The following is a 144,179-nucleotide window of genomic DNA, read 5'->3' as shown; positions in this document are numbered from 1 at the left end:
TTGCTGCTGTTAGAGTTGTTTTGCCTACGGTAGAACAATCTCATTGGGATGTAAAGGATGCGCAGGCTCATGCATTGATTGCGTTGTCTGTGAAGCGCACCATTGTTCCTCACATCCGTTCAGCAAAATCTGCAAAACAGGCTTGGGATATATTGCCTGGTCTTTATGCAAGTTGCAATGAGGCTAAAATTGCTTTGTTGCGTAAAGAGTTGGAGTCGAAGATTATGCATGAGGAAGATGATATGGACACTTTTCTTGCTGGTGTCAAGGATATCAATGAGCAACTTATTTCTGCAGGTGAAGTCATTTCAGACAGTTTCCTTGTGCATATTGTTCTTGATGCCTTACCAGATTCTTACCAGACTTTTGCTAGTACTTGGAAACTTATGATCCAAGGAAATCCTGAAGTTGTCAAGTTTGATGCATTATGCACATTGTTGTTGCAAGAGTCACTTTCTAGAAAAAACAGGACTAGGCAGTGTGCAGTTGAACAGGCTTTTATTGCTTCTCAAAGAAAGGGTGGCAACAGCAATGCAACCACTTCTTATGGTTCTGCTGCGAGTGGCAAAAATTATGTTCCTAATGCTTCTACTGGCAGCAATTCGTCTGGAAATTCTGGTGATAAGGGCAAAAAGAAGATGCATTGCCATTATTGTAAAGCTAATGATCACTTGATCAAGTCGTGTCCTAAGTTGAAGGCCAACGAGGCTAAGAAGAAAGAGGGTGGTTCCACTGCAAATGCTGGTTCCACTACAAATGCAGCCATTGTTGAGTCTTCTCTGAAAGGAGACTGTGATGCTGATGTTGATGCAGAATGGGCTTTTAGAGCACAGTGCACTTACAATCCTGTTGTCCATGATGCATGCTTGTCAGTTGCTGTAGATTCACATGTGTGGTATTTCGACAGTGGTGCTACAAAGCACATTACCTCACATCGTGAATTGTTCACCTCTCTCGAGTCTGTCCCTCATGGGAATTCAGTCACTTGTGCCAACAATGACTCTTATCCGGTTCAGGGAGTTGGAAAGATTATGCTACTGCTGCTAATGGTAGTTCTTTCACACTTGTTGATGCACTTTATGTACCTGGGATCAAGAAGAATCTTTTGTCTATATCCGCACTTGCTAGAATTGGACTTGTAGTCAAATTGTGCATGACAGATGTACAGTTCATTATCTCAGTTTTGGTGATGAAATTGTTGCATCTGGCCTTTTGTGTCGTGGGCTGTATAATCTCACTTTGTATGACAAGTGTGGACAAAATTTTGCAAATGCACTTACAGATTCAAGGGCTATTTCAGATGCAAAACTTTGGCATGCACGTTTTGGTCATTTGAATTTTGCTAGTTTGCTGCGTTTGCAGAAATCTTATATGGTTTCTTCTTTGCCGCCTCTTCAAGCACCTGTCAAACATGTTTGTGAAGGCTGTATTTTGGGTAAGATGCGGCGTTCTAAGTTTCCAAAGGATGGTTCAGTTAGGGCCACATGCACGTTGCAGCTTGTGCATAGTGATGTTGTGGGCCCATGCAAACTCTGTCCTTGGGCAATTACCTATACTTCATGACTTTCATTGATGATTACTCCAGGCATGCATGGATATTTCCGCTTAAAGCAAAGTCCGAAGTTTTTATGTGCTTCAAACAATTTCTGGTTATGGCTGAAAATGTCTCGAAATGTACTATGGCCACCCTCCGTTCCGATCGAGGGGGGGAGTATATGTCTCATGAATTCAATGCATTTCTGGCTAGTCGTGGGATAAAACACCAATGTACAGTGCCTTATACACCTCAGCAAAATGGTGTTGATGAGAGAAAAAACAGGTCACTTACGGAAATGGCACGATGTATGGTCAAAAGTCAAGCTTTGCCGCATTCTTTTTGGCTTGAGGCCATCATGTGTGCCACTTATGTACTAAAGAGGTGTCCTATGAAAGCTTTACATTCTATTACTCCATATGAAGTATGGCATGATAGAAAGCGTTCTATTGAACACATGCGTGTTTTTGGCTGTTTGGCATATGCTTTAGTGCAACAAACACAATGCAGAAAATTGGATGATAAGGCTGTCAAATGTATTTTTGTTGGTTATAGTGCTGAAAGTAAAGGTCACATGTTATATCATCCGCAAACAAAACGTATTCTGGTTTCACGAGATGTAGTGTTTGTGGAAGATTCTGTTCAACCCTTGTTGTCATGTACTAGAGACATTAATGTAAGCTCACATGACATTTATGACACTTTGTTGCCTCTTTTTAGTGGTGGAAATACGAATGTAAGTTCCAGTGAGGCAAATGTACAGCCTATGGGGGTTTCTGAAAATGTTACAGATCAGCTTATTACTGATGCAGATGTACATGATGTACTTGATGAGGAAAGGGCTGAAAATGAGCAGGCTAGAGGTATGCCAAAATGGTTGGTGCACACTTTATGTGACAGTAAATTGGATGCACCTTTGTCTAGTCATACTCGTTCAGGCTCTCGCCATGCATCTTATGCATTAGATTGTTATGCTTTGGTTGTGTCTAGGTTACATGATGTTGAGGAGCCTCTGTCTTTTGATGAAGCACAGAATTCAGAAAATTGGATGGCTGCCATGCAATCAGAATATGATGCATTATAGAAAATGACACATGGACTTTATGTGATTTGCCTCCTAGCGAAAAGGCCATTGGTACGAAGTGGGTTTACAAGTTGAAACGCAAGCCAGATGGTGAGATCGATCGCCATAAGGCTTGACTTGTTGCAAAGGGTTATGCACAGCCAAAAGGCATAGATTATGAAGAGACTTTTGCTCCCAGTTGTCATATGACTACTGTGCGTTTTCTATGTGCATTGGCAGCTCATTTTGGTTGGGATGTACATCAATCAGACATTGTTACTGCTTTCTTGAATGGTGACATATTTGAGCAAGTTTATGCAACGCAGCCTCGCGGTTGCTTCATAAAAGGACAAGAGGACAAAGTGTGCAGATGTAAGAAGGCTTTGTATGGGTTGAAGCAATCTCCTCGTGCTTGGTATGAGAAAGCTAACACTCATTTGGTCAAACAAGGCTTTCATAACAGTCCAACAGAAAGCACATTGTATGTAAAGCGTGAGGGTGATGTACTTCTCATTGTAGTTCTTTATGTCGATGATTTGCTGGTCACTGGACCAAATGAGAGACATATTGTTGAATTTAAACCTGATTTGAATGCTACTTTCAAGATGAAAGATTTGGGGCTGTTGCATCATTACTTGGACATACAGTTTAAGCAGTGTGATGGTGGTATTGCCTTGTGTCAGAAAAGTTACATAGAGAACTTGTTATGTAAGTTTGGACTTGAGGATTGCAAACCTATTGCCACTCCCATGGAAACAGGTTTGAAGTTGAGTCTACATAATGCTGGCGATCCTGCTGATGTCACTCTTTACCAAACTGCTGTTGGCTGCCTCATTTATGTATGCAACACGAGGCCAGATATTCAATTTGCAACCTCACAGGTCAGCAGATTTATGCATAGCCCAGGGTCTAAGCATTGGTAGGCTATCAAGAGGATTTTCCGCTACCTGTGGGCTGGTTGTTTTGACCTGCGAGTGTCCACAAGTGGTTTTTGTTTCATGCTTGGCAGTTCATGTATATCATGGTTGAGCAAGAAGCAACCTAATGTGGCCACTTCGAGTTGTGAGGCTGAGTACAGGGCAGTCTTCACAGCTACGGTTGAGTGTGTATGGCTCAAATGCCTTATGGCTGATTTGGGTGTTGGACAGGACATTGCCAACACTATCTACACTGACAGTCAGAGCGCAACGGCAGGTTCGAGGAACCCAGTTTTTCGCGCTTGCACAAAGCACATTGAGGTGCATTACCACTGTCAGGAGTTTTTTGGAGCAAGGGATTGCGCATATGTACATACCCATGCATGGTGCATCAAATAAAGGATTGCCCATTTTCCAAAGCCAGGTGGTTATGTGGGGCCCACATGTGTACAGGTAGGAGAGCATGTACATAGTGCATCGATTTTCATCGTTACCAATACCAGTGTGTTTTTTCTACAATAATGAGGAGTTTCTAGCGTGTAAAACTTCTCAAGGAAGCTATCCACGGGCCGACGACATGAGGTAAGCAGGTGCGTCAGATGGCATCTAGTGGCGTCAGGAGGTCGAATGGGGTCAATACTTGCACATGGAGAAGTACAGACACGACGTGGGTGTTTTCTTGTGATAATTATGCAGAAAGGTCATCATGAGGACCATATTTTGGGGCCACTTCACGTGGTGGCACGAGACATTATTGAAAAAAATCGAGTGCCAGGTGTGCGTATGGATGCAGTAGGGTGACAACTATGCATTGCGAGGTCAGTTTTTGGCCTGTTCGGGGTCTGTTTGAGGTCATCTAAAAGGCCAAGGGTGCCCAAATAATAAAGCTACGTGTGGGAACTGAAAAAAGTGAGAGAAGACCAGAAAAAACATGGAGAAGAGAGGAGGAACAGCCGCAGGTGTGTTTTTGGGGTTTTTGGAGCCTGTTTTGGCCGTAAACTGCTCATCCGAGGTCGGATTTGAGCACTTTGACATTGTAGACTGTGGTTTTGGGCCATTCCGGACGCGATGGAGCTGTCCATTTTGCCAAATTTCTCCCTCTCTTTTTGTTATTTTGGCTGTGTAAGTTTCTCTTATGAGCGAAGCTTCTGCTCCAGTTTGTGATTGTATCTGGTATATTTTACCCATATTGTGTGAGCTATTTGCCCCATTGGTGTTGGCCCAAGCTCATTTATATCTAAACATCAGAAATTCTCCTCTTTTGAGCTGAGTTTTTTTTTTTGGGGGGGGGGGGGGGGGGGTGTCTGTGTGGAGTGGGCAAGTGGATAGTCTCTCTCCTCTCACTCCATAGGTGTGTTCTTTGTCTCGGCCAAGTGTGTTGTGTAAGCCGAGTGGTTTCCCATAGTGTGTGTGTGTGTGTGTGTGTGTGTGTATCCTTCCAAGAGTGTGTGTCGGGTCATTATAGAGGCGTTCTGTGTGTTTCCATCCCGCTCACATTCTTTTGGCGCCCCCACGGAGGATCTTCTTCAAGTACCTTCTGCTTCGAGCTTCAAACTTCGAGATTCGGGATTACAGGTTGCAGACTACAGGTTACAGGTTACAGGGACAGGTATACAGGTAGCTGGAGTAGAGTGATATACTAGCAGTGGTGTCACTTGCAGTTGTTGTGGGTATGAATCATTTGGCGCATGTTTGAGCGCATTGTCTGCTGGATTGTACGTTACTTGTGGAAACTGCCATTGTACGCCTTTGTGGAGCCATATTTGGTTTTATTTGACAGTCCCAGCCATTTCTGAGACTTGGTCTGGAAGATAGTCATTTCTGAGACTTGACTATACGCGATTTGCATTAGCCTTCGTGTGAGGGTCGATAGCGTGAGGTTTTATTGAGCTGGGGGATTCTCAAATGTGGAGATCCTTTCAGTGATACAGGTAGCTGGAGCACCCTTTTCGTGACCACGCCATAGGCTATGTACTAGTGATTCCTATTTGATGCTCGGGTTCTATTGTTGGCAGTTTATGCATACATATACAGTCTATATTTTGGGTTCTCACTGCTCTACTTCTGGGGAAACTCTGTCAAAATTTTTCCAAGTTATGATGGCTGGTCTTTTGGTCTTTTAAGGCATTTATGCTGTTATGCTGCTGAAATTTTGGCAAAATCAGAGGATAAGTCAGGTGTGCCTTCTTGGGAGCTGCATGGTTGGCTTTAATGGATGATCAAAATGGCCCTCAATTCACTCCTTTTCATTTAACTCAGAGAATCCAGATAAATGTTCATGTGTCCAGGAATATTTTTTTCCAGCAACGCATAGTCTTTATGTTCGGGCCAAGAAGATTAAGAGAGATCCTGGAATGTCCTTTGCCTGTTGTTATTCCAATGATTAACTATGAAACTCATTTGATGTACATGTGTTTGTCCTTATCTAAAGTTGAGCTCCATTGAAGTTTTTGGGAATTGAGTCAGTTAAAAGTTTTGGGTTCTTGCACGTGTGTTCGAAGGGGTTCTCAAAGCATTGAAACTTGGGTAGCCATGGCTTTCTCTTATCCGGATTTTCATGGAAGAAGTGATGAAGATGTGGAAGACTTTTTGGAAAAGATGGAGGTTGTCTGCATTAGCAACCAGATTCATGACCCTGCGCAGATGTTACGTCTTCTCCAAATCTGTTTGAAGAGTGATGCACGAGTTTGGTCCAAAGCATTTGAAGAGGAGTTACGTGGGGCTGATCCACCTGTAAGATTGAGTTGGGACAATCTACGACATGGGTTGGAAGTGGAGTTTGTGAAGATAGAAGATCCTGACAAAGTGTGGCAAGAAGTACAAAATTTGGTGCAGAAGGAAGGTGAGCCAGTAGATGCGTACATAAGTAAGTTCTCATTGGCATGGGAGCGGATGTGCAAGGCCTTAGCACCACAGGTACCCCCGCCTGACATGATGAAGAAGGACAGGTTCTTGGCTGGTCTTTGGGAGAATATACATTGGAGAGTGCAGCTAAAGAAGCCTAGAACATATGAAGATGCATTGGAGGTGGCAAGGAACAAAGGGTGGAAGCTGAGAAAAATCAGCCAGTTAGGGGTGGAGTCTTTGCCCATGAGGTTTGAATTTCAGCCTATAGACTCTTTGCAAGGTCGCATGCCAGAGGTTCATCATGAACCAGTGGTTGTTGTTACTCCTCAGGTTATGCCAGCAGTGGTCACTACAGCAGTGCAAGATGATGGGCTAAGGCAAGACATGAGGCAAGTGGTAGATTTAATGAAGAATCTCAGCCTCAACCTACTAGGTCAAGTGGGAAATAATCGAGGTCGAGGAAGGTTTGCAAATCAGCCAGGAGGTGAAGAAAGACCTAGGAATGGTGTTGGACAAAGCAATGGTAGGTTCCGGAGACAAACGCCCACATGTTATAATTGCGGAGAGTTGGGCCACATCAGCCCGCAATGTGATAAGCCACCAAGGATGTGTGGAGATATGTATCCATTTCCAAGACATGTGCTAACTAGGTCAAATGATTATGGCATCGAAATTAAGGGAGATGAAGGAACCAGTGGATTAACCAAGGAGGAAAAGGGAAAGACAAAAGTGCTAAGTGTAGTCACCTTGGAGAAGGCATCAAAGCTAGAGGATACATTAGTGATGCCTATTGGGAAGAGGACCATAGAGGAAAAGGAAGGAAGAAGTGCCCCAGGTCCTAGTAAGAAGAAGGGAAAGAGTCATGAAGGCGAGGATGTCAAGGCCAAGAGAAAAAGAAGGGCTCGTCGCAAGTTTCATGTGTCAGATTTTCCACTAGGGGATGGGCAGTTAAGCTATGACTTAAAGGAGGATCTGACAAGCAGGAAAGCCGATGTTACTTTTGGACAGCTTATAGAGATGGTGCCTAAACTAAAGCGACAGTGGAAGAGGATGGTTAACCCAATGGAGAAAGAGCCAGAGAGAGGTTCAGTGAAGGTGTTGGCGATGGATGAGCTAACAGACATTTGTCCAATAGTAGATGTGTGGCACAAAAGAAAAAATCTGGGACAAGGTTATGTGGATGGTGGAGCCCAAATATGTGTCATAACACACTCATGCGTTGAGAAGATGGGTCTTACAGTGACTGGGGTGTCAGGCTTCCGAATCAGATTGGCAAACCATCAAAAAGTAAAATGTTTGGGTGTTGTAAAGAGCTTAGAAGTGGAGGCGTATGATGCAAAGGCAGTGGTTGATTTTCACGTGATGCCAGCAGGGTTGGGAGCATATCCTATTATATTGGGCAGACCATGGTTACGTGCAGTGGGAGCTGTTCAAGATTGGCGACGTGGTACGATTAGCCTCTATGGAAAGACAGGTGCCAAGAAGCTATATAATATGGATACAAGGAAACGATTGGAGGAGCTTTATGATGATGAGGATGAGTCTAGTGATGAAGACTATTCCACGGTGACAGATGAGGACAGTGATAGCACTACCAGCAGTGATGAGGATGCTGATGTTGCATTTCTTTTGATGGACAAAGGAATCCAGGAGTCTGGTTTAGTTGCATTTGCAAATGAGGTTGAAGATGAAAGCGAAGGGCCTTATGAAGTGATTGAAGGGCTGATGCAGACCAAGGTTGAGTTGTCAAAGAAGCAAGAATTGATGACACAAATGATCAGTGAAGACCTCTCAACTATGGAGAAGGAAATATATTTGCACATGCTGGCTAGTTTTCCTGATTTGTTCATTACTTCATATGAAGAGATCACAGGGTTCAAGGGCGAAGAGATGCATATAGAGCTGAAAGAAAGTGCTAAGCCAGTGCGGAAAAGGCTAAGAAGGATGGGTCAAAAGCAGATGGAAGCCTTGCGGGAAGAGGTGGACAAGTTATTGAAGGCAGGGTTCATAGTCCCTGAGGAGACCACAGAATGGGTGAGCCCAATAGTAGTCAGCCCAAAGAAGGATGGAAAGTGGACGATTTGTGTAGATTTTAAGCCTTTAAATGCAGCCACTAAGAAGAACCCATATCCTCTTCCATTCATCGATCAGATCTTGGATTCAGTGGCAGGTTATGAGAGGTACAGTGTGTGTGATGGTTTTTCAGGCTATTTTCAATTGAAGATTGCTCTTAAAGACCACACAAAGACAACTTTTATTACGCCATGGGGCTGCTATTGCTACACGGTATTGCCATTTGGGTTGTCAAATGGACCATCCTTCTATCAAGAGAGAGCAAATTGGGTATTGGAACCATTCATTGGCAGTTGTGTTAAAGCTTTTATGGATGACTTCTATGTCTACAGCAATAGGGCTGAACATCATGAGAAGCTACAGATGGTATTGGCTCGATATGATGAATGTGGAGGACAACTAAATCCAAAGAAATGTCATCTAGCACAGCCAAGGGTGAAGTTATTGGGCCACATGGTGTCAGAAAATGGCATTGAGGCTGATCTAGACAAGGTTAAGTCTATTATTTTTCTTCCATCACCTACGAGTACAAAGCAATTGGCAACCTTTATACACAAAGTGAAGTACATGGCACGGTTTATTCCATTGTCTTCGCAGCTCCTTTATCCATTACAGCAAGTGGCAAAGCATGATCCATTGCAATGGGATGACAAGTGTGAAGAAGTGTTTCAAGAGGTGAAAGAGGTGTTAGGGGGGTTGTCAGCCATGCAGGCTCCTGATTTGGAGCAAGTGTTTTATGTAAATCCATCAGTAGGGGATGATGCCATTGGAGCCATGCTATTGCAAAAGGGGAAGGGCAGCCATTATATGAGGCCAGTATATTGTGCAAGCAGAGTGAAGTTGGTAGCAGAGAGAAAATTCTCGGAAGTAGAGCTAGTGATGCCAGTGTAATATTTGCTTGTCGACGATTTCGTCATTACTTGCTACCACGACCTTTTGTTTTCTTGACGAGTTATGCCTTTTTTCCACAGTTAATTAATGGCACTAACATGTCAAATGTGGTCAAGAAATGGGTAATTGAGCTGCAAGAGTTTGAGTTCTCTTTTTTAGTGAAAGACAGTACAAGAGCTACCCTAGCCGATTTGTTGACCTACAAGGAGAATCCCCTTATTGTTAAGGAAGAGGTGGTGAGAAAGGTAGTTGAAGAAGTGCCACGGATCAACAATGCACATGTGTTGTTCTTTGATGGTTCATACAGAAAGAGCCATGATGCAGCTTCAGGGGGTATAGCACTCTACGATCCATAGGGGAAGCTAGTGTGCAAGAGAGGGTTCAAATTGGATGCTCATAGTAACAATGAGGCTGAATATGCTACTTTGGAAACTGGATTACACATTTGTTTGAAGCATGGGGTTCGAAGGTTGAGCATAAAAGGTGATGCCTTGTTAGAGGTGAAGCAAGTGCTGGGTGTGTGGAAGAGCAAGAACAGCTCATTGAAGGAAATGTGTTTCAGAATTAAAGGCCTGTTAAAAAAGTTTGAAGCATGGAGCATCAAACACATTGAACGTTCTCTAAATGGAGAAGCACATGAAGCAGCTCAAAGCATGATTGGGGAGCTATTTGTGTTGAGGACCACTTTACCTCTTTATCATGGCCGGGAAAGTTTGGCTCAAGAAGAGGAGTTTTTGCTAACAGGAATCATTCCAAAGGAGATTCAGAAGTCTAAGAAGTATGGCTTTGTGCATAGAGCATACATGTATAAATTGATTGGTGATGTCTTGTACATGAAAGGGGTTGATCCTGTGTTGAGACGTGTACCTTGGCAGGAGGAGCTTTATAGAGTGTTGGAAGAGAATCATGAAAGCGCATGTGGCGGCCATTTTGCTCTAAAGATCACCTTGCATAAGATCTTGCAAGAGGGGTATGTATGACCTAGTTTGCACAAGGATGTTCACCATTGGTGTAGGTCTTGCAATAGGTGTCAAGCATTTGGGAAGAGAGTGTTGAAGCCAGAGCTACGAAAAACCATTATGGCATTTGATGTGTTTGAAAAGTGGGGAATTGATGCAATAGGCCCGTTACCTATCACACGCAAGGGCAAAATCTATATTTTGACTGCAGTGGACTATCTCTCTAGATGGGCAGAGGCTATAGCGGTAAAACAGATCACTGCAAAGGATGTGGCAAAATTTGTGTATGAGGAAATATGTTGCAAGTTTGGGGTGCCACTAGAGCTACTTTCGGATAAGGGGCCAGGATTTAGAGCTAAACTGCTATACTTTTTATGTGCAAAGATGAAGATTAGGCACCAGCATACCACTCCTTATTATCCGCAGTGTAATGGCTTAAATGAAAGATTCAATGGTGAGTTGGTACAAATTCTTTCGAAAGTGACAGAGCACCAAGGAAAGAATTGGGATTTGGAATTTCCTAGTGCATTATGGGCTTACTGTACTTCGGTGAAGATAGGTACAGGGTTTACTCCATTTCATTTGGTGTATGGAAAGGAAGCACTATTGCCTGTGAAGGTAGAGTTGCCTGCAGTCAAGATGCTAGAGAAGTTGCTTGGGCCGTCGAGTGATGCACTCAAGAGAGGCTCTTACAGTTACAAGAGATTTAGTTGGATAGGATGAGTGCATTGGAGCATTATGGGCAGATGCAGGATAAGGCTTTGGCAAAGATAAATGAAAAGGTCAAAAGTAAGGGTATCAAGAATCATGACTTGGTTTTGCGCTACAACAGTAAGCTGGACAACACCTTCCAAAAGAAGTTTCAAGTTAAGTGGGAAGGCCCTTTCAAGATAGTGGAGTGTTTTCCGAATGGTACATATCAGCTGGCTAACCTGGATGGTGTTCTACATAAGTCAAGGGTAAATGGATTGCGTCTTAAATAATATCATGCCAGGTTAATGATGGTGGAGCAAGATGAGCTGTCTGTGCATCAAGCAGTGTTGGTGAAGGATGAGGAGACTTGTGACGCTGCGAGTCTCATATCGCTTTTTGCTGCTGTTGATCATGAATGATCTAGCAGGCTAGGGGATGGGCAAATTATGTCAGGAGGTTTTTGGAGCAAGGGATTGCGCATATGTACATACCCATGCATGGTGCATCAAATAAAGGATTGCCCATTTTCCAAAGCCAGGTGGTTATGTGGGGCCCACATGTGTACAGGTAGGAGAGCATGTACATAGTGCATCGATTTTCATCGTTACCAATACCAGTGTGTTTTTTCTACAATAATGAGGAGTTTCTAGCGCGTAAAACTTCTCAAGGAAGCTATCCACGGGCCGACGACATGAGGTAAGCAGGTGCGTCAGATGGCATCTAGTGGCGTCAGGAGGTCGAATGGGGTCAATACTTGTACGTGGATAAGTACAGACACGACGTGGGTGTTTTCTTGTGATAATTATGCAGAAAGGTCATCATGAGGACCATATTTTGGGGCCACTTCACATGGTGGCAGGAGACATTATTGACAAAAATCGAGTGCCAGGTGTGCGTATGGATGCAGCAGGGTGACAACTATGCACTGCGAGGTCAGTTTTTGGCCTGTTCGGGGTCCGTTTGAGGTCATCTAAAAGGCCAAGGGTGCCCAAATAATAAAGCTAAGTGTGGGAACTGAAAAAAATGAGAGAAGACCAAAAAAAACGTGGAGAAGAGAGGAGGAACAGCCGCAAGTGTGTTTTTGGGGTTTTTGGAGCCTGTTTTGGCCGTAAACTGCTCATCTGAGGTCGGATTTGAGCACTTTGACATTGTAGACTGTGGTTTTGGGCCGTTCCGGACGTGATGGTGCTGTCCATTTTGCCAAATTCCTCCCTCTTTTTCTACTGTTTTTGGCTATGTAAGTTTCTCCTATGAGCGAAGCTTCTGCTCTAGTTTGTGATTGTATCTGGTATATTTTACCCATATTGTGTGAGCTATTTGCCCCATTGGTGTTGGCCCAAGCTCATTTGTATCTAAACATCAGAAATTCTCCTCTTTTGAGCTGAGTTTTTTGGTGTGTGTGTGTGTGTGTGTCTGTGTGGAGTGGGCAAGTGGATAGTCTCTCCCCTCTCACTCCACAGGTGTGTTCCCTGTCTCGGCCAGGTGTGTTGTGTAAGCCGAGTGGTGCCCCATAGTGTGTGTGTGTATCCTTCCAAGAGTGTGTGTCGGGTCATTATAGAGACGTTATGTGTGTTTCCATCCCGCTCACACCACTATGTCAGGGAGAGGCTCTCAACAGGAGAGATCAGCTTGGCTTATGTGCCAACACATGATAATCTTGCAGATCTTTTCACAAAGGCATTGTCTCGTGAGAAGCTTGAAGCTTTCCGCAAAGATTTGGACTTACTCCCCTTTGTGGACTGATCATGTACTCAGGGCATGGCACTTCCCTTTACTCGTGTGCCAGCTCTCGTTCACCGCATCACTCTAGGGGGGATTTGTTACCATATACATGTGGTAGTGATGTGTGTGAACACACTAGGACCGCCGGGGCATTTTTTCCCTCTTTAGAAATTTTTTTTCCCCGAGTATTGTATATGCGTCCATCACTCTAGGGCTATCAATCTTTCCATTGCATACTAAGTAACACACTCTCTATTGTGTGCCTTGAGCTTCCTTTGTCTTCTCCAAGCTGTGTGAGTTTCTCTGCAACCCTAATTCCAACAATGTTGTTGAACTCTGACATGGTATATATCAAGTCCATTTTCATTGGTTTGGGCTTGAGGGGGGATTTTTGGATTCAAGCCCTTGTTGGTGTCGTCTACCCATCGGAATATTCCCTATGGCTTGCAGGCAAGACTAGTTACGAGTGAAGTGTAGAATGGAGTTTTCATGGCAAAGAAAAAACATTTTATATTGTAAAGGTCTTTAATTAATACATGCATAACGTTATTTTTAGTGTGTGTCAAGCTCGTCTCTCTCTCTCTCTCTCTCTCTCTCTCTCTCTCTCTCTCTCTCTCTCTCTCTCTCTCTCTCTCTCTCTCTCTCTCCTACTCTCCTACACCACCCCATGGCTTCTCCTCAGCGCCATCCACCATAGCCGCAACATCTTCAAGAAAAAAACCTCCTAGTGAGGGAAAAAATGCCAACACTACTGTCCATTGCATTTTTATGATGCAAAAGTTAGCACTTGTGGACCTATAGTTATTGTTGGACAATTTTAATGAAGAAGACATGGAAAAAGTTGAAAGGTCTCTTCATGGCACTAACATGAACCGATCAAAGTGGCTTCAACTTCCAATGTCTTTGATAACCCAGCTTTTGTGGAAGGTGAGTATGTGTAATTTATAGTATTGTGCGCTCCTTGCCGCACTGTCGAAGCAAGGGACTTGCCGATACACCGTGTGCGAGCCACAAATGGCTCCAAGCACACAACAAGACTAATCTAGCAAGCTCAAAAGAGGGCAATGGTGTGTCACTCACCGCTCTATGCTCCTGCCGTGGAGGATTCCTCGCCGCGATGAAGAAGAAGCTGCAGTCGTGCCGCGCTCAACCGCTTCGCCGCCGTCGTGCCTTCGTAATGCTCGATCGCACACACACTCTCCCTCTCTCTCTCTCACACATACACACACACACACGAGGAGGTGAAGAAGAAGAAGATGGAGATGGAGATGGAGCAAGAGCACTCTTCTATTGCACGAGAGAATGAGTGAATTTTAGGTTTAGTTGGCTTTTATATGAGCTCACCCCATTCACACTTGGGTGTCCATGCTTAGCCAACTAATCCCTTGAATGTCCCAGTTAGAGTGCGCCTCTCATCGACGATCACTCCTACCCTTTTCCTATTGGTCCGACAAGCCCGATACCTGACTCTACCAAATACATAATATACGTCCGTCGTAGGTGATGGGGTATCCGTGAGCCGTGAGGGTTAACATGCCCCCCTTCCTGATGTAGATTCCGTCCTCGGAAGCTATTGAGTTGAAGCTCGTTCGTCGAGGTGGAAGAGCATTTGAGATGAATGTCCTTAGCCTTCTTCAGTCACTGCAAAATCAAACAACATTGGCACAGTAATTGCATTCTCATAAGTGATTAAAAAGCATATGCAGTTTTAGGTAGACGAATTGATTGGTAAAAGAATTTCAAACAATTTGTCAGTAATGAACATTAAATTGCAATGTAATCAAATGCATAAATAGATGTAAAGGTAAAAAATTAAACAAGTCTGGGGTCGCTAATTTGACGGTCGAAAGGCACTAGAGATCGAATATTAATACCATGGGTAAGCTTCTTAATTTTCTGTGGTCAATTAAGTTGTTTAATCGCGAGAGACAAGTATTTATGTTCGAGGGCTGACTAGAGGCTATATCCAGAAGACCTTGTAGTTAAGCTACCATAAAAGGAGTTTCTCATGAAATCATCGCCTAACTGATTACTTTTTCTTTGACCCCCCAAAGTCTTTTCACAGTGATTCAATTTTGATGTGTGTGCTTATTTTGTATGCCTTGGGTTTTTTGCTTTTCAAGTAAAAGCGCCCATACTGGGAACCTCTAGGGCTCTAGTACCATAGGCAATACATGTGAGTGAAGTACCAAATCAAGCTGAGATTTCTCTTCCAGCTTAAGATTTTACAGTGTGGCACTTTGATTTTTTGTTTGTTCATTTTCAGCATTTTAATTTTGTAACTTTGGGGGGTCATATAACACTGATACACCTCCCCAGGCTCATCACACTAGTAAACTCTCTTTATAATACTTAAGCTAAAGGTCAATAGGGTCAAGCCCACTAGAAAGCCCTAGTACATTTCACACAATGCTGCCTAAATCGGATTAAGAACCTAAGTAACCATTAATTATTAGGAAGGCATTCCCCATGGTATTAAGAGAAGATTTCTAACACCTAACTTGGTCAAACTAGTTTGTCAGACTGCTTGATTTTTAAACCTAGACAAGTGATTATGACAAAAAATTACATTGAATTAAATATTTGATACTAAGCAAATGCGGTGAATATTAAGCTACCAATCACAATTAAAGCTGACAATCATAGATGCAAAAAAGATAAGGGGCAATGCTAATGGACAAGAAACACCTGTTTGTGTCGATGGTCGCGCTTGATTTGAAGAGTGAGTTGAGATAAAGATTCCATGAAGGTCCAAATCCTACCAATAGCAACACGCTCCTGTACACACTAGGAAACAAAAGGAATACCTCCAGGAGGCACATTAGTGGAAAAAGGTACCAACACTTATTGAACACAACAAAAAACATAAGGAACCCTAACCTAATTATTTGCACTCCCCCTAGAGAGTCAAGGGAATAGGATATTGTAGAGGTTGGGGGGAAACCCTAAGGCTAAACCCCTATCCTCGTCGTCGAGATAAACAAAGTCATCATCCATGAGACCATATGTGCCATCCGTGTAGTCGTGTAAATTTTCTTCTTCATCATAGGTGCCCATGTTTACTAAGAAGGTCACTAGACGCCTATAGTCATCTTGGTCAAAAGGGTAGGCTTGTGCAATGGGAGAAACGCTATCTACTAAGTATGGATCAGACGTGATCAAGAGACGTATCAGCCATTCTAACTCCTCAAAATTCCTCTCACATGCTAGCATACCTATCAAATCCCATTCACATGCAAGCACTAGAAAGACCATGTGAAATATTTGTGAAAAGTAACGAAGGTACCTCTCACCCAAGGCAGGAGTGGATGACTCTAGCGTACTAGCCATATCTGTACACGCAAATAGATGATGGTTAGAGTGCAAATATTACAAGGGTCGTGTTCTTGTGCATTATTTGTTTTTATGATTTGTGTTATGGCTCTTGCTCTTTTACTTTTTTATCTTGTTTTTGTGAGTATAAGGCTTTATATATACATTCCCTAAGATCGGAGATTAAGAGGTCAGGGAGAAAGGTTGAGAGGGAAGCAAGTGAATGATGGATGTCCACAAACACTCCCCCCTTCCTTGGGTAGATCATACCGTTTGAAATGATGTTGTCACCCTTTGAAACCAATTGTTCCAGTTGGTAATAGGTGAGGATTTTTGCCAGTAGTTTTCTATTACCCTAGGTGCCTCGTCAAGTTGCAAGGGTGGTAAGGTACTCTCCCAGGATCGAACTTGAAGTGGTTCATCAGGTGATTCTTGAACACTGGAAGGTGTGGATTCTTTTGTAGCTTCATGGAGGTCCATTACTATAGATGGAGGCTGTGTAGAAGCTTTTACCTCTATGGATGTATTACATGAGGAGCTAGAAGCTTCATGGAACTCCCCCCTTCCTGAGCTAGGTGGAATAAATTGGTTTTGCCTTGGAGCCCAAACTAGCTATGGACTAGGTGTGTAGCATTCTGTGATCTTTCCCTTCCCACGGTCTGCCATTGGCTTTAGCGTTACACTGTTTGACTCATATGGGTTTGTTGTCGATAGGGAAGGACACATTTAATGTTTAGGTACCCAAATTTGCTCATTTCCATCATAGTAGCCTTGGGATTCTAATAGTTATTTTGGAATCCATCGTGATTTGGTCTTGACTCTCCTAGGGTGCGCTCTTGGTTTTCCCAGGAAATTTTTTCTTGGAATGGATGGGAGGGTTGAGGTAGTTGGAAGTAAGGCCTTGGGGACCCATTGATATGTACTCTTAGGTCGTGGATGAGTACTTGCAATATTACTGCTTGCTGCAACTACAAGTGTTGAAGTGCTAGGTTCATGGGTAGCTGGCAAAGACGAGTTAACCACCTTGGCTTGTGAATGTTGGCTATCCTTCAACTTTGCTAGAGTTTGCAACGGAGGTGACTTTGCTTGAATGATAGGGGTAAGAGTCGGTGGTCGCGTCGTGACACTAACAGTATCCCAATCAATAGTGCATTTGGTTGCCAACATCCACATGCGTCCCATGTTTACGTTGCCTTCCATAGCTCCCGCGGGCATGACTAGAAATTTCTGCACTATGCTTCCATTGTCATAGACAACAGGGGTCTGAAGGACTCCAAGAATAGCAGTTTTCTTTTTATTAATGCCCTTGACTTGCATCGTACTCGGAGATAGGGTCGGTTTTCCTAATTGACACCAAACTCCATAGGATAACAAATTGTGTTTAGCTCCCGTATCTAATAAGGCATTGTATAGTACTTTCCCATAGGGGCTATTTAGCTCAATTGGGTATCATAGGGGTGGCTCAGATTCTAATGAGTCGTCATCTGTGTCCTCGAAAAATGCTTGCGTGATTCCCAGATTAGCCTCTCGTTGGCGTCTAAGATGTTGTTGTCGTTCTCGAGCCTCAACTCTTGCTTGGATTTTTTTAAGCTCTGCTTGTTCCTTGGCAGCCTTCTTTTGATGGATGGCTTGCAACTCTTCCTGGCTTAGAGGATCATAATATCTTTTGAATTTACTCCCATTTAGGAATCCAATGGTTTCAACTCCATCTAGAGTCTCCACACGAATGGTACCTTGCGGGGTAATTTCACACACTCGATATGGTCCCTTACCAGCGTATTTCAATTTCTTCTTTTCATTACGTACCCCGTACATAAGAACTTTATCACCAACCTTGATGTCTTTATCCTTTAAATGGCTATCAAACCACTTCTTTCTCCTATCCTTCTCCACTAGAGCATTTCGCACAGCTAATTACCTTTCTTCATCTAGCCTTTCCAGGATATATAATCACTCCACTAAGGGGTTACCATCCCAACCTTCTTGAGAAGCTACTCGAAGACTAGGAATGACAAACTCCCATGGCATAACTGCTTCTTGGCCATACACCATCTTAAACCGTGTGCAATTAATAGCAACTTTATACGGAGTACGATAAGCCCATAAAGCTGATGTAAGCTTTAGGTCCCAATCAGTGCGATGAGCCTCGACTGTCTTTGTCAAAATGGAGATGAGAGTTTTGTTGGTACTCTCAGCTTGGCCATTTGCTTGGGGATAATAGGGTGTAGACTTGTGGTGTGATATCATGAAGTTTGATGTGAGTTCTTTTATTACTTCATTTATAAAATGAGTTCCATTGTCACTCACAAGTTCAAAGGGGCATCCAAAACGTGTGATAATGTTCTCAAAGAGGAACTTAGCTGTTGTTTTTGCATCCGCCTTCCGTGTTGCTTTTGCTTCAGCCCATTTGGTTACATAGTCGGTAGCCACAATGATATATCGTGATTGCGTGTTACGTGCAGCCGGACTAATCGGTCCTACAAAGTCTAAGCCCCACTTTTCAAATGGTTGGGTTACCTTGATGGGATGTAGAGGCATCCTATCACTTCTTTGTGGCTTCTTGAAGCGTTGGCATTCATCACATCCCTTTGCAAAAAGTGATGCATCCTTAAACAGAGTGGGCCACCAATAGCCTGACTGTAAGATCTTTCGGGCAGTCAAGTTTTCTGAAAAGTGACCACCAGCTACGCCCATGTGTGCCTCTTGTAGAATATATAAATACTCATCCTCGCGGGCACAGCGTCTAAGAACATCATCTTTTCCTCTCTTATAGAGAGTTCCAGCCAGTAAGCAATAGGGTTCGCATTCCTTGATTAATTTTCGAGCTATATCTTTTTGTAGTTCTTTGGGTGGAAAACCATTAACTAAGAAGTTAACAATCTTTTCACTCCATTCAGGCATTGTCTCAACAATGAACAAAGGAGTATCAAGCAATTCATCATCAACCCCCGTAGGAGCTTCACCATTAGGGATACGAGATAAATGATCTGCCATGACATGTTTCCTCCCAAGCCTCACAACAACGGTGAAGTCAAACTCAAGAAGAATTAACAACCATCGTGTAATTCGACATGTGGAACACGGCTTGTTTACCAAATATAGCAATGCTTGATGATCAACATAAAACACAAACTTGGTAGCAAGAAGGTAATAGCGAAATTTCTTTACTGCGTAAATCATGGCTAGACCTTCGCGCTCTGTAGTAGTGTAGTTCATCTCGGCATCATTTAATTGGCGACTTGCAAAGCTAATAGGGTAGTCCAATTTATGTTCTCCTGGTTGAGTTAGAACACACCCAATAGCAAAATTTGATGCATCAATATGCACATGAAAAGGTACATTCCAATCGGGTGTTCGCAGGATTGGAGCACTTGTTAGGGCCTTCTTTAATAACTCATAAGATTGATGACATTCTTCCGTCCAGTGAAACTCGATAAGAAGCTTGTACAATGGACGCGCTATCTCGGCAAAGTTTAAAATAAATCTTCGATAATAACCAACATGGCCCATAAATCTTTGAACTCCTTTATAGTTCGTAGGTGGTGGCAAATCGGCAATGGATTTAATCTTACTCTCATCTGTGGATATCCCGTTCTTGGACACTATATGCCCTAGAATGACTCCATGCTTAACCCAAAATTGGCATTTGAAAGGGTTCAATGAGATGCGATAAAATCTGCACCTTTCAAATATTTTTCGTAGATATAACAAATGCTTCTCCCAAGAAGAATAAACACAAAGGTCTTCTAGGAAAGCTTCACAAAACTCCCTTAGAAATTCTTTAAATGCAGTGTTTATTAATCGTTGGAATGTAGCAGGGGCATTCGTTAAGCCAAAAGCCATAACACGAAATGCAAACACTCCAAACTCTGTGATAAAAGCAGTTTTAGCTTGGTCCTCTAATGCAATTGTGATTTGATTGTAACCAGAGTACCCATCTGAAAAGCTATAAGCTTCCTTGCCCGCAACTCTTTCAAGCACATGTTCTGAATATGGCAAGGGATAATGATCTCTCCTAGTGGCTGCATTAACTTTCTTGAGGTCCACGCACACTCTTAGTTTCCCATTCTTTTTTGGCACAATGACTATTGGAGAAACCCATTCTGAGTGCTCAATAGGGTATATGAATCCACATTGGATAAGTTTTTCAATCTCCTCTTGTACAATTTTGGCGTACTTAGGATTCATTGGATAGGGTCGTTGCTGGACGGGTTTAGCAGTGTTGATCATGGGAATTGTATGTTGCACCACAGAAGGTGGAACTCCCTTCATGTCATGATATGTCCAAGCAAAGATATCCTTGTATTCCTTGAGGAGCTCCTTAAGTACAGCCTCTTCAGTTTCGGTAAGGTCTTGAGCAATAAAGACTGGTTTAGACTCCTCACCTGGTTCTGCTAATTCTATCTCTTTAACTACCGCTGGACCATCATAGACTCCACTGCTTCCATTAGTAGGTATTCGTTGGGCTTTGGCATACACAACCTTTCGCTCCCCCGTGGTATAAGATTTAAAATGTTCAGGAGCCGTATGTAAGTCAACGGGCTCTTGTCCTGACGAAGACCTTTCTTTTAGTTCTGCCCCCTTTTGTTGTTGTGCTAACTCTCGGTTTTGACGTCTTCTTATAGTTTGACTCAATTTCGGCTCTGTAACCTCCAATTGAGCGAGGTCAATGGGCCGCGGGCTGCACCACATGACACTCTGGAGATGTTCACCCCAATTGTCTACTAGCTTTTGATGAGCATCACATGCCCCTAGATAGCTAAGCCATTCTGCAGTAGATCTTTCCTTGTTTATCCTAGCTCTCACATTCGCTCGATATCGTCATCTCTTATATGACCTTTGTTTCTTGTTAAGGTTTTGATTTTGGTAAATGTTTGAACTTGACTCGCTTGATAGGTCTTCGCTTGTATCTTCTTCACTCTCATATAAATTACCAAAAATGGTCGTACTAGACCTTGAGTGTTCAGTTTCTATACTTGGCTCACTCGATGTTTCCTCAGGTTCTGAATCCATTTCTCCCTGAGATTCCATTTCTGATGTGTATTGGCCTGAAGCCTTTGAGGAATCATCGGTTTCACTCTCAGGTAGGTGTGCCTCTTTCTTATCATCGGATGTTACATGCGCTACACCTAACATGTTTACTGGTGCAATGTGTGGTATCTCTTCCCCATTTGGTGTTACCCAGGTTGTTCCTCTAGCTCCCCATGTATCTATAGTTGCCGCTAGGTGTACCCAATCGACATTGTCTGACTCATCCATTCCGGGTAGGATATCCATATAAGGAGATTTCTCCCCAATATCCGTGTCTTTGTTACACATGTAACAATACTGTAATGGAGCTGAGTGAATTGTTGTGTCTGATCGATTATCAATGATGAATTTATTTCCTAGAGGATGCGTTACCACTTAAAAGATCAACTCGAATGACAGAGTTTTGGAACTGTAAGTAGACGTGGTTTTTGGACCAGTCATGCACCATTTTTGCTTCCCTCATGAATGGACGCCCTAAGATCATCTCAAATGACATAGGATGCTTGGAAAAATCCATAACAATGAAAGTCTGCCTTACCTTGTGTCCCAAGACCTTGATCCTGAGATCCTTAAGCATTCCAATAGGCGTAACAATAGATCCATTAGCCATTTTTACCACTACGCTTGTGGCTTCAAGGTGAGGTCGCCCCATAGATTCCCAACAACTCTTTGTCACCATGCTGACTCCCGCACCACCGTCAAGGACCCCCTTTACAGTTAATCCTTTAGTAGTGATTGGTAGAGTAGCATTAGATTCATCACCTTCAAAGTATTGCCCCAACTTGTTAACGGGTACTTCAATTACAGATTCATGTCCCGCTAGGTCAGATGGTGGTGCTAAATGTTCCTCATCATTCATTACCGAGTCGGGTTTGTTCATATGTGCAAACTGTGGTAATTCAGCCTGTAATTCTCCATTGAGGAAGGCTCGAAGAGCTGAGACTAGCTCCGGGTCTTTATATAGTTTGGACATGATGGTGGTTCTAACTTCTGAAGACATGAAATCCATCAATTTGGCAACATTTAATGGCATCTTGTGGGACGTAGGACCCTGACAAGAGAATGGTGAAGATGGAATCTCCACTTCCTCAAGGGGGTCGGGCATTCCCTCACCAAACATTCTCTCTAGTAGGAAAGGTGTGTGTCCACTTTCAGATGTCCTACCCTCACTCTCTTCCCGAATGATACTGGGTATAGCTAACGGCCTGTAGTTCTTGTGAGGTTGAACTTGTGTGGGAAACACTGTGTCCGACATCTGGATATGTTTGGGTTCAGGTTCTAATGTTCGTTGAGTTTCTTCCACCAAACCCCTCAGTTGTTGGACTCGTTCAATTTCCACTGTTGGGTTTGGATAGGTTCCAATCTTTCTCTTGCAATCCTCATTTTTTGTCTCTCGTGGCTTATCTTGGGGGTTCGCAACTGGGTAGTTTAACTTTGAATACTCTTTTGGTGTTCGTCGTAATTCCCTCTCGTGATCCTCCTCACTGGCTTTTTCCTTTGTAGTAAAAGTTTTAGTCTCCGTGGTCTCTATCGAATCTGAGTCATCCTCAGGGTCATTCATATACACGGGATCCTCTCCTGTCCCTATGTTAGTCTTTGAACTAGGTTTTGAGCTAGAAGCATTAAGGGATTTCTTTCTTCGTGTTTTCTTCTTTCTCGCTCGGCCAATGGATGCAGCATCTCTCTCTTCGAGGATGTAATTTTGCTTTTGGAGCATCGACCGTGTGAGTGCATTCACTGGTGCTATGTTTATAGTTGGTGGTGTCCCATCAACAATCTCTATTATGTTCAATGGTGTGATTTTCGGTGCGTTTGGATTGTTAGGACACTGTGCGATCAAATGATCTATGCCACAACGATTACAAGTGAGTATTGGCATTGCCAATACACTCCCTTGACTTGTTTGCATTAGTGCAACATTCTTTTGTATTCTAATGGGGCACTCAGCTACTCGATGTGGTCCACCACATTCATAGCACTGAAGAGGTGGTCTCCTGGCAAAACTATTAATGTTTTGGCCTCTTGTTGCTAGTGCAGTAGCTTGATATACCGGTTTGATTTGTCCCCAATGGTCTTCCATATAGTACATGGGACACTCCTCAAGCATGTCGACTCCAAAGGTGATACTAGAGTCTATGTCCTCTTCGCAATCTACATAAGTACTAGATGACTCGCAACCTATTTGGTTCATAGGTGTAACTCTTGGATGAGGGGGTTGCGTTCCTAGCACTGGAGGTGGCAACAATGTGGTTTGGACCACATTTTGGGTTCTAGGGACCATGTGCTGTAATGGCAACTGTTGCTCCATGGGTGGGGTAGGCATCAATGCAGGAACTCGAGGTGAGTCTGCCCAAGCTATAGGCGGTCTATTTTCCATGATGCGTTTAAGCATTAGGCAATCCTTCGCTTGATGGCCATACCTACCACACGCGTTACAAGTCTCGTTAAACTTTACTCTGAAAGTAGGGCATTCACTCGTAGTATGTGGGCCCAAGCAAATTGAGCACCATTGTTGCTCCCTTCTTGGATACATATGAGTGTTTTGTGGAGCACGATTACCCCTAAGGCTTTCTTGGATGGCCTTTGTGAGATCTGCCAAAGTCATCTCAGATATCGTTTGCTCTTTCACAATTGGCTTTATCTTCATTGGCTCATGCCCTGATGCTTGCGAGCTACTAGACTTCGGCTCGACAGACACTCTTTCTCCTGCAATCATTAAATTATCCTCCAATTGGATTGCATTCATAGTGACTGCTTCCCAAGTAGTGATACCTCTAATGACTAGGCCATTATAAATACTTTCATGTCGTAGTCCCCTAATGAATCTATCGAGCAATTGGTTGTTGTTGAATCGCTCGTTTGGATTGCATCGAGAATTCAAATTCTTTAGGCGACTAATGAAGTCTCTCACTGATTCACCTTCTTCTCGTTGGGCTTTCTGGAGCTGAGAGGCTACACCCCAAAGTACTCCCTCTCGTATGTATTCTTTTAAGAACAGTCTCCTAAGAGTAGAGTAGATCGTCTTTTCTTCTACTCTTAAGGTTCTATACCAATCTCCAGCCTTTCCGCTTAGGGTCAAACTCAAAGCCTTACACTTATGTAGCTCATTGTGCTCTTCCAAGGAATAACACATATGTTCAAAGACTTCCATATGCTTTCTAGCATCTCCGTCTCCATTGAATTTCTGTGTGAGCTTAGCTACTTGAATTGCCTTGCTCCTAGGCTCTCTATCAGGTGCACTACGCATGTTTTCCGCAATAGAGCGACCGATAGTTTGAGCAAATGCTGCCAAATCTCCTATTTGAGCAGGTATAATGGGTGTATGTGCTCCTGGAACCACATGTGAGATGGGAGTTGGCCTTGGCCTTGGCATACGCGCGGCTCTTGGGTCCCAAATTTCGTATGGTGGTGTACCAGACGGTGGTCCAAAGTTTACAGGCATGGCCCTAGGCATAGGGGGTGCCTGATATGGCATGTTATTATTAAATGGCATGGCTCCACTTGTATAAGAGCTTGGATAATTCCATTGTGGATTGTAAGCTCTTGGAATAATCGGAGGTGTAGGAGCTACATGAGGCTGAGGTACGACAGGTGCACATGATTGATACATACATGTAGGTATAGTTGGGGGTACTGTGCTACTAGGCATCGTCGCAGTGTTAACAAATGAACTCCATGGTGTACTTCTTGTCACGCTCACCACTGGGATATGCATGGTAGCCGTAGTGTCATTAAGAGAAAGATGAGCTAGATCTGGGAAGGTAAAGCTGCCACTTGTGGGCTCAGATTGTACTGAGGCTCCTGGCGAAACAACATATGGAGGATCAATGGGGCTCACTGAGGGAGTCTCCATTTGTGACAGGGTTGGTTGGTTGGCCTTTCCCGTATCCAAGAATCTCATTAGGCCTGTTGAAGGCATGTTGATCCCTGTGTTCTGTCTTTCTAACTCGACAATCCTATGGAGGACATCACAGACTTTCTGTTGTTGCTCATCTATGCTAGTAGCACCCGATGTGGATTGTAGAACATCTAACCAACCCACATGATAGGTGTGTCCTGTGTACTGATCAGTTAAAGCTTCTGCTTGTAGGTCATACTCCCAATTTTCGTTTAGGAATATCCCATCTAGGCCTGGCGTGCTAGAGGTTTCCCTTGAAGTGGAAGCATTATTTCTCCCCATAGCTTGCCCCTCCGTGACTGCTACCTTGGGAGCACTCGGTTGCTCGACTGGCATGATTGTTGTCATAGGAGCCTTTTCTTTCAAGGCTCGACTTTGTTCTAGCCCTCGTAGGTTCTCAATTTCCCTCTCCCTTGTTGCTTGCATATAGCATTCGATCTCTTGTACTTCGGCAAGACTCCTACCATCGTGTAGTAAAACCTCAGAGGGAGATAGTCCTAAAGGATCAGCAGGTGCAGTGGATGGAACATTCACATGCACACTCTGAAGAAGCATAGGGTCCATTTTAGGCATGAATGACGAATTTACTTCCCCGCTCCCTTCATTTATTTCATTAACCGCATGTTCGGAGCGAGTAGCTCTACTAAGGGTCTCTTTTAGGTGGCTAAACACGCTGGACCCGGGCCGTGGGCCCATGGCATGCATGTCTTGACTTGAACTATCAGGGTTTGGTGTAGGATACCCCTCCATGACTTCATAGTCAGAGGAAGAATCACTAGACGCGATATGAGGATCTTGGGTCGCGCTACCTTGAGTCCCGGCCGAAGGTCCAGAACCTAGGGTGGAGGAATAATGGGTGCCCGCGTAAATGGAGGCACTACCAATATGCTCGTGCTCTAACACTCGTCCAGAGCGTAGGTTCATATGACTTGGATCCCCTAAAAGTGTCAGTGAGGGCCCGTGAAGGCTGCTCACCTAGTAATTTTGGGTGTTTTGCAACCCAAGTCTTTTCTTATTTTTTGATTTTTTGGTCCTTTTTTTCTGACCCAGCTATAGAATAGAACGTATAATAGCTCAAAACGAGCGTCTCGGTCAGAGGGACGTGCCGTGCTTTACAGCCCTCCGTTTGGTCACTTTATGCCCTTGGAATCCCTAAAACCGTCAATTTCTAGTAGGGAACTAGGCCCGAATTAGAAAGTCTAAGGGTGCAAGTGGGAAGAGAAGGGAGGAGAGTGGAGGACTTGCCCCACATGCTCTCATTCCCTCTTGAGGGGGTAGGGTATATATATAAGAGTGAGTCTAGTATATATCATAAGACTGAGGACTGAGGCTTGGGCCTGGGCTTGGGCTTGGGCTTGGGGAAATGATCCCGATCCCGATCAAAATTTTAGTGTAGCCCCCCAGTCACTCACGCTTAAATATTTTTGGTTTTTTTAATTATTATTATTTATTTATTTTTTGGACGACGACCGCGCGCGGATTTGGTGACCCTTTCTTGGCCACACACACTCTCACCTACCTAACCTCCCAGTCAACAGCTCACAGACAGCTCACTACCTTATCTGCTTACTAACAGTGCTGCTAACCACTAACTAATCTACTAACTAATCTGTTAACTGCTTGCTGACAGTGAGCTAACTGTCCACCTACTTCCTCTCTCACTACCTGTTATTCAGTTAACTCTAATGAGTACTTACTCTTGCTTATTATGTAAATTTATTCTCTTTCATGTTTAAGAAGAAGTTTTACTACAATACTTTCCATTTATTGAGTTACTTCTCTTTATTTATTATTGTTCTTATGGCTTGTACTATCACTTTTCCTAGTTTCAATCACACTTTTTTTTTCGGGCAAAAAAGTTATAATGCTTGAAAGTTATTGATCAAGTTGCTCCCTCAAAGCTTATTTCTTTAGATGCTATTATTGATATTTGTAAATAGCAAATATATGTATCTTTGGAATGTACAATCTTTCATCTTGGAGAAGATAGCTACATTATGGAGTGTTTGTCAATTGTTTGCAAGGTTAGCGCCACAGAGCCAATGGAGTGTTTGTCAATTGTTTGCAAGGTTAGCGCCACACGCCATCAATGTATAATCTTTCATCTTGGAGAAGATAGCTACATTATGGAGTGTTTGTCAATTGTTTGCAAGGTTAGCGCCACAGAGCCATCATCTCCTCAATGCTTTATTGTTAGCACCCCATTTGCTTTTGAATCAAACTCTATAAAATTCATTGATTTAGGTAACTCCTATGGGAATGATCTGTCAACACAAGATTGTTTACATAGTTCATCATTCACAAGCAATGAAAAATTCCTTGTGGATCTTTTTATGTTCATGTCACAAAAAAACACCTTAACAAAGATCATATCTAACATTGATCTCGACATGAAGGTGACAAAGATTCCCAAAAGTTACAACGACGATGTCACTTTTTAGTTTCCACCAACAAAGGAAGAAGTGCATACAATGTACTCAATGGAACATTGATATGACCCTTATCTTTGGACCAAGCCACAAAGTTCAAACATACCCTTCTTTGGGGTTGCACATCAAAGCCAATGTGTTGGTTCTTTGAAATGTGTCAATGAGGTTTGCCCTAAACTTTTTAACTACAGATATTCTAATTGTACACACTTTTTGCATTAGCTTATTCATGATACAAGCACCCAGTCATATGTGCAACACAACATCAAGCAAAGTAGCCTTTCACTTTTGTTCCAATGTTGCATTATGCATTGGAACTTGTGAATGATTTGTGTACTATGTGATAGCATCGCATGAGACATGCAATAGGCTATTAAAGCATGCATTCTTACAATGTTTGTGATGGCACATCCAAGTCTCACAGACAAACCGAAAGGAATGATGAAAAAGGCTTTTTTTGTAGACCATCAAGCCAGAGCCAAGAAAGTTCAGATGTATGCGGCAAAAGAGATTGTGTCTGTGTCTATTCATTGATCCAAGGGTATATGCCAAAAAATTAGTGGAAAACAACTATACGTTGTGGTAGAGTAAATGTATCTCATCGTGCAAGACAATTGGTAACCTATCCATTGCACTTATTATTGCACTTGTAATTTTAATTTTAGGTTGGCTAGGTAAATGCCAATTTGTTTTTAATCCTCCTCTCATTGAATATTGTCACTAGATTTTTACCACTTTTTTTGTCACTGTGTAGTGGCCCAACCAAAGAATCATTTGATATTGATGCACTTCTCAATTTGAAACGAGACTGCACTTATGACTTCTTCCAAGGTAGTAATGAAGCAAGGTAAATAAGAAGAGAAGTGCTTGTTTCCATAATGTCCATAGAGGGTCTATCATCGGGTGTCAACATGGTGAATTGCCTAAGGCAAAATGGAATGAAAGATCTACGTTGTGCCTAGGTTCAATTTGGTCACACCAAATGGGTCACATATTGGGTAACAACGACATGCCATGTATATGATTCAAGGTATGATTTCTAGCATACTATGCGTTACAGAGCTCATTGTTTTGCAAGAATCTAATTTTCATTCTTGAGTGGGATAGCATGCAAGACTTGCTTATTATAGATAGTACATTTGAAATGAAGGAAGAAAACATGCATGCACAATGCATTTTTTGAAAATACCTCAATGACACTTTAATCAAACATGGGTGTGAGTCATCATATTTTTTTTTGGATTCATGGAAGATGAAGCACATGCAAACTGAAATGCAGTGTGCCATGTGCTCAATGGCAAATAAGGGCAATGTGATGGAGGACCGGGAGAATTCTTGCCTTTTTTATTGTAAGGAAAGCATGATGTTGAGATGTAGAGAGAAAGAGAGAGAGAGAGAGACGAGACAAGAGACACACCATGTATGCTCCCAAAGACTGATTCATATTGAGGACAAGATACAAATATATAGGTGATACCAAGTTGAGTAGAGTGAGCCATATATAGCTCCAACACCCCCACTCAAACAAAGGTCTCTAGCTTTGGATGAAAAAACCCTTGGGGGAGTTCAAGGGAAAAACCCAAGCCCCTATACAATGTGAAAATATGAACCAACGATGATGATGTGAAAGTGAATTGTGTATCTATGTACAAATATAGAAGTGACTCAGAGATCACAATGTGCAAGTGTGGAGTGTGAATAGTGCATGATACCTAGATTACAATGTCGTACGTACAAAGCTATCACAATAGCAGAGAAGCTAATCTAGAAAGAATGAGGCCGAAGCAACTCCAAGATCCAAGCGCAAGAGGATGAATCGCGACTAGTTGAGGCTTTTGGTAAGAATGTCTACAATTATCTGGTCACTTGGACCGTGTTCAACCATTATGGTGCCTTTGTGTACTTCATGCCTGACATAATGATAATGCACAACAATGTGCTTCGACTTACTATGTGAACATAGTCTTTTGCAAGACTAATAGCAGGTTGTCACACATGCCTTACCAGATTCTTACCAGACTTTTGCTGATGGTGGGTGGGTGTCCTTAAAAAACCCTCATGGTATTTGCCTCTCTCTAGCATCCTACCCATGCATGGATGGAGTCAAAGAGAGAGGAAATTGGAATTTATCCAGATGATTGGATAGACAAGATCCATGGCAAGGATTCTTGGAGAGATTGTCCATGGTTCTGGATCATTTCGATAGCAAGTTCCTTGAAAATGAAGCAGATGCATTAAACAATGATTTCTACTCTTTTCATGCAAAGAATCGGATACTCTTTATTGGTCAGTGCCCTAATTATTGATCTGCAACACTGCACAAGAAGGTGAGAGAAAAGAATAAGAGTTCAAGCTCCATCGTCAATCAGTTAGAGGATGCCATTTCTCTTAGCACAGTCAAAGGATGTTCAAGACCAAAAAAAATGTACCGGAATTAAGCTAATAACATTGATTACAGCGGAGTTAAAGTGATAGTAGTGAGCATTTCATTAAGAGAATTCCTAATGAAGATAGAGAGAGTTTGATTGAGGATAGCAACACTAACATTACACCTAGTTAGCTTGGTATGAACAATACTTGTAAAATAAAGAGAAATAGAGAAATTGACAACAGTTGAGGACCGGATTTATTTGGAGCCGGTCCCCCCTCCAAACGGCTTTTGTATTATATGTTCTCCCATAAAGAGAGACTTGGTACAATACAATCTTTGTGCTCCTTAAGACCTTTTTTAGCCATGAAGATGGAAAGATTCATGCACCAATATTATTCCCAAAACAACTAACTAACTTACTTGCAATAGACAAGAACTTGTCCACGACCTCGATCCCAAGACCTCAAACACCTTCAAAGGTGGAGAGAGCTGGCAAGAAGTGATGGAAGTGAAGAGGAAGAAGATTGTACATACGAGAAAGAAGTATTATCCTCACATATCATCACTCTTAGAGAATAGATTAGCATAGTAATGAAGACGGAGAAGATGATAAGCATGTTTGAAGCTTGTCTCTTGCTTGGATTTGCATTCCACGGTCAAGAGCTGTTGGTGTAGGCTTCTCCATTTCTCTCCCTTGAGATGAAGACTTGATTTGCATTGCACAAAAGTGTGTGTGTGTGTGTGTGTGTGTGTGTGTGTGTGTGTGTGAGAGAGAGAGAGAGAGAGAGAGAGAGAGAGAGAGAGAGAGGGTCGACCAAGCTTGATACACTAGCTTGAAGCCTATTGGTCCAAGCCTGGGCCTAGCCAATGGAAGGCTTAGTTCATTTCAAGCAAGGGGTGCAACATTGTGACAAGTATCCTTCTTTCCCCCTTTGAGAGAGAGCTTAATTCATTAGTTAAATGAAGATAAATTCTTATTGGCTCTCATGGTCAACTGGCCAATAGGAATTAAGCTTGCACATGGTCTGCTCAATTCTCATTGGACCCCTTGGTACACTATCCATTAGGAATAAAGGGGGTCCTAATTCTTATTGGTTCATTTAATGGCCCATCCAATAAAGTTTAAGCTTGTTTTTCATAAAGCTTAATTGTCATTGATCCTTCACATTGGCCATCCAATAGGATTCAGGTTTCATTGGGGGAAACCTGTCTAGGGGCTTGACATGAGTCCTATATGCCTTATGTGAAAGGGGGCTCTTGTAGTGTGTGAGTGTGTGTTCTCTCTCATCTCCCTACTAAGAGGGCTTGCCCCATGCAAGTGAGAATGTCCACTTGGCCACTTGCATGCACTTGGTGACCATAGTCTAATTATACAAAGGTTAAAAATACCTAGCATAGGCAAAAGACTATCCCATTGGTCCTAGACCTAAAGGCTTTTAATACTAACCTTTGGAGACTTTAATGGAGCTTAACCCAAGGTCTTTAAAATCTCCATTAAGTGTACATTGCTCTTTGGTAGACCTCTCTCCATTTAAACCCTTATTGAGATAAGCTTTATCTCTCCCCTCGGTCCCCTACTGAGAAAAGATCTAGGCACATATCAATATTCTACTCTTGTTCCCTTTTATCTTCCCATATTAAATGATCAATTTAGTATGAAAAAATAACTTGGGATAGGTAGATATTAGATTTTATGACATTACCTCTCTCTTGAAATCATAGTCATCCTCGACTATGAGGTAAAGAAGGTAAAGCCTAGTCATTAGTCCATGGTTTCCTAGCAGGTAAAGGATCTCTTTATACCCCACGATGTCATTCTAGAACGGATGACTAATCCTTTTGGTGCTTGAGAGACTTGTATGCCGCAAGCATGTCCGCTCTTTAGTCCATATCATACTTTCCAAGGTAGTGTGACAAATTCTACTCGGTGTTTGGGAGACATCGTTCGCCATAAATATGATCCTAAGTATGCATACTACTTAAATTTATGCACAATAAAAGAAAGAGAGAAAGTCTAATGAGACAAAACATTGTTTATTTAAAAGGGCATTTACATTTGCTTACTCTACTATAGCATTGTAAGCATTGACAAGGTTCATATTATCCTTAAAGTTGTGTTCTTTGCATCCATCTAGCGTCTTCAAAAGGATAATTCTTAATTTAATAAGATACCGTCAGATAATCTTACCATGTCTTAGCACCTTGTCTTCATGTTGAAGGATGGATTCGAGTTAGAGCAGCTCTTCTTGATCCTCGATCTTTGGAGGGTCCTTAATTATTGCTTCTCTTGGTGGCTCTCCTTTGTAAGGTTTGAGAACATATTATCTTTTTGCCAACTTAGCATAATACTTCTGGTGGCCCATAGGATTCTTGCATGTATTTTTCCGTAGACAAGCCTTGGGGAACTTTATCAAGACCCAATCATCTTCCTTAAAAGTTAAGGCTCTTCTGTGCTTGTTAGCAATAGCCTTTTGTCTTTGCTATGAGATGGATATAGCCTCTTTAATCTTTAGAAAAGATTCTTGTAGATCTCAGCTATACTCATCAGCAACGAAGATCCTCCCATGTACCTTAAGTAGCAAGGGACTTTTAGATATTCCCTCTATGACCTAGAAAGGTGCCTTTCTTGTAGAAGTATGTATAGTGCTTTTGCACGCATACTCTACAAGGGGTAAATATTTCTCCCATTGTGAGCGTTGATCTACTTTCGGAACATAGGCTTTTAGTAGATCTAGAATCATAAGGTTAGCTATCTCACTTTGGCCATCCGTTTGTGGGTGATAGGCCAAGGAGAAATTTAACCTTGTACCTAGATTCTCAATGAGACCCTTCCAGAAATTATTGGTCATTTTAGGATCTATGTCACTATGGATGCTGGCAAGCCATGTTATTTGAAAATCTAGGATATGAAGAGGGTTGCCATTTGATGTGCCTTAATAGTCTTTTTGACAGGTATAAAGTGTGTTTGTTTGCTAAACCTGTTGACTATTTTCCATATTCCTGTATTCCCATGGATAAAATCCATGGGAATACAGGATAAAATCCATGAATATGCTCTCCCATGGTGAATTAGGAATTGGCAATGCCTGGAGCAATTCAGATTGCTTCCCTCTATCATACTTAGTCTTCTGGCATACAATGCTTCTTGAAACATACTCTTGTATGTTTACTTTCATGATAGACCAATACAAGTACATCTCTACTCCTCGAAGAGTAGGTTGAATCTCTCTATGCCCCACGTAAGGAGGATCATGGGATTCATACATTACTTTCTCACGAAGTGAGTTTGTAACACATAGCCTATTGCCATAGAGAAGATAACCATCCTACAAGGTGAATGGTTCTTCTTTCTTACCTAATGCAAGGGTTGAAATTATATCCTTGAAATCAAGAGCAGTAGCATACTCATCTATCATAGAAGATAGATCATTGTGAGTTGCTATAGATATTGCATCTGCTCTTGGTCGTCATGATAGTGCATCAGCCACTTGATTGTTCTTGCTAGGAATGTGAGAGATATGAAAATTAAATTGTGAAAGAAAATTTGCCAACCTCATTTGTTTGTCGGAGAGCTTGGTTTGCGTCATGAAGTACTTGAGTCTTTGGTGATCTGTTCGTAGGATGAATGGAGTCCCCAAAAGATAGTGCTTCCATGAGTCTGGGGCATGTAGAATAGTTAGTAGCTCTTTTTCATATATGCCCAATCCTCGCTCTTTGGAAATGAGTCTTTGACTCTCGTATGCTATGACATGCTTCTTGAAGCAAAACTACATTTAAACGGCGACCACAAGCCAACAATGAAACGGTCCTTCTTCAGGAAGTTGGGCACTCCTTCACCTTCCTCCAGTGAGGCAACCATCGCTCCCACAAATTCACAAACTTGGATTCGTAAGTGGCATACTCTAGCAGACCTCCCTACTTTAACTCTGCTAGCAGCTGCCATAACTTTTTTGAGGTTGGTGCCTCCACCAAACGTCTTCACGAATGCAGCACATAGTAAGTCCCATGCATCCTTGTTAGTTTGGGGCAAAGCATTGTACCAAGACTTGGCCTCTACTTTCATCAGTAGAGGAAAGATTCGTAGTCGTGAGGTGTCATCATCCTTGTTGGAAACCACACAAGCGATGTCAAAGTTATCAAGAAAATCAGTGCTGATGTCTTCTCCCTTCTTGTCACTGAATATGGGAAAAGAGACACTTGTCATAGTAGTAGATCAATGAGCAAACAACTCCAAAAAAAATTATTTTTAATTTTTTTTGGAATGACTTAGTGATTCATAAAGGTTTATATATGGGTGGAGAACTTGAGCAGGAGCTAAGAAGAGAGCAAGGCTATAATAGAATAAAAATGCAGACATCAAAAGAGTGATAGTAATCAAGAATGGGCAAGATGATGGGACGTGGGGATCTAGGGATTTCATCAAGCATCTCTGCTCCGAATAGAAAAACAATCTTCTGTTGGTAGAATATCTTTCTGTCAATGTACACGTTTACATGCATGTGCTGCAAGAAACGGAAAGGAAAGACTTCTCGTCTATTGTTATTATCCATGTTGGGTGTAGGGCAAGGCTTTGACCACTAGAGTTGCACACCTTAGGTATTGACAAGGTAATACCTTTACCACATGCCTCTACCTCTTGTTGAAGTCCACATAATCCTCCATATTGGGCTCAAAACAGACTGGGCGAAAAGAGTCTACCTCAATTGGCTTTCCATTTTGCATGCGACGGCAACGCTTGGGTAGTCGTACTTGACTTGAACTCTCCAGGCCTAGAGAGAGCGTAGGCCCACTTGCTTCTGCCAAATGCTTTAGGCTTTGTGGCTTAGACTTTGTGGTTGATGAAGTTGACGATTCTTCTTTAACCGTTGGAGAAAAAACACTTAGTGCTACACAAAATCTGACTGATGTGAGAGTGCTGATGCGGTTCTCAAAAGCAAAACTCACCATTCTTTATTCACCTCCTCTGTTGGCACTCATTGACAGAATGATTTGGTTGACAACAGTGATGACATTTCGTAGCCCTCCCTCTTAATGCTCTTGATTTGCAATTAGCACGAATAATGCAAGATGGGGATCTTACCTCTTGGATATACGACGCTACAACCTGGCAGTAGCACTTCAATGAAGGCCTTGAGTGCTTCTACAGTCTCCTCTTCTTCAGTCTCGTCGAATTTGAAAAATCTTGTAGCCACTTGTCCATGATTGATGGCATGCATCGCTACTCTTTGTAAACTCAAGGTCTTTGCAAAGCCCTCCTCAATGGGGGCACTAAATGAGAGACGGAAGTGCAAAACAGTTCGGGTGGCCTATACACCAAGACTATGCACGATGGCCTCATCATGGGAGGTACACAATAGGGGCACCACCTAGCAAGCTATGCGGCTAGGACGCATACATATACGCAATATTTGCCTAGCAAGATAAGCGGCTAGGACGCATACATATACGCAATCAAATATGCCATGGAAAACACTTGTGTGTGTATGGTGGCAAATCCACATACCTCAACATAAGCAAAATGGAAAGAACAAGCATAAACCATACCCACAATGAAGTGTATCCCAAACGACACAAGGTATGACATCAAGATGGAGTGTGTTGATTGCTTGCAAAAGATGAATACAATAGGTAGCATAGGGCAAGAAGATAAGAAGGGGACAAGACCGTAGGATGCATAATGGAGGGATGGGAGTTGATGGAGAGGAATATCATGAGTGTAGCCATCATTCTTCTTCTTGGAATCATGGCTTCAATCCTTCATTACAAGTGTGTGGAGATATGGTGCTCATTTTGTGCATTTTGATGGTGATGGTGTTGTGACTATGTGATTAGGTTCATGCTACTAGCATGTAGCACAAGGGTGTGTGTGTGTGTGTGTGTAGTGTAATTCCCGTTTACAAAAGAGAAGGCCTCCTTTTATAGGCCAAGAAAGTGATTAGGGAAGAGATTATGAGCAAGAGGAGTTATTACAGAGTAACCTCAGTTAGAGGCATTCCCCCAATGAGAGAGCTCCGTGTGCCCTGCTTATTGACCAATTTCCTCCTAATCGCCTTCATCATGGCGAGATTTGTCGTCATGCCACCTTCCATAGCTTGAGTCTAAGAGATTCCTTATAATATTTGAGATAATCTTGACAAAATATGAGAATAATGGAGAGAAACCTATAAGAAATTGGTGTGTGTAGTTGGATAACCACGACTTCTTCCCAAGTGGACAGATAGGCTCCACCATTTCGGTCATATCTCCCAAATTGTAGCTCCAAAAATCATAAAAAAAATAGGGGCCGAAAGATTAGCTCAATGCCTACAACTTTGCTATTGACAACTTTTTCCAATTTGGAATGAAAAAAATAGAGAAAATTCTCACAAAAATATGTGTCCGTCTTTTCCCTTCCAAAAGTCTTCCAAGTGGTCCCCTCTTGACTTCATGTGCAAGCTTTATGTCCACAAGCGAATTAAGCTTGAATTTGATAATATTTTGCTGACTCCAACTCCATAATGCATAAGATTCTCTTCCCTTTCACTATTGACTTTTACTCTTCACCTGTAGTGACCGTCGGGTAGACTCGGCATCTAGTGAAATTTTCTTTTTCATAGGGTTTGTTCCTACTTCTCCAAGAGAGAGGTGGAGCAAAATTTGAAAAGCGGCCCTCACCATCACTTTAAGAGGAATTGATTCACACTAAGTTTCATATGAGTTAGGAGAGGCGATCACTTTGAGATGGTATAAATGACATCATACTGCTCTTCTTGGACTCATGTGTCGTCGTGTCGTTTGGCCTACTTCGGCAATTTTGTGCTAGGTGGTCAAACCACTAGCTTGCACAACGTCTTGGGACTTCTGGCAAACCCGACCTTGCACACTTTTACTCGTCATTGGAGTGCTTTTTGTCAATGTGGGCTAGAGGGTGGAGATTGTCTTGAGAATGTTCATGTTTGTGTGCACGAGTCCATGCACGTGCCCGAACACGCAAACACATATATCTGATATAGAAGAGCTTTCCATAATACATAATGTTGGAAAGCTTATTGATGTAAATGAGGAATCTATATCTACACTATTTATAATGGGGGGAGGGATTCTGACCCCCCCTCCTTGCCACGCGTCAACAGTTCAAGCGACGGGTGTGGCGTGCAATTCTTGAAGCATAGAGAGAAAGAGAGAGAGGCGGGCAAAGCCTACCGGCTGTACTAGTTGTTCTTAATGTCTTCAAGAAAACCTTATTGAGCATAGAGGCAAGCTTTCCATAATAATGTAGAGCTTATTCATGTAAATGTAGCACATACCAAGCAACGTAGTAGGGTTCTTGCTGCTCCCACAGCTTAAACCCTTGAACTGTCTGCTGGAACTGCTTTAGTCTGCAGGAGATGAGGCCTCCTCTTACTCGAGGCGGGGGCGGACGAGGTTAGCTCTCTCTCTGTCTCTCTCTCTCTCTCTCTCTATGTGTGCGTGTGCGCGCACGCGCGCGCAGGTGTTGAGGAGCCTGTTGTATGCCAGGTTTTCTGAATTTCTCGGCATGTCAATTCTGCCTTTTGCGCAGAACTCATTACTTTTGTACGTGCAGGAGGCCGTGGTGGAGGTCGTGGTGGAGGTGGCAGGGGAGGTGATGGCGGGGGTCGAGGCAGAGGTGGTGGTGGACGAGGTTTTGGGGGTGGAAGGGGTGGCGGTCGAGGAGGTGGAAGGGGTGGAGATCGCGGTGGCAGAAGAGGAGGCCGTGGAGGAGGAAGAGGTGGAATGAGAGGAGGGGCCAAGGTTGTCATTGAGCCTCACAGACATGAAGGTGTCTTTATTGCTAAAGCTAAGGAAGATGCTCTTGTCACATTGAACATGGTTTCGGGTGAAAGTGTCTATGGAGAAAAGCGAGTATCTGTGGAGGTCAGTGAAATCTTTAAGCTGAATTGTGAGTTCTGTGTGATTAAAGTAGGCTTTTGTACATATGAAGGGTGTTTGGTCTTGTAGCTGCTTAAGAGTCAGCAAATGCCATTTTCTGTGTAGTGTCTTGCTCATTGGAGACGGTTGGTGTAGTGTGGAAGTAGTAGCCTCAGATTCTGTAAGTGGCATCCATCGGTTTTTCTAATTTTATGAACTTTTGCAGGCTGAAGAAGGAAAGAAGGTAGAATACAGGGTCTGGAACCCTTTCCGCTCAAAGCTGGCCGCAGCCATTTTGGGTGGTGTTGACAACATCTGGATTGTAGGTCTTATGATGTCTTTATTCCTTTATGTAGTCCAAGTCCTTGTCTTATTATAAGATTATTTTGGTCCTATTGCAGAAACCTGGAGCACATGTGCTCTATCTAGGAGCTGCTTCCGGAACAACTGTCTCTCACGTCTCAGACATTGTGGGACCGGTAAGTTTTGCAAAGGTGGAGTTTTTGTCCTGAAATGGCCCGTTATGACTTTGCTTCTGGTGCAGTCAGGCATTGTTTATGCAGTAGAGTTTTCTCACAGAAGTGGGCGTGACTTAGTCAACATGGCCAAGAAGAGGACAAATGTTATACCGATCATTGAAGATGCCCGGCATCCTCAACGATACCGCATGCTAGTAGGGATGGTTGATGTGATATTTGCAGATGTTGCCCAACCTGATCAGGTATCCATACGTATTTCATATTTTTTAATAGCTATGGGGTATTTTTTGTATATCCGCAGCTTGCCACTGATGTACACGTTGTGAAGAATATTGTCTCATTTATATGATATTATGTTGTGTACTCACTTGGTACACATTGTTATTGGCTTTCTCATGATTCTGCTTGGCACTCTTCCAGTTGGAAGATGGGGCCACCTTGGCCCATCTCTCATCCCTTTTGGCATTGACCTTTCAGTCGCATAGAAACTTGTTTTTTCCACAAATGATCTTTGGGAAGCATTTCTGAAACCTCACGTGTCTATGAAGCCCAGAACTTTAACTTGTGTTTCATGCTTATGTAAGCCTTATAGTTCTCCAGCAGTTAATATGCCCAACTCTTGTCTTACTCTTGACATGTTGTGCTATGTGCGTGATTATTTAGTGTCCATGTTTATGTGTCTTTTTATTCTGAATTTTCTAACGAAACCTTTAGGATGGCGTTCCAGACATAGATCGAAACCTCTGAAAACCATTTTGAAACTTTCCCTTCTGTAACTTGATGGCTACTATGATTGGTCTGCTGGCAGATGATGATTTCATTTGGATTCCCCTTCATGAATTCCTGACTGAAGTTTTCCACCCTCTGATGCTGCAGATTCTGTCTAAGGTGGCACATTCCTCATCACTTCTTTCCATTTGTGTTTATTAGTTGGCAAATGATGATTCTCTGGATTCCCCTTCACGACTGGTGACTGAAATACTCCATTTGCTGATGCCAACTGCGACTTTGGGCCAATGAATTTTCCCTTCAGCTCTGTAATGTGTTTGCAGGACTGGCTATGATGAAAGATTTACTTATTAGTTTGAAATTTTCAGCCAAGTGAGTTTTTGCTATTGTTGTGACCTGCAAGCCCTTCGAATATCTACTAAGACCGCTCTAGTGACTGTTGCGGCTTTCTTGATTGCCTGCCATTGGCTTATCCACGTGGGCATAGATGCATGTGCCCTAACAACTACTATTGAATACTTCCTATTCAATGTTTCCTTTAGTGCTAGGCTTCATTATGGCTGCTGCCGTGCATCTCCAGAATTATGACAAACTCAGTGTGCGGATCTTTGTATTGATGTATGCTCTTGCGTGTGTGGGGGGGTGTTACGTCCCGAGACATCAGGATGGGTTGTCCGGCCAATGTGATGTGTACCTGGCCCTTTGGTTATGAAGTCCTATAAATAGGACTTGAGTCTCATTTGGGAGACATCTGGTGTGATCACCACATTTGGACTCTAGGCCCTTTGTAGCTCTGCCCGCACACCCATATTGGTGGTATGGGATACCGGCCCTTGTGGTAGAGGCTTGCCTGCTTGGCTGCAGGCTCCGAGACTCGGGGGTGAGCCCGTATTGGCTCTATGGCTGGGAGGTGAGCCTGATGTCCACTCGCTACGTGTGAGTTTGGCTTATGTCATGTCATGTGTGCAGGATGGATCACGCGAGGGACTAACAAGGGGTTGTTTGTGTGTGAGCATAAAAATTTCCTATATTGGTACCTAGTTCTACACCCACAATTGGGCATGGTGATGTTAGTGGGGATGTGGTCAATGCTATTTATGATGGACTTGATGGTTATGTTGTTTGGGGGCTACCATGAGTCTATACCTTGCACTTTTCTTTAAAGGTGAATTTGGGCTTATCTTGGATTAATGAGGAATATATAGATGCATTTGTGCATGTAATAGTAAGGACTCATATGTGGCATATAATCTGCATCCTTCATGGCGGAGCTGATGAGAATTCTTGGGCTTCTTGTTTCATTTATGTATATGAATTTTGTTGATCTCTTCTATTCTTGTCCCTTGAAATCTTGTGGCAAATTCGTTTATGCTGTATTTTTTTTCTCTTGTGCATGTCCTTTTTATGGCGATTTTATTTTCTTGGCATAGTGTAAGTATAGGCTTGAAGGACACTATTGTGGCTATTCTTGCTAAAAAGGACACCACACTGATGATGCTTGTTTAAATTTTCTCAATGCCAGTGATGTTGTTCACCTCTTATGACATGTCCAATATAGGCTTGGAGGACTTGATTGTGTCAATCCTTGCTATCGTGTAGTGAAAAGGACACCACACTAACAAAACTTGGTTAAATTTTCTCATGGCCGGTATCCCCTATGGCATGCTCTATTAAGCTCATCTGCAAATGATGATGAATTCTGGATTCCCCTTCAGATTTAGGTGTCTGACAATAATCCATGAAATGATGCAGTAGCAATGATTCACTGGTTTTTTTACACTGCCATAGCTAGCAGTGAGTCTCTTGTGCTTGAATCTTCTTGTGTTAGCAGATGCATAAATAGTTTACTAATTAAGGTATGGTTGCAGATGTGCAATATTTACTTTAGTATTTGTATTGGTTATTTAGAGTTTTGGGCTGTTGATGCAGGCACGAATCGTTGCTTTGAATGCTCACTACTTCCTGAAGAATGGAGGTCATTTTGTAATATCTATCAAGGTAATATATCAGTTAAAGAATCATAGTGTCTTTGTTCAAAGTCGTCTATGGGAGTGTGTCCGCCTTTATGAGGAGAACTTCACAAAAGCCTCCAGATAAAGTTCCAGGTTGTCTGCAAGCATCTTCGGAGAATTTCCACTGTGCTCATTTGCATGTTGTGAAAAGATGCGACATGATACACACAGTAGTGGTTGTGGGTGGTTGCGGTAAGTGCACCATGAGTGTGTAATTCAATCAATTAAATATGCACGCAAATAGAGTACTACTTAAAAACAAGGATACTTAGCTGCATGTGTCATTGAAATTCTTGACCAATTTTCTGAGGAAAAAGTGGTAATTGGTTTGATTTGATACAAACAAAGCCATGCAGCGGATAATATATCAGTTAAAGAATCATAATGTTTTGTTCAAAGTCGTCCATGGGAGTGTGCGTGTCTTTATGAGAACTTCACAAAGGCCATCTTCGGAGAATTTCCACTCTGCTCATTTGCATGTTGTGAAAAGATGCGACATGACACACACGCGCGCGTGCACACACATATATTGCAGATCGATTAATTGCTTAGTGTTGTGGGTGATTGCACCATGAGAGTGTGAATATAAAAAACAACGCTTGTTAGCTGCATGCGTCATCGAAATTCTTGACCGATTTTCTGCGGTAATCGGCTCGATTTGAAACAAACAAACCTGTGCAGCGGATAACCTTTGCCGAGGATTGTTATCTTGTCATCTCACAAAAGCTGCCAAAATGTTGTGTTGTGTCTCCATTTGTGTGTATGTACATATGCATTTTCCAAGGCATGTTTATACATGGACTTTGGAAGAAGAGTATGACTTATTTTTTGGTTGAAAACAGGCCAATTGTATCGATTCCACTGTTCCTGCAGAAGCTGTCTTTGCACAGGAAGTGAAGAAGCTGCAAAAGGAGCAGTTCAAGCCAGCAGAACAAGTTACTTTGGAACCTTTTGAAAGGGATCATGCTTGTGTAGTTGGTGGCTACAGGGTACCTAAAAAGCAGAAGGTGTGAGCTTAGCTTGTTGATGCACGAGAGCAGTGAGTTCTTGATGATGCCTGCACTATTTCCATAGTCACGGTCATATATTTGAAGTCTGCAATTTTGAAGAATGGCTAACAAGCTTCTCCACTGTCCGTATTGCTTTGTATACCTGCCGTCCATTTTTCATGGAAACCAAGCCAATTTAAAGGTGTAAGGTACTCACCTGAGTGACATTAACAGTTATCTCTTTGTTTTCTGAAAGTGAAGGTGTAAGGTGCTCAAGTGGTGAGTGTCTAAAGTTTCCTCAGTTTTTTTAATGAACATTTTGCATTTTGAAAAAAGAATTGGCTCTTGTCTAGCCTTTGAATAAGTTTGCAAAGCATCTCATCGATACGGTCCATGGTTTTCCAGAAGATTTGGGAAAGTTTTGCAGGAACTTTTGTTAACCTAACTTTGAGAGCATTGTATGCGATTGTTTGTATGTATTACAGTACATACAACCTTGTCCGTTTAACAAGGTTGTGCATTAGTGTTAGGTATGGAGGACCTTTACAGGAGATTCTAGGGAGAAACATCTCGAGATAAAGATCTCCCTCAGATGGTTTCAAGCCATATTTTGTTCGAAAGTTCAAGTAGTTGCAACACTGTTGGGAATACCATGTGCAACTTGTCTTTTTCAGAGAAGCTTTCCCTTATATGCATCAAAAAAGGCCTAGACATCATAGTTTAGTGCTTGAATTTGTTGGATGAGACAAGGCCATCACATTTTGTTGTGCAACATTTTTTTTAGTGTTTTTTGAGAGATGTAGCAGGTTGAAGTGGCAGTGATGGTTCTGCTTCACAATTTAAAGCATCGATTGTACTCTGTTGCATGGTGCTACAGGACCATTGGATTTGAGATGATGCCCAATTTTTTTCTACTAATGTGCGAGAAAGGTGTGGTACTCGAGAGACGTGCAATTGGAACTGGAAGGGTGGATTTGTCATGATGCCCAATTTTTTTCTACTAATGTGCGAGAAAGGTGTGGTACTCGAGAGACGCGAGCAATTGGAACTGGAAGGGTGGATTTGTCCAAGTTGACGACGCAGAAGCATAGAGACCACAGAGAGAGAGAGAGAGAGAGAGAGAGAGAGAGAGAGGGAGGGAGGGAGTTTCCTGAGCCAATCAGCCTTGGCAATGAATAACTGAATGAGTGAGGCAAGGGGTTGCTTATATAGAAATCTCACTAAATTGCACTACCTAGATTGACAAATAAGTAAAGTAAATACCTAAAAGCCAAACTAAATGGGATCACATAGGGCAGTTTACTTGAGATGGTGTAACAGGATTATTGGTAGTGCATCGAGTGATGGAGCTTCTCAATGCAGCCAAATATTGCTCATCGGTGACGAGATGTCAATTGGATCTTGTATGAAATCAATGTCAGAGATGTGTCCCATGAACAAATCAAATATGGAAATAGTACATGAGGATATAGCCAATGGTCGGTGTCCAAACCATGACTATGCATGTAGTGATCATTGTGGGGGCTTATCTATATTTTGTCACCACAGCAATATGAGTGATGCCCTTGATGTTGGGGATAGCTTTGACAAAGACTCCTGTCTTGGTCATCATGCCACTTGGTTAGATGCCTTAGTTTCCAACGTGTGGTACATGGTAAGCCGAATGTATACTAGGTAGCAAGTGATGTGTTTCAGTACATCTACAGCAGCATGTCATACGAGGAGTTATTGCGGTCTTACTTCTTGTGCAATCTTCCTTCACATATTTTTGGTCTCTTGCAATGTCTATCTACTTCTCAAACAATTGCAAGTTTAATTGGAAAAGCATAACACACAGTGACAATTTCATCGACTTACATAATGATTTAACAATTGCTTGGCACCAAGATGGAAAAAAAAGTTTATTATCTTTTTTTTTCTGGCTCCATATGATCCATTGGAGTGCATGTAAGGATCTATGGGTTGGCCCCCTACTTTTCGCCGACGGGTTGTATCCTCTCATCACGATGCTCAAAGCTGCCGTGCGAGGGGAGTTACAAGGCCACAAGCAGGTACTTGGACAACCATGGGGGCTTTTTTCTCTTGCCCTGCAACAAGGTCAAGATCCTTGGCTTTCTAAGTAGGGCCCCTTTTTTTTTTACTGTTTCAACACGGTCCTCTTATTGATATTTGCACCCATTCGCACACGAAAGTCCAACACATTGTCATTAAATTTTGTCATTGATTCTCTATCTGTGCCTATAGGAGGCAAGATAATAAATGTGCCCTCATCATTTGAAAAGTTGCTGTACAAGTAGTCGTCAAATAGGAGGGCATTTTCCTTTTTGAACATTGGACTCCTGGTACATGGGAATTGGAGGAAACCCAAAATCCCAAGTAAGAATGTCGCTACAATCTTTTTGTCATTTGTTTTAGGAGGTATCTTGGGTGATGCCTTAAGGGTTGAATGCAAAAGGAAAGGAAACCGGGACAGTTTCAAGTTTGTCCTCATTTCTCCAAAATTCCCAGTTGTGAGATCAAATTTCTCTAAAAATAACAAAATTTGTAGCTTTTCGTCAGCACGATGTACAACGATGCTCGCTTAGGTTGAACCATTGAAGGACAAAAAAAAAAAAGGGGGGAAAGATGCCGCGTGGAAGAGAGAGGAGAGGGAGAGAGATGCCGTCTGTCAAGGAAGGAGAGAGAGAGAGAGAGAGAGAGACAAAGAGATTTTTGTTCTGTTCTTCAACGGAGGCGCGATTGTGTAGCAGAGGATGGTGAGGGAGGGTCGACACTCAGTGTGCCTTCCAGTTTGGAGCTTGTCTTTAGCTTGTGCCGCCAAAACTATCATGCACAAGGACAAGATTACGCACGCAGACCGGCAGTGGGAGTTTTCTAGGCAGCAACACGGGAAGATGAAACAGGGTGGTGAGCTCGAGTGCAAGAACACCATATTTGCTGCGCAGGGTAAGATTGCAGTCGGAGCCAAGCAAGGCTTATGGAACTGTGTTCAACGACCAGATGAGGGCATTGGGTTTCTTGTAGGTGTAGCGGAGGCTGCCCATGCAGTGTTTGATGCCTTCGACGGGCAAAGTGCCAAGGGGACTGCACCCAGATGCCATAATCAACAATGGAAAAGGAATGCCAAGCGGCGGACTTGAGGGGTGCTGCGAAGAGAGAGAGAGAGAGAGAGAGAGAGAGAGAGAGAGGGGACATCCACTAGAGAGCAGGCCTGTGCTTTGCCCCCCGCCTTGCTCCGGGCCCATCGTTCAAATGCAGTGATGCAAGTGACTCATGGCGGAGAGAATTCTCTCTGTGTCTCTGTCTGCCGAGCAGCAAGCATATAGTCGGTCCAGAAAGTGGTGAACACAAATGGCATGGGAATGCACTGCTTGAATTGAAGTTGGAGGCTCGCCGTGACTTTCCTAGCTGTGGAACAACATGTCCATAGCAAAGCAGGCGCGGGACTGAGGACTCCATGGCAACCCGGAGGGCGTTGCTGACGAGGCAATATGTGCGTTTTGCCTTTGAACTTTTCGTTCCAGAAGGAATCTTGCCTTGAAATTAATTAATGAGAATGGACTTAGACCCAGAGTCAATGTGGAAGAGATACTACCCATCCGTCACAGTCCAGGGTTAGGGGGAACCCAAGGGATTATTTGACACCACTTTGTGAGGTGGGATCGGTGATCCAAGATCTTTGAAAGATGTGGACCGTTTATTTATTTCTAAGAATAAAAAGATTCCGATCGATTTTCGTCCACGATTTGAACCCACCACCTCCCACGTCCCACACTAGAGACATCGACTCTCTCATTAAGCTATCGCGCGCCACTTGAAAAGAGGGTGAGAATATAATATGATATCGTAAAAGTGACGGGGTGCGGATCATACAGTGTTCACTTGAAGATCACTTTGGAATGGTTGGGGTCACACGATGATCATTTGGAGATCACTTTAGAATGGTTTGGGTCACACGGTGATCACTTTGAAATAGGTACGTTCACAGGGTGATCACATTTCAATTGGGAATCATAGGGGGATTACTTGGCGATTACTTGATGTTCACATTGAGTTTCCTTGGGGTTCACTTCGATTGTGATCACATGACGATCACTTGAGGATTAATTCGCCATCGGACGACACAAAATCAATCCCGCCGTTCCCAATTGATGGCGACCATTGATCCCACCTGACACAAGTGGTGTCAAATAATCTTGAGGAGGGGGCACGGCATTTGAGCCGTCCATTGGCAGCAGCTTCCACAACAGAATTTATGGATGCAGCCGACGGATTTTGGACATGTTAGCAGTCGTCATGGGACTAAAGCCTCCTCCAGTAGCATCATCACAACTCAATAGATGGAATTTCTGCACGCAGCCAGTAAAATGTCCCAACCTCATCACCTGGAATATCTGTGCCATGTTGCAATGAGAGTGCTCCAAGTCAGCAGTCAGAATTACGCCTACTGATGTGTCGAAAACTGACGGATCTACACAGTGCAGACCTCACACTCGCTTGGCCCCCCTCCCCTCTACTGTGACGGTCGGGAATGGTCCTTCAGTGACCATTCCATGAAATAATTGCTCCCGCTATGGCTCGCGGCCTCCCCGCTGCTCGCCATGCGGTCACAATTATTTCGGGGAATGGTCACTGAAGGACCATTCCCTACACCGTCAGTCCAGGGGAGGGGGGTTGCAGATCGTGGCCCTCCATCTACAGGCGATTAAAAGCCGTAACTTTCTGCCTAAAGCCGCCGCGAGCCATGGCGGGAGCAATTATTTCGTGGAATGGTCACTGAAGGACCATTCCCTACACCGTCAGTCCACGGGAGGGGGGCTGCAGATCGTGGCCCTCCATCTACAGGCGATTAAAAGCCGTAACTTCCTGCCTAAAGCCGCTCGATGACTGACACATCAGCAAATGGAACACATTCTTTTCAAAGGCCAATCATTGGCGTACACATCAATGTCGCGTTACGTGGAAGGCCACTGTCAACTTTCGAAATCTGCCTGCAATCGCTGTCAACATCGCGTAATCTGCCTAGGGTCGCTTTCTCTGCCCGTAATGCTCACACAAGTTGCTGTCGGCGCTGGCCCCCCTCCCTTGGATTGTGACGGCTGGGAATGGTCGTTCAGTGACCATTCCCAGTTTAAATCAGGCTCCCGGCCTCCGCCGATCGCCTTGATTAAAACAGGGAATGGTCACTGAACGACCATTCCCTACACCATCCGCTTAAGCACTTCTTCGACCGAGTCAAGAACTTGCCAATTCTTATGGCCAAATTATTGCTACGGTAGCAGCTCCATTTAAATACATGCAACTTGAATATGAACATCTTGGCATCCATTTAGACATAGTATATGCTATTGAAGTCTTGCTTGAGAGCATAAAAGTGATGCATTGACAAATCTAGTGGCAAGAGGTCCTTACCTTTGTTAGCACAATAGCAAGCACATTGTTGAAACTCAAGGAAGACTCCAAGGGATGGGCACCACCACGAAGTCTTGTCCTATCTTTAGGAGCACCTTGTCGATACGGTCATGGAAACGACCATCCAAATTTAAGTACATCAACAAAAATCTATACTATATATTAAGGAGACTGGTTTTCCAGTGCTACGTGTCAAAGTTTGCTGCATCCGGTGAGTTCCGGTTTATATGAATGAGGGGGAGAGGGGGAGAGAGCGAGGGCGGCCGACCGTACTAGTGGTTAAAAAGGTTAACAACAATAAGAGAAGACAGGGGACACTCTCAAAAAAAAAGTCGTTGCAGCTTCATGGCTAAGCATAATTTAAGGCAAAATGTAAACAACAAGAAGCTTCTTGCACGCACTGATTTTTGGGGATGTCTATTTTAGTACATTCTTTTTTAAATAGGCTCTCTTGTCTTCGCCATATAACATATGTGGACTTCGGAAGTCATCCAAATTGATCACATCACATTGTCCTTATGCAATGGTAGCCTTTGAGGAGCTTGCCCTCCCTTTTTCTTTTGCATTAAGGATGTGGTCATGTGAAGCGTAGTTATCAATAAGATGAAACTGATGCAACTACGCCAAAATCAGCATAGTTACAAAAGGCCTTGCATATTTCATAGTAGACAAATAATTGGTGCATTGCGCAACCCTGCATAAGGGACAACTATTTCAAACAATAATATTGATAACTATGCATCTCATGACCACTACCTAAATAAGAAGTCGATCGGTGCAAGTACCTCACCATCAACCTCTGCACACACGTTCTCCCATTGCTTAACACTCCGTAATTAATGGTATCTCCTTAGCATAGCATACCTCCTTTTTGACACACGAAGTCATGTCCATACATACAAATTTACAAAAAGCAAGATGTTTGGGACTGTGCATAACTGTTGCTCGCACAATCTTGGGTAGCTCACATAAATGGAGCATATGCTATTTGTGCCTAAAAGACTCTTGTCATGTAGTCATTTGGGAGGGGCAAGGCAGAAGCAACACAATCACCAACTAGCTCTATTGAATGTGCTCCTAGAACTAGGTGAAGGCACCAAGAAGGTTCAACCCTCACCCTTTATAAAAGCCATGCGAACCTCCAAGAGTAACATATGATTAGCTATAGAAGTAACAACCTCAAATTCTAGAGCATCATGCTCCCCTACAATACAAGGCATGAGAAGAATTACAACATTGTCCATATGACCCTAGCAAGGAGATTTCACATAAATGCCATAAAAATGGTGGTGTTTTAGCCAAGTCTAAAGCACTTTCACGCACTTCACACAATTCTCATTACAACATTGTCCACATGACCCTAGCAAGGAGATTTCACATAAATGCCATAAAAATGGTGGTGTTTTAGCCAAGTCTAAAGCACTTTCAAGCACTTCACACAAGGCATGAGAAGAATTAGCACATTTATATGCACTACTTCCAAGCCATTTATATGCGCTTCTAAGCACTCTTTCTAGGAGCTTGCAAGCATTTTAGAAGCACTCTCAAAGAAATTAAAGCATTTTCTTTACCTTTCAACCACTTTCACACACTCTTAGCAAATCTTAAGCGCTTATACAACACTTTATACCATCATAGGATTTTCAACCACTAGTTTCTCTCTCTCTCTCTCTCTCTCTCTCTCTCTCTCTCTCTCTCTCTCTCTCTCTCTCTCTCTCTCTCTATATATATATATATATATATATATATATACACACACACACACACACACACACACACACACACACACACACAAATAAAACGCCGTCGTCTTCGGCGGCGGCATGGCCCCTCTTATCCTCAAACCCCTCGCTCTCGACAAATTTCATAAAAGCAGATCAATAAAAGTTATCTTTCTCTCTCTCTCTCTCTCTCTCCCCCCTCGCCCCCCTCTTACCATAAGTATAATGTAATCTCTTCTCTTTCTAAATATTTTCTTGCTCTCTATCTATCCCTATCAATCTCCATTCCCCTACTTCTTGCATTTGTTCATTTCTCTCTCTCTATCCCTATCCATCTTTCTTCTCTCGACTTCTTTTCCTCCTCCTCCTCCTCCTCCTCTCTCTCTCCGCCTCTACCTAAATCTCTCTCTATCTCTATCACAAAAGTGCAAAAAATTGTTATCACAATTCAATGTAATATTTAGTTTCAGTGATCACTCATACCCAACCATGGTATCAGATTCACCAATTTGTAAACGATCATTTTGGCCTCTCTACATCCCTCCTTCCCTTCATTTCTCTCTCTCTACCCCTCTATTTCCCCCTTTCTCTCTACCCCTACCTCTCTTTAAAATCCTTCTTCCTCTCTCTCTCTCTCTCTCTCTCTCTCTCTCTCTCTTTGCCTCTACCTAAATCTCTCTCCATCTCTATCACAAAAGTGCAAAAAATTGTTATCACAATTCAATGTAATATTTAGTTTCAATGATCACTCATGCCCAACCATGGTATCAGATTCATCAATTTGTAAACGATCATTTTGGCCTCTCTACATCCCTCCTTCCCTTCATTTCTTTCTCTCTACCCCTCTATTTCCCCCTTTCTCTCTACCCCTACCTCTCTTTAAAATCCTTCTTCCTCTCTCTCTCTCTCTCTCTCTCTCTCTCTCTCTCTCTCTCTCTCTCTATTTCTATATCTCTCCATTTCTATCTCTTCTCTCTCCACTTCTCTTTGTATCCCTGCTTCTCTTAATTTATCTCTCTATCCCTATCCCTCTTTTTCTATCTACCTATCTCTCGATTTCTTTTCCTCCTCCTCCTCTCTCTCTATCCCTCTCTTTCTCGGCGGGTCTCATGCGCTCTTATCAACCGGTGTGTCGAATAGTGAATGCGGATGGGAGGCTGGTAGGGCAAGGATAGAGCTCGACCATTGATGGAAGAGCAAGGAAGTAGCAAAGGGAGGTTGAGGGGGTACGAATTGCAGTTGAGGTTGAGGGCCGTCTCCATGTCAATGTCATAATCCACTCCCCCCTTAGGCTCATCATCCACTGCTTGTGCTTCTGAAATTGCACCACATGCAATTGATCGGAAAAAACCATGCCAACCCTCGACATAGTGTGGCATGTCTTCAAATGGCAAGCATAGGTGGTTGCATATAGAGGGTAGCCCTCATGTCAAAGCCTTGGCCTAACCCAAAGGTTACGATAGGCTGTAAGGGAACGTATGTTGGAAAATGTAGGCAAGGTTGGGAGCTCTCTCTCTCTCTCTCTCTCTCTCTCTCTCCATCAGTAATAGCTGGTGTAGCTTACTAATTAAATGCCTAGCATGGTTATACTTTGTAATGACTGCAGCCTAAGTTCTTACAAACTCATAGTTAACCCTCCGTCCATTCATTGTTTGCATACGATGTGGTCTCTCAAGCTTTCAGATTTGACTTTGTATTACTCTAGACTGTTTGTAAGAACGGCAAGCAAAGATTGGGCTTCAGTAGAAAGGACTATTGAAGATATTAGTCAAGATTTTTGTGGAATAACCTTCCTACCATCCAAGTGTGGTAGATTGGTAAATAATATCCTCCTTTTGAGTAGCAGGCCTTAAGCTCAATAATTACGGGATAGATCTAAGCTTGCTTTAAAGCTTGTGCAATTTATTCCTAAACATAGCCAGCAAACACGTATTTGGACGCTATTTGATCATCATCCTCCATGTCTCAGGAGCTTCCATCTTCACTCTCACTTCTCTCTTCTCTCTACTCTACGGTTACGCACACCTTGAGACATTGAACACCTCGCAAAGGTTGTGGTGCTAATTGCTAGTGGGGCTCAAGAGACAGATGTGGATAAAGTCTATTGAGTAGCTAGTATGCACCTATTGCTACTGTTTCTACTGCAAGGACAAACATATTTCAATACTATTTGCATGGCAATGCATGATGGGAAAATTTCTAATATGTATATTAGAGGTAGTGTGTAACTACCTGCAATGGTTAATTTTTAAGTGGGGAGCAGTTGATAGATAGACGTCAAAGGTGTAAAATAGGTATCTATACAATCAACATAGCACTGGATCTAAAGAAAGATGGTGATAGGAGTAGGCAAAGATATGTTGAAGATGTGTGTGGTTATAATCGCTTGGTATAGCTTTCTAATCACACCCTTAGATAATAGAATAGTTTTTGTTTTGCTCTTGAGATAATTCTCGCATGTCGACGTTTGGCCGAGTCCCACAAAAGATGCAACTTTTCTAGCTTCAAGCTGCATGCCTCCAAGCGCCTCGTCCCGGGATTACCATGCTGTCAGGAGAAGATAACCAACCTGCCATGACAACACCATTCAAGCTGCCAATGAAGGAAGTGTGTGTGTGTGTGTGTGTGTGTGCGTGTGAGAGAGAGAGAGAGAGAGAGAGAGAGAGAGAGAGAGAGAGAGAGAGAGAGAGAGAGAGAGAGAGAGAGAGAGAGAGAGAGAGAGACTCTAGCACATCTAATATCCCCTCGATGGGCCCCACTACCCCTGATCACAATCCACTACCTTCTTGGGAGAGACACAAAAAGAAAAAAGGTAGTTACACATGATTCTGAGTTGAGAGAGAGAGAGAGAGAGAGAGAGAGAGAGAGAGAGAGAGAGAGAGAGAGAGAGAGAGAGAGAGAGAGAGAGAGAGAGAGAGGATGGATTCTACTGGAGCACCTCACGTTGCAGACTATCGACAAAAGCAGCAAATGGATGTAAGCTTAGCTGCAAAGGACACAGATGAATGTTTAGCCAACCCTAGTGAACAAAGAACGATGCTCACTATTGGTTGAGTTTTGAGGCTCTTTAGTTGCAGGTAGACAATGCAGATCTCTAATTTGAAGGCGGATAATATCGGTGCTCTTTAGTGGTTTATGGGCGATCGATGCTCTCGGACTGTGGGGTTCCCTGCCTACCTTAAATCGTGAATAACAGCAACGCACCATGCTCGACGTCCATATTGTGGCTTGGGTGCATTCTGCTCCATTGTGGGAGCTGCATGGAGATGAGTGTCATGGCGAGAAGGTTGCTAGGACTGGAATTAGGTGTCAAAGCATTGACGGCTAGAGCAGACAATGTGCAAGCATTTCAACTGTGCAAGCTACCCAACACCATGGACTGGTGCCTTGCAACCAAAACATGGGCCAAGCAATAATTTGTGCTTATTGAAGCGCTGCACTTGCCCCCAAAAACAGGGTGTCTTCTTTGATCAGACGTTGCTGCCTCTTGAGGTTGGCGTGAAGAGGTTGGTGACAATAGCAGGGTGGCGTGAAGGGAAGTCTCTTTGAGAGACTGCCAGTAGGAGTTAAAGACGAAGGAGGCATGCTCGGCTATGGAGATGGGCGGGCCGGATGGCTTGCAGAACGTTTCGGTCGGCACTGGGATTGGGCATCACTGCTGCATGTCAGCCCGCAAACTGTTGGGCGGCCGGAGCAGTTGTAGGGGAGGGGCTGAGAGCTGGAGAAGGCGGAGGCATTGCTACAGCAGGAGAGTACGCCGGTGTTGGCGCTTGTGTAGGGAGAGCGATTCACCATGAGCAATGAATTAATGGTGCTGAAATCTGCGTACTTTGGTCGACTGTAGTTGGAGAGGGGGTGGACTCGTGGAGTTGGAGAAGGTGTGCACACATGCAGATCACACGTACAACATTCGGGCTGCTCGTTGCTACTGGTATGCACTGCTGCAACTGGTGGGATGCTGCTGCACAGTATTGCAACCCCCACTCTTTAGCATCTGCAGGGCCAATGTATAGCTCGCATGCGCAAGGTTGGCCTCGGATAGCAAAAACTTTGGTGCGCTGTAGAGCTCTAGCCGGAATCCGGATAGCTTGATGTTGCAAAGGGGAGAGAGAGAGAGAGAGAGAGAGAGAGAGAGAGAGAGAGAGAAAGAGCCGTTTGGCCCCAAGTTTCAATTTGAGTACAGCTCACGACGTTTCGTCACGGAGAGAGAGGAGCCGTAAAACCGACTGTGTGTCTAGAGAGAGGAGTCGTAACACTGTTCTGTACATTTAAGAGTGCCAACTTGCAAGGCATTTCAATTTCAGGGGCACGTGGGGAACCGGCGGCAACTCTCTTCTTCTCTTCTTCTTCTCGCTGCAGTTTCCCTGTGTCGCGTTGTTGCAGAACTCAGTGGCCGGAGGAAGTAGCGATCAACACGTGTCCGTGGAAGGGGGCCTGAATCCCTTCCCCCTTTATCTATTAGTATAGATGATCGGAAAAAACCATGTGAACCCTCTACATAGTGTGGCATGTCTTCAAATGACAATCATAGGCGGTTGCATATAGAGGGTGGCCCTCATGTCAAAGCCTTGGCCTAACCCAAAGGTTACGATAGGCTGTAGGGGAACGTATGTTGGAAAATGTAGGCAAGGTTGGGAGCTCTCTCTCTCTCTCTCTCTCTCTCTCTCTCCCCATCAGTAATAGCTGGTGTAGCTTACTAAATAAATGCATAGCATGGTTATACTCTGTAAAGACTGCAGCCTAAGTTCTTACAAACTCATAGTTAGCCTTCCGTCCATTCATTGTTTGCATACGATGTGGTCTCTCAAGCTTTCAGATTTGACTTTGTATTACTCTAGACTGTTTGTAAGAACGGCAAGCAAAGATTGGGCTTCAGTAGAAAGGACTATTGAAGATATTAGTCAAGATTTTTGTGGAATAACCTTCCTACCATCCAAGTGTGGTAGATTGGTAAATAATATCCTCCTTTTGAGTAGCAGGCCTTAAGCTCAATAATTACGGGATAGATCTAAGCTTGCTTTAAAGCTTGTGCAATTTATTCCTAAACATAGCCAGCAAACACGTATTTGGACGCTATTTGATCATCATCCTCCATGTCTCAGGAGCTTCCATCTTCACTCTCACTTCTCTCTTCTCTCTACTCTACGGTTACGCACACCTTGAGACATTGAACACCTCGCAAAGGTTGCGGTGCTAATTGCTAGTGGGGCTCAAGACACAGATGTGGATAAAGTCTATTGAGTAGCTAGTGTGTACCTATTGCTACTGTTTCTACTGCAAGGACAAACATATTTCAATATTTGCATGGCAATCCATGCTGGGAAAATTTCTAATATGTATATTAGAGGTACTGTGTAACTACCTGCAATCAAGCCTGCAAGCAGAGTGGATGTCAGCTAGGGGTTAATTTTTAAGCGGGCAGCAGTTGATAGATAGACGTCAGAGGTGTAAAATAGGTATCTATACAATCAACGTAGCACTGGATCTAAAGAAAGATGATGATAGGAGTAGGCAAAGAGATGTTGAAGATGAGTGTGGTTATAATCGCTTGGTATAGCTTTCTAATCACACCCTTAGATAATAGAATACTTTTTGTTTTGCTCTTGAGATAATTCTCGCATGTCGATGTTTGGCCGAGTCCCACAAAAGATGCAACTTTTCCAGCTTCAAGCTGCATGCCTCCAAGCCCCTCGTCCCGGGATTACCATCCTGTCAGGAGAAGATAACCAACCTGCCATGACAACACCATTCAAGCTGCGAATGAAGGAAGTGTGTGTGTGTGTCTGCGTGCGTGCGTGTGTGTGTGTGTGTGTGTGTGTGTGTGTGTGAGAGAGAGAGAAAGAGAGAGAGAGAGAGAGAGAGAGAGAGAGAGAGAGAGAGAGAGAGAGAGAGAGAGAGAGAGAGAGAGAGAGAGAGAGAGAGAGAGAGAGAGAGAGAGAGAGAGAGACTCTAGCACATCTAATATCCCCTCGATGGGCCCCACTACCCCCGAGCACAATCCACTACCTTCTTGGGAGAGACACAGAAAGACAAAAGGTAGTTACACATGATTCTGAGAGAGAGAGAGAGAGAGAGAGAGAGAGAGAGAGAGAGAGAGAGAGAGAGAGAGAGAGAGAGAGAGAGAGAGAGAGAGAGAGAGAGAGAGAGAGACTCTAGCACATCTAATATCCCCTCGATGGGCCCCACTACCCTTGATCACAATCCACTACCTTCTTGGGAGAGACACAAAAAGACAAAAGGTAGTTACACATGATTCTGAGTTCACAGAGAGAGAGAGAGAGAGAGAGAGAGAGAGAGAGAGAGAGAGAGAGAGAGAGAGAGAGAGAGAGAGAGAGAGAGAGAGAGAGAGAGAGAGAGAGAGAGAGAGAGAGAGAGAGAGGATGGATTCTATTGGAGCATCTCACGTTGGAGACTATCGACAAAAGTAGCAAATGGATGTAAGCTTAACTGCAAAGGACACAGATGAATGTTTAGCCAACCCTAGTGAACAAAGAACGATGCTCACTATTGGTTGAGTTTTGAGGATCTTTCGTTGCAGGTAGACAATGCAGATCTCTAATTTGAAGGCGGATAATATCGGTGCTCTTTAGTGGTGTATGGGCGATCGATGCTCTCGGACTGTGGGGTTCCCTGCCTACCTTAAATCGTGAATAACAGCAACGCACCATCCTCGACGTCCATATTTTGGCTTGGGTGCATTCTGCTCCATTGTGGCAGCTGCATGGAGATGAGTGTCATGGCGAGAAGGTTGCTAGGAGTGGAATTAGGTGTCAAAGCATTGACGGCTAGAGCAGACAATGTGCAAGCATTTCAACTGTGCAAGCTACCCAACACCATGGACTGGTGCCTTGCAACCAAAACATGGGCCAAGCAATAATTTGTGCTTATTGAAGCGCTGCACTTGCCCCCAAAAAGAGGGTGTCTTCTTTGATCAGACGTTGCTGCCTCTTGAGGTTGGCGTGAAGGGGTTGGAGACAATAGCAGGGTGGCGTGAAGGGAAGTGTCTTTGAGAGACTGCCAGTAGGAGTTAAAGACGAAGGAGGCATGCTTGGCTATGGAGTTGGGCGGGCTGGATGGCCTTCAACACGTTTCGGTCGGCGCTGGGATTGGGCATCACTGCTGCATGACAGCCGGCACAACTGCTGGGCGGCCGGAGCAGGTGCAGGGGAGGGGCTGAGAGCTGGAGAAGGCGGAGGCATTGCTACAGCAGGAGAGTACGCCGGTGTTGGCGCTTGTGTAGGGAGAGCGATTCACCATGAGCAATGAATTAATGGTGCTGAAATTTGCGTACTTTGGTCGACTGTAGTTGGAGAGGGGGTGGACTCGTGGAGTTGGAGAAGGCGTGCACACATGCAGATCACACGTACAAAATTCGGGCTGCTCGTTGCTACTGGTATGCACTGCTGCAACTAGTGGGATGCTGCTGCACAGTATTGCAACCCCCACTCTTTAGCATCTGCAGGGCCAACGTATAGCTGGCGACTGTGTGTCTAGAGAGAGGAGTCGTAACACCGTTCTGTGCATTTAAGAGTGCTAGCTTGCAAGGCATTTCAATTTTAGGGGCACGTGGGGAACCGGCGGCAACTCTCTTCTTCTCTTCTTCTTCTTGCTGCAGTTTCCCTGTGTCGCGTTGTTGCAGAACTCAGTGGCCGGAGGAAGCAGGGATCAACACGTGTCCGGGGGAGGGGGCCTGAATCCCTTTCCCCTTTATCTATTAGTATAGATGAGCAATGAATTAATGGTGCTGAAATCTGCGTACTTTGGTCGACTGTAGCTAGAGAGGGGGTGGACTCCTTGAGTTGGAGAAGGCGTGTACACACGCAGATCACACGTACAACAATCGGGCTGCTTGTTGCTACTGGTATGCACTGCGACAACTGGTGGCATGCTGCTGCACAGTATTGCAACCCCCACTCTTTAGCATCTGCAGGGCCAACGTATAGCTCGCATGCGCAATGCTGGCCTCGGATAGCAAAAACTTTGGTGCGCTGGAGAGCTCTAGCCGGAATCCGGATGGCTTGATGCTGCAAAGGGGGGAGAGAGAGAGAGAGAGAGAGAGAGAGAGAGAGAGAGAGAGAGAGAGAGAGAGAGAGAGAGAGAAAGAACCGTTTGGCCCCAAGTTTCAACTTGGGTAGAGCTCACGACGTTTCGTCACCGAGAGAGAGGAGCCGTAACACCGACTGTGTGTCTAGTGAGAGGAGTCGTAACACCGTTCTGTGCATTTAAGAGTGCCAGCTTGCAAGGCATTTCAATTTCAGGGGCACGTGGGGAACCGGCGGCAACTCTCTTCTTCTCTTCTTCTTCTCGCTGCAGTTTCCCTGTGTCACGTTGTTGCAGAACTCAGTGGCCGGAGGAAGCAGGGATCAACACGTGTCTGGGGGAGGGGGCCTGAATCCCTTCCCCCTTTATCTATTAGTATAGATGATCGGAAAAAACCATGCCAACCCTCCACATAGTGTGGCATCTCTTCAAATGGCAAGCATAGGTGGTTGCATATAGAGGGTAGCCCTCATGTCAAAGCCTTGACCTAACCCAAAGGTTACGATAGGCTGTAAGGGAACGTATGTTGGAAAATGTAGGCAAGGTTGGGAGCTCTCTCTCTCTCTCTCTCTCTCTCTCTCTCCCCCCATCAGTAATAGTTGGTGTAGCTTACTAATTAAATGCATAGCATGGTTATACTCTGTAAAGACAGCAGCCTAAGTTCTTACAAACTCATAGTTAACCCTCCGTCCATTCATTGTCTGCATACGATGTGGTCTCTCAAGCTTTCAGATTTGACTTTGTATTACTCTAGACTGTTTGTAAGAACGGCAAGCAAAGATTGGGCTTCAGTAGAAAGGACTATTGAAGATATTAGTCAAGATTTTTGTGGAATAACCTTCCTACCATCCAAGTGTGGTAGATTGGTAAATAATATCCTCCTTTTGAGTAGCAGGCCTTAAGTTCAATAATTACGGGATAGATCTAAGCTTGCTTTAAAGCTTGTGCAATTTATTCCTAAACATAACCAGCAAACACGTATTTGGACGCTATTTGATCATCATCCTCCATGTCTCAGGAGCTTCCATCTTCACTCTCACTTCTCTCTTCTCTCTACTCTACGGTTACGCACACCTTGAGACATTGAACACCTCGCAAAGGTTGCGGTGCTAATTGCTAGTGGGGCTCAAGACACAGATGTGGATAAAGTCTATTGAGTAGCTAGTGTGTACCTATTGCTACTGTTTCTACTGCAAGGACAAACATATTTCAATATTTGCATGGCAATGCAAGCTTGGAAAATTTCTAATATGTATATTAGAGGTAGTGTGTAACTACCTGCAATCAAGCCTGCAAGCAGAGTGGATGTCAACTAGGGGTTAATTTTTAAGCGGGGAGCAGTTGATAGATTGACGTCAAAGGTGTAAAATAGGTATCTATACAATCAACGTAGCACTGGATCTAAAGAAAGATGGTGATAGGAGTAGGCAAAGAGATGTTGAAGATGAGTGTGGTTATAATCGCTTGGTATAGCTTTCTAATCACACCCTTAGATAATAGAATAGTTTTTGTTTTTCTCTTGAGATAATTCTCGCATGTCAACGTTTGGCCGAGTCCCACAAAAGATGCAACTTTTCCAGCTTCAAGCTGCATGCCTCCAAGCCCCTCGTCCCGGGATTACCATCCTGTCAGGAGAAGATAACCAACCTGCCATGACAACACCATTCAAGGTGCCAATGAAGGAAGTGTGTGTGTGTGTGTGTGTGTGTGTGTGTGTGTATGTGTATGGGTGTGTGTGTGTGTGTGTGTGTGTGTGTGTGTGTGTGTGTGTGTGAGAGAGAGAGAGAGAGAGAGAGAGAGAGAGAGAGAGAGAGAGAGAGAGAGAGAGAGAGAGAGAGAGAGAGAGAGAGAGAGAGAGAGAGAGAGAGAGAGAGAGAGAGAGAGAGAGGATGGATTCTACTAGAGCACCTCACGTTGCAGACTATCAACAAAAGCAGCAAATGGATGTAAGCTTAGCTGCAAATGACACAGATGAATGTTTAGCCAACCCTAGTGAACAAAGAACGATGCTCACTATTGGTTGAGTTTTGAGGCTCTTTGGTTGCAGGTAGACAATGCAGATCTCTAATTTGAAGGCGGATAATATCGGTGCTCTTTAGTGGTGTATGGGAGATAGATGCTCTCGGACTGTGGGGTTCCCTGCCTACCTTAAATCGTGAATAACAGATACGCACCATCCTCGACGTCCATATTGTGGCTTGGGTGCATTCTGCTCCATTGTGGAAGCTGCATGGAGATGAGTGTCATGGCGAGAAGGTTGCTAGGAGTGGAATTAGGTGTCAAAGGATTGACGGCTAGAGCAGACAATGTGCAAGCATTTCAACTGTGCAAGCTACCCAACACCATGGACTGGTGCCTTGCAACCAAAACATGGGCCAAGCAATAATTTGTGCTTATTGAAGCGCTGCACTTGCCCCCAAAAAGAGGGTGTCTTCTTTGATCAGACGTTGCTGCCTCTTGAGGTTGGCGTGAAGGGGTTGGCGACAATAGCAGGGTGGCGTGAAGGGAAGTGTCTTTGAGAGACTGCCAGTAGGAGTTAAAGACGAAGGAGGCATGCTCGGCTATGGAGTTGGGCGGGCTGGATGGCCTGCAGCACGTTTCGGTCGATGCTGGGATTGGGCATCACTGCTGCATGACAGCCGGCACAACTGCTGGGCGGCCGGAGCAGGTGCAGGGGAGGGGCTGAGAGCTGGAGAAGGCGGAGGCATTGCTACAGCAGGAGAGTACGCCGGTGTTGGCGCTTGTGTAGGGAGAGCGATTCACCATGAGCAATGAATTAATGGTGCTGCAATCTGCGTACTTTGGTCGACTGTGGTTGGAGAGGGGGTGGACTCCTGGAGTTGGAGACGGCGTGCACACATGCAGATCACACGTACAACATTCGGGCTGCTCGTTGCTACTGGTATGCACTGCTGCAACTGGTGGGATGCTGCTGCACAGTATTGCAACCCCCACTCTTTAGCATCTGCAAGGCCAACGTATAGCTCGCATGCGCAAGGTTGGCCTCGGATAGCAAAAACTTTGGTGCGCTGCAGAGCTCTAGCCGGAATCCGGATGGCTTGATGCTGCAAAGGGGAGAGAGAGAGAGAGAGAAAGAGCCGTTTGGGCCCAAGTTTCAACTTGGGTAGAGCTCACGACGTTTCGTCATCGAGAGAGAGGAGCCGTAACACTGACTGTGTGTCTAGAGAGAGGAGTCGTAACACCGTTATGTGCATTTAAGAGTGCCAGCTTGCAAGGCATTTCAATTTCAGGGGCACGTGGGGAACTGGCGGCAACTCTCTTCTTCTCTTGTTCTTCTCGCTGCAGTTTCCCTGTGTCGCATTGTTGCAGAACTCAGTGGCCGGAGGAAGCAGGGATCAACACGTGTCCGGGGGAGGGGGCCTGAATCCCTTTCCCCTTTATCTATTAGTATAGATGAGCAATGACTTAATGGTGCTGAAATCTGCGTACTTTGGTCGACTGTAGCTCGAGAGGGGGTGGACTCCTGGAGTTGGAGAAGGCGTGTACACACGCAGATCACACGTACAACATTCGGGCTGCTTGTTGCTACTGGTATGCACTGCGGCAACTGGTGGGATGCTGCTGCACAGTATTGCAACCCCCACTCTTTAGCATGTGCAGGGCCAACGTATAGCTCGCATGCGCAAGGTTGGCCTCGGATAGCAAAAACTTTGGTGCGCTGCAGAGCTCTAGCCGGAATCCGGATGGCTTGATGCTGCAAAGGGGGGGGAGAGAGAGAGAGAGAGAGAGAGAGAGAGAGAGAGAGAGAGAGAAAGAGCCGTTTGGGCCCAAGTTTCAACTTGGGTAGAGCTCATGACATTTCGTCACCGAGAGAGAGGAGCCGTAACACCGACTGTGTGTCTAGAGAGAGGAGTTGTAACACCGTTCTGTGCATTTAAGAGTGCCGGCTTGCAAGGCATTTCAATTTGAGGGGCACGTGGGGAACCGGCGGCAACTCTCTTCTTCTCTTCTTCTTCTCGCTGCAGCTTCCCTGTGTCGCGTTGTTGCAGAACTCAATGGTCGGAGGAAGCAGGGATCAACACGCGTCCAGGGGAGGGGGCCTGAATCCCTTCCCCCTTTATCTATTAGTATAGATATATATATAGCTTTTACATACCTAGTTGGCTTGCAACCAGTGTTCGGGAAATATCATTTTTCGAAACATACAAAATTCCTTTCCTTGAATTTGCCAAGAGGAAATTTTAGAAAATTAAGCTACTTTTATCAAGTTTTCACACTATTTTTCTCTATTTTGGGGCGGAATTTCTCCTTTTCCTCTTGCCCTCGACAGGCATTTTGGAGATTGAAAACGGCACGATATTAAGTTGAGACACATTTTTCCCAAACACTGCTTGCAACTCATCTTGAGTTGCCGATCATTGCGCCATTTTATTAACAATACTCCACATATTGTCACGCATAAGATGAAATTTCAATTTTATGCTAGTTTCAAAGAAAGATTTTGGGTTGATGATGGCATCAAATCAATCGTAGTTTAGTCGGAGTTGGAAGATGCCGAGAATCAAAACAAATTTGTAAGTACTCAATCACAAGGTATCTCTATGTTGTATGACTTGAGTTTTTTCCTTAAAAACTCAGATTTTTGTTGTCTTAGCCAAAAAGGAATAATCTGAAAATAATTGATGTAAATTGAATAAAATATTTCTAGAATTTGAGAAGTGCATAACACCGAAAAAGATTGTGGAGGAGGATATACCGAGTACATTTGCTGGGTGTGTAAAGGGCCTTTGAACAATTTTCAAATAATAGTATTTACCTCTCATAAAACTAGTGTGGATACTAAAATAGCATGGAATCTCTACAGGCAACAAGGAAGTCAACAACACTATATCAATTTTTATTTCACAGTGGGTTATAGAGGCCAAATTTGAGGATTCCACAGAAAAATTGCTTTAGTACCTATTGGCCCAAATTTACGTGTTGGCCCGAGTTTACAAATTGGCCCGAATTTACAAAAACGCATTTGACGGCTCGAATTTACAAAAACGCATCCGACGGCTCGAATGACCCCCACCGTTAATCCCATTTGAAAACCCTTATGCCAAATAGTGCGGCGGGTAGGATATCTTTTTCAAGTTTGATTTAGACCGAGTTTGCATGATTTTGAGATAGTCAATTTCTTCTCCTTTACAAAAATGAGGGTGTTACATATATAAAAAGGCTTCAAAAGCCCATGCACAAAGTTCTACTTTAAATGTATGGCTCCAACTCTGGATCGTTTAGGGATTGTACTTGATTGCTCAACAAAGCACTCCTATAGCACTTTTTCTTAAGAGTTTTAAAGCAAACTAGAGGGCTTTCAAGCACTTCTAACCACTTTAAGACAATGTCAAGCTCTCCTAAGTGTTTCCGAGAAATTTGAAAGCACGCTCCACTTCAAACAATGTCACACGCTCCTAGAGTGCTTTTGAAGTTCCTTAAGGATTTCCAAGTGATGAGAGCACTTTCTAGCACTTTTATACAATGTCATGCACCCTTGTACCACTTTTGATTTTTTTAAAAGGTCCTTAACTAGAGCATTTTAAAGCAGTTTCTACTACTTCAGACAATGTCCGACACTCCTAAATAACTCTTAAAGTTTTCAAGAGATTGTTCATTGCTAACTAGACACTTAGTTCTACCACTTCAAACAATGTTGAGCATTCCTAGAGCACTTTTAACAATTTTTGCAGGGTGTTAGATACTGACTAGAGTGCTATCAAGCACTTTCTACTGGTTCCTAGAGCATTTTGAAGTTTCAATGGCTTTTCATGCATTAACTGTAGTGATTTTAAGCTCCTTCTACCACCCTCATGACTAAGTGACACGGAGCACATAAGGGGAGGTGTGAGGGGATCAATGGATGGGAACTCCACGCGTAGCCGTCGAGGGGATCTGCACCGTAGATCGCTTGTTAAAACTAAACCCGGCCAAGAACTAAACCCGGACATGGGGCCTATCCGGGTTTAATTCTAAGCCAGTCCAAGTTTATCGTTTATAACACCATCTAAAATGGCATTCTTTTCACATGCACGCGAATGGACGACGTGGTTAGCTCAAGCCTCAAAAGGCATTGGGGCATGAGGTCGTGGGTTCCATTACGGGCTCCTCAACGACGCCCCCATTTTTTGAGTGGATGTGTCCACCTCGAGATGCCGCCAGTCCTCCCTCGTTGTCGATCCCCTTACCCACCCCCACGTGGACTCCTGTGTCACTTAGTGTCGTGGTTCTACCACTTTTAAAAGCTCTTTTTTAGCACTCATTAAGGTATGAAATAAATTTCAATCTCTAACTTAAAGTTTGTTGGATTATGAAAAGCACTTTAGGCTAGTCATTTGTGCTATTAAGGAAGGCCAAAGTACTGTGCATTAATTCTTCAAGAAGGCCCCTTTGCAAGACATTGTTATTGGCCCTACCATATGCGCTCAATCAATGCAAATAAAAAAAAGAAGAGGTTGTGCAAGGGATGAGGGTCTTGAGAAGACTAGTCTAAAGGCTTTTTATGCCAAGGTTACATGCTTGACAAATTGATTTGGGTCAAATAATGGAGCTTGTAGTTCCATAGCCTTTGCTTGATTGATTTAGTGGAAGTTTGATATACCATTTCCATTTGAATTTTTTATTGCTTTGGTACCCACACGTGGAAAGGTTGATTTGGCACAATGAAGGGTTGGATTTGGTTTAAGGTTGACCCTTGTTCTTTGGAATCGATATAGAATGTTGCCATGGTTGGACAAGTTTTTTGGAATTCATAGCTTTATAATGGTTGGAGTTACTACTAGTTGGGGTGCTTATAACCTTGTTTGTTGCTTTCTAGGGTGAACCATTAGAGTTTCATGTAAAGAAGCCTTTGATACCCAATTTTAGTAGGTTTATGAGTCATTTTAGAATGTGGTAGCCACACTAGCACGACAACTATCATTCAATTGACTTTTTAACGGTCGCGAGTTGAATCATCTTTTAGATAGTAAAGAGGAGGGAAAATTTTCTTGTGGATGAGGGTTTGCTTTGGCAAAGTTTACTGATACCCCCAAGTCTAAGATGGGGGAGATTTGGTGCCCCATTTTAGGATAGACTCTCTGTTTGAAACCATGGTGTCCCATTTAGGATGCGCTCTCTAAGTTCCCAGGCAGTCACTCATCAAAAGCTCCTTATATCACGTGTGTTGGAGAGATTATCAATAATACCCCAACATACATGTTATATATACATTGTGGGCATTTTAGGATAGACTCTCTATTTGTAACCATGGTCTCCCATTTAGGATGTGCTCTCTAAGTTCCCAGGCGGTCACTCATTAAAAGCTCCTTATATCACGTGTGTTGAAGAGATTATCAATAATACATGTTATATATACATTGTGGGCCTATTTAAAAACCCCACCCTCTCTAATGCATACATAAAAGCATACATGGTTCTCTTTTAATAATACATGGTTCTCTTTTAATAATCCACTTCAGGTAACTCACGTGATATGATACACATTCTGAAAAGTCACCGTCTAGGGTCTGAGTTTGTAATTATTGGAATTAGGGTTGCAAGAAAACACACATAGCTTGGAGAAGACAAAGGAAGCTCAAGACACACAATAGAGAGTGTATTACTTATGTGTAATGGAAAGATAGATAGCCACACAGTGATGGGTGTATATACAATGCAAGGGGAAAAAACCTCCTACTGAGAAAAAAAATGTCCCAATGGTCCTAAGTGTGTTCACACACATCACTAACTACCACATGTATATGGAAACAAATCCCCCTTGGGAGTATGTGGTGAACATGAGCTGGCACATAAAGTATAGGGGAGTTCCATGCCCTGAGGACATAATCAGTCCACAAAGGGGAGTAAGCCCAAAGATTTGCGGAAAGCTTCAAACCTCTCATGAGACAATGCCTTTGTGAAAAGATCTGCAAAGTTGTCCTGTGTTGGCACATAAGCCAAGCTCATCTCTTCTACTGAGAGCCTCTCCCTGACATAGTGGTAATGCACCTCAATGTGCTTTGTGCGAGCATGAAAAACTGGGTTCCTCACAAGTGCCAATGCGCCTTGACTGTCAGTGTAGATAGTGTTGGCAGTGTCCTGTTCAACACCCAAATCAGCCATAAGGCGTCTGAGCCATACACATTCAACCGTAGATGTGAAGACTGCCCTCTACTCATCCTTACAACTAGAAGTGGCCACAGTAGGTTGCTTCTTGCTCAACCATGATATGCATGAGTTGCCAAGCCTGAGACAAAAACCACGTGTGGACACTCGTGTGTCAAAACAACCAGCCCAATTTGAGTCTGAAAAAGCGTGTAAATTTGGCGACAATGATCCTCCCTTGGGATAAAACAAGCTAAGATGTAAAGTGCCACTCAAGGAGCGAAAAATCCTCTTGACAGCCTCCCAATGCTTAGACCCTGGGCTATGCATAAATCTGCTGACCCGTGAGACTACAAACTAAATATTCGGCCTTGTGTTGCATACATAAATAAAGCAACCAACAACAGTTTGGTAAAGAGTGACATTGGCAAGATTACCAACATCATGAAGATCAATTTCAAACCTGTTTCCATGGGAGTGGAGATAGGTTTGCAATCCTCAAGTCCAAACTTACATAGCAATGTCTCTATGTAAGTTATCTGACACAAGGCAATACCACCATCACACTACTTAAACTGTATACCCAAGTAATGATGCAATAGTCCCAAATCTTTCATCTTGAAAGTAGCATTCAAATCAGCCTTGAATTCAACAATATGTCTCTCATTTGATCTAGTGATCAGCGAATCATCCACATAGAGAACCACAATGAGAAGTACATCACTCTCACGCTTTACATACAATTTGCTTTCTGTTGGAATGTTACGAAAGCTTCGTTTGACCAAATGAGTATCAGCCTTCTCATACCAAGCACAAGGAGATTTCTTCAACCCATACAAAGCTTTCTTACATTTGCATACTTTATCCTCTTGTCCTTTCTTGACAAAACCGAGAGGCTGCGTTACATGAACTTCCTCAAATATGTCACCATTCAAAAAAGCAGTAACAAAGTTTGACTGATGTACATCCCAACCAAAATGAGCTGCCAATGCACATAGAAAATGCACAATAGTCATACGACAAGTGGGAGCAAAAGTCTCTTCATAATCTATGCCTTTTTGCTATGCATAACCCTTTTCAACAAGTCGAGCCTTATAGCGATCAATCTCATCGTCCGACTTGCGTTTCAACTTGTAAATCCACTTCATACCAATGGCCTTTTTGCCAGGAGGCAAATCACTTAAAGTCCATATGTCATTTTCTATAAGTGCATTACATTCCGATTGCATGGCAGTCATCCAATTTTTTGAACTCTGTGCTTCATCAAAAGATAGAGGTTCCTTAACATCACATAAACTAGACACAGCCAAAGCATAACAATCTGATGCATAAGATGCATGACGAGAACGTGAACAAGTACGAGTCGACAAATGTGAATCCAAATATGCACCAGCCATCCAGGCATGCCTCTAGCCTGCACATTCTCAGCCCTTTCCTGATCAAGTACATCATGTACATCTGCATCAATATAATAGGTTGATCAACACAAAAGGACGAAATAGCATGTGCAGTACTGCCTGTAGTAGTGGAAACGGAGGCCGAAATGAGCCGAATAAAAAATTTGAGCAGATTAAGCTCTACGAGTACACCCAAAATTTTTGTTGACCTACAAACGTTCGCCAAAGCTTGTTGAAATCGGAGAAAGTGAGCAAGCATGTGCTGGAGCTGCTGGCGACTAAGCCTGGGAGGATGCAACTTGCTCTGATAGCAATTGTTGAAATTAGGGTTGCAGGGAAACGCACACAGCTTGGAGAAGACGAAGGAAGCTGAAGGCACACAACAGTGAGCCTATTACTTAGTGTGCAATGGAAAGATAGATAGCCCTAGAATGAATGGACATATATACAATGCACGGGGAAAAAAACCTCCTGGAGAGGGAAAAAATGCCCCGACAGTCCTAAGTGTGTTCACACACATTATTACCACATGTATATGGTAACATTTGCCTCACTGGAATTGACATTTGAACTCCACCACTGAAAAGAGGCAACAAAATGTCATAAATGTCATGTGATCTTATATTACGATCTCTAGTACATGACAACAAGGGCTGGACAGAATCTTCCACAAACACAACATCCCATGAAATTAGGATACGCTTTGTTTGCGAATGCTACAACCTGTAACCTTTTATTTCAGCACTATGACTAGCAAAAATACATTTGACAGCCTTATCATCCATTTTTTGCGCTACGTTTGTGGAACCAAAGCATATGCCAAACATCCAAAAACACGCATGTGCTCAATAGAAGGCTTTCTATCATGCCATGCTTCATATGGAGTCATAGACTGACAAACTTTTGTAGGACATCTGTTAAGTACATAAGTGGCACACATAATAGCCTCAAGCCAAAACGAATGTTGTAAAGCTTGCTTTTTGACCATACATCTTTCCATTTCCGTAAGAGACTTGTTTTTTCTCTCAGCAATACCATTTTGCTAAGGTGTATATGGAATTGTACATTGGTGTTTTATCCCATGACTAGCCAAAAATGCATTAGATTCATGAGACATATACTCCCCCCCTCGATCGGAACGAAGGGTGCCCATAGTACATTTTGAGACATTTTCAGCCATAGCCTGAAATTGCTTGAAGCACAAAAACACTTTGGACTTCGTCTTAAGCGGATACACCTATGCATGCTTGGAGTAATCATCAATGAAAGTCACGAAGTAAAAGTAATTGCCGAAGGACAAAGTTTGCATGGGCCCACAAACATCACTATGCACAAGCTGTAACTTGCATGTGGCCCTAGTTGAACCATCCTTTGGAAAATTTGAATGTTGTATCTTACCCAAAACAGCCTTCACAAACATCTTTGATAGGTGCTTCAAGAGGTGGCAAACAAGCAACCTTATCAGATTTCTGCAAACGTAGCAAACTGGCAAGATTCAGATGCTCAAAACGTGCATGCCAAAGTTTTGCATCTGAAATAGCCTTAGAATCCACAACTACATTTGTAAAATTTTTCCCACACATATTGTGCAAAGTGAGCTTACACAGTCCATGACATAAAATGCCAGATGCAATAGTTTCATTACCAAAACTGAGATCATGTACTGTACATATGTCATCCACAAATTTGACTACAAGACCAAGTCTACCAAGTATAGATACATACAAAAGATTCTTCTTGATCCCAGGTACATACAATGAATCAATAAGTGTGAAAGAACGGCCATTTACAATAGTAAGCACTCTTTCCAACTCCCTGAACCAAATAAGATGCATTGTTGGCACAAGTGACTGAATTCCCATAAGGGACAGACTTAAGAGAGGTAAAAAAATCACAATGTGAGGTAATGTGCTTTGTAGCACCACTGTCAAAATACTACACATGTGAATATGAAACAACTGGCATGCATGCATCATGGACATAAAGATAATAAGTGCACTCTGTACTAAAAGCCCATTCTGCATCAACATCAACATCATTGTCTCCTTTCACAAAAGACTCAACAATAGTTGCGCTTGTAGTGGAACCAATCTCTTTCTTCTTAGCCTCTTTGGCTTTCAACTTAGGACACTGCTTGATCAAAAGATCATTAGCTTTACAATAATGGCAACGCATCTTCTTTTTGCTCTTTTTACCAGAATTCTCAGACGAATTGCTGCCAAAAGAAGCATTAGGAACAAGTGATTTTCCACTCATAGAAGAACCATGAGAAGTGGCCACATTACTATTACCACCTTTTCTTTGAGCAGCAATAAAGGCATGTTCAATTGCACGCTGTCTAGTCTTATTTTTTTTGAAAAGGGACTCTTGCAATAGCAATGTGCATAATGCATCAAACTTGACGACTTCTGGATTTCCTTGGGTCATAAGTCTCCAAGTACTAGCAAAAGGTTGGTAAGAATCTGGCAAAGCATCAAGAACTGTCTGCACAAGGGAATTGCCAAAAATGACTGCCTTCATTGATATCCTTGGCACCATCAAGGAAAGTATCCATATCATCTTTCTCATGCATAATTTTCGACTCTAGCTCTTTACGCAACAATGCAATTTTTGCCTCATTACGACTTGTATAAAGACCAGCTAGAATATCCCAAGCCAGTTTTACAAATTTCATTGAATGAATGTGAGGAGTACTAGTGCGCTTCACAGACAATGCAATCAATGCATAAGCATGTGCATCTTTTACATCCCAGCGAGGTTGCTCAGCCGTAGACAAAACAACTCTGACAACAACAACCTTGCCTCCAAAACTTGCAACATCCTCAATATCCCCTACATCCTCAGAACCAGGACGTATATCAATGCCCTACATAATATTCCAGACACCCTTTGACACAAGGACATGTTGCATCATATAAGCCCACATAGGGTAATTGTCCCCATTCTCAACAACAAACATCTTGAGCACATTTGTGTTGTTGTTAGCCATGGCAAATGTTGTACCTGATATAAAAATTGCTTAAAAAGAGGAGAAACGAAGCGGGAACAACATGTGCTATATAGCACAAACCATAGAAGATTATAAGGTTATGCAAAAAACGGCACCGGCAAAAATTCTGCATAAAATGACGAAATTGTCTATACAACACATCTGTAGTAGAAACGGAGGCCGAAATGAGCCCGAGTTGAGAACCTGAGCATACCCAGCTTTATGAGTTGACCCAAAGTATTTGTCGACCTACTAATGCTTGTCAAAGCTCACAAAAATTGGAGAAAGAGAGCAGGCGTGTGCTAGAGCTGCTGGCGACTAAGCCCGGGAGGACGTAACCTCCTCTAATACCAATTGTTGGAATTAGTGTTGCAAGAAAAAACACAAGCTTGGAGAAGACGAAGGACGCTCAAGGCACACAATAGAGAGTGTATTACTTATTGTGCAATGGAAAGATAGATAGCCCTAAAGTGATGGGCGTATATACAATGCACGGGGGAGAAACCCTCCTAGTGAGGGAAAAAAAGCCCCAACGGTCCTAAGTGTGTTCACACACATCACTACCACATGTATATGGTAACAGTAATGGTGTCCCATTTAGACTAGGCACCATAATCATTTGCTCACTCATTTCTTTGGCATCACATAAAAGTGGTGTGGATAAGAATTTCATCTATATGCAAGTCCAATTGTGCTCTTTTTGTAATGTTACAATGTGTTTTATTTAAAAAATCTCATTTGAACCTGCATTGGATGTAATGATACGTTTGTGAGTCTCTCATAGTTCTACGTATTGCGATGTGTAATTGGGCCTGCTCCAAGATCTTCTAATCTTATTAGTTATCTATTGCCCTCAATTGCTATGCTTGTCAAAGGTGCAATGAAAAAGTTGAATCGCATGAAGATGAAGTCTACAACTATGAGCAAGCTTGTGAAAAAGGAGACCAAGATCTACAATTGGAACACATCAAGCAAGGCTATGCACAGGTGGAGAGAGATCATAGATTAGAGAGAACATTGTAAATAAAAATTGCTAGAGAGTGGAGAGCTCCTACAAAGGGAGTGACCCCCACATCTACCCGACTCAAGAAAAATACCACAACCCATATAAATAGGGGCACCCAGATAAGTACGCCACATTTTCTAAAGAAGACAATAAGCTACTAGAGACCAAATCTACTCCCTAACTGAACACACTAGGAAAATTTTAGAAATAAGAGACTTTGACCTCAACAAACCCTAGGAACAAGATTCTTATCTCATGCCACCCTACCACGTGGGCACATACATGCCTCATACCACCGAAAAAGGTATGTCTATCTCAAATATGGCCAAGCATAGCCACAAAAACCTCCCTACCACCATTGGATAGAAGATGTAACAACTTTGAAACTCCCTCTCTGCTCCTTGACGGGGAACCCACTCAAGGGAGCTGGCATGAAGGGAGGATATTGCATGTGCCAGAGATTTAGTGAAGATATTGATCGGAAGTAGAACAATATTCAAGCTGAATAGTACCATCCAAGGTCTTTTGACAAACAAAGTGATATTGTATCTCTATATGCTTGGTACGGGCATGAAAAATAGGACTCTTGACATTGGATATATAACTTTTATTGTCAAAGTAATCAAGGTTGTTTGTTGTAGAAAAGAAATCTCCAAAAGAAACCTGTGTAACCACACTAAATCACATATAGCATTGCAAACAACCTAATACTTGGCCTATGCGGATGATAAGGCAACTATAGGCCATGAAATTGCTCCTATACCAAATGAAAAGGTGTAACCTATAGTCAAACGTCGTCCATCCAGATCACTTTGTAATCCTTTGGATCAAACATAGCCAATATAGCAAGGTTTGCAACATAAACATGCACATGAAAGCTCCTTTCTCAACCATATGCATTTAAAGTAGTGTGTAACAAGTGCTTTTTTGAGTGTTTGCTCTTCAAGTATATAGATAAGGTCATTGTAGAGATTCCTTGACCTACTACGATTAAGGAAGTGCAAGCCTTTATGTCATGTTGTGGATATTATCTATGATTCACCCATATGTACGCAATAACGGTGGAGGCTTAGTAAGAGTTGACTAGTAACTTTCTACACAATCCTTTTCATTATCAACGAAATTCCCATTTTCAGAGACTTCAGATCCAAGAATTTTGTTTTGTCAAACCATTAAAACACAATTTTTTTGTGTTTAAATAAATTTATTACGTTTTGCACTTTAAAGGATTTTCCTAGACTATCAACATGGTCCATCCTTTTAGAATAGTTAACACAATTGTCATCAATGTCCACCTCTAAGAATGCATATCAACATAAAGAATGAAGGGGGACGTAATGGAGGCTATATGAGCAACAAAAGTTCCAGTGCAACCTAGGTCTAACATAATCCCACCTACAAATTTGAAAGTTACCTCTAAACTTTAAATTTGAAGGTGAGAGCCTACAAAATTTAGTGTAAAACCTATAAACACATTCAATTTACCCATTAAATCTCTCATATTTAGGTTTTGCAAGTTTTTGGAGATTCTTTAATTTTTTTCCCCCGAGCACTGCCAAGTTCCCTTACCATATCAACAAAACATAGATTGGGCTGGAAGACCGACAATCGGAAAGCTTTTGAAGCTAATTAAGAAAGCATTCATGAAAAATGTTCAAAATGGTAATACTTGTGTTAATTTGCAGCAGTAAAAGACAATTGTAAAAGCATTGCAATTTCCAGTAGTAATGTACAAAGGTCTTCAAGAGCTCTCTAGGGCAGCCTTCATAGACTTCTCTATATCTTATCTTCAGAGACTTGCTTACTATTTTCGCTCTCTCTGATCTGATGCATAAGAAACAAGTCCTGATAGGGACTAGGGACTCGGGCCTTTAATGCTTTGGCATCATGATTTACTTCCTTCTTCATTACCAAGCGTTCATGTTCTTCGATGCAAGGGGTTGCAGCCCATCCTAAACGCAAATAATATGAGAATCACACTTCGGTAGTAGTGATGAAGCTCTCTGGCTGTAAGAAACCTACAAATCTGCCAAAGGCCCTACCCACCTTGGCCGATGTAGCGAAACCACTGTGTCCAGTGCTAACTACCTGACTTTCTTTCTACCTTCTATAAAAGCCTGGCTTACAACGGGATTATACAAAACTAGGAAGTACATTATAAAAGTGATATACTTCTTCTTGGTCAAATACAGCAACTTCTGTCCCACATACTGAACATGCCACTGGTTGATACGTTTCACCAATCGACTCTTCCTCATGGAAGCTTTGTCCACCTGTCGTCTTCGCCTTGCGCTTCCTTTTCTTGCCGTTAACATTAAATTGCCGTGACTGTCCTTCTATAATCTTGCAGTTGAGAACAAACATTGCTCTGTATTGAGTTACGATTTTATCATGCCTGCCATCGCCAACAGCAAAACAAGTGTGCAAGCCTTGATTATTTTGCTCCATAGACATAAAATTGTTCTTAACAATGCTACCGCTTAGTACTGAAGAAAGGAAGTTCTCAAAGCACATGGAAGCTTCATAGAAAAGTTTACTGTACCTTCATAAGGTCAGCAGAGTCGGAACTAACGAATAATAAGAGAGGCTAAAACACTCACAAATATGCAATAGCAATGCACACAAGAAAATGGACAAAGAAGAAAGCTACTAGTACTAAGCCATAACTTACTTGAAACTTTGAAAACTAGTACATTGACTTTGAACAATCACAAGGTTAAGACGGAACAAAGACCTAATCCTAGAATTCAGACTCGATACGACCACACAATCATAGGAAAGCTTAAGTTCAAAACTTTAAAAATTATGATACATGACCTAATTTTGAGGGTAACTTTGCCAGAAGGTTTCCTTACAATGATGAAACGGCAAACAAGAGACATTCCTAAGAAAAGCTGTCAAAAGCCTATTCTTTGGATAAAACCAAAACAGATGCATCGCAATCTTCTTATTGCAACAAAAAGCAGGCATCTTGAAGAAGGGAAAGAAGAACAAAGAAATTGTTCTTTAAAGGATTGCAAAGGGCCAAAAGTGGCCTATTAGACTGAAGGCATAGCTTATCCTCATGCACATGACTACGAAGTGCAATGGATGATCACTACAAAGAAAATAGATAGCTTCTTCATTCCCTTGCAGGACGATTCAGCATCTCTCTCTCTCTCTCTCTCTCTCTCTCTCTCTCTCTCTCTCTATATATATATATATATATATATATATATATATATATATATATATAGAGAGAGAGAGAGAGAGAGAGAGAGAGAGAGAGAGACACACACACACACACACACACACACACACACGATATTCTACAACGCGGACATTGATGTTCATGCATTGAGATTGTACTACCCATTGTTCCACCGTCACACACTATATAGTGATACATAGCTCTGAGCTGCTTAGTTTCATGATGGTAGCCATTTAGTCTTTATCTTATTTCACTTCATTTCATTTTGGACCTTGACATTGTATCAAATTCATCAAGATTGTACCGAAGTTTCTCTATGTCGTAAAGTTCAAGTAAAAGAATCGGGTGAAAGCTAAAGTCTACTGCCCTACGGGCCGGTTTCAAGTAAAGAATCACTTTTTCCTTGAAAAGTGAGCCTTGGTTGGTTTGCGGCGAAGACACAGAGTACAAGATCTCGGAATTACGCTATGGCCGACAAAGGGAAAGGCATCATGGAAGAGGGTTCCTCTTCGCAGGACAGGTAGGTGAGAGTTCTAGGTCACCCCTTTCTGTACCTTTTGTTGATGTGAATGCTCCACCAATGCAGGGCTTTATGATTGGGCAACTTGAAGATGATGCATTCAAGACTCCGTTGCCGCTGTGAATGTTTTCACACTCGACTGGTGCATAACCCAATGTTTATGGAGTTTTTGCAAGCGCCACCAATGCCACAGCAGACAAGGAAACTCACATAGCCAGTAGAGCCCGTTGAGGCTCAAGCCCAAGTCCTTTATGCGTCCCAACAGGATAAGGAGCACTCGCACGTTGCGGAGTCTGTTGAGGCTCCAAGACAGGTTCCTTCCGTCCATGAACAGGTGGTTAGGACGCCAATTCCACAGGTTTCACCAATTCAGCTCGCCACCTTTCAGAGTCCACATGTTGCATTAAATGAATGTCTCCTGCACCCTCTATGTTAAACGTTGAACCATCAGCCAAGTGTAGACAACCAAAACTCCCACTAGAGAAGGTGCTAAACCAGCCATGATGAAATGTGACATGGAAAACTGCATCCTCATCTAGCAACCAACATGGAGAAGTGTCACTGCTCAAAGACATGTAATCAGGAAGAATGCTAAAGGCAAATGTGACATCACCGTCACTGGCATATGAAGTCATTGCTCTAGCATGTGTCAAAACCTGATGTGCCGCACGCATAGATCTTTGATGCTATCTCATATGCCTAAAACAATGGTGCCTAATGTGCCCCGTGTGACCACAATGCCAACATTGTACGTATCGATAAAAACGAGACCTCGTCTCTCAATGTCACACATGTCTGCTGCCATAAGTAAATGCCAAAATGGAAATAAAGTGGGAGGTAACTCAACCACTACGCAATCATAAAAACGATGACCAATTGCATTAGAACCAACGCTCACATATGCATAAAACAACTCCATTATCTACTATATGCAAGCATAAACTGGGACAGATAGCTCAACTGAGTGTAAAGTGCATAACCATATATGCAAGTAGAGATTAAACTATCTAGGGAATCGGTTTCCAGGCAATGCACCATCCACCACCCGCGGTACATCCTGGGTATTTTGGGGGTGGATCTGTGTTCCAAAGTATGGCTGGTTATGCGCCTGGAAACCAGCAATATATGCCGGGAACAGTCTTTCGGGGTATGCAAGGCATGATGCCGAACCCCATGTATGGTAGTATTGGCATGCAACAAGGGTTTCAATGCAATCAAGGTCAGTTTGGGGTGCCATAGAGCAATTTTGGCATGGCTGGTTTTTCTGGACAGCAGCCAGATATGGCACCAGCCACTCAAAAAGTCAATGGCCAAGGGGCACCGATGATCCCTATTACAATGCCCATGTTGCAGACACTTCCCTACGACAATTTGGGAGTATTGGAAAAGCCAAAGCCATACAAAGAAGGTGGTGCAGCCGTAAAGTTTGATACCTTCACTGGTTCGAGGACAAGACGAAGGCTCTTACCTTCCTCCAACAGTTTGATACAGCTTATGCAGGGGAGAATTTTACAAAGGCTTCCAAGGTCAGGAAAGTTGCCACCTTTTTGAAAGTTCATGGTGGACGACATTGTTGATGCAAGGCCAGGCACCCGCCACATGGATGTACTATAAGCAAATGTTTGCATCTGCGGAGCTGTTGAATGAATTTGAAGCTGATGTCATGACGAATTGGAGTACAGGCTCCATAAGCTGTGTAAGGGTGGCCACTCTGTTCTTTGTGCAATAGTTTCTGAGCCCTTTAGGCAGCCCGCAACAATATTTCTCTATTTGCCCTGTCAATGGCACGAACCCGTAGGAAGGTACTGAGAGCAACGCTGTACAAAACTTCCGGTTGCTAACACTGGAAACGACTTGTTGAAAGGAGAAGATAGTGGATTCTAGGGCAACGTGAAAGGGGGGCCAGCCCAAGAAAAATTCAGCGAAGAAGCCTTTTGCAAAAGCAGCACCTTAAGGGTCCCAGGGGCCAGAAAAGGCAAACAAAGGCAAGGATTCAGCAGAGACTTCTGGAGCACAGGCAAAGAAACAGAAAAGGAGGCCTTTTGTGCGCAAGTCGCTCGAGGAAAAGAAGGTCTTGATTGCTGAAAATAAAAGCTTTATATGCGAGCAACCTGGTCGCTTTGCCACAAATTGTCCACAAAGGAAAAGACCAACTGACTCAGATGATAAAGAGGACAAGAAAGGGAAGAAGCCCAAGCCCACGACAGGTTTAGTGCCAGACATGGTGGGTGACAGGCCAAGCGATGCCAACGAGTTATGCAAAGCATGGGGTAAAGTCAGAGATCAGACGACACTTATTTTCTTTGATCCACGTGCCAAAGCGAACTTTATCTCACCAGAGTTAGCTATTAGAGCTGAAGAGATGGGGTACACACTAGAGGCAAGATTGGCATGTCCTCGCCATTCAAAGTGTGTTACCCCATCATTGGAAAGCTACGTCTGCATATTCAGTCATATGTGGACACGGAAGAGTTCTATATCATGCCATTGGAACGGTGCAATGTGCTGTTTGGAATCCCTTGGATGTTCCGAATACATGGCGTGCTGAATGTCTTCGACAAAAAGATCACCCTTCAGCATAGGGACAAAACTCATGTTTTGGATGTAAAGCTCAAAGGGGAGTCTGTTCCTATTGTATCTGCTTCGGCTATCACTTCTGTTAAGGATCATCTTTCTGCGTACTTGATTTTTGCATGTGATATTTCAGATAATTGTCAGTCAAATTTATTTGTGTTATATAAAGAAAGGTCAGCATTTTCGCAAGAGTTAAATGATTGTTTTTTTGATTCATTACCGTCACAATTGCCACCGGAGAGTCCTGAGGACCATGGTGTAGCCCACCAAACAGACCTCCCTACATGGTTAGTGTAGCTCAGAAAAAAGAGATTATGGGCCAGGTTGAGGAGCTTTTAGAGAAAGGGCTGATTCAGCCTAGTTCTTCCCCTTTTTGCTCCCCAGTGCTCCTAGTGCAGAAGAAGGATGGCTCTTGGCGCACGTGTATTGACTACCGTGCGTTGAATAAGAATATCATCAAGAACAGGTTTCCTATTCGAAGGATTGATGATATTCTTGACCGTCTAAAGGGTGCTACAATTTTCAATAGGATAGACCTTAAGAGCGGGTACCATCAGATTCGTATAAGGCCGATGATGTGCACAAGATTGCGTTTAGGACGACATTTGGTCTCTATGAGTTTTAAGTGATGCCATATTTGGTCTTACAAATGCTCCTGCTACGTTCAATAGGATGATGGACCGGATTTTCCGCTCGCATCAAAAGTTTGTTGGCACATTCTTTGATGACATGATAGTCTATTTGAAGAATGAAGAGGAGCATAGGCGTCACTTGACCATTCGTATAAGGCCAGAGGATGTGCACAAGACTGCGTTTAGGACGACACTTGGTCTCTATGAGTTTTTAGTGATGCCATTTGGTCTTACAAATGCTCCTGCTACGTTCAATAGGATGATGGACCAGATTTTCCGCTCGCATCAAAAGTTTGGTTTGTTGGCACATTCTTTGGTGACATGATAGTCTATTCGAAGAATGAAGAGGAGCATAAGCGTCACTTGACCATTGTGTTCGAAGAGCTGCGCAATCATACGTTACTTGTCAATCCTTAGAAAAGTGAATTCTTCTTGGAAGAGATCCACTTTCTTGGCCACATAGTGTCAAAGGATGGTGTTCAAATGCATCCCGCTAAGGTTGAAGCGATCAAGGCATGGCCTGACTTAAAGATTGTGCACGATGTCTGAAGCTTCTTGGGATTGTGCTCTTACTATAGAAGGTTAATCAGAAACTTTGCGGAGATGGCTTCACCTCTACATGCTTTGCAAAAGAAAGAGGTCACTTTCAAGTGGACACAAATAGGGGTTTCAGCTTTTAATCTCGTAAAGGAAAAACTGTCTTCAGATTCAGTAATTGTTTTACCAGATCTTAGGAAGTCATTTGTTTTGTGGTCCAATGTGACGCGTGTGGCAACAGCATTGGAGCAGTGCTAATACAAGATGGTCCGGTAGTAGCTTATGAAAGCAGAATCTTGCAAGGGCAAGAGAAGACTATGCAAATCTATGAGAAAGAATTATTGGCCGTGATTCATGCGCTTTAAAGTTGGAAGCACTACCTCTTAGGTGCTGATTTTGTTGTCCACACACAGACCATCAGACCTTGCGATACTTCTTGACACAATCAAAGTTATCGGAAAAGCATATGCGATGGGCAAACATTCTTTCTATGTTCCACTTCCAGATTATGCATGTGAAAGGCAAGAAGAATGTTGTCGCTGATGCGTTATCAAGAAAGCCACAAATTTCAGCTGTGTCAATTCCTTACCATCATGAGCTTGATGACATGAAGGAACAATATGTTATTGATGAAGATTTTACAAGGATCTTTGAAGCATTGCAAGATGGGCAACGCCATGAGGCCGACCTCCTCAATGATGGTTTTATGATGATGCATGGCAGACATAAGGTTATGGTAGAAAGCCATGTCCTACCGTATGCACGGAATTGTGGTATAGATGCGACAGTAAAAGTGGTCGAGCCATTCTTTTATTGGCCGACTTTGAGGAGAGATGTGGATGCCTTTGTGCGAGCATGCGTAATTTGCCAAAACGTCAAGTTTGACAGGCAAAAGGCAACAGGGTCATTGAAACCGGCCCGTAGGGCGATAGACTTTGGCTTTCACCCAAAACTTTACTTTACTTGAACTTTAGGACACAGAGGAACTTCATGAATAAGCTCGTGACTGGAATTCAACACTTCAGAACAAAACAAGGTCGACTTTTATCGGGCTGAAATTCCTCTACTCTAACCCGATTTCGGTAACATAACCACACTAGAAGTCTCCACAGACAAAATCCCAAGTACACGGTGACTTTCCATGCACTTTACAAAACCAGGTGAGAAATTACAGCTCGTTGAATTCTCTGTTTTGCGCTCCGATTCGCGTGCCAATCACTTATGTGGATAGCCGGCGAAGCTAAGGGCTGAAAACTGAAAACGCTGAACTGCTGATGCTAAAAACGCTGGGCGGAACGGTTGAGAAAACGTTGGGGAGCTTGAGGGGTGTCTGCCGGTCTGCTGCAGTGCCTGCCCTTTCTGTGTCCCTGCTTCCTCTACTTCTACTGAGTGCCCAATGGGTTTCATTTATAGGAATTATATGCTAGGTAGGGCAAGCTTCCCAACAAACTTACAAAAAGAATTCCAAAAGTCACTTTTAATAAAATGACTTATAAGAGGTGGTTCATGCGGTAAAATGCTTGCATGATGAAATGATTGTTCTTGTGCAAGAGAGGGTATGCAACTATGACTGGCCTGGACATGCACGTCCTGCTAGAGACTCCCATGGCGATTCCTTGCAATTTAGGTGCGAAACCCTGTATACGTATCCCGGCATATAATTCCTATATGCTGGGCACCAGCTATGACTGATGCTAGATTGTGGTAGAAGCGTGTCCACTTGGCGCAAATGAAGTGCGCACGTGACACCCCTGGCAAATAAACGATCCGAACGCTTCCACCTAACCCTCACCAAGCTGTCCAAACCTGTCCATGGCTGTAATTGCAAGCTTTTGACCCAATTTCGCTAACATAACGACGCAAAAATCCCCGCAGGTCAAAAGTACACGTCAAGGACACTTTCCCTTGCGGTATGGAAGCTTTCCAATGAGCTGCAAGTCAATTTCAGCATGCTGTAATTTTTTGTTTTGCCATTGCTAGGTGTCTATTGCCTTGTACACGTATCCCAAGGCCTTTTCGAGGCTCCCATAGCAATTCCCAGTAGTTTAGGTGCGAAACCCTAAACCTGCAGAAAAGCACAGCAGGCTGTAATTCTCTGTTTTGGACCGTTTCGATCTGAGCGAGCACGCCTACGCGTGTCTCAGGTGCACCCGCATGCAATGGGACAGTTCCCATGTAAATTGGACGAGTTTTGACGCGGGAAAAATCTCCGTTTTCGCATTCCTTCGCGATGTAACTGTGCGTACCTAAAGGGGATTAGGAATTAGCTAATCCGGTTCCTGTACAGAAGGCTCTTGCCTTGGCAAATGCGCATAAAACCCCAGAACTGTACATGGTCATCTGAGAAGCCCAACTAGTGAGGCATTACCATATGTGCAAAGGGGAGAGAGAGATGAGCGACAACAAATCGTCGCGCTACATAGAGCAAGGGAGAAGACAAACTTTCCATTAAAGCTTTGAGCACTTGCACCCACTACTCACACACACTGTGTAGCACACTTAGTGAACAAAATTCAGCCCCCAGCCTCAAATTTGGCGCCCCCCTCTTGAGATGACCTTCTGGAGAGAGAAAGTTGACCAGTAGGTCGCTCTCCTACTGCCATGTGTCCAGTTTGCTCCTTTTGGTTTAATTCCTAGTACCCACCAACTTATAAAGTCCTAGCGAGGGACCTAAATGACTTTAATTGAGCCTAGCCACTTCTTTAAAAGTTGGATTCGAGTGCCGAGCGGCCCAACCATCTCGTGCCTGCCTGGCCTTGACTCCTACGGGTGAAACTCTGGGCCAACAACCTTTTCACACTGGCCATGCAATGTCCGGACATTTGATATTGTGTAGCCAGTGTGAAACGACCGATGGCCGAGAGTTTCACACACAGTCGAGAAGGGCAGGTTGCCACGAGATGGTTGGGCCAATCAGCATTGGAATCCGAGCAGTAAAGGGTGTATAGGCTCAATTCAAAGTCATTTAAGCCCCTCGCTCCACTTATAAGCTGGTGGGTACTAGGAAATTAACTCAAAAGAGGCAAAGTGCACACTTGGCAGCTATAGAGCAGTTTGCCAAGTCGAGTTGAAGAGGGGGCACCCATTTTGAGAGAGGGGCCTGATTTTTGGCTCATGAGTGAACCATGAGTGAACTCCAGTGTGCTAGAGTGAGTATCTCTTGAGTCCTCGCCCAGTTCTATTTCAGTCAATAATTTTTTGCTTGTTGCGGTCGCACATAACCCAAGTCAGTGGGCGCGTCGATTCCTAATCGTGTTTTTGAAGAGTGACAAGAAACCCAAGAAAGAAGGGCTTGTCTGGCCTCCCCGAGTTCCTCTTTTCACTCATTGAGAGTGGACCGTGCACTTAGCGGCTGGCCAATCGACGTGAGGTGGGAAAAAGCAACCTTGGTGTGAGCGCAAGGCCTCCAAGGGGTGCAGATCCTTCTCTAACACAAATTGCAAGCTAAAGAAGAGCCTCAAGAACCTCAAGAACCCAAGTTCCTCGTGAACTTTAGAACCCAATATCTCAGTGTATGATCATCACCCGAAGCAGAATGGATACTTTGCGTGAAGGTGATGAGCATGGAGGAGGTGGTGAAGAATTTTTCCCACCAGGACGTTTTTCCGACCCTTCCCCTTCCCCATCTACGCCACGGTTTGCACCAAATCCTATGGAGGTTTTGGTCAAGACGATGATGGACATGATGCTACGACAAGAAGCGCAACGTGCCGCCTTGGATCGCGAGCGCGAAGAAAGAACGGCAGCCTTGGAGCGTGAGCGTGAGCAAGCGCGCTTGGCCGCCGAAGAAAGAATGGCAGCCTTAGAGCGTGAGCAAGCGCGCTTGGCGGCCAAAGAAAGAACGGTAGCCTTGGATCGCGAGCGTGAGCAAGCCCGCTTGGCGGCCAAGGAAAGAAAGGCAGAATTGGATCGCGAACGTGAAGACAAACAAGCGGCCTTGGAGTTAGAGCGTGAAGCGCAGAGAGACCAACGCATGCAAGAGTTGGTCCTACACGTACTTACCTCTCGAAACCCGAGCCGATCAAAGACATTGGTAGTTTATCAAGTAGCACAAGCAGAGAAGATCACATTCAGTAAGTATGATGGTAAGATGGATGCTAGTGTTATTCATTCTTGGTTGCATCAATTTATTGCTTATTTTGCGACAACTAAGAAGACACGGAATAGCAAGGTTTTGACGACAGCCATGTATCTTGCCGGTGATGCCATTAATTGGTATCACGCATGGCAAGAGGCACAGTTGACCGCACACCTAGAGGAAGCCGAAGAAGGCGCGCCTCTTTCTTTCAATTGGGCTGACTTCCAAGACAAGCTCAAGGCACGGTTTATGCCTCCTCAATACCTAGCACGGTTGAAAGAAGATTGGCGCAATTGCAAGCAAAATGATATGCCAGTCATGTCTTTTCCTAGCCGTGTTTTGCAACTCAGTACCAAATTACGCAAATAGGATGATGAGCGCAAAGAGGCATTCCTTTTTGGGTTGGATGACTATATCAAGTTTGATGTAGAAGTCTTCGACCCCGTGCATCTCAACAAGGCGGTAGCAATTGCTCTCTCCCAAGAGATGAAGCACAACAAAGGAAAGCCTAAGGAGAACAAGCTTCTCAAAGTGCCTATCAAACTTCTCAGAACCCTCAGAACGGTAAGAACGGTAACTCTTCTAGCCAATCTTCCAATAGTCTCTTGGAAAAGAACACTCAAAATGAATCTAAGGGTAAAGCTAACACTTGCTAAACCTAAGCTCACCCAAGATGAAGAAGTTGCACAAGGAATCATAGGAGGATTTATCACGGCAAAAGAACGAGTCATTTATTCTAAGGAAGGTCCATGTTATCATTGTCACGTCAAGGGTCACATAAAAAGAACATGTCCTAAGAATGAAACTAACGAATCTAAAGAACACACAGAACCCACATCCTCTGTTAATGCCATAAATGAGCACACTAGTGTGTCCCAAGTTTCTCATGATCCTCTCATTGATGAGTCTCTCATGAAGTGTTATGGTCATGTGAATGGTCAACACATGGTGGTCTTGTTTGATTCTGGTAGTATGCATGATGTGATTAGTGACTCTCTTGTTAAAAGAGCCCCCTTGGAGGTTCGCAAGACATCTCTTTTCGAGGTGTCGGGCTTCGCTCCCGGTATGGACTCTCTCATTACAGGAGAGTGCCTTGATGTGTTTATTACTGTTTAGCAAGCGTCCTTCCGCAGAAAATTTGTAGTATCTCCTCTTTCAGGATGTGACATGCTTTTAGGCATTCGATGGTTTCGTGAGGATAACCCTCTCAATGATTGGGCAGCCAATACTTTCACTTTCAATCCAAAAGTGACTCTCCCATTGTCATTCGTGGAGAGGAAGTTGTTCATTCTTCATCTCTCATTTCTAATGTGCAGGCGAAGCTTGAAAAGAATCAGGAGAAGGAGACTCTTAGTCTTGTCTTCTCCAAAGTACGACACACATGATTTGCACGATATAGATGTGATTATTCACAAGCATGATGATTTGCATGATAACGATGTGATTGTTCACAAGGATGATGGTTTAGTTGATGCTTTTTCTAGTGAAGCTAACCTCGTTGCAGATACGATCGATCACGAAGAACCGATCTTGGCTCTCGAGTCGAGATCCAAAGAACCCCCTCAAGAAATATTGTGTGTTCGCATGATTAGCCAGCACGCATTGTTCAAGTGTTTCATTCGTGACGGTTTCTTGTATTTTAGTCACCGTCTTTACGTGTTCCCTTTCCACAGGCATCCTGTATTGTACGATGCACATTACTCACTCATGAATGAGCACGGATGTATGCGGATCACTATTGAAAACAAGAAATGTTTGCATTCAAGGAATTCACATTCCATGTCACTTCCTTGGCATGACACGGTATCCATCAAGCATCAGCATTTCCATTGTGATTTGTCACAGTTGATAGATTTAGATCAGAAAGTCAAGATTCGATCTCACTGTTTGCGTGTGTGATGAACAGTTTGGCTGTACGTCACTATGTTCATCTGCATTGCATGCATAGTTTTTCCAAAAGAATAGTCTTTTTCCAGCCACTCTACATGGAATGGGTATGTTCATGTTTTTGTGTTGGAAGTGGTTTCAGGAATTTTCCTCCTCGAAGATTCTTGATGAAGGTGGACCTACGTCCATAGATGCAATTTGAGCAGTGAGGCAGCCACAGATAACTTGTCACGTGACACATCCAACCCTATGTGTCCGTGGACAAGCTACAACATGAGTAGGGTTCAGTCAGTCCAGTCAAGTCTAGAGTAGAAGTGATTTGGCACTTTTGTGCATAGTTACAGGGGACGGAGGGGACGGACCCTAGGGACGGGGGACACCCGAGTCCGCGACGGGGACGGGCGGGGACGGGTGGGGACGGACGGCAATAGGGCTGCCAGGCCGGAACGCAGGCAAAACGTCCCCGGAACGGCACGGGACAGCAAGGGACGGCAGGAGACTTTTTTAAAAATTTGAAAAATTGATCATTTCTAGTGGCTAGTTCCTCTCCAATAGCCATATGTTTGAACTTTGAAGCACCCCAATAATGGCTATAAAAGCCACCCTTTGGTCCTCATTTCTCGATGTTTTATAAGCACATTTACGTCTATATCACTAATGTTATTTAGTCTAATTAGTGTAAATTTGTGGTCAAAGTGATTCTCTATGTGTGTTGCATGTGTGTAGGTCAAAAAATGCCAAAAAAAACCTTCTTTTTTTTTTTGCCGTTCCGACCCCCGTCCTCGTTTCTTGAATTTTCCCGTCCCGTCCCCATCCACGTCCCCGTCCCCGTCCCCGTCCCCGTCCCCGTTCCCGACCCCGACCCCGACCCCGACCCCCGTCCCCGTTTCTTGACCCGACCCCGACCCCCGTCCCCGTCCCCGTCCCCGTTCCCGACCCCGACCCGCCATCCCATGTAACTATGCTTTTGTGAGTCTATTCATAGACCGTGCATGCCTACCGTGCATGCCTACTGTGCATGCCTAGTCACTTAGTATAGATGCATATCCTCTGGTTGCACACAACATAAACATAAGCATTTCCATCAGATTCCATTAGAGTTAGTTTGGGGATTTTTCCAGTGCATTTAGCCTATTTTCCCTATTTTTGGTATTTTTCACTTATTATTTTTAAGCGACTTTCCAACAAAAGTAGGTAGGGCAATTTTGCTAAGTTAATATATAAACAAACCCAAGTTAGCACTTTCTGGGGCAGATGAGGCAGCAGGATCTCCCTGCTCAACAGGCACCTTCTCAGCAAGAACCCCTCAAGCACCTTCCCGCCAAGATCTCCTTCACCCTAGCGTTTTCTCCAACAGTACCTCCCCTAGCCTTGGCGTTTTCAACATTGTTTGGCCGCCAACAATCCCCCAAGCCCTGGCGTTTGCAGTTTCTCATCGCCAGCACATCAGACAAGCCAGCGTTTTCACTAATGATAGCAGATCACTTCAGCGTTTTCTATTTTCAGCCATGATCGCCAACAAGTTCCCAGATCTGCCAGCGTTTTTGGTTTTCAGCCCTTGATGCAACAGATGAGCAGCGTTTTCAGCAGTTAAGATTTGCAGCAGATTAAGCCCTAGTTGGTTGCAGAAGATAGCCATTTTCAGCCTCGAAAACACAGCCAAAACAGTCATTTTTCAGCCACCGAACAGTCCCGAAAGAAGACCACAGATTTCAGCCCTATAGTCGTCGTCGTCATCCCCGTCGTCGTCATCGGCATAGTCCCAAGTTGCATCAGTCCATTGCATCCGCATTGTACCACTTTGTGCAATCAATAAGTAGACCACTCTCGCCGACGAGAGTAGGGCCTTCGGAGGAGGGTTTTACAACGTCTCTGGTGTCGTATCTCTCTTCTCTCTATCTCTCAGTCTCATTCACTTGCACGCACAATGTCCATTCACTTTGTTGTGATCATAGCACTTTCCATTAAGAACGGAAGGCTCTACCTTCCATAAGAACTAAAAGAAACCTTGTGCATTGTTTGGAGCACTCATCTTGAGCAAAGCGCAAACAATCATTCCGCTGCACCTAACATTGGTATCAGAGCTTTGGCAGTGTTCTGTATCACTCAAGGAAAGAACCACAAGAATTTTTTTGCTTGTTGAGGTCGCACGAACCCAAGTTTGCTTGGGCATGTCGATTCCTAATCGTGTTTTGTTGAAGAGTGACACGAATCCCAAGAAAGAAGGGCTTGTCCAGCCTCCCCTTGTGTCTCTTTTCACTCATTGAGAGCGGACCGTGCACTTAGCGGCCGGCTAATCGACGTGAGGTGAGAAAAAGCAACCTTGGTGTGTGCGAAAGGCCGCCAAGGGGTGCGCCCGCGGAAAGGAGTAAAACTCGGGTGAAGAGAAGATCCTTCTCAAACGCGATTTGCAAGCAAAAGAAAACCTCAAGAACCTCAAGAACCCAAGAACCCAAGACCCTCAAGAATCCAAGTTCCTCGTGAACTTAAGAACCCAAGACCACACGAACCCACAAGAACCCACGACTTCAGAATGGTCATCACTCGAAGCGGCATGGATACTTCGCTTGGAGGTGATGAGCATGAGAGAGACGAAGAAGAATTTTCCCCACCAGGAGGTTTTTCCAACCCTCCCCTTTCCACACCTACGACATCGATTGCACTACTCCAATGGAGGAGTTGGTGCTGTTGTTTATGGAACAGAATTTACAACGCGAAGCAAGAAATGCCACAAGAATAGCAGCCATAGAGCGCAAATACCAAGAACGAATGGCAGCCATGGCACATGAGAGCGAGCAAGCACGCTTGGAAGCCAAAGAACGACAAGCCAAATTGGATCGTGAATGAAAAGAAAGAAACGCAAAAATGGAACGCAGACACGAAGAAGACGAAGCACAAAGACAAGCAAAAAACAAAGCAAGACAAGCAGAATTTGTTCGTGAGATCAAAGCAAGAAGGGAAGAGTTCTTGCGACGCTTTTCTCAACTTCAGGCATCGATGCAAGAGATTCGGGAAAAGGAGACTCTCTCAGTCTCTTCTTCTCCACAGCATGACACACAGGATTTGCATGATTGTGTGAAGCATGATGACAATTTGACTGACAAAACCTTACATGATGTTTTGATTGACAATGATAAGCATGATGATTTGCATGATCAAAATGTGATTTCTCACAAGCATGATGAGTTGCATAAAGATGATGTGATTGTTCCCACGGATGATGTGTTAGTGGATGTGTAACAGACTTGGACACTCCAAGTCAAGAATCAACCGCGACAACACCAAATAACCACTTCAGAACAAGTCACAGATCACAGATCACAATAGATGTACACTGGCCCGGCGGAGTTCGGTGCCTAGAGATATTGGCCCCAAAGACTGGCGCCCCTTTCGGTATTTCTTTTTGTATTAATCAATCATCAAAGTACAAGAGAGCGGTTAGGGTTTCACTCTCAAACTCTACGCCCATATGCTCTGAGAAGTGAGACTCTCACCACTTATTTAAAGGTTACAAGGGATGCCCAAAAGCAGAGCCCCAAAAGCTCGATAGCAAAAGCAAATTCTCTCCCTCTCTTAATGAGAGTTGAAATAAAGCAATTCAACTCTTTCTCTCATCCAAAATCCTTGCGTAGCAAAAAGCTAGGAGGAACGTGGTTGAAAAGGCATATGAAAGCAGAACTGGTACCACATTGAGTGGGACCGAACCGAATCAAATGAATGAAAGTACAAAACTTTGCCGCATTTAGGGCAAAGTGAAAGATCAAGAAGCCCTCATTTTTCTTTGATGAAGGAGCCAAGACCCACTTCTTTTCACTTGAATGGGCGGCTCGATTTGGGATTACGCCCGACAGGCTGAGGCCACAGGCGGAGGTAGTTCTAGGGGCACCCTGACGGGATGTTGCCATTCCACCGATCATTGGCAAACTTCTTTTGCAATGTCAGGGGTGTTTAGGACACGAGGACTTCTGTGTAAATCCCTTGGGAGGTTGTGAGGTCCTCTTCGAAAACCCTTGGTACCACAAGAACAACACCGTGGTTGACTATTGAGCTGAGAAAGTGACTTTGACAAATGAAGGGCACAACCATTGTACTTGATGAAATTCAGTTTCTTTACTTCATTTCTCTGGAGAGAATTGAATGATGATTGAAGGTCGAATATGTTTTGACCTCGAAAAAAACAACGCCAACATTTTGTCCACACTCATGCTGATTGCTTTTCAGAGGGCCTGCCGGGCAAGTTGCCATTAGCTCGTCTTGAGGATCATACCATTGATTTGATACCCATCATCAGGCACCCCATCATCAGGCTCCCCATCATCAGGCACATCACCCTTAACAGGTTTCAAGAAACTCACATGCAATGCATTGTGAATCCTCCAAATATCTGGCAGATTCAATCGGAAGGAGACATCATTTATCTTTTCAGTAATCTGGAAAGGTCCGTAGTATCGCATACTACGAGCTTTGGAAAAAGCCTCTCCTTTCCCTTTTTCTTTCGTAGGCGTGCCTTCTCAAAACATAAGAGCACCCAATCATCCTCCTTCAGTTTCAAGTCGCGACGATGGCGACCGCTTCCTTTTTCTGTCGTTCTTGAGACTTCTGTAAAGTCTCGCGAACCTTGGCAAAAGGCGTATCCAAATCTTGCGAATATTCATCCGCTTCGAATATCTAATCTTTTGTGCTCAGGAAGGATGGAACCTTCGCAGCACTTTCAACAATCTCACATGGCATCTTCCCCGTCGAAGAGTGTATCGTGTTATTGTAGGCAAATTCCACCAAAGGTAAGTTCTTTTCCCATTGAGTCTTCTGATCCGAGATACAAGACTTCAATAAATCTAAAACCACTGAATTGGCAATCTCAGATTGCCCGTCAGTCTGCAAGTGGAACGATGACGAGAACTGCAACCGCGTGCCAATGTTCTCCCAAATTGCCTTCCAAAACAAACTCATAAATCTGGGGTCTCTGTCGGAGACAATCGTCTCAGACGTGCCATGTAATCGAAAAATCATCGTGATCATTCTTGAAGGAGTACGAGCGGAAGTGCGACGCGAGAGAGAGTGCGAGAAGAAGAGCACGACGATATGGTGAACTCGCTCTACTGTAATGTGTAGAGCATAGTGAGTTCTTATTAGGTTTTTTACAAAAGAATATGTGTACATACCTGGCGGCCCGTCCACTTACCTGGGCGACCACATTGGGCTTTATACCCCAACAACCTCCCACTTAAAGTCCAATGTGGTACTTTAAGTGTGAGAGAAGCTAATATACAAGAGATGTAGAGAAGTGATGTACTACCCTACACCTAACTGCTTGCGAAAATGCGCAAAGCTCTCTAAGGGAAGTCCTTTTGTAAGTAGATCAGCACGATTTTCTGTGGTGTGAACTTTGACAAGCTGAAGTTGCTTATCCTCGAGTATTTCCCTGATGAAATGATACTTCACATCCACATGCTTTGTCTTTGAGTGATAAACTAGATTGCGAGCCAATTGTATAGCACTTTGACTATCACAATATAACACAGGCATCTCTTCTTTGATTCCCAGATCTGTTACTAGTCGATTAAGCCAAATTGATTCTTTGCATGCCTCTGATGCTGCAACATATTCAGCCTCTGTAGTAGACTGAGTAACGCAATCTTGTAATCTAGAACGCCATGATACTGCTCCACCAGCCAATGTAAAGACATACCCTGACGTAGACCTTCGGTTGTCTAAGTCACCTGCATCATCTGAGTCTGTAAAACCCTTTACACTTAGCTCCTGACTCCCATAGCATATACGCATACTCTTTGTAGCTTTCAAGTATCTCAATATTCCTTTCACTGCCTCCCAATGTTTCTTACTTGGGTTTGACATGTATCGACTTACTACTCCCACTGCAAATGCAATGTCTGGGCGAGTAGCAATCATTGCATACATCAAACTACCCACTGCAGACGCATATGGAATCTTATCCATTTCAGCCCGTTCTTCCTCAGACACAGGACAATCTTGTTTGCTAAGTTTCACATATGGTGGCAATGGAACACTCAGTGCCTTTCCCTTCTCCATATTGAAACGTTGCAAAACCTTGTCAATATACTCTGTTTGAGATAACCAAATCAACTTCTTTGATCTGTCTCTCTCAATGCGCATACCAAGTATATGACTTGCCTCACCCATGTCTTTCATGTCAAACGATTTTGCCATCTTTGACTTCAAAGCTGAAATTTCTTCGAAGTGCTTGCCAGCAATCAACATGTCATCCACATACAAAATAAGGATCAACCAACTACCATCCTTAGCCTTCTTTGTATATAGACAGTGATCGAACTCACTACGTTTGTAGCCTTGAGAAAGCATAAACTTGTGGAATTTATGGTACCATGCCCTCGGTGATTGTTTTAAGCCATAAAGACTCTTTAACAACTGGCATACCCAATCTTCCTTGCCTTTCTCAACAAACCCTTCTGGCTGCTGCATGTAAATTTCCACATCTAAATCACCATGCAAGAACGCTGTCTTGACATCCATTTGGTGCAACACCAAATCTAATATGGCAACCAATGCAAGAAAGCATCTCAATGTAGTCATCTTGACCACCGGAGAGAAGACTTCCTCAAAGTCAATGCCTTGTTCTTGCTTAAAGCCCTTGGCAACAAGCCTTGCTTTGTACTTTGGCTGACTATCATGAGCGGTGATCTTATACCTGTAAACCCATTTACAGGGTAGAGCCTTTTTGCCCTGTGGTAATTTAACTAGCTTCCATGTCTTGTTTTTATGCAGAGCTGTCATCTCTGACTGCATGGCCAATTGCCAATTCCCGGAGTCCTTCATTTGCACTGCTTCCTTGTAACATGAAGGCTCATTGCAATCAGTCAACATGACATAGTTCATAGATGGAACAAACCTATCAGGAGGTCGCGTGATACGTCCAGATCTACGCACAATAGGTGGCTCAGGCTCAGCCACAACCTATGGTTCCACTATATCCTGTCCTTGCTCCTCTTGAGCCCTGACATTTTGTCTTGCACGTGCAGGTCCATCTTCTTGGAAGACAACTCTTCTAATCTCCTAAACCCTCTCTGGTTTAGAATGATATTTGGATTCATTAAAGTGAACATCATTGCTGCGGACAACCTTTCTGGATTCGGGATCCCAAGGTCTGTACCCCATCTCACCAGAATTACCATAGCCTAGAAAGATGCACTTTCTACTCTTTGGCTCAAGTTTGTTCCTAAATTCTTTTGGAACGTGAGTATATGCCTCACAGCCAAAGACTCTGAGATGCTTGTATGAGGGCATTTTGCTTGACCATACCATCTTTGGCACTGAATCCTTTTGCAAAACCTTGATAGGAGATCTATTTACAAGATGAACAGCTGTTGATACAGCTTCAGCCCAAAACCCATTTGGTAGTTGTGCATTAGACAACATACTTCTGACCTTCTCTTGTATGGTCCTATTCATCCTCTCAGCAACACCATTTTGAGGAGGATTGTAAGGAGCAGTAAGTTCACGTTTTATACCTTTTGACTCACAAAAGTCCTGAAAGGCCTTTGAAACATACTCTCCACCATTGTCAGTGCGTAAGCATTTGAGCTTCTTGCCACTCTGATTCTCCACAAGTGTCACAAACGTTTTGAAAACACTAAACGCTTCATCCTTGTTCTTGAGAAAGTAAACCCATACTTTCCTCGAGTAATCATCTATAAATGTCATAAAGTAAGAAGCTCCCCCTAGAGATAGGTTAGGCATAGGTCCACACAAATCACTATGAACAAGTGCCAACTGTGTATCTCTTCTACTGCTTCTATGCTTATGTGGCTGCTGTGTTTGCTTACCATACAGACAATGTTCACAGAATTCAAAATCATTAAATGAAAAGCCAGGCAAATAACCAGAACGAGACAAGATTTCCATTCCCTTCTTGGACATATGTCCTAACCGGCAATGCCACAAAGAAACGTTCGGCTGCTCGGTTACATTGATTACATTTTTAGAGACATTTGATACATAAATCATGTAAAGTCCTCCAGACTTTACTCCATGTGCTGAGTCCATTGTATTCTTCAAGAAGTAGATGTCTCTTGACACTAGACTGTCATCCTCTGCAACAGTGTTTGTCACATTTATTTCTTGAATCTTCACTGAGGACTTGTTCTTCTCACCATGGTCTTCAGCTTGTTCTTCTCACCATGGTCTTCAGCTTTCTCTTTGCCTTTTTCTGCTTTCCATTCTCTGCAGTCTCTTTTCATGTGACCCTTCTTGCCACAATGGTAGCATTCTATGTCACTCTTGCCTTTAGCACTGCGGGACTTGCTACGAGACTGATTCCTCTTTCCACCTTTGTACTTTTCTTTGGTCCTTCCTCTGACAACTAAGGCTGTTCCTTTGCCTTTGTCCATTGTCTTTCTATTGGTTTCTTCAGTAAGCAGACTTCCTTCTACACCTGCTATGTTCAAACCATCTGGAGGTGCAGAATTACTCAAAGCTGTGCGAAAAGTGTCCCAACTTTCCGGCAATGTGATCAACAGGAACATAGCTCTAGCAGGTTCATCAAACTTGACACCTTGAGCTGACAACTGACTATAGATTGTGTTGAATTCATTCAGATGATTGGACATAGGTGTCCCTTCTTTCATCTTCAAGTCAACAAGCTTCTTAAGCCAGTATACTTGTGAAGCTGCACTCTGCTTCTCATAAAGATCACTCAGCTTTAACCATGCTTGATAAGCCGACATCTCGTCTGCTACATTGAAGTAAACGCTTTCTGCCAAAGTCAGCATAATGGTAGAAAGTGCCAATTCATCCATTTCGCTCCATTCATCTTTGTCCATATCTTCTGGTTTTATCCCCTTGAGCTTTATAGGTTTTATCTGCTTCTTTTGTACCAACACGTGCCAAATCTGCTGCTTCCACAATGGGAAATTGGTTCCATCCAACTTCTTGATATTGTAAGGAGCAGTGTCCTGTGATCCAGCCATAGCTACGCTTCACAGTAGTTTACTTTCCTGGGAAAAATTCGACAAAGTTTCCCCTGTAAACTGACCTCTGAACCAATATCAACCTGTCAAATGAACCAAGAAAGCTTCAGATTCTGAGAAATTTTGGCAAAGTCTCCTTTGTAAAATGGCTCTGGTGTACTAAAAACAGACCAAAAAATAGCTCAAAAACACTGTCTCTCTGACACTGTAAGCTGTGGGTAAACCTGTCCTGCACTTGTACTATCTCTGACTGTCCTGTCACTGTCTTGTAAGCATAGACTGCGACAATGCCTCAACGGCAGTAAAGCAAAGATGCAATCCCAACTGTCTAACTCACAGTCAATACATCCTAGCTGCCTATGTAAGGATGCTCGAGGGATCGCTCCAAGACCTGTATCACCGAAAGGATCTCAACATTCGAGAATCCCCCAGCTCAATAAAACCTCACTCGACCCTCAACAAAGGCTGCAGTAAATCTGACAGTACATAGACTTCCCACAAAGTCATACATCCACAAATTTCCCACTGTATGCTGTAACCGCTGCGGCGGTTGTTTGCTGCGTGACTCACAGCCAGCAAACCCTCAACAAACATACATCATCTCTGACAATACATCCCATGTGGAAGTACCTGCAATGTCAGGATGAAATCTGGAATATCAAGCAGCAAACACAAGCTACCTGATGAACTAGTGGATGTTGCCTACAGTCTGTGTGTAGATGTGTCCGTGTTGTATGTGACACGCCTCCAAGAACTGTGAGCCGTCCTTCGATGTGTAGACAGCCACAAATCAACACTCTAGGAGTGTCGATATCCTCAGCACCTGCAGTCGTAGGCCGAAAACCCCAAATTTGCAGAGTCGGATCTGCACCCGCTGAGACCACGTAGTCGAAAATGGCCTGCGCAGATCTTTGTCGAAGCCGAACGGTGGCCGAGATGACCTCAGAATGAAATTCTGACAACACCAATCCCTTCGGGCTCTCCCACGAGATTTGGGGCCGTGTCTTCGCCTGTCGAATTTCACTCCAATCTGAGTTGGTGACTCTAGCCTCCTGCAGTGCTGCCGCGAGCCTCGATCTGAGCTCTGATACCAGTTGAAGGAGTACGAGCGGAAGTGCGACGCGAGAGAGAGTGCGAGAAGAAGAGCTCGACAGATGGTGAACTCGCTCTACTGTAATGTGTAGAGCATAGTGAGTTCTTATTACGTTTTTTACAAAAGAATGTGTACATACCTGGCGGCCCGCCCACTTACCTGGGCGACCACATTGGGCTTTATACTCCAACAATTCTGTGTTCTTGGGAGATCAAAAATGAAATCCATTTCAATACTTTTCTAGGGGTGGGTGGGTATGGGTAAAGGCTTTAACAATCCCTGTGCCTTATGCTTATCAAAATTGACCTTCTGGCATACTAAGCAACTGCGCATAAACTCTTCCACATCCTTTTTGAGTCTCGGCCCAAAGAACTATCTCTCTACCCCCTTCATGGTGGTAGCAATGCCGCGGTGACCCGTAAAAGGTGGACAGTGGCATTCAGTCGTAACCTTTTCCCTCAACGGTTGTGTAACGCACAACATAGTCTTTTTCATCAAGTAGCCTTCCCGAAGGGAGTATCCACCTACTGTCTCCCCATCCCGTATCCATGTGAAAAATATTTGCAAAATGTGTATCTGTGGCATACCGATCGACCATATCCTCGAAGCTCCTATGATGTATCGCGGAAATAGCCAGAACCAACGGCTTCCGAGACAAAGCATCTACCACCACATTCTTTTGTCCCTGCACATGGACAATCTGGAAGTGAAACTGTGACAAGATGTTCGCCCACCGCATCTGCTTTTCCGAAAGCTACTTCTGTGACAAGAAGTAGCGCAAACTCTGATGGTCTGTAAAGACAGTAAAATCCGCTCCGAGTAGGTAATGCCGCCACTAAGTAAGAGCATGGATGACCACCAAAAGCTCTTTCTCATAAATCTATCCTGTCATCTCCGGCCTAGAGAACAATTGGCTCTCGTAAGCAATGACATGGCCTTTTTGCATCAAGACCGCACCCAGACTACGACCATAAGCATCACAAAATACTTCAAATGACTTCTGCAAGTCCGGCAAAGTCAAATCTGGTCCTGTAGTCAATTTCTCTTTCAATGTCTGAAAGGCAGTCACCTCTGTGGATCCCCACGAGAAAGGTACTTCTTTCTGTGTCAAGATATGCAAAGGGGAAGCAACCTCTGCAAACTTTCGTATGAACCGCCTGTAGTACAAACACAGTCCCAAGAAGCTTCTAACTTCATGGACATTCCTCAAATCGGGCCAATCACGGATAGTCTCTATCTTGGCCGGGTCCATTTGCACTCCTGCTGTTGACACAATGTGTCCCAAAAAGTGTATCTCTGGTAGGAAAAATTCACTTTTCTTTGCATTAATCACTAACTTGTGATCTCGTAATGCCTCAAAGACCTGAAGCAGATGATCTCTGTGTTCTGCTTCATTCTTGGAGAAAACAATTGTCACAAACGAGAGCGTATAACAATATAAAATACATTCGGATAAATAGGATTTATCACTTATTACTGAAGCCAGAGGATATAGAGAAAAATAAATAGAGAGAGAGATAGAGAGTGAGAAGATCGACACAATACTAGGGACCAGAAGATGGCTGGTCCCCCCCCCGTAATAGTATCTTTATTACTGAGGAGAAGTCTATACAAGCACTTGAACCGAAAGTATTACCACATTCGTTCTAGAATAAGACTTGATGGTTCCCGGAAGCCTCACCTTCCGATTCCTAGGGCAAAACCCTATTCCAAGGAACTTCTGTTCCTTATTCCAATTCCTCGAGAATCAAGGTTCTCGCCTCTGGATCTCACCTTCCAGACTCAAGGCATGACATCCCTGCAACTCTTTTCCAACTCTCTTTCCAGAGTCCTCTTCCCGCAGAACAACTCTGCTTTCCCGGACACGAAGTCCTTACTTGGGAATCCCAACTTCCGGATCACAACTTGAGAGACTACCTCTCTCCGATCCGTGGATCTACTTCACAAACTCGGGTACGAAACCCCTTGGCTGATCTGGCTCTAGTTCCTCAGAGCGCTTTTCTCTTGCAGAGGCTCATATCTTCCTCTGCTCCTACTCCCTCACTAAGAAGAAGTACACCTGCAAACAAATACTCAGAGTTCATAACATGAAAATCGTTACCTTCAAAGTCTCGACGCTCGAAACGCAACTCCGTTCTCGAAAAACAATTCCCCGGAAGAGATCTCTACATAGAAAATCCTCTCTTCCAATCTTACACACAGAAGAGGTGTGTTCTCGGGTTCCTTCTCGTAGATCAGCCCCGTCTACGACGTTTATGGGCTGAAAACAGAGAAACCAGCAACTTCTCGCGATGGAAACACGCTCCGTAGGCACTTCTTCGCGAGGGAACTCGCGCACTGGGTCTTGGCGACATCTGGTACACTTGGGGCAGCCATGGGCATCACCGACAACATCTTCTTTACGGTTGAAATTTGCAGCAGCATCTCCTCCTTGCAAAGATTGGTCTTCTCCTCTGAGTGAGGGCATGTGATGCTTTTATAGCTCCTAGCCACGGGCACGAATAGCTGCTCGCGTAGAGATCGCGGCCGTTTTTGTTTTGTTTTTTTTGTTTTTAATCTGCCAGAAAAAGAGAGAGAGAAAACGCTGGCTGATCTGTTGCCTTATTTATCAGATGGCTGCCCACTTATTAAGTGGGCGGCCGGCGTATTATAAAAATAGTCTGAACCTACCTTAAAACTCAATGAAACCTTATAAGTTAAAAACAATGCTTTCACAGCACTTCCCAGGCGTCCCTGGATGCAATCACATGCACAGTTGCAATGTAGACATAGACTTCCTCGCGGGAAAGCATCTGCTTTCCCGAAAAGCAATCCCGCTTTCTCAGAAAGCATCTGTTTTTCCTCAAAGTTTCCTCTGAACCCATCTTCATTCAAGTGCTTGCTTTTCCTTGTGCACAATTCTAACACAGTTCGGAATTTCCTCCCGACTATGGATATTTTCTTTCCGATGCACCCGTCACCCACCTTGTGACGCATCAGGAATACCCATCACCTAGTCCTTTTCTACCGAACTTACGGTACAATCTCCTTCACGATGCTCTATGTCACCCATCCTATGACGCATCAGAGATGTCCGTTCCCGGATGGTCGGATACTTCTTTTCGATGCTCCCTGTCACCCATCCGATGTGACGCATCAGAAGTACCCGTTCCTGGTGGGGCCTTACAGATATTCCCGTTCTCAGTGTTCCCGTCATTACTTTAAATGACGCACTAGGAATACTCTGTACTCGGATGTTAGAATTATTTTTCCTTCGTGTTCTAAGCGAGAAAACCCTCACTTATAAATCCAATAATTCATTTAGAATTATTTTTCTGTAAGATAAAGCCAATTTAGCAACATCCCTCTCACTTATAAATAGTTGTCCTCAACTGTAGAGGTCCAACTGAACTGCTGGGGAGAAACCGGAAAGATTCCAAATCTTGCTCAATGGTGAGTTGAGCTAGTCCTTTCTCAAAAGAGAACTTAAATTAAATTAAACTAAAATTCAATAATTTAATACTTACCTTACCGGTTCATGTCTTTCCTCTAGGACCTCGAGGATATCCTTCACCTTTCATTAAAGTTACGATCCAACAGATTGGAAGTTTCCTCATCCGAGAATCTGTTAACTCAATTCCACCTTCTCAATTCCGAGAAGATTAAACCTCCTAGAAATCAATCTAGGTCTATGTCCTTGCGCATAACCTTGCGCTATTAGTCCTGAGGATATTAAACCTCTTGTGTCCTCCCGCAGAGGGCATGTCGAGAGCATTAAGCTCATGTGAATCTTCCTATGGCAAAACAAGTGTGTCATCTTACCAAAGTAAGTTCTTATTCCGGGCCTTTGCTTTGGGTAGGCCAATTGTTTTGATCCAATGTTTCCTTATCTAAGACTCTGTTAACTTGATTCTGTCTTCTCAACTTCGAGAAGAATAATCTTCCTAGAAATCAATCTAGGTATTTGTCCTTGCGCATAATCCTACGCTGTTAGTCCAGAGGGTATTAAACCTCTTGTGTCCTCCCACATAGGGAATGCCCAAGTCATAGAGCATTAAGTTCGATGTCTTTCTTCCACAATTTGCGATCACCTTAAAGAAGGTTCTTGTTCCAGGCCGTCGCTCAATGTAGGCGGACGGTTCCAGTCCGAAGATTCCTTGTGCACGACAACACTTCCTTCCAATCGTTTCCTCCCGCGAGTTATTACCACCAGCAGTGATTTCCCGACGCCCATTAGCGTCTCTTCCTTACAAAATCATAAAAAATGATTCACCTTGCGAGCATCAATGACGATTTGCAAAATCTCAGGCAGATAGGATTCTATTTTCTGAACGTATGTTCAAACCTGGTTCACAATAGAGCGAACCCTCTTTGAATCTCAGGGATGTTCTCCCATATGTAATTCTTACCATTTTCAAACGGTTGGCGAACTATATTAATAGTTCGAATTTATTCCAGCAGCGTGTAAATGCTACTTGACCTACTCATGGAAAAACATATATCGCAACCAAAAGTTGCTACTGTAATGGTAAAGGCACATAGCGTACTCAATGATCAACGACCATCGGAAAACCTCTTCTTCGTAGAGAAACTCAAATTCCGTCTACCAAACACATCTCAAATAGAGATTCTCGTGTCAGAATATTCTTGCGCGCAAAAAGACGCTCAAGAGAGTATAACAAACTCTCGTCTAGTTCCTTGGCATAGGTCTGCATCTTCGTGTGTTATCCATGTACTCAAAAATATACATAATTCTTAAGCTGTGTTAAAGTTTCGGTGAACCTAGGAAATTACCTTCCCTTCGTAAGATCCTTAGAGCGAGGACGCTCAACTTGACAATTCCTTGGCTCGATCTTAGAGCAAAACCCGCTCATAAATAATCTAGGATTTTAATCCTTGGATTCCTCAAGCACAGGCAGTAGTCGTCGCTTGTTCCTTCCCTCCTAAAGAGAGTGTTCATTCACTTGTGCAAAAAGCACTACCATATCTTCCCTTACCGTGTAGGGAGTGTGGGCTTAAAGAGTACTCAAGCTTCATGAAAGCTTTTCTTTGCTTGAAAGCTCAGAATGGTTCCTTCATAATTTCCTACCCACAGTAGCAGGTAATCTGTTCGAGAATTATCGGATACCAGATCAATTATGGACCTTCTGGATGGTTAAGCAAAGTAGTTCATCGTATAAAACAATATTCTGACTCAACCAGACTCTCATAAGCACTCAAGAGTGATCAATCTAGGCTAGACTTATGCAATCCTCGTGCGAAAAAGAAAATGCGCTTTGTAACTTCCTCAAAGATGTAACTTTGATCAGACCTGCCCTCTGGTCTTATTCAAAAAACTCAGGAGTTAGATAAAATTCCCTTACTCCAAACTTTCTCCGGATAGCAACGTATCCTTCGAGGAGAGGTAACAAGAATTCATTGTTTCTGTGTTCAATGGTTCCCGTCCCACTGTGGGGATTAGATTCTATGTACACTGAGGTGTACACTTTCAGCTTGTATTGCTGTCTCCACCATCTACTGCAAAGTATTTTGCAGATGGGTTTACAAAATTTGGGCAAAAGTCTCGTTAAATTTGTTCATCTTTCCTTCCTTAGAGAGGATCAAGAATGGAGCTACCTTGGCAAGAGTGAACCACTCCTTGCTTTGACTCGCTCGTGTTCCTATTGGGCAAACCAATCCCAATCTTCTTAGATGCCTTCCTCAAAGTGTAGAGGAAAAAAATTTTGTCCGAAAATTCAGCCTCGAATTGAATCCAAGTCTTGTTGTAAGTTCCTTGCAGAGCTTTGGTATACCACCAAGTACTTGCAATCCCCTTGAGGTGTTTGGTCACATGCCTCACCTTCGACGCTTCTCAGAAATTGCCGTTTACAAAGGCAACTTCAAACTGTCGAATGCAAGCAGTTGCTTTCAGGACATCTTCCCTTCCGTCAAAAGTATCAAACTTGACTAGTCACTAGAGTGTTCCTAGGTCTAGAGACCCCTTCTTCATATCCTTCCCGAAATGACGGGATTTCATGGCTATAGTTCTGGATTGACGTTCATGGATATTTTCTGGATTCTGAAGGATCTCGAGCATTCCGCTCCTTGGATTCTCTAGGTTCTTGAGCATCATGCTTTTGTCGCCTTCTCAGAGAATCCCAAGTCTTGTGTCGACTTCTTGCAGAGAGAAATTTTTTTTCCAACTCTGCGAGCTTTTCCTGCAGGACTTAGGTTTCCACCTGCTTACTTCTCTCTTGGCTTGTCATGGCTTCTTCCCGTATCTTCCCAGAGTCGTCCTCCTTTACAGAGAAAGAGAGGAGACCATGCTCTGATACCACTGTCACAAACGGGAGCGTATAACAATATAAAATACATTCGGATAAATAGGATTTATCACTTATTACTGAAGCCAGAGGATATAGAGAGAAATAAATAGAGAGAGAGATAGAGAGTGAGAAGATCGACACAGTACTAGGGACCAGAAGATGGGCTGGTCTCCCCCCGTAATAGTATCTTTATTACTGAGGAGAAGTCTATACAAGCACTTGAACCGAACGTATTACCACGTTCGTTCTAGAATAAGACTTGATGGTTCCCGGAAGCCTCACCTTCCGATTCCTAGGGCAAAACCCTATTCCAAGGAACTTTCGTTCCTTATTCCAATTCCTCGAGAATCAAGGTTCTCGCCTCTAGATCTCACCTTCCAGACTCAGGGCATGACATCCCTGCAACTCTTTTCCAACTCTCTTTCCAGAGTCCTCTTCCTATAGAACAACTCTACTTTCCCGGACACGAAGTCCTTACTTGGGAACTTCCGGATCACAAATTGAGAGACTACCTCTCTCCGATCCGTGGATCTACTTCCCAAACTCGGGTACGAAACCCCTTGGCTGATCTGGCTCTAGTTCCTCAGAGCGCTTTTCTCCTGCAGAGGCTCATACCTTCCTCTACTCCTACTCCCTCACTAAGAAGAAGTACACCTGCAAACAAATACTCAGAGTTCATAACATGAAAATCGTTACCTTCAAAGTCTCGACGCTCGAAACGCAACTCCGTTCTCGAAAAACAATTCCCCGGAAGAGATCTCTACATAGAAAATCCTCTCTTCCAATCTTACACACAGAAGAGGTGTGTTCTCGGGTTCCTTCTCGTAGATCAGCCCCGTCTACGACATTTATGGGCTGAAAACAGAGAAAACCAGCAACTTCTCGCGATGGAAACACGCTCCGTAGGCACTTCTTCGCGAGGGAACTCGCGCACTGGGTCTTGGCGACGTCTGGTACACTTGGGACAGCCATGGGCATCACCGGCAACGTCTTCTTTACAGCTGAAATCTGCAGCAGCATCTCCTCCTTGCAAAGATTGGTCTTCTCCTCTGAGTGAGGGCATGTGATCCTTTTATAGCTCCTAGCCACGGGCACGAATAGCGGCTCGTGTAGAGATCGCGGCCGTTTTTGTTTTTGTTTTTGTTTTTTTGATCTGCCAGAAAAAGAGAGAGAGAAAACGCTGGCTGATCTGTTGCCTTATTTATCAGATGGCTGCCCACTTATTAAGTGGGCGGCCGGCGTATTTTAAAAATAGTGTGAACCTGCCCAAAAACTCAATAAAACCTTATAAGTTAAAAACAATGCTTTCACACCATTTCTCACGCGTCCCTGGATGCAATCACATGCACAGTTGCAATGCAGACATAGACTTCCTCGCGGGAAAGCATCTGCTTTCCCGAAAAGCAATCCCGCTTTCTCAGAAAGCATCTGTTTTTCCTCAAAGTTTCCTCTGAACCCATCTTCATTCAAGTGCTTGCTTTTCCTTGTGCACAATTCTAACACAGTTCGGAATTTCCTCCCGACTATGGATATTCCCTTTCCGATGCACCCGTCACCCACCTTGTGACGCATCAGGAATACCCATCACCTAGTCCTTTCCTACCGAACTTACGGTACAATCTCCTTCACGATGCTCTATGTCACCCATCCTATGACGCATCAAAGATGTCCGTTCCCGGATGGTCGGATACTTCTTTCCGATGCTCCCTGTCACCCATCCGATGTGACACATCAGAAGTACCCGTTCCTGGTGGCCTTACAGATATTCCCGTTCTCAGTGTTCCCGTCCGTGATTACTTTAAATGACGCACTAGGAATACTCTGTACTTGGATGTCTCCAGTGAGAAAAGCCCTCTCACTTAAAATTCCAATAATTCATTTAGAATTATTTTTCCTTGGTGTTCCAAGCGAGAAAACCCTCTCACCTATAAATCCAATAATTCATTCAGAATTATTTTTCTATAAGATAAAGCCAATTTAGCAACAACAATGATATCATCAAAGAAAGTGCCAACAAATAGCCTGTACTCTCAAAAAATCCTGTCCATCATCCGGTTAAATGTCACAGGCATTGGTTAAGCCAAAAGGCATCACCAAAAACTCAAATAACCCAAAAGTTGTCCGAAATGCTGTCCTGTAGACGTCTCCCAACGCGATTCGTATCTGATGATATCCACTCTTCAAGTCAATCCCTCTAAAGCACGAGGATCCCTGTAACCTGTCGAGTATATTATCGATCCTAGGAATCGGAAATCTGTTCTTGATGGTGATTTCGTTGAGAGCGTTATAATCGATACACATTCTCCAAGATCCGTCTTTCTTCAAAACCAACAACACTGGAGAGCAATACGGTGAAGTACTAGGCTAGACAAGACCCTTTTCCAAGAGGTCTTTCACTCGGTACTCGGCTCACACGATAAGGTGGCCGGTTCGGTGACGTGCTTCCAGGTATGAGGTCAATGGTCTGATCTTCAGGCCCTCTAAAAAGCAATCGGCATGAATGTGGAGAAAAATCTTGGCGTTCTTTTGTTCATGTCAAAACATATTCAACCTTTATCCATCGTTCAGTTCTCTCCCAAAAGAATGAGTAAAGAAACTGAAGTTCATCAAGTACAATCTCTAAGCCCTTCATTTAACAAAGTCGCTTTCTCGGCCAATGCTCGATGTAATGGCAACATCCCATCCATGTGCCAGTTGAACTACCTCCGCCTGTGGCGTCAGTCTGTCGGACGTAATTCCAAATCCAGCCGCCAATTCCAAGTGAAAAGAAGTTGGCCTTGGCTCCTTCAAAAGAGCTTCCTGATCCTTCACTTTGCCCCAAAAGCAGCAAAGTTTGTACTTTATTTCATTAGATTCGGTGCAGGTCCCACGCCATGTGGTACCAGTTCTGTGTTTCTATCTGCCTTTTCTGCCACATTCCTCAACTGCTCTCGAACTCTCAGGCCTGTTGTCGTTCTTTATCATTCTATTCTTTTTGTGCCTTATTAGGGCACTTCGCGGAGATATGTCCCTGTTCCCCGTATCCAAAGCACTTCCCCTCTCTGATGAAGCGAGCTCTCTCCTTAGGAGTAAGCTTGGGTCGTGCATCCTTTTTCTCTGGGTTGCTCTTTTTCTTTCTACTTTCATTCTCAGAAGTCTGTTCAGCTCGTTGTGTCATGGCCTCATCTGTGGGGTAGGTCAAACTGCCAGAGTGAATGGCAAAGCACCGCTTCGCATGACTCATCAACTCCTGAAGAGAAGCTGACTTCTGTTCCAAGCAGTGCTCTCGGATCTCTGTAGGTAGACCCACGGTAAACCGCTCAATCTGTTCTTTGAACGAGATCTTCTTGAATGAAGAGGCGGGTAGAAAAGAGCTCCAGAATCTTTCACAATAAGCATTGATTGTGTCTTTCTTGGTTATCCGAAGATGGTTCCAAGCAACTCGTACATCTCGTTCATATTCTTGCGTCAACCAAGAAGAAATAAAAAGCTTCTTAAATTTCAGCCATTTAACTGGTGCAGTCTTGTTTAAGAGAAGAGTGGACCACCAAGTACGAGCATTCCCCTTAAAGTAAGAGGTAGCTCTCCGAATCTTGGAGTGCTCTGAATAGCGTCCTCTCGTGAAAGCGATGTCAAACTGTTGTATAAAAGACAAAGCCTTCGAAGCATCTGAGTATCCTGAGAAAGTATCAAACTTGATCGAGTGGCCACCTTCCTTAAACTCTCAAACTTTCTTGCTTTCATCTTCGAGAAAGTCATACTCGTTGGCTTTGTAAAAATTCTTCTTGTTCGCATAAAAGTTTCCGTTGTCAGAGTCTGAACTGTCCGTAGACAAGTCCTCTGTAGAAGTGTCACTCACTGGGCGAGACTTAGACTTCCTTGCCTTTTTCTTGCCCTTTCGGAAGCGTTGTTTCTTGCTTTGCTTTTTGCTTTTTCTGTCTTCTTCGCTCGAGTCTGAAGAGCTAGAAGAACTGTCAGAAGAAGAAGAAGAAGAACTGGATAGGCCTTCAAACTTGACGCGCTTCTTCAGTTTCTTTGCCTTGTCGAATGTTGACCGACGACCCAAATATCCCGGGAAGTCAGTGCCTCTCTTCTGCTTTTTGCCGTGCTTTTTGCCTTTCTTTTGCACGTCGAAAAGCTGAGCAATCCGTGCATCAACCACATTCTCCAATTCCTTCTCCGTATATTTCTTGGAGGCAGAAGGTTTCTTGAGAGCGGGTTTCGGGAGTGGTGTTTTGGTTCTCTGCCACTCCGTCTGTACCTCTTCCAAAGAGGTCTGATTCATATATTTTGCCATCTTCGTTGTGATCCCAGCCTGCATCTCCACATACAGAGGGAGTCGACTCATCCTTGCGTGAAGCCATAGGTGCTGCGGAAAAAAAATTGGGGATCAGATTTCTCGTAGAAGAGAAATCGGCCGTGCTCTGATACCACTGAAACAGACTTGGACACTCCAAGTCAAGAATCAACCGCGACAGCACCAAATAACCACTTCAAAACATGTCACAGATCACAATAGATGTACACTGGCCCGGCGGAGTTCCGTGCCTAGAGATATTGGCCCCAAAGACTCGCGCCCCTTTCGGTATTTCTTTTTGTATTAATCAATCATCAAAGTACAAGAGAGCGGTTAGGGTTTCACTCTCAAACTCTACGCCCAGATGCTCTGAGAAGTGAGACCCTCACCGCTTATTTAAAGGTTACAAAGGATGCCCAAAAGCAGAGCCCCAAAAGCTTGAAAGCAAAAGCAAATTCTCTCTCTCTTAATGAGAGTTAAAATAAAGCAATTCAACTCTCTCTCATCCAAATTCCTTGCGTGGCAAAAAGCTAGGATTTGTGTCGCTCATCATTTAAAAATATAAATAAAATTATTATTATTATTTTTTTAATAAATTCGCCTTCGCGATTTTTGGAAATTAGGGTTTTTGGCAAAAATTAGGGTTTGCGGGAATTTTAGGGTTTCTTGTAGAAATTAGGGTTTCTGTTGTCTGCCATGTCATCACTTTGTGACAGGATGCTTTTCCTAGCGAAGCTAACCTCGTTGTAGATTCGATCAATCACGAAGATCCGATCTTGGCTTTCGAGTCGAGGTCCAAAGAACCCCCACAGGACGATTCGATCATTCAGGAAGAAGCGATCTTGGCTCTTGAGCCTAGGTCCAAAGAACCCTCACAGGAAGTATTATGTGTAAGCATGATTGATACGCACACATTGTTCGAATGTTTCATTCGTGATCGTTTCCTGTATTTTAGTCAGAATCGGTATGTGATCCCTTTTCCTAGGCATGACATATTGTATGTTGAGCACGTTTCTCTCATGGATGAGCATGAATGTATGCGGCATTTTCATAAAAAGTTGAAAAGTCTGTATGTCAGGAAGTCACATTCTATGTCTCTTCCTTGGCATGACACAGTTTCCAAACGAGCACATGAAAGTATGAGCACCAAGAGTGAGCATTTCCATTGTGTTTTGCCACAGTTGATTGCTGTAGATCAAAAAGACAAGATTCAATCTCATTGTTTGCATGTGTTTGATGAACAGGTTGTCACTCCGTCTTTATTTCTACATTGCATACACAGTCTTTAGCGAAGACAAGATTTTTTCCACTCACTTTACCTGGAATAGATATGTTCATGGTTTTGTGTTGGAAATGGTTTCAGGAATTTTCAGCCATGGAGATTCTTGAAGACGAAAGAAGCAGGTCTCTAGACGAAGTTGAAGAAAGGAAGGAGCCACAGAAGACTTTGTGTCGCTTTCGGCGCGGCCCAAAGAAGCAAGCGTTGCCGACCTTTATGAAGTTCAAGTACCGCATGACTCACACATCAGAGTGGGCCGGCGAAGAGTCCCTTCTAGTGTCACGTGACACATCTAACCCTATGTGTCCGTGGACAAGCTACAGCATGAGAAGGGTTTAGTCAGTCCAGTCAAGTCTAGATTAGAAGTGATATGGCACTTTTGTGAGTCTATTCGTAGACCGTGCATGCCCAGTCACTTACTATAGATGCATATGCTCTCGTTGCACACAGCATAAGCATCAGCATTTCCATCAGATTCCATCAGAGTCAGTTTGGGGATTTTTCCAGTGCATTTAGCCTATTTTCCCTATTTTTGGTATTTTTCACTTACTATTTTTGTATGTGACTTTCCAACAAAAGTAGGTAGGGCAATTTTGCTAAGTTAATATATAAGCAAACCCAAGTTAGCACTTTCTGGGGCAGAAGAGGCAGCAGGAGCTCCCCGCTCAACAGGCATCTTCTCAGCAAGAACCCCTCAAGCACCTTCCCGCCAGCATCTCCTTCACCCTAGCGTTTTCTCCAACAGTACCTCCCCTAGCCTTGGCGTTTTCAACATTGTTTGGCCGCCAACAATCCCCCAAGCCCTGGCGTTTGCAGTTTCTCATCGCCAGCACATCAGACAAGCCAGCGTTTTCACTAACGATAGCAGATCACTTCAGCGTTTTCTATTTTCAGCCATGATCGCCAACAAGTTCCCAGATCTGCCAGCATTTTTGGTTTTCAGCCCTTGATGCAGCAGATGAGCAGCGTTTCCAGCAGTTAAGATTTGCAGCAGATTCAGCCCTAGTTGGTTGCAGAAGATAGCCATTTTCAGCCTCGAAAACGCAGCCAAAACAGTCATTTTTCAGCCACCGAACAGTCCCGAAAGAAGACCACAGATTTCAGCCCTATAGTCGTCGTCGTCATCCCCGTCGTCGTCATCGGCATAGTCCCAAGTTGCATCAGTCCATTGCATCCGCATTGTACCACTTTGTGCAATCAATAAGTAGACCACTTTCGTCGATGAGAGTGGGGCCTTCGGAGGAGGGTTTTACAACGTCTCTGGTGTCGTATCTCTCTTCTCTCTATCTCTCAGTCTCATTCACTTGCACGCACAGTGTCCATTCACTTTGTTGTGATCATAGCACTTTCCATTAAGAACGGAAGGCTCTCCCTTCCATAAGAACTAAAAGGAACCTTGTGCAAAGTTTGGAGCACTCATCTGAAGCAAAGCGCAAACAATCATTCCGTTGCACCCAACATAGGTATCAGAGCTTTGGCAGTGTTCTGTATCACTCAAGGAAAGAACCACAAGAATTTTTTTGCTTGTTGAGGTCGCATGAACCCAAGTTCGCTTGGGCATGTCGATTCCTAATCGTGTTTTGTTGAAGAGTGACACGAATCCCAAGAAAGAAGGGCTTGTCCAGTCTCCCCTTGTGTCTCTTTTCACTCATTGAGAGCGGACTGTGCACTTAGCGGCCGGCCAATCGACGTGAGGTGAGAAAAAGCAACCTTGGTGTGAGCGCAAGGCCGCCAAGGGGTGCGCCCGCGGGAAGGAGTAGAACTCGGGTGAAGAGAAGATCCTTCTCAAACGCGATTTGCAAGCGAAAGAAAACCTCAAGATCCTCAAGAACCCAAGAACCCAAGACCCTCAAGAATCCAAGTTCCTCGTGAACTTAGGAACCCAAGACCACACGAACCCACAAGAACCCACGACTTCAGAATGGTCATCACTCGAAGCGGCATGGATACTTTGCTTGGAGGTGATAAGCATGAGAGAGACGAAGAAGAATTTTTCCCACCAGGGGGTTTTGCGACCCTCCCCTTTCCACACGTACGACACCGATTGCACTACTCCAATGGAGGAGTTGGTGCTGTTGTTTATGGAACACAATTTACAACGCGAAGCAAGAAATGCCGCAAGAATAGCAGCCATAGAGCGCAAATACCAAGAACGAATGGCAGCCATGGCACGTGAGAGCGAGCAAGCACGCTTGGAAGCCAAAGAACGACAAGCCAAATTGGATCGTGAATGAAAAGAAAGAAAAGCAGAAATGGAACGCAGACATGAAGAAGACGAAGCAAAAAGACAAGCAAAAAACAAAGCAAGACAAGCAGAATTTGATCGTGAGATCAAAGCAAGAAGGGAAGAGTTCTTGCGACTCTTTTCTCAACTTCAGGCACCGATGCAAGAGATTCGGGAAAAGGAGACTCTCTCAGTCTCTTCTCCTCCACAGCATGACACACAGGATTTGCATGATTATGTGAAGCATGATGTTAATTTGATTGACAAAACCTTGCATGATGTTTTGATTGACAATGATAAGCATGATGATTTGCATGATCAAAATGTGATTTCTCACAAGCATGATGAGTTGCATGAAGATGATGTGATTGTTCCCACGGATGATGTGTTAGTGGATGTGTAACAGACTTGGACACTCCAAGTCAAGAATCAACCGCGACAACACCAAATAACCACTTCAAAACAAGTCACAGATCACAATAGATGTACACTGGCCCGGCGGAAATCCGTGCCTAGAGATATTGGCCCCAAAGAATGGCGCCCCTTTCGGTATTTCTTTTTGTATTAATCAATCATCAAAGTACAAGAGAGCGGTTAGGGTTTCACTCTCAGACTCTACGTCCAGATGCTCTGAGAAGTGAGACCCTCACCACTTATTTAAAGGTTACAAGGGATGCCCAAAAGCAGAGCCCTAAAAGCTTGAAAGCAAAAGCAAATTCTCTCTCTCTTAATGAGAGTTAAAATAAAGCAATTCAACTCTCTCATCCAAAATCCTTGCGTAGCAAAAAGCTAGGAGGAACGTGGCTGAAAAGGCATATGAAAGCAGAACTGGTACCACATTGAGTGAGACCGAACCGAATTAAATGAATGAAAGTACAAAACTTTGCCGCATTTAGGGCAAAGTGAAAGATCAAGAAGCCCTTATTTTTCTTTGATGAAGGAGCCAAGACCCACTTCTTTTCACTTGAATGGGCGGCTCGATTTGGGATTACGCCCGACAGGCTGAGGCCACAGGCGGAGGTAGTTAGGGGCACCCAGACGGGATGTTGCCATTCCATCGATCATTGGCAAACTTCTTTTGCAATGTCAGGGGTGTTTAGGACACGAGGACTTCTATGTAAATCCTTTGGGAGGTTGTGACGTCCTCTTCGAAAACCCTTGGTACCACAAGAACAACGCCGTGGTTGACTATTGAGCTGAGAAAGTGACTTTGACAAATGAAGGGCACAGCCATTGTACTTGATGAAATTCGGTTTCTTTACTTCATTTCTCTGGAGAGAACTGAATGATGATTGAAGGTCGAATATGTTTTGACCTCGAAAAAAACAACGCCAACATTTTGTCCACACTCATGCCGATTGCTTTTCAGAGGGCCTGCCAGGCGAGTTGCCATTAGCTCGTCTTGAGAAACATACCATTGATTTGATACCCGGAAGCACACCATCAAACCGGCCAGCATACCGTGTGAGCCGAGCCCTGAGATACACTTTTTGGAACACTTGTCTCAACAGCAGGAGTGTAGATGGACCCGACCAAAAGATAGAGACTATCCGTGATTGGCCCGATTTGAAGAATGTCCATGAAGTTAGAAGCTTCTTGGGCTTATGTTCGTATTACCGACGGTTCATTAGAAAGTTTGCAGAGGTTGCTTCCCCCGTGCATATTTTGACACAGAAAGGAGTCCCTTTCTCGTGGGGACCCATAGAGGTGACTGCCTTTCAGACATTGAAAGAGAAATTGACTACAGGACCAGCTTTGACTTTGCCGGATTTGTAGAAGTCATTTGAAGTATATTGTGATGCACAAATTTATGAGAAAGAGCTTTTGGTGGTTATCCATGCTCTTACTCAGTGGCGACATTACCTACTCGGAGTCGATTTTACGGTCTTCACAGATCACCAGAGTTTATGCTACTTCTTGTCACAAAAGTAGCTATCGGAAAAAGCAGATGCAGTGGGCGAACATCTTGTCACAGTTTCACTTCCGGATAGTCCATGTACAGGGACAGAAGAATGTGGTGGCAGATGCTTTGTCTCGGAAGCCGTTGGTTTTGGCTATTTCCGTGATACATCATAGGAGCTTCGAGGATATGGTCGATCAGTATGCCACAAATACAGATTTTGCAAATATTTTCACTCGGATACGGAATGGGGAGGTAGTAGCGGGATATTCCATTCGAGATGGCTACTTGGTGTAGAAAACGATGTTGTGCATTACACAGCCGTTGAGGGAAAAGGTTTTAACCGAATGCCACTATCCACCATTTATGGGTCACCGTGGCATTGCTACCACCTTGAAAGGTGTAGAGAGATACTTCTTTTGGCCGAGACTCAAGAAGGACGTGGACGATTTTGTACGCAGTTGTTTGGTATGCTAAAAGGTCAAGTTTGACAGACATAAAGCACATGGATTGTTACAGCCTTTACCCATATCCACCCGCCGCTAGCAAAGTAATGCAACGGATTTCATTTTTGATCTCCCGAGAACACAAAGTGGGCACGATGGTATCTGGACTGTTATTGATAGATTTAGCAAGCAGACTCATTTCATTCCAGTGAAGAAAACAATCAAGCCGGATTACTTAGCAAGACTGTTTGTGGCCTAGATCTTCAGATTACACGGCATGCCTAAGACAATTGTCTCCGACAAAGACCCCAGATTCACGAGTTTGTTTTGGAAGGCTATTTGGGAGAACATTGGCACGCAGTCGCAGTTCTCGTCATCTTTCCACCCGCAGACAGATGGGCAATCTGAGATTGCAAATTCAGTCGTACTGGATTTGTTGAAGTCTTCTTCGTTGGATCAGAAGACTACATGAGGAAAGGTTTTTACGTTTCGTGGAATATGCCTACAATAACACGATAAACTCTTTGATGGGGAAGGTGCCATTTGAGATTATTGAATTTGCTACGAAGGTTCCACCCTTCCTTAGTACGAAAGATAAGGTTTTCTTTTGAGGCCTACCAATTCACGAAGGACTTGGACTTGGTCCAGAAGGCTTTGGAGAAATCTCAAGAAAGACAGAAAAAGGCAGCGGATCAACATCGCCTGATGAGCAACCCGAAGTGGAGGAAAACGAGGAGATACTCGTTCCAGAACAGATTTTGGCACATAAAGAAAGGAAGGTAAAAGGTAAAATGATAAGGCGATTCTTGGTTAAATTCAAGAACTATCCCACATTGGATGCGAAGTGGATAGAGCAGGAGGACTTGGCAGATACTCCTCAGATTGTGAACCTTTACCTTGAAGCATTTGGTTTAGCATAGTCTATTCCAAAATTGAACCCCAAACTCAGCTGGGCGGAATTTGGTGTAGTGGGTATGCACAAGAGGGGAGTCGCTCCACTCTGTCAACAAATTGCCCCGATTTTAATACTAAAGTCACTGATGTCTCTTTTGAGTTTCAAGGTCTCTTTTGAGTTTCAAGGATACTATAAGCTGACAGTATTCTGCTATATGACTTTATGAACTGGAATTCCCGATAATATGATACTGATTTGTTCTCGACTTGTTTAAGTGCAAGAACTGATAGACGAAATGACTGTAGCATTTCGGTATGAAAGATCTCGATAGATGTGATTGTAATAAGGATTAGTCAATCGGGCATCTATGAGGTCCCGAGTGGATCTAGATGCGATTGCTAAATACGTTACCGATTAATCATGGTCTAAGATCCGAATGAATTTTGAATGTGATTTGTCATGTGATGTCAAGTGATGTCCTGTGATGTGACTGTCGATTGGTACATGTGCTAGATGTGTGTTCCTAGTGCGTCGGTACTAACATTCAGTGTCTGCTAAGACAATTTATGGCCTTTGTCTGTTTTGCAGGCGTAATCGAGGGCGATTACAATGCTTTCAAGAGGGGGGTATGTCACAAACCGGTGACTTGGCATAGCCTTTTGGGGTAGGAGAGAAACACACTGTGGCTGCAGACTAAAATGCCGAACAGCTAACGTGGCAGTGACGTACGGACCTCCGCAATTCACTGCGGGTTTTGCGGCGGGATTCCCGGAAACTGGCTGACGTGGCATGCTGTACGGCAACTTGCTTTTTCTACGCACTGAAGTCTATGTAGCTGAATTTTTACGCCAATTTTTGGAGAAGCTTTTGAGTTGCTTTATTTTACTAAGCCATGCTTAGAAGAAGAAAAAATTTATTTTTAGAAGCTTTTGGAGGCTGTTGATTTATTTTAAAAAGAAGGCAGCTTTTGGGGCTCTGCTTTTGGCATCCCTTGTAAACTTATGAATAAGTGGGTGAGGCTCCGCTCCCACTCTGCAGAGCATCTGGACGCAGAATCTGAGAGTGAGACCCTCCCACTCCCTTGTACTTTGAGCACAGATATAATACAAAAAGAAATATCGAAAGGGACGCCAGTCTTTGGAGCCAATATCTCTAGGCACGGAACTCCGTCGGGCCGTGTTGAATCAATTGTGAACTGTGAACTGTTTTGAAGTGAATCTCTGTTGTGTTGCGGTAGAATCTTGACTTGGAGTGTCCAAGTTTGTTAAAGCCATAGTTACAGGGGACGCGGGGGACAGGCCCTAGGGCCGGGGGACGGCCGTAACCGGGCAGGGAACGGCAGGGAATGCCGAGACGGACGGAAATCGGGCCGGACGGGCGGGTCGTAGGGGGGACGGACCAGGGACGGCCGGGGACAGACCGACCGGGGTCGGCCGGGGTCAGACTGGAACAGATTCAAATTTCTGCCCGTTTTTGACCGTTTGCAACGGTTTTGTGCAGCCCCAACTGCCATATTTTTGGAGCCTTGGCCCTTGGGAGGCTATAAGAGGCTCCCTTGGGCCTCTTAATACTCATAGTCTCAATGCTCAATGTTCATTCCATTTCCCTCAAGCTCAAGGCTCAAGCTACTCAAGTCTCAATCATCAATGCTTTCCTCTCTACTCAATGCTCATTGCTCAAGCTTGAAGCATGACCATTGACTACTCTACACTCTAGTCTCCACTCTCAAGTCTCTCCCTCTTCTACCCACTTTGAAGTTTGAACTTTGAAGCTCTCCTCTCCCTCTTCTACCCACTTTGAAGCTCTCCTCTACTCTCTCTCTACACAAGCTCTCCTCTAACTCTTCTAACTTCTAAGCTCTACTCTCTCGAGTCTCTCCACCATCATGTCATCTCAAGCCAACTCCACTTCTCAAGCCGCTTCTTCTCGAAGGAGGCCCGCCGTGCAAACGTGGTCGTGGTGAGATAAAGTCGACTTTAGCTCGCGTGGCAAAGGTGGCGGTGCAAGACCATGGACGTGAAAGCTATGTCCATACAAGAGATTGGGTGGTTCAAACAAAGTGCGAGCCCATCTTCTTCATGAACCCGGTCACGAGGTGAAGTTTTGCCCTTATGTAGCTCCCGAGAAGAGGTTGGATCTTCTTGAGAAGCTCACAGTGTATGAGGTTGCGGAAGCGGCCAAGAGGGGCCGTTTTGTTGCCGTTGATCCCTCCGCCACGGCAACACCGCGAGAGCAAAGGGAAGCCAACCTTGACGACATCGCTCAAACCTTCAAGAGCCATGGATCTACACCGTCCTCTTCCGTTCCGCATCGCCAAACCACTCTCAACGAAAATTGGAATCCTAAATTGAAGGAAGAGGTGGATAGGTCGGTTGCCCGATTCTTCTTCCACGACCACATTGCCTTCCATGCTTCGCGGTGAGTTTCCCTTGGCATATGCACATTGCAATCTTCCATTTTGTATTCATAATGGGTTATAACTTCTCGACTCTCCATACTAACACAACATGCTCTATTTTGTGTGGATAGGTCTCCATACTTTCGAACCATGGTTACGAAAATAGGGGAATATGGCTCCTCTTATGTGCCACCTTCATCGGAGAGGCTTCGCACCACCCTCCTTGACAAAGAGAAGCTTGCCGTGGAGCAAGCGGCCCAAGCAACAAAGGATTTGTGGGAGACCAATGGCGTCTCTCTTCTTGTAGATGGATGGAGCGACACCCGCAAGCGGTCCATCCACGGGGTGGTGGCCTACTCTCGGGGGGAGATGTACTTTGTGGAGTCACATGATGCATCCGATAGTGGCAAGGCCACCGAGATGCTTGCTGCGGAGTGGACAAGCACCATAGAGATCACCGGCCCGGAGAATGTCCTTTGTATGGTTGCAGATGGAGAGGCGTCAAATAGGGCAGCCGGAGCTATCAGTGAGGGCATGTATCCCAGCATCCATGTCACATTTTGCATGGCGCATTGCCTCAATAACCTCCTCAAGGACATAGGGAACTTGTCATGGATTTCACCCACCATTGGTGACGCCTCTCGAATTGTCTCCTTTGTGCTCAACCATCAAAAAGTGCACCATGAATTCTCAAAGAGGAGCCACTTGTCCTTGCTCAAATATTCAGAGACAAGATTTGCATTTAATTAGCTTATGCTAGGCCGCTTTGTCTACATGTGGCGGAGCCTCTCTTTCTCAGTGATGAGTTCTAGGCCATGCCGGAGTCTACATCAGTAGTAGGATTAAAATGCCGAGAATGGGCCGACGACGCCGCTTGGTGGGAGGAGGTGAAGACTCTTGACGCCATGGTCAAGCCTATTCTACACCTACTTCGAGTAGTGGATGGCTTGCAGCCATGCATTGGCAAAGTCTACGAAGCCATGGATCGGATGATAGAGGCACTTGAGAAGCTTGTGCCTGACCCTGTTCAGTATGCGGAGATTCATGGCTTGTGTGAGTCGAGGTGGAATGGATACTACTCTCCACTTCATGCGGCAGCTTATGTGCTTGACCCTGAGTTTCAAGGAAGGCGTCAAGAGACCGACAAGGAGGTGAGCAAAGGATGGCGGCTTGCATTGGAGCGCCTTGAGCCTAGCAGTGACATTAGGCGCAAGATTAGAGACGAGCTACTCAACTACAGGCAAAAGAAGGGCTCCTATGGATGTGTAGATGCACAGCTTGATCGCAACAAGATTGGCTCGGTTTTGTGGTGGGAGGACTATGGAGGAGATGGCCCACATTTGCAACGCTTGGTTGTTCGTGTCCTTAGCCAAGCATGTACCACTAGTTGCTTGGAGCAACTATGGAGTGTGTACAGCCACATTGCCTCTAAGAAGAGGAATCGCCTTGGGGTTCAGAGGGCCAATGATTTGGTGTTTGTGAGCGCTAACTTGCGCATGCTTGCCAAGAGCGTCACACACAAGGCAGATCCTTTCACTGAGTGGGAGATGGCACAAGAGAATCCATCTATGGCCGATACTCTTTTGGAGGAGCTAGAGGAGGATTTCGAGCCTCAATGCGAGCCTCCCGAGCCCTCATACGTCGCTGACGACCTCGACTACGACGACGATGTGGAGATTCAACAGGCGAGCACTTCTTGAGTTTGATGATCATTGATCACTCGAGTCTCGAGTCTAGACTCTTGAGTCTACGACTCTACCTACTACATAGCCCTTTGTACTTTTTGTTATCCTTGAGGCCTCAGGCTTGTCCTAGACTCCTAAGTCCTTTAGGCTTTTTGACTCTTGAGCCCTTGTGGCATGCACTTCTCATTTTGTATCCATCGATCATCGATGTTTTATTAGCACATTTCAACCTATATGACTCGTGTTCTTTGGTCTATTTAGTGTAAATTTATGGTCAAAGTGATGCTCTATGTGTGTGGCATGTGTGTAGGTCAAAAAATGCCAAAAAAACTCTTTTTTTTGCCGTTCCGACCCCCGTCTCCATTTCCTGACTTTTGTCGTCCCGACCCTGCTCCCGACCCCGACCCGCCGTCCCATGTAACTATGGTTAAAGCTAACATCAACAGTCAGAGCGCATTGACAGATGCAAAAAACCCAGCTTTTCACGCTCGCACAAAGCACTACATTACCACTATGTCAGGGAGAGACTCTCAGCAGGAGAGATCAACTTGGCTTATGTGCCGACACAGGACAACCTTGCAGATCTTTTCACAAAGGCATTGTCTCATGAGAAGTTCGAAGCTTTTCGCAAAGCTTTGGGCTTACTCCCCTTTGTGGACTGATCATGTCCTCAAGGCACGGCACTTCCCTATACACTGTGCCAACTCTCGTTCACCGCATTACTCCCAAGGGGGATTTGTTTCCATACATATGTGGTAGTGATATGTGTGAACACACTTAGGACCGGCGGGGCATTTTTTTCCTCACTAAAAGGTTTTTCCCCCCGTGCATTGTATATACGCCCATCACTCTAGGGCTAACTTATCTTTCATTGTGCACTAAGCAATACATACTCGTACCTTGAGCTTCTTCGTCTTCTCCAAGGTGTGTGAGTTTCTTACAACCCTATTTCCAACACCGAGGAAGAATCAATTTTCTCATTCCAGATTGGAGCTCTTGATATCCTAAGTCATTGGCTTCCCTGAAAAATCTCATCCAATATTCTACTTCCATATCGGAGCTCTTGATATTCTAGCATAGTAAAATTAGCCATCACACATAGACCACGTTGATCTCCAAAGAGGTTTCTTGATGCACTAAAATTACATACCCAAGCAATCTCATCCAATTAGAAATATTAAGTGATTGTGGTTGACACATCACAATGCAACACAAATGCTCACATATACATGTTACAAGACACAACGAACAGTGCCGCTAAGGACTCCCCCGAGACAGACAGTCTGCGGTATGAAGCTACTCAACTACCCCCCGCAAATAACCTAAAAAGGTCCAGGCCATGAGCTCAGAGGACTGATACAACCAAACTCCCCAGACCACAGCTTGCATCGCTCGGAGGTTCAAGCATACAACCAAACGCTCCACAAATATCTCGTCTGCGTCGTTCAGAGGTTTTCTAACATACAACAAAACACTCCCCAAACATCCCTGTCTGCATCGTTTCGAGGTTCAAACAATACCAAAATAGCACTTCTCACTACTCAACCCAGGAGTAAATCACCAAGCATTGAAACCAATATTAGCACCAAAGTCAAATAGTTCAAATTGGCACCAAGACGAGTTTAAAACAGATTCCATCCATTTCAAACAAATTCCAAACAGGATCACCAAACAAGTTCTCAAACGGAACTGAGAAAACTGCTAAATCAAACTGAAAAAGCATTCTCAATATCAATCGAACTCGAAAGTCGACAAGCCTTCCGTTTTGACACCTGCACCAAAATCAGGGCTAAATTTCTTCCATAAGGTTATAGCCGATCGTAGCATGGTCCATAAGCTCTTGAATAGCCGAAACGGGCCTCTACAGACAGTGCTCTTGTAGCAGTGATGGTAGTCCCAAGACATAGCAATCACACTGGCCCTCAAGCTTATTGGTTCGAGAAGAGACATTTAGTGAGAGATGTCCAAAAATTTCGAGTCGTAATTTGCTAGGGTTCTTGTGGCAAGCATTTCAGGATACCCCACTCTGCCAGAAGCTGTACTCCAAAGGAAGATGTCAAAAGACATGTAACACTTTGACAAAAAAGTAAAATAAATACCTAAAAACCAAAATAAATAATGAGATCACATTGGGTAATTCACTTGAGATGCCAAAACTCTAACACAGACAATGTCCCATAAGTTTGTGAGAACTCTTCTTTAAAAATAGGCCACTTGGCAAGACTTTGCAAGTTGGTAAAACTTCTTCTGCCGCGTCTTCTTCTTTTGCTGCTTCTGCTTCTACTTCTTCTAGGGTCTAGGCCCCTCGGCCCAGATCTACAAGTTGGTTCCGTTCTTTAGTGGCTTGACAAGTCAACAGTTTGTGACATTTTTAACCATAACCCCCTTTGGGCCACTCGGCCAGAATCTACAAGTTGTTTGGGGTTAGGTTTCCAAACTCTAACCCCCAAGTATCCTCTCGGTCAACATCTTCAAGTTTGGGCGTGCCACGTCATCAGTGTGAGACATAACCCCTATTGAAAGAATTCTAATCACCCTCAATTACGCCTGCAAAACAACCATAGGAAAGAAACTAGCTCAATAGACACTAATGACATACTAGACCACAAATATCCAACACTTGCACAAAGATGAGTCACTAAACATTCAAATCATTATCCCTCTTGAGATCTTTTCACGTATGTCTAGATCTACTAAAGCTCGTTCCTAGCACATTCACATCACCCCTCAAGTGACTAGACAAGATGTTACAGTCATTTCATCTTTCCGACACGTACTTAAACAATACACACGTAAGAGAGCACATCTAACATATTCAGTTTAGGAATTCGTAGTTCATTGTACATCTTTACATAAAGTCATTCAGCACAATACTATCAGCCTATCACTATCCTTGAAATCTCAAAAGAAATCAGTGACTTTATTCCCATCGAGGTAATCTGTAATAAAGGAGTGGAGTGACTCCCCTCTTGTGTGTACCAGATTCAACCTATTGATTCATCAATTACATTTGGAATAGTCAGTGCTAAACCAAAAGCCTTAAGGTAAAGCTCTAGTATCTGAGAAGAATGTGCTAAGTTCTCCTCCTCCATCCACTTGGCATCAAGAGCAAAATAATTCTTGAACTTAACTAAGTATCTTCATGTCAACTTACTTTTCACTTTTCTATCCTTGTGAGCCAGAACCTGTTCTGGAACGAGAATAGGGTTGATGCTAAGCCTCTTGGTGTGCCTTTACCGCTACATATAAAGCTTAACAAACCTGATTGCTCAAAGGATAAAGCAATTGCAGTTGCTATGAATGGTATAGCTTATGCATCAGCTTGTGGATCCTTGATACATGGCATGATTGCCACTTGACCTGATATTTCTCATGCAGTGGGAGTTGTCAGTAGATTTATGGCGCGAGCGCACGCGAACTTATCCCTCTATTCTTAGCTGGCCTTGAGAGCCTATATAAAGGACCCTCTTCCTTCACTTTGAGGAGACAGACATACACTCTCAGAAGCGGAAGCTCTCTTCCTTGACGTCGGAGTTACCTCCTCTCCCTCAACCTCTCTCCCTCAAGCTCTTACCGTCAAGCCATCTCCATCTCCAAGTCTTCTCTACCATCATCGTGTTGCCCTTCGGATTCTGGAATTCTCTTTCCCTCTTCTCTACATCGATACGATGGCCCCGAAGCGAGGGACTCGAAGCTCGAAGGACGCTCATGTCGCTCCACCTCCAAGGAAGGTGCAGAGGAAGACATCAACTACTCAAAACGTTGCTCAAGCGGAGATATTGGTTGCGTAAGAAGTTGAAGTCGTCCAGCCTCAAACACGAGAGGTAATCGAACATGTCGCTAATCCGGTAAGACAAATTTATAATTCCGCATTGCTATTCATGATAACTTAGGAAGCTAAGCATAGGGAACTCTTTAAACTGTCCGAGAAATGCGATTCTATCACAAGAAACAAACATATGTTTTCATAGATTAGTGAAAGAACTGTTTGATAAATTGTCACTATTTGTTGAATTGTTATTGCTTAATAAATTGTTATTGTTTGATAAGTGGGAGGTAATCAAACATGTCGCTAATTCGGTAAGACAAATTTATAATTCCGCATTGCTATTCATGATAACTTGAAAAGCTAAGCATAGGGAACTCTTTAAACTGTCCGAGAAACGTGATTCTATCACAAGAAACAAGCATATGTTTTCATAGATTAGTGAAAGAACTGTTTGATAAATTATCACTGTTTGTTGAATTGTTATTGCTTAATAAATTGTTATTGTTTGATAAGTGGTTATAGCAACAACTCATAGAGTTACACGCCACACGAGTCAAGCTTGGCAAAATGGACAACCTATTCTAGTTTGTACTATTTTATTGTTGTTGCCCAATGCATCTGTTAGATACAAACCCTCTTACAAGGCAAGGCTTACACATGGTGGATTGTGTTGGAAATGTGGCAACAAGAATGCACACGAAGATGGAGAAGTTCAAGATCACCCAATATAGGAAGTAGTATTACTTTGGGTTCTAAGACAAAGATAAGGCTTGCCCTAGAGTGATGGGCATATATACAACCCTGAGAAAAAAAGACCTCTTTAAGAGGGAACAAAGTGCCTTGTCCTAAGTGTATCTTTTGGTATTATTGTTGTATGGCAAGTATTATAATGTCGTCTTTGATTTATAGGCATGCTAAAACATCTTAATGGCATCTTTGTTTTAGAATGGGCGAGGCATTACCTCGTCTTTTAAAAGTAAAAATTTCGGAAGTCTTATCAATGCATAGATAGCTCTTTAACCCCTCCCCCTCTTGTCCCTTGACATCAAACAATAATTTTCTTAGATTCCTCTCTTATTTTGTAAGCCAGGCGAGAACACAAATAGTGTATGTGAATAAATGTGACTGAGGTCAAAATGGGTAGCTTTAATAGTGACAGACGTCTGCACATCTCACATGACAAAGGAAAATGAAGAGAATCTACCTTTGACAATCCATGCAAAGAGTTGTGAAACAAGCTGGACAACTCAGCAAGGCATCCGATTTACGGCCTTTTCTCTTACGTTCTGCCCAAGCCTGGTCTCGATCATCCATTGTAGCATCATAGAACTCAGGCGGTGTCTCGTCGAGCTCGTCATTGCTGGAATCTTTACAGCCAATTGGGAATTTTAACTAGCTTAGGGACAAACATGCACGTCCAGATAAATCTGTGCATACTCACGTCCCGTGTGTGGTGTGTGTGTGTGCGCGTGTGCGTTGGTTTGTGTGTGTGTTTTGGCGCGCGCGGGGACAGCGAGAGAGAGAGAGAGAGAGAGAGAGAGAGAGAGCAGACCTACCTGAAAAATTCACAGGTCCTGCTGTTGAGGAGCCTGACTTCTGTGTAGCTAGCGGACCGGCCTGTGCGGACATGGTTGCGAGAGAGCGAGAGAGAAATTTGAACGTTGTAGGAACAAATTAACAAGAAGCATTTTATATTCAGAAATATACAGAAAGAACTAATTAAGCTGCATTTCAATTGAGGTTACGTCTACCATATTTTGTACTTAGGGTCATAAGGCCTAAACTACATGGCTATTTTGCCTGTCAAAACACTTAAGCGCTTGGAAAAATCATCCGACATGCTGGAGCGTATGAATTTTCTGTCACTTTTCCGTGTGTATATGTACGTCCCCCTGATTTTGGAAAATACCCTAATAACGAGAATCTTATGAAGATGCGATACGAGCGAGCAAGTATGCAAAGTGTGAAAGGGTAGCGAGACGGCAACAACAGAAGGGCTATGTTGAGTGAGTATATCAATGATGGCGATGGGGGAGGGGGGGGGGGGGGGGGGAGGGATCCTTCAAAAATAGTTGGCTGCAAAAGGAGGCGGAAAGACAACACTGACGTGAGCGTGGAGTCAAATGTCATGCTTCTCTTTTTGAAAGAGTCTTACCAAACACCGAGCAAAACATTCCGAGCAAGCCAAAAAGCGAGCGAGTTCATGTAACATTTTTTTAGAAACATTATAAAATGACCCCCCCACATAGCTACACACAAAATCTCAATCTCTCTCTCTCTCTCTCTCTCTCTCTCCTCATGGTAAAGCATTAAATACCACACACACACACACACACACACACACTATCTCTATCTTTCTCTTGTAGCACATATATTCATACTATGTCTCTTCTTTTTTGGAATTTATAAATCATATCATGCACGTTTTCTCTCCCTCTCTATCTCTCTCTATGTCTCATAGTTTGTAGAATACACAAACTCTCTCTCTCTCTCTCTCTCTCTCTCTCTCTCTCTCACACACACACACACACACACACACACAGGGTGCGCACATGCACCCAAAAGAGAACGCCGTTCGGTGAAGATTCTAGCAAGGCCCACCACGATTTTGGAGTGTAGCTTACCGCTTGTAGAACGTGGTTTAGCCGCAGTAACCGTAAAGCAATGCCCCTCCCCTAGCCGTTTGCAACGGTGTGGAAGCGATGCCATTCCATTATTAGCATATGTATGCTCAACGGATGCTCATAACGTGCAGCAGGGTAGTGTGGCTGTGCAATCAACTTTAATGGCCTTTGCAGGGTTTGACTACAAGACTTGCTAAGGGTGGGACAATAAGCGAAATCGTGGGTTGACGAACACTAAGTCGTGGGCCGGTCCTGGTGCATGTGCGCAAACTTATGTCCGGTTCTGGGCTGGTTAAGCTGCCATCGCCGATACATGTGCGCAAAGCATGCCATACGATCGTTCGATGAAGTGTGCAACCTAACACACACACACACACAAAAGTAAAGATTCTTCTCTCATTTGAAAAAAGGGAGAGGAATAAGATTTACATTTAGCTAAATAGGAACAAAATTCAAAACTCTCTCAAGCTCCACTCGCCGGCGTGTGGTGCTTGAGGGAGTTTTGTTTTGATTTTCTCTTTTGAAAGAAAGACAAGTGAAAGGCATCAATCTTGCAAAAGATTAGAAAAAAGTAAAGCCTTTAAAGGCTTGGATCTCTAAAGTTTAAAGCTTTTAAAAGCTTGGATGTCTAAAGTTTAATACTTTGAACCAACCGTTTGAACTTCAAAGGAAAATTGAAATCCTAAGACTTAAAGTCTATCCTCATAACTCATAACTATACTAAGTCTCCTTTTTAATCATCTACCCAAGGCTCACAAAAATTTAAGCTTCATAAAACTTAAAAGCCTCACGTTTTTTAAGCTTCCTCAACTGTAACTATAAAAAAAAATTGGACTTGTTGATGACTCCATGAAGTGGATGGTGTCCATATTGTAGGGTCTTTTTTTGTGTTCTTTGCATCCATGCACCGTGCTCATCATAACATGGCTATAGTTCTCATGGTTTCTTAATTAATCAAGAGGCATTTAATTGAGAGAGAGAGAGAGAAAGAAAAAAGAGCACCTTATATATTCTAGAATGAAAAATGCAAAGTGCATCTGTGAGAAAGAGAGAGAGAGAGGAAATAATAGAGAACGCGCTACTCTACCACATGAGAAAATAGAAAAAGAGATGATAGAGCACACATTGTATATGCCATAAGTGGTCTTCAATCTTTGTGACTTTTGTTCGGTTTAGGTCTTGCTCGGAAAGTTTCGCTCGAAGTTTGAAACTCCTCTTTTTGAAATAAGGATGGGTTCAGACTAGGCGGCGGAAGAGAAATGCAAAGGGGCGTTGATGCTCCATGGCGAAATTTGATTGGTTGGAGTTGAGGCACTCTTCCATCGGGCCCTCCATTTTTCTTCCGCTCCTCCCTCGGAAGAGTTGATGACCTCTCTCAGCCCCCTTCACTTTTTTACTTTTCCTCCTCCACACTGTTCACACTAGGCGGCGACAGATTTGCAAAGACTTGTTTCTTCCGCCGGTTCAGTCTGAACCCAGCCTAAAGCAAGAGCTCTGAAGGGCATTTGCTAAGCATTGCCTGAGTGGTTTAGCATGTTGTAGATATCTTCGCGTAAGACCATTCGTGTCTCACTCTTGAGACCTCCCATTTTACTGAGTGACGAGAAATTCTAAGGCCTGGAAGAAATAGAGAATCTCAAAAGATTCATGTAGCCAATATATAGCCAAATATGTAGATTGTGCATATGTATGTGTGTTTATATATCTGAACTATTTAGCTATTTGTATTCCTTGTATATATGTATGTACACATACTACTTTATACAAAGCATGTGAAAGGGGACTTGGAAAAGTACACGTCAAAAAAAAAAATCTACTATACTTGTCTTTTTAAGCCATGCTTAGGGGAGAGAGAAGAAGAGAGAAATATCAAGATAATAGCAATTGTAGAGAGAGAGAGAGAGAGAGAGCTTCTACATACTATCAACTTGATACTTCAACATGGTACATTGCAATGTGCACTTTTATCGCACGTGTCGGAGGCTGGGAACTTGCCAAACAATATGTGCGAGCCACGAATGGCTGCAAGCACACAACTAGACTAGCGTAGTGTAATCAACATTTTTCAATAAAAGTATTTTATTCACTTTGCAAATATTTAAAGTTCTCATTTTTTAAAGTCATAATGCGTTCAAACGGAACGATCGGATTGAAATTCGGACGTTAGAACTACTAATTATGACCCTTATTTACTCCAAAACTATAGGTTGGTGGAAAACTTAAGCCTCAAAACTGTATCTAAAGATAAGAATTGACCTTTTAGGAAAGAGAGAGCAATTTTAGGAAAGGAGGAGTATTTTTAGGAAAGAAAGAGGAGGGAGTTAAGTTTAGAGTTCTTGTTTTGGAAAGCTTCTTCTAAAATTAGAGAATCGAAATCGTGCATCGGATTCTGTGTCCAAATATATTATTATTATTATTTTTATTATTATTTTTTAAAGAGCCGCGAACGTTCGCGAACTTATCCCTCTATTCTTAGCTAGCTTTGAGAGCCTATATAAAGGATCCTCTTCCTTCACTTTGAGGAGACAGACACACACTCTCAGAAGCAGAAGCTCTCTTGCCTTGACGTCGGAGTTACCTCCTCTCCGTCAAGCCATCTCCATCTCCAAGTCTTCTCTAATACCATCGTCGTGTTGCCCTTCGGATTCTGGAATTCTCTTTCTCTCTTTCCCTCTTCTCTACATCTATACGATGGCCCCGAAGCGAGTGACTCGAAGCTCGAAGGACGCTCATGTCGCTCCACCTTCAAGGAAGGTGCAGAGGAAGGCATCAACTACTCAAAACGTTGCTCAAGCGGAGGTATTGGTTGCGGAAGAAGTCGAAGTCGTCCAGCCTCAAACACAGGAGGCAATCGAACATGTTGCTAATCCGGTAAGACAAATTTATAATTCCGCATTGCTATTCATGATAACTTGGGAAGCTAAGCATAGGGAACCCTTTAAATTGTCCGAGAAACGTGATTCTATCACAAGAAACAAGCATATGTTTTCTGTTGGGACGTCATCCTAGCATAGGGAGGACATCAACATAATGCCAATCCGAGGAGTAGGATCCGGCTAGGACATGGAAACACACAAGTGGCTTGTACGTGCCAAATGGAGGATTAGAAGGTGAAACCTACACACAAAGAAAGCTACGGAGCGGGTATGATGTTGCTACGAGGAGTGAGCACACTACTTACTCTACCATTCGGCCTAATCTCTACACAAGCTTAATCACGCACTACTCTCTAATCAATCACTAATCCAACTCTAATCAAGCACACAATATTGAGCATAGAATAGCATAAAATGACCACACCGGGCACCAACACTCTACACAAGCCTACACACACTTAGTAGCATGCTTAAACAAGAGAGAAATATGAAAATAAAAGAGAGATTAATCAACAAATCAGCCACTAATCTTTGATTAATCAAGCATTGATTACACCATGAGAAAATGAGAGAGAAGACATTAGAGTTTAGCTATTGGCATGAGGCCGAATCATCTATGTGCGCGCGTAGAAAGCTCAAGAACTCCATAGCCATCTCCTTCTTCACAAAGCTTATCTCAAGTGAGTAAGTATCCCCTTTCACATTGTGTGTATTGAGTTATATACTCACTAGGCTTTTTAGAAGTGGCCAGGCACCCAAATGGCCAAACTCACTTAATATGCTATCTGCACTGCTTAGGATCTAAATATAGCTCAATGTTTACAACTTGGAACTCTTGATGAGCCCAAAACATAATTACAACCCGCATTTGCGGTCATTTGACGGAAAATCCTAAAACTTAAGTGACCGTCAATTGTGACCGTAACTCCATAGATAGTCATCAATTCCAACTCTTCTCTGCATCTGTTGCTTGTATTTGCTTCATCTTTACTTCGCATCCGCATCATCTGGCCTCGGTAGCATTTACTAAAAATAGTAAATAGCATCTTTGACTGGTTCTGTTTGGCCATTGTTGACTTAGCCGCCAAACACTCCCCCCATCCGATTTCAGTGCACGTCCTCGTGCGCTTCCTGGTTGGCTGGCACTGGAGAGATTTGAAATTGGGGATGAATGTTGTTTTGAAAAGCTGTAAGCTGTTGGGTTGACTTGTTGGTGTAATATGAGATTTGGGGTTCAAGTAAAAGCAATTGCCTTGAGTTATTATGGGAATAAAGCAAAATAAAAGGCTAGGTATAGTACGTTAGGGTCTGGAAACCTTGGATTACCAATGGGGAAAAACCTCATGGGAAAAAGTACCCAAAGGTATGCGATCTTATTATGGGAATATACAATGATGGGTGTTTAGGGACTGAATTGAGTGGGCTTATATAAATAACGTGAAAGTGAATTGTTTAAGCCTTCTGTCCCTTGAAAATAATCGATGATCTGCCTTGAGTCTGGAGTTGCTTTGTTGCTGCATGTACCTGCAAGGTGAGTGCATGGGTGGAACAATAAAGAGTGCGCAAAGCAAATGTCCAATTATGGGACATTCGATATGCTTGCACAGATTTATGCATGGGTAAGATTATGCTGTGCGAGAGAAGAGTATTGATGGGTGCTCCTCAGAGTTAATGCAGCTACAAAAGTAAATTAAATTCACTTTACTAGCTTCCACTACTCTTGAGAAGGGCGTTTGATGCAATGGTTTCCACTCTTCTAATGTGCACACGTGTGTGTGTGTGTGTGTGTGTGTGTGTGTGTGTGTGTTTTGTTTTGAACACTTCGCCTCTTTACCATGATTAAAATAATAGATTGACTATGCTCACCTATCCAGAATGAGCGACTTGATATAATTACGCTCAACTCTTCCAGCTTGAGATGTAGCCTAATTAGCTAGACTCATAGACCACATAAAAATATTAGGACTTGAAGCTTAGCTCTAACACTTTGCTCATTTATCGGCTCAGCTGCCCGACTCTTGACATTTTTATTTATTTTTTGACTTGACTATTGTCTTGAGCTCTCAACGAAGTATATATCTAGACATTTAGAGCTCAGATCCTCAAAAAGAGGGTTAATAAAGGACCATATTGGCAAGGTAGGTTTTTTCTGCCATACTTGGGTGACCTTGGTTGTCAAGTCCATTATCTGAGAAGATTGGCTAGTTTCATTTTGCTGGAAGTGGGAGATGACTTCAATCTTATTCTGCTCGTTTGTCTGCTTTGGCACCCATATGTATCTGCTATTTGTTGTTGGCTTATTTTTACAGATGACATACTGACTTTTTGGACTTGTATCCTTGATTTGTCGGTGTTTGTAGCTGTAATTATCTTCAAGTTGTGTAAAATCTGGTTTTGGTGCCTTGGATAGCCAGATTTGTTTTTGTCCTTTGTAATATTCATGCGCTTGAAGTATATTTGATGGCACAAATATTTTTGCCCGTACTTTTGTATTCAATTGTATCCGTTCCTTGCCATTTTTGGGAATCACGGTTGGTAAATTCCCTTGAAGATATGTAGGCCTTCTAGATTGAGAATTGTTTTTGAACTCGTTTCTAGCCCTGTTGTTCAATCTCCTATTTTGAGTTGACTCATAGACCACATAAAAATATTAGGACTTGAAGCTTAGCTCTAACACTTTGCTCATTTATCGGCTCAGCTGCCCGACTCTTGACATTTTTATTTATTTTTTGACTTGACTATTGTCTTGAGCTCTCAATGAAGTATATATCTAGACATTTAGAGCTCAGATCCTCAAAAAGAGGGTTAATAAAGGACCATATTGGCAAGGTAGGTTTTTTCTGCCATACTTGGGTGACCTTGGTTGTCAAGTCCATTATCTGAGAAGATTGGCTAGTTTCATTTTGTTGGAAGTGGGAGATGACTTCAATCTTATTCTGCTCGTTTGTCTGCTTTGGCACCCATATGTATCTGCTATTTGTTGTTGGCTTATTTTTACAGATGACATACTGACTTTTTGGACTTGTATCCTTGATTTGTCGGTGTTTGTAGCTGTAATTATCTTCAAGTTGTGTAAAATCTGGTTTTGGTGCCTTGGATAGCCAGATTTGTTTTTGTCCTTTGTAATATTCATGCGCTTGAAGTATATTTGATGGCACAAATATTTTTGTCTGTACTTTTGTATTCAATTGTATCCGTTCCTTGCCATTTTTGGGAATCACGGTTGGTAAATTCCCTTGAAGATATGTAGGCCTTCTAGATTGAGAATTGTTTTTGAACTCGTTTCTAGCCCTGTTGTTCAATCTCCTATTTTGAGTTGAATTTGATCTTGATTTACCTGTTTGTTGTTTTGGTTTGAAGCCACTTGCTACTGTATAGCCTGATATCTTTGGTTTAGGTAACCAAACATTTGGATGACCATTGTAGTAGCCTTGCTCTTCTAAGCTGTACTGGGAGGCAATCCATCCCATTTGTTTACCTGAATTGTTTGGACTAGGATCATTGACCCAAACTGGATCTTTGACATTGATGTCATTGGCCGCAACATAGGTTTTGATGTGCTGCTTGTGTCTTTGTTTACTCTTCGTTGGGTATTTTGGCTGAAAGACCTTTTTATACTTTAGTCTAGATTGTTGGTCTATCTTTCCCTGGGGTGTTGAATCCACAGCAGTTCGCATTGATTGTTTAGCTGCATTTGTGACTTCCTTGTTGGACTTCTTTGCTTGTGGATGACATGCTTTGGTGAGTTCTGCATCTAAACTGACTTGACAGTCCTTTGTGCCTCTATCTTTGACAATATGTTTGAGTCTTTAATTTCCTATGCCAGCTGGACAGAAGTATGTTGACTCTTTTCTCCAGATGCAATGCTTATCGTGGCCTTTGGTTCACATTGCTCTTTATTGATCTGTTTGTAGGTCTTTTGATAGGCTTCATGTGCTTGATGCACCATTTGCTTATGATTGTTCAAGTTAATTGTGATTTGTGTCACCTTTGGTTCTGTGGCATCTTCCCTTGGCGAGACAATATTAGGATCTGTCTTTATGACCGCCTCTGCCTTTTGATTCAAGTCTGCTTTTGAATACATTGAGATGTTTGTTTCTTGGCTTTGAGACTTGATCTCTGGCTTTGTTGAATTCGGAGGTACATTCATTAGCGCTGAACTATCTGTGCTATTAGCATTCTTATGTAGAATCTTTGATTCCACATTTCTGCTTGCTGAAATCTTCAGTGGCAAGTCCTTGACTGCCCGTACCTGCTCTAGTTCTGGGTCACATATAATTTCTTCATCCACTTCCTCTGACATTGGATCGTCCGTTGCATCTTTGTCGGATCTTTCGACTTCAGGCCTGAAAAATTCCAAGCTATTCGAGACCATCTTTTGTAGCTTATCTTTTTTGGCAGCTTGATTTTCAATCAAAATATCATTGACGCCTTTGACCTCCAATATTTTAGTCATCAGTTTGTCTCTGGTATCCTTTGACAAGATATGCTTTCTTTCTGGCGACTTTCTATTTGGAGACGTCTGCTTTAATGATTCTGCTGCTTGTAGTCTGATACTGTCTTGGTTTTGCTGCTTCATCATATCTAAGTGCATCTTTACTGGGCAATTGGGTATTAGATGATCAATGCCACATTCGTAGCAATGCACATCTATTCCTATTTGTTCTATACCTGGTCGAGGTATGTGTCCATAATATTGTTGGTATTCGTTGCCCATAGTATCTTGGATCAAATATGTCATCAACATGACATGTAGATACTTAAAAACCAACACTGACGCTAGCTTTGACTGATTGCCCTTATCCTTTTCGACTGTGGCATTCTCAAGAAGCTTGTACTAGCTTCCATTATAACCCTGGTAGATGGTCGTTTCAGCCCCTGCTTCAGTGACCAACTTTAATTCTATGTCTGTTATCAACATGTGATCCTTTATCTCTGGCTTTTGTATAGTCTTAGGACTATGTTGTCGATTCGATCCTGTATTTGGCTTCTGTTGTCCGCTGAATTGTAAGAGAGTATTGTGACTCTCTTTTGCTATTTGCAATTGATAGGGTTGTCCTGATTGCAGTAAGTGAGGTGGAGATTGGACTCCCCCCATCCAAGAGTGTTCCCTATCTGTAAGAGGTATCTTTCTTATGCCAGATGTGGATATTCTAGCTTTTTCATCTAGCTCAGCTGATTGAGCTAGGTCTTTGTGAAGTCGTGCTAACTCAATAGCTGATTCTTCCATCGATTGTACGTGTGTTTGTGTTTGTACATTTTGTGGTGCATGTGTAGTGTTCTGTACCTGTGAATGTTGTGTTGTGCCACTTATCTGTGTAATGAAAGGAGTTGAATTGTGCTCATACAAATTCAACATCTGATCATGTGTCAGTGGAAGCCTAGAGCTTTTAAAGTGCACTTCCCTATCTTCTAGTGATTGACTTTGTGGCATAGCGGCAGTGTGACCAATATTTACCTGGTTAGATATCATTTTGTCATGTGTCCGTTGCTCAATTTGGTCTTGTGGAGTTGAAGGTGACAAGATGAAAGCTGCAGCTCTTTTCCAAAATTTATCTGCAATAAGATCTAATTCATAGCATCTTCCATCTATATCATAGCTCTTGTCTCCAATGCGTGTTGCCCATAGTGTCCTAGGAACTGACTTGCTAAATGTCCTTACCCGTGTGACTTGAACCCATCTTTGTCCATCAGAATCTACATAAATTGGATCTTTCCATCTCGTTTCGTTGATCCAATGAAGGGCTATTGGTTCAGGTTGCTTATTGGCTTCTGAAGAGGTTGAAGGCAACTGTCGTTTACACATGGCTTCAAGGAATTCCTTCCTGCTGACTGTGTCTTCATTTTTTGGCAGATTGATTATAGTAGGCCCCGTCTCTTGAGTGATTTCTCTGTTCTGAGCTACCACTGTATCTGCATTGGAAGCTAAAGGTAAGCTCATTATCAAGTGGTAAATATTACCACTTGTCGACATGTATTTGTAACCCAACTTTGAACCATCTTCATGAGCTATGAAGCATTGATCTGGCTCTTCCGTCGCTTGTTGAGGTGTTTCTGCTTTGCACCATCTACCCTCCATATCTCTATAGAGACTGCTATAGTTTTTGTCCTTGTAATTTGACTTTATCAAGTGCACAGTGACTCCACAACTGCTAACCTCTGGAAGATCTTGCCTGTGCAATTTTATTATGTCCAACTCACTACCTGGTTTGAGCTTCATGTACACTGATCCTAAACAATCTTCCATTAGGTTCTTTTGTGAATTAGCCATGTTGGTAGCTTCTTCTACTTCCACAACCTGTATTATCGGGCTTTTTAGCGCATTTTGCTTGGACTTTAGATAGCGATTGTCTGCATCATCCATGTAGCATGGAAAGTCTTTAAAATGACCTATTAACTCCAACCTGACGCCAACTGATTTGACTGTTATTAATGAGCTTGAAGCTGCATCATAACTGCTTTGATTTGCCGATGTTGCCATTGACTGTGGCTGTTGCATCTGTTGCTCCATTTTTTTAATTTTTTAAAAACCCTACTGACCTGTTGAGCACTTGTATTCCCTTTTTATAGCCTCTCCCACGGGTGACCAGTGGTTTTCCTAATTCAAAGCTCTCTGCTAGGCTTAGCTGTGATCTCGAAGATCTGATTTACCTGTATAGCTGTAGCACTAGTTTGCAAGATACTTACCACTTTACTGCAACGGCTACTCGCCTTTGTGATACCTCGATTCCAGTTGATTGAGCTATGAAATTTTCTCTTAATCTGCAAAATTGTAGATTAGCAACGCCTTTGACCTGAACTAAAACGACCTCAATTTGCCTATTGAAAACACACTTTATAGGGCGTTTAATTTAAATTAAACCACCATGCGGGTGACCATAGGTCATGTGACTTCTGAAGTGTATTTGTCCACAATTTTTGCTTTTCCGGCCTCACTGTCACTCTTATCCCTGGGACACTCAATTTTTTCGCTTCAATTTGCTCTTTTGATGACTTGCACGGAGAATTATGCCTGGCAATGCTCAATTTCCGGCCTCCTTAAGGTCACTACCATTCACTGCAGCTGCTTTTGCTCAGATGTATTACCACGTCATCATTAGGTGTAGGTCTAACTGCCGTATGTAGCGGGTGTGAATAAGGTGGTGGACCTCACCAAAATTTCGTTGTCAATTGAATCCTGCTTATCGCTGTTAGAGGAATACTCCGAAGCTGACGTTTGGCCTTCCTCATGTGTGATGGCAGCAAATATATCAACTCAGTGGGAGATGTGTGAATCACCCCCTATTCGAATATTTGAAGTCCTCTTTTCCTTTTGTTGCTGCCGTCAGGGATTTCCTGAATTCGACTCGGCGCTCGTGTGTTGTGGGCTGTGGGCGTGTTATTTCCTCATCTATGCCGATTTTGCCGGCCCCGGCTTGGCAAGTGTGTGTGTTGTGTCTATGTGTCGTGTTGAAAGCGGGAACGAGGGCTCGAGGGAGTGTGTATGTGTTGTGTGTTTGTGTGTGTATGTTGCGTGCGTGCGGTGCGCAGTAGGCGGGACTGGGGAGAGGGAGTTTGTGTAGTGTGTGAGTGTGCTCTTATTATTTTTATTTTTATATATATATTTTTTTAAAACCTCTGGATCATCAGAATTATCGCCGACATTTTTGCAAAGGCAGAGGGAAGGTAAGCGGGTGCCGGACCTACTTATCTGAGTGCGGGGCCGCCAGAGACAGCATTGGCAGCAGGGTTCGACTCGCGAGTGTGTGTGTGTAGGGTATCACGGGACTGCCAAGCATGGTTGGATTGTTATGGCCTATTGAAGACAGTCATGGGCAGGTAGCGACGAGCCTGGAGCACCTTTCAATTCAACTGCCAGCATAGCACGAGCTCGGCAGGGGTTTGCGTGTCTGTGAATCCAGTCAGGCTCAGGAGTCAGTCGGTTTAGGGGGCCAAGTGGCCGAGAAGGAGGTAATAAGTGGGTGAGCGGGTTGGCAGCTGAAGCTGCGTCTTATTCGGCAGGGGCCAGGACTGACGGCACGCGGCTAGCGACCTGAAATAACGGAGTGTGTGTGTGTGTGTATCTTTGTGCGAGCCAGCGTCGGCAGCGAACTGGTTGTTTGTGTGTGGTGTGGGCCAAACCAGGTAGGCCAAGGCGGGCCAGGGACAACAAGGCTGCAACGGAATCGGGGAGGGGGGGGGGGGTGCTTGTCTTTAATGCGCGAATCCCGGCCAGGTAGGGCAGCGTGTGTGTGCGTGGCAAGACCCGCCGGCAGTGAACGCGTAGGAAGACTCACGGGGCAGCAAAAGCGTAGGAAGACTCGCCGGGCAGCAACGCGTAGGATGTCAAGGCAGGGCGCAAAAGCGTAGGATGGCAAGGCAGGCTTAGCGCGTAGTTAGGTAGGTAAGGTGAGTTTTTTTTTGATTAAAAAAACCAAAAATAATAAAAAATCACACAAATAAATGAAAAAAACACACATAAATCAAAAAATAAATACAAAAACACACAAAAAATACATTAAAAATTTCAAAAATCATACAAAATTTCAAAAAGACTCACAAAAAATTCACAAAATAAATAATAAAATACACAAAAAATCAAAAAACACTTACAAAAATACAAAAATGAACACAAATAATAAAATAAAAAACATAGTTAATTCTAAAAAACACACAAAAAAATCAAAACATGCACAAAATTACTAAAAGCCACAATTAAAATATAAGAAATAAAGAAATACCAAAAAAAACACAAAACAATCACAAAAACATTAACAAAAACACAAAAAATAATAAAATATACAAATATAAATAAGTAAAAATCAAATCTTATCAAATCAAACCTAAAAACGTAAAAAAATTTAAACTATCACGCAAAAACACTCAAAAACTAAAAAATTTGCCCTGGCACTCCACAATTCACCCGAATTAGGCGATTTATCAATTTTATGAGTATAATTAGCACATTTGAGTAAAAATTAGCAAAACATTGTCAAAAATTACCAAAACTTTTGCCAGAAATTATGTGAAAATTCCCAAAAATTCTAGATCAGCCCACCGACCTAAACGTTTGCAATCAAGCAATCGAAATGCCGAAATTGATCACTTACTTAATCAAATTCGCACAAAACATCATTCTTTAATTAAAACACACAAGTCGTCTCGAAACTGGGCTTAAATGAACACAAAAATCACCCTCTCTTGCACGATGACTAATCGCACTCGAAACAACATTTTGCATCAATTAAGCTTCAATTCGAGTATCCAAATCTCAAATTGAATCAATCATTAACACGCTTTTTGCATCAAATCATGCACATAAGCATACATAACCAAATTTGACCGAATTTCGGAAGCATTTCGGCGTCACAACGGAATTAGAAAAACATAACCATAACTCATTGACGACCATAAGCAATCACATGCTTCTCATAAGCAAATTTGACTCCAAAACACCCCCAAACTAGGCACTTTCACCTATACGCAAGCGGACATAAACCGCACCTAGTTTTGCATTTTACAAATGCACATAGTTTATGAACTAAACCTTCACATAAAATAAAAAAATTAGCATTAATTTCAGCACCTTAATTAACCACAAACTCAGCGATTAAGCACTTGATGAGTGCCCAACTCACTAGTGTGCACGTGTGCGTGTGTCGATCCCGTAAAATCACCTACACACAACCAACACAAAAATCAATGTGTGGCATCGTTTAGCATGAATGTAAACACATAATCATCATGGACATGCATCAAACAATACAAATCAGTACTTTGCAAAATGCCCAAATAATTACTGAAAAATTGGTGAATGAAATTAGTGAAAATTAGTGATTAATAGGTGATTTCGGCTACGATTTGCGCACAAATGGAGTAGGATATGAGTGTGTGGATCACATAGACATGTTCTCCATACACCCAACTCACTTTCTACTTGTGTGTAGCACAAAAAACACTTATCAATCAACGGGAAATTAGCATCAAAGTTAGGAAAAATTAGTAAAAATTAGGGAATTTGATGGTCAAAATTAGTGATCAAAATCAAGAACTAATGATGTGTGAGGGTTGTTTTGTGATGTTCTAAGCATAATCAATGCTAACCCAAGCACTAATCATACTAAAAACCACTCAATTAATCAACATAATGTCAATCTGAGGAGTAGGATCCGGCTAGGGCATGGAAACACACAAGTGGTTTGTGCGTGCCAAATGGAGGATTAGAAGGTGATACCTACACACAAAGAAAGCTAGGGAGCGGGTATGATGTTGCTACGAGGAGTGAGCACACTACTTACTCTACCATTCGGCCTAATCTCTCACACACAAACTTAATCACGCACTATAACTCTCTAATCAATCACTAATCCAACTCTAATCAAGCACACAATGAGCATAGAATAGCATAAAATGACCACACCGGGCACCAACACTCTACACAAGCCTACACACACTTAGTAGCATGCTTAAACAAGAGGGAAATATGAAAAAAAGAGAGAGATTAATCCACAAATCAGCCACTAATCTTTGATTAATCAAGCATTGATTACACCATGAGCAAATGAGAGAGAAGAGGTTAGAGTTTAGCTATTGGCATGAGGCCAAATCGTCCATGTACGTGCGTAGAAAGCTCAAGAACTCCATAGCCATCTCCTTCTTCACAAAGCTTATCTCAAGTGAGTAAGTATCCCCTTTCACATTGTGTGTTTTGAGTTATATACTCATTAGGCTTTTTAGAAGTGGCCGGGCACCCAAATGGCCAAACTCACTTAATCTGCTATCTGCACTGCCTAGGATCTAAATATAACTCAATGTTTACAAATTCTGATGAGCCCAAAACATAATTACAACCCGCATTTGCGGTCGTTTGACATAAAATCCTAAAACTTAAGTGACCATCAATTGTGACCGTAACTCCATAGATAGTCATCAATTCCAACTCTTCTCTGCATCTGTTGCTTGTATTTGCTTCATCTTCATCTTTACTTCACATCCGCATCATTTGGCCTCGTTAACATTTACTAAAAATAGTAAATAGCATCTTTGGCTGGTCCTGTTTGGCCATTATTGACTTAGCTGCCAAACATTTTCATAGATTAGTGAAAGAACTGTTTGATAAATTGTCACTGTGTTATTGCATAATAAATTGTTATTGTTTGATAAGTGGTTATAGCAACAACTCATAGAGTTACACGCCACACGAGTCAAGCTTGGCAAAATGGACAACCTATTCTAGTTTGTACTATTTTATTGCTACTGCCCAATGCATCTGTTAGATACAAACCCTCTTACAAGGCAAGGCTTACACATGGTGGATTGTGTTGGAAATGCGGCTACAAGAATGCACACGAAGATGGAGAAGAAGGAGAAGTTCAAGAGCACACAACATAGGAAGTAGTATTACTTTGGGTTCTAAGACAAAGATAAGGCTTGCCCTAGAGTGATGGGAATATATACAACACAAAGAAAAAAAGACCTCTTTAAGAGGGGAAAAAGTGCCTTGTCCTAAGTGTATCTTTTGGTATTATTGTTGTATGGCAAGTATTATAATGCCATCTCTGATTTATAGGCATGCTAAAACATCTTAATGGCAGCCTTGTTTTAGAATGAGCGAGGCATTACCTCGTCTTTTAAAAGTAAACATTTCGGATGTCTTATCAATGCATAGATAGCTCTTTAACCCCTCCCCCTCTTGTCCCTTGACATCAAACAATAATTTTCTTAGATTCCTCTCTTATTTTGTAAGCCAGATACTTCAATAGGCGAGAACACAAATAGTGTATGTGAATAAATGTGACTGTGTTGGACGGATACGCCGCGACGGACGTTAGCACAACGAGAACTCACCTAGCATATAATGTCAGCTAAGGACGAAGCTCGACCCACAAGCACGTGGAAGCAAGCATAAGGTGTCAACCTACACTCGACCGACTCCTAACTAATTCCTACAGAGGTCTCTACCAATTGTCTAAGTCACAGCCTTCAAGAGTGCATAAGAGGAAACTTCCTACAACGCTTTCTAGAGCCGAACACCCACCAAACAATCTCGAAACACCATAGAACTTGAAGGAGACCCTACTAACACCAATAGGTTGCTCTCCCTAAGATCTATGAACCAAAATCCCAACCCAAAACACACGGTGCAAAATCACGTAGGATGTCTGGCCAAAATTTGCAGGTCTTACTTTCCGAAATCTAAAGTGCCTAATGTATAGTTCTACTCAATGTGAACGCGTGGATATGGTGCAATGCAAAATCGGACAACGTATGCTCACTAAATCACCAGATGAAGCTCGTAGAAGGAGCTCGCAAAACCGGGCCGTACGCGTACAATGTAGGTATCGGCACGTAGCTCTCGTCGGGGGCAACACGCTGCACTTCTCCGCACTCGATTTCGACCACCGGTGCACACGTAGCGTCAAGATGAAGCTCACACTCTCTCTCGTACACAGTATGCTCACTCACAGACTTCAAAACTTGTCTTTTTTTTAAATGACAAAAGGTTTTTCATTAAGGTCAAAAAGTGGTATATATACCTTACAGTTCTCAAACCCTAAAGTTCCAAATCAACCAACTACTCCATCTAACTATCAAAACTGGGATACAATCTGGAAACTTCTGTAAGTCCTAATATTTACAAGGTGAAAAATCAGGTTTCCTCAGTAAATGAATAATTACAAAAATAGTAATCTTTCGAGTAGTTAGTTGCCTTGGGGTGTGTCCAGCTTCTAACACTCCCCCCCTCCTTGCTCATGTCGTGCCCAACATGGCAGCTGATCTGCTTCTTCATCGTATGGTTTCACGCATCTTGATCAGTGATTCGTATCTTGCATGCAGGTTCATCATTGTTGGGCCGAAAATATCAGTGTTTATGGTGAAGAAGTCTGTGTAGAACGCTTCTTCAAAGGCTTGGAGGTGATAGGATGGTAGAAACATTATTCTTTGATACAACGCATGTATCACCTCCTTGGAAGGCTGACCAGACAGATCATAAGCGCATCTGTAAGTATCTTGGAAGAAGAAGATACTGTCTGTCACCTGGCTTGGCTTGAATGTCTCAAATACTGCTAAGAGGGTTTTGCAGATTTGCTTCATCATGATGCACGTAAGGTTAGGTGAGTCAGTGAACAATTTGATGGCGCCCGTTAGGGTTTTCACCATGTATTGGACACTTATTCTCTCACCTGTCTTCAAGCCCGACAGCTTAGGGTAATTCAGCCAAGTGGGTTGGCTTCTTTGTAAGATCTCCTCGGCTTTCCACGTCCTGATCCTTGGTAGAGGACAAAAGCTGAGGTTGTCTCTGATGTTTTTCGGTGCCTCTACCAAGTGGATTAGGTATTGTGGGTACTTTGTGAGCTAGGCCTTTCTCCATTTTGGCTGAGAGTCAATAATTGGCCTGACCCCTTTTGGTTGGGAGGTATCTGCGTTGTAGAGTGGTACGGTCGGCTCTTCTCTTATCCGCTTATTGATGGTGGCTGCTTCATATTTCAGCAATGGATATGGGAGAGAGGGTTGAAGCCATTTGTGCCTGAGGTTACTGGCGTCAATCTTCTGAATGGTCATAGACTTGAAAACCCTCTGCTCCCACTCCAAGGCTTCCGTTGTTGTCTCTCTGATTTCCACCTCTATTGCCTTCCTTAGCTTCTCTTCCTCCTCCTGTGTTAGATCTTGTGGCTCTTGAGAGGATCCTTCTAGGATTTCCTCTTGTATAGGCGTGTCCACCGGATCTACCACATTTTCTAAATCGATGCCCTCATTGGCTGCTGGCCCTGTGCCCTCTTGATCTCCTGCTTGCTCTCCTCTCAGCTCCTCTATTTGCTTTAGTAGTTTCTTTTTTGCTGATTCAGCTTCTTCGCCCATATTCACGAGGAGGTCATTTAATTCGGCGTTTATCCTCTCCGCCTCCTCGAGCTTTCTTTTTATACTTTCTACTTCTCTTGCAGGGCTTTTTGGTCTTCTTCCATTCTTGTTTGCATGACAATAGACCCTTCTGCCATCATCAATCTTTGCTTTTTCTCTAGAGTCAGCTCCTTTTGAAGTTCTTGCATCTGTTCTTCATAGAGTTGACTTTCCGTAGTGATGTGAGTCGAGCTAGTAGCTTTGACTCTGGCAGGGGATGCCCGCAGCCTCTGGATGGTCTGATCTTTCACTTTGAGCTGGTCCTTGAGCTCAAGGACCTCATCCTGGCTGGCTTCTTGATCTATCTCCGCCTTTTCTTTGGCGTTTCTCATGGCTTCAACTTCTTTAGATTCCTCAGCCAGCTGTAGGGTCAGGTTATCCCTTTCCCTCTTGGCATCTATCAGTGATTTGCTAAGTTGCTGACATTCCTCTTCAACTCCTTGCATTCTTTGTGTTGCTGCCTGATTTTCTTCCTCCATTGCCTGGCATCTTTGCAATGCCCTTGCTAGGCTGGCCTGTAGCTCAGCTTCTCTCTCTTTCTGCCTTTGGCTTTGTCCTTGTAGAGAGTCTACTTCCTGCTTTATCTTTATTTCCGTGGCCTTGAGAGCTGCCATCTCACTTTTTGAAGCCATGGACTGCACTCTTAACCTGGTTAGCTTCATCATCACCACATCCCAGTCGTTGGAGGGCGGGTGCAAATCCACTGTATCTGTGGCAATTTCTTTTAGTTCCACTAGCCTTGCATTTGTTCTTTCGGCCATGTGCTTGCCAAGTCGAATGCGACTGTGGCAGCCTCTTCTTTTGTGTACCCTACAGCTAGCAGGTCCAAAAATGTGTTATATTCTTCGTAGGGCTTTGTCTCCTCTCTCTTAGGTTTAAACTCTTCCCTTTCCTGGCTTTGGTCTCTCTTGGGCTCCTCCTGGCCTTTGTGTTTGTCTTCCTCCTCTTTGTCTTCTTGTGGAGGGCTGTGAGGAGGTGGTGAGGGCGGGGGGCTTTCTCATACAAAAATTGTGCAGTGGTCCGTGCATCTGCTTTTTGCGTTGCCTTGGCTTCCACCCATTTTGTGAGATAGTCCGTAGCCACAAGGATATATTGGGTATGGGTGCGATATGCAGGGGGTGAGATAGGTCCCACAAAATCAATGCCCAATTTTGCAAATGCTCTTGCTCTCATCATTGGCCGTAGTGGCATCTCATCTCTCTTTATCGGCACCTTGGTGCGCTGACATCCGTCACAACGCTTTACAAACTCTTCCGCATCTGTGCAATGTAGGCCACCATATTCCTGCGGGTTAAGACAATTTTTGTCGTCTTATCGCCCGAAAAATGGCTTCCACTTATTCCGCTATGTGCATGCTCTAGAATCAGTAGGTATTCGCTTTCACTTGCACAGATTCTAAGTTGATTGTCCTTTCCTCGCTTATAGAGTTGGTTCCCAATTATCTGAAAGTCACGGGCTTCTAGCTCTATAGCTTTTCTCCGAGCTCTTGTTATGTTCTGGTGGTTAAGAAATCAATGATATATTGACTCCATGCAGGTGCATGTTTACCTGAAACAATTTCGCGTGATCCACTCGTCGTTTGGCACTACATATAGTACAATTGGTAACATAAGAATGCGTGTCCGCATACATAGTTGGCCAATAAACCCCTAACTGTTTTAGTCTCTGGTGTGCTTTCACTGTTGAACAATGAAATGCACAATCCTGGACATGTGCTTCTTCAAGGTAGCACTCGAATTCTTTCGGATTTATACATAATCGTAGGATTTGGTCCGATCCTAGATGATACAGCCGTCCTGCTATCAACTGGAAGTTTTTTGTTTGTCGAATTGTTTGTTGTTTGGATGTGTACTCCGTATTATCAAATCTACTTCCAAAGGAAAGAATGCTAACAATTTCCTAAGACCATTTTTTTCAACATTGAAAAGATAAGCATCTGGTATGTCATCATCTACTCCTTCAGGAGCTTCCCCGTTGTGTATCCTTGAAAGATGATTCGCTCATAGATGAGTTTTACCCTTTTTGACCACCACTATAAAATCAAATTCTAGCAATATAATAAACCAACATACAATTCTCCCTGTATTGCATGGTTTATTTACCAGATATAAAAGAGCTTGATGATCTGTAAAGAACACAAATTTGTTTGCGAGCAAATAACCAAAATTTCTTTATAGCATAAATCATTCCTAACCCTTCTCGTTCGGTGGTTGTGTAGTTCTTTTCCGCACTGTTTAACTGTCGGCTTGCATAACATACTGGAAAATCCATTGTTTCGTTTCCAGGTTGAGCCAGAATACTCTCGATTGCATATGCAGAAGCATCAATGTGAACATGGAATATCTTTTCCCAATCTGGTGCTTTCAGTACAGGTGCTGATATAAAGTTTTCCTTCAGCTTTTGGAATGAAGTTTCACACTCCGTGGTCCAATCAAAATTGACTAGCAGACGATACAGAGGTTGTGCGATAACCGCATACATGTATATGAATCTTCGATAATATCCGCAGTGTCCCATGAAGGATTGCACTTGTTTAGATTAGTAGGCTTGGGTAGGTCTACAATGACTTTGACTTTGTCTAGATCAGTGGTTATGCCATTTCTTGAGACAATGTGTCATAAGATGCGACCTTGCTTAACCATACACTTTTCCGGGTTAAGACTGATTCGATATGTCTTGCATTTTTCAAAGACCTTTTGCAAATGGTCAATATGTTCCTCTCGTAGAAGAGAGTGTACACAAAGATCATCCATGTATATTTCCAAGAATATTCTCAGGTATTCTTTGAACGCGTGCGTCATTAACCTTTGGAAGGTAGCTGGGGCATTAGTTAAGCCAAACGGCATAACTCGATACGCATAAATTTTCCATTCTGTGGCAAACGCTGTTTTGTGTTGATCCTCTCTTGCTATTGCCAGTTGGTTATATCCTGAAAACCCATCTAGAAAGGAATAAGCCCGTTTTTCAGCCACCCGCTCAAGTACATGTTCTGTGATTGGCAAGGGATAATTATCCCTTATGGTAGCTGCATTTACCTTTTTGAGGTTTACACACACTCGCAATTTTTCGTTCTTTTTGGGAACTACCACAATGGGTGACACCCAATCTGTATGTTCAATCTCATAGATGAATTCAACTTCCATCAGATTATAAATCTCTTCTTTGATTCGTTTAGCAAATGTGTCATTATATGTATAAGGACGTTGTTTGCTAGGTTTTGCATCTGATTTCAAAGGAATTGTATGTTGGCATATCGACGGATCAACTCCTTTGAGGTCTTTATAGGACCATGCAAACAATCTTTATACTTCTTGAGAAGTTGGGTTAGCCGTTCTTCTTCTTCAGGCTCTAAATCGTTTGCTATATAGAGCGGCTGAGGCTTTTCACCTGGTTTTGCAAGGTCTATCTTTTTTGCATTTTTTGGCCCATTGTAAGATTCTTGGTTGGTTCTTTCCCTGACTGGTGGTGTCATGATGATTTTTCTGTTCTGGATGGTAAATTTCCGATAGTGTGATGGTACATTCATGTTTCCCTTTTCGGACTCCCCTTTACCATCACTATCTTCTTCAGTAGTCCATATCTCACGTAAAGACCGTTTCAGTTCTTGGTATTTCTTTTTACGCTCCAATTTGGTCCACTCTTGGTCTTTTGTTGTTTCTTTTTTTGATTTTTTTGATTTTTGTGATTTTGTTTCTGTTTTAGCTTTTCGTTCCTGTTTTATTTCCTCTCGCATTCTTTTCCTTCGATCTTTTGAGAATATTCTTGATATTTGATCTTTTACACAATCTCTGCTTTTACAAGCATCAAATAGTGAGTTTTACCTTTTATCCTGGGCATCAGGTTCTCTCTCACTTTGTTTCCTGCTCGTTTCCTCCTATAGCGTTCCTGGCGTCTAGGGTGTTGATTAGCAAAATCATAAAACTTGATATTCTCGATTTCCCTTCCACGCTCACTTGAGGTGTCTGAACACTCATTATCTGCATCATCATTTACTTCCAGATGTTCAGAGGAGTTATAAAACTCTTCTTGTCCCGGTGGCACATCATAGCCATCCTTATCGCAAAATTTTGTTGTTGGACTATCTGTAATGGTACAGACATCCAATGTTGCTAGTATGTGTTCCCATTCTAGAGGTTCCAAGGCATCTTCAGGGAGAGGTTCCGGAATATAATCCTTGTCCTCAATTGCTCTTTCTAAGACGCATTCCTCTCTTCTAATTAAGCTTCCACAATGTGAAGCTTCGCACATCCATAACTCTTTTTGTTGCCCTAACCATGTTGGGAGTTTCGATCCTGCTACTGTAACTGAATCAAACTCTTTCACAGGTGTTTGGTTCACATCTTTGTAACTATGGTCTTTCAGGTGTATTTTAGTTGTTGTCTCGCCATGTCTGAGGTATATGTGGTCGTAACCCCAATCTTGGACCATCTTCAATTGTCGCATGAATGGTCTTCCCAAGATGATCTCATAATTGTTCTTTTTGTCGAAATCAACTATTGCAAATGTATGCTCATACTCGATCCTGTACGAAGTGACAATCACTTTTTCTAAGAGTCCTAGAGGCTTCTCCATGAACTCGTCTGCCAATTGCAATTTCATTCTGGTAGCTCTCAAAGCTGGTTTTCCCCATTTTTTGCAGATTTCCTTGGTGGCGATAGCAACTCCCGCTCCACTGTCAAGAATAGCTTTGGAAACTACTCCTTGGAATTCTACTGGTAGCGTGGTGTTTCCATCTTCTCCCTCACAATACTCTCCAACCTTGTTCAATGGTACTGGCCTAGTGTTTAGTTGAGGCCCGTCCAACTCTCTGATCCCTTCCTGTAGCCTCATGGTGGGGTCTCTTACTCCAAATTTTTCTAGGCATTTACCTACTGTGGTCCACATGTTTGGCCGTAACCTTAGGAGTTCTGCTAATGTGATTGTGCATGCCACAGGTGTGGACAAAAACTCAATCAATCCTTGTGAATCCATCACTTTGTTAGAAGAAAGTCTTTGAGATGGGATTGCTCTCACTTCCAACTTGGCTTCATACTCTCCTAGGTAAGAGAGTAAAGTTCTCAGCGAGTCTGGTTGGTTGTGCCCCGAACTAATTGATCCTTGGTCTCCCCCTTGTGAATGTATCTCAAAGTTCATTTGTGACCTTGCCTCAAATTCTTCAATAGGAGGTAAGGTTAAATTCTTTTCTTTTCTCGTGCTATTCATGTGGTTACTCATCCTATTAGCCTCGTTGGCCTCACGGATTTGCTTCCATATATCGTCTAGACCGTTACAGACCTTACCCATTTCTGTCAATGTTTTGGGCTGGAACCCGTCACTTGCCTCATCTATTGTATTTGGCACTATGATAGGCTCTCCTTTGGACTTATAGGCATTAGTGAGTCTTTCCTGTGTTTCTACTTGTTCCTCTAAAGTTGGTTGGACAGGGGTTGGAGCCGGTGCCTCATGCCAATTTGCAGATTTACCCAGCGGGTCTTCCATCAATGATTGAGCTGTTTCGATCATCTTTTTATACATTTCCAACCTTTGTTTTTCTAGTTCCGCATATGGATAAGGCATCCACCTTTGCTCTTGGGTTTAGTTCTTTTTGAGTCTAGCTTCATAAGCCTTTAGAAGCGCATCCAACTGCTCATTTACTTTGTCTGCCAGTACAGATCCTCCTGATCCTGCACTTTTGGGCTCTGCTATTTCCTTGGGTGCTAT

General features: G+C 43.3%; 2 protein-coding genes and 2 non-coding genes across 4 annotated transcripts; 3 read left to right on the top strand and 1 right to left on the bottom strand.

Annotated features, from left to right (window-relative positions):
• Nucleotides 1–37,002: 37,002 nt before the first annotated feature.
• LOC147449651 (rRNA 2'-O-methyltransferase fibrillarin 1-like) lies at nucleotides 37,003–42,073 on the top strand. Its single transcript, XM_086522042.1, has 7 exons — nucleotides 37,003–37,144; nucleotides 37,305–37,615; nucleotides 37,836–37,931; nucleotides 38,011–38,088; nucleotides 38,154–38,330; nucleotides 40,747–40,815; nucleotides 41,672–42,073. Exons 1-7 carry the CDS (start codon nucleotides 37,108–37,110, stop codon nucleotides 41,840–41,842), a joined length of 939 nt encoding a protein of 312 aa, XP_086378168.1. The 5' UTR covers nucleotides 37,003–37,107; the 3' UTR covers nucleotides 41,843–42,073.
• Nucleotides 38,891–38,960, top strand: LOC147449653 (small nucleolar RNA snoR60). The gene has a single exon (XR_015189569.1). It is a non-coding gene; the product is annotated as a small nucleolar RNA snoR60 (small nucleolar RNA).
• On the top strand, nucleotides 39,020–39,086 carry LOC147449652 (small nucleolar RNA snoR60). Its single transcript, XR_015189570.1, has one exon. It is a non-coding gene; the product is annotated as a small nucleolar RNA snoR60 (small nucleolar RNA).
• A 30,083-nt stretch (nucleotides 42,074–72,156) lies between the features above and the next one.
• On the bottom strand, nucleotides 72,157–120,816 carry LOC147449650 (uncharacterized). The gene is made up of 3 exons (XM_086522671.1): nucleotides 120,658–120,816; nucleotides 120,306–120,468; nucleotides 72,157–72,863 (listed from the first exon to the last, which is right to left on the bottom strand). The coding sequence occupies exons 1-3, from the start codon at nucleotides 120,728–120,730 to the stop codon at nucleotides 72,602–72,604; spliced, it is 498 nt and encodes a 165-aa protein (XP_086378797.1). The 5' UTR covers nucleotides 120,731–120,816; the 3' UTR covers nucleotides 72,157–72,601.
• Between the last annotated feature and the right edge of the window lie 23,363 nt (nucleotides 120,817–144,179).

This window comes from Adiantum capillus-veneris, chromosome 10 (genome assembly GCF_014529385.1).
Source record: "Adiantum capillus-veneris isolate H3 chromosome 10, ASM1452938v2, whole genome shotgun sequence".
Lineage (NCBI taxonomy): Eukaryota > Viridiplantae > Streptophyta > Polypodiopsida > Polypodiales > Pteridaceae > Adiantum > Adiantum capillus-veneris.
The sequence above is the reverse complement of the archived record's forward strand: the minus strand, read 5'-3'. Positions and strand labels throughout refer to the sequence as shown.

Bases quoted from the DNA above. Each gene is read 5' to 3' on its own strand.
- LOC147449651 (XM_086522042.1), top strand. From the start codon at position 37,108: ATGAGGCCTCCTCTTACTCGAGGCGGGGGCGGACGAG. The intron at 38,089-38,153 runs GTAAGTTTTGCA...CTTCTGGTGCAG, and splicing joins TCTCAGACATTGTGGGACCG to TCAGGCATTGTTTATGCAGT. The intron at 40,816-41,671 runs GTAATATATCAG...GGTTGAAAACAG, and splicing joins ATTTTGTAATATCTATCAAG to GCCAATTGTATCGATTCCAC.
- LOC147449650 (XM_086522671.1), bottom strand. From the start codon at position 120,730: ATGTCCGCACAGGCCGGTCCGCTAGCTACACAGAAGTCAGGCTCCTCA. The intron at 120,469-120,657 runs GTAGGTCTGCTC...TTGGCTGTAAAG, and splicing joins AGGACCTGTGAATTTTTCAG to ATTCCAGCAATGACGAGCTC. The intron at 72,864-120,305 runs GTAGATTCTCTT...TGGCGATGGCAG, and splicing joins CTTTGCATGGATTGTCAAAG to GCATGATAAAATCGTAACTC.